Raw genomic sequence first — 126,189 nt, 5'->3', positions numbered from 1 at the left:
ATTCTTGATTGTTCTGACCATTCTTATATCTCTTTTCCTGTGTCAAGGAAGATGAAAGAAAACAGAAATGCAAAGAGGCTCCTTTTCCACTCAATGAAAAGCTGAAGAATTTAAGGGGAGGATGGTAGAAAATAGAGTCAACTGAGTGTCACTCAGTGTTTCTAGAGGTTTTATTTCAAAACAGATGGACGAATCTTAGAAGCATATCCGGCCTATAGGGAAATAGAATGGAAATGAGTCATAGGAAGGAAAATAAATGAAGGTTAGAAATCATGACCCTGTTTTGATGTTACTGTGAACAAATAAGAAAACTTGAAATAGTATTTAGCTAACCTAGAGCCATATGGGAATGTTTGTTTCCATATTTCTGGGTGTTATTCATATGGGTTGAGTCTTCTTCTTTCTCCCCAAGACAAAAATCCTAGAAAACATCTCCTTTACTATTATTTTTCTACCTCCCATGTAGGTTTACATTCCATCTAAATGAGGACAGCAAGAATCTAAAGTCATTATCCCATGATAATGTACATCTAAAACAGGACTGAAATTCGTTTCCTTCCTTTCATCTTAAAATATTATAATGCAAAGTAACTTCTCATTACACTTCCTCTACTCTCCCAAAGGCAACAACCTTGTCAGACAATTTTCAGTTAATACCAATGTCTATGTGGATATGTGACTCTGGAATACATGACTACACCGACACAGATCCACATACCATGCATATTCTTTATAGATATGGCATTATAAATAGAATTCTTTATAGAATTCTTCTTTTTTGTTTTTGTTGTATTTTTTTTGGGGGGGGGGAATGTCTGGTCATGGGGCCTGAACTCTGGGCCTGGGTGCTATGCCTCAGCTCTTCAGCTCAAGTTCAGCGTTCTACCACTTGAGCTGCAGCACTGCTTCCGGCTTTTTTCTTTTTGCTTATGTGGTGCTAAGGAATCAAACCTAGGGCCTCATGCATGCAAGGCAAGTGCTCTACCACTGAGCCACCTTCCCAGTCCCTCTTTATAGAATTCTTTATAGGTCCAGGTGCATGAACTTTGTACAATGTGTTGTTTGGCCACTGAAACTCTATGCCAGGAAAACCTTCAAGATATAAAAATATGAGACATGATTTTTGATATTTAGGTTAATATCAATTGATATGTTGAAAAGCGAAAATTATGGTATATTTTGGGTTTTTTGAAGCATATATACATTATTGAGTTTACATCAGAATAACCATATTTGTATCCTTACATATTTCTAATTTCTTTGTGATCAATCATTCTCAGTCAATTTTTTTTCTTTGGAAATAGACACTATTATCATAACCAAGTTCCTCTACTGTATATTAGACATTATGGGATTTTATCTGTGCTGTTTTGGTACTGGTCCAGGAGCTTGAACTCAGGGCCTGGGTGCTGTTCAGGAGTTTCCTCACAGTTAGTGCTCTATCACTTGAACCAGAGCTCCACTTCTGGGGTTTTGGTAGTTAATTGCAGTTAATAGTCTGATAGACTTTCCTGCCTGTGCTAGAAACCATGATCCTCAGATCTCAACCTCCTGAGTAGCTAGGATTACAGGTATGAACCACTGGCTCTCAGCTAACATCATATACTTTTTTTTTTTTAATTGTAGAGATACTATACAGAGGGTTACAGTTACATGAGTGAGGTAATGAGTACACTTCCACTTCCTCTTGAACATTGTTACCCCCTCCATTGTTTTCCCCCTACCATCCCCTCCCTCCCTCCCTTCCCCAAGGTTCTGTTTTTTTTTTTTTTTTTTTGATCGTGATTAAGTGATTACTTAATTTCCGGAAATTCACAGTATTGTGGAATAATGATGCTCATTTAAAGTCACAAGTTCATTCTAACTTTCCTGGAGCAAATTGTCTATCACAGTCTGTAATATATAACGGTGCTCATATGTTATATACCATATATGTGATCAGCAGCATGGGGATATTTAGTAGTGGTTCAAACAGATGAGTGGGAGTTCTTTGTTTCTTAAGTCCTGTTAGTTTTGTCATATCACCTAACATTTTGGATTCGTCATCCACTTATGAGGGAGACCATGTACTGTTTGTCTCTTCGTTCTTGGCTTACCTCGCTCAACATGATTCCTTCTAGCTCCATCCATTTCCCTGCAAATGCCATTATTTTGTCATTTCTAATGGCTGCATAATATTCCATTGTGTATAGATACCACAATTTTTGGATCCATTCATCTGTGGTGGGGCATCTAGGTTGTTTCCATATCCTAGCTATTGCGAACAGTGCTGCAATAAACATGGAGGTGCACGTGTCCTTGTATATTGGTTCCTGTTGTTCAGGGTAGATGCCTAGAAGTGGTATGACTGGGTCGTAAGGGAGGTCAATCTTTAGCTTTCTAAGGACCCTCCAGACTGCTTTCCAAAGTGGTTGTATGAGTGTACATTCCCACCAGCAGTGTAATAGCGTTCCTCGTTCTCCACATCCCCTCCAGCATTTGTCGTTGGCTGATTTGTGGATGTGGGACATTCTGACTGGGGTAAGGTGGTATCTCAGGGTTGTCTTTATTTCCATTTCCTTCACCACCAGGGATGATGAACATTTCCTCATGTGTTTCTTTGCCATTTTTATTTCTTCATTTGAGAAGTCCCTCTTTAGTTCCCTTGCCCATTTAGTAATTGGTTTGTTGGGTTTGGGAGGGATTAGTTTCTTGAGTTCCCTGTATATACAGGATGTTAACCCCTTGTCTGATATATTGCTGGTAAATATTTTTTCCCAATTAGTTGGTTGTCTTTCTAGCTTGGTTGCGATAGCTTTATCTGTGCAGAAGCTTTTTATTTTAAGGTAGTCCCATTTGTCGAGTCTCTCTCCAATTTGTTGTGACCCTGGGACTCTGTTCAGGAAGTTCCTTCCTGTGCCTATTAGTTCAAGTGTCTCTCCTACTCTGTCCTGCAGTAGTTTCAGAGATTCAGGTTTAATGTTAAGGTCTTTAATCCATTTTGAGTTGATGTTGGTGCATGGTGATAGGCTGGGGTCCACTTTTAGTTTTCTGCATGTGGCTGCCCAGTTTTCCCAGCACCAGCGGTTGAAGAGGCTGTGTTTCTTCCATTGTATGTCTTTGGCTCCTTTGTCGAATATCAGCTGGCCTGTGGATTTATTTCTGGATCTTCTATTCTGTTCCATTGGTCTTCGGGTCTGTTTTTGTGCCAGTACCATGCTGTCTTTGTTATTATAGCTCTGTAGTAGAGTTTGAAGTTCGGCATGGATAGCCCTCCCATATTGTCTTTATCCCCTAGAATTGTTTTGGCTATTCTAGGTCTTTTGTTGTTCCATATGAATTTTTGGACTGTTTTCTGTATTTCAGTGATGTACGTCATTGGGATTTTAATAGGAATTGCGTTGAATTTGTATATTAGTTTTGGAAGTATTACCATCTTTACTATATTAAGTCGGCCTATCCAGGAGCATGGGAGGTCTTTCCATTTCCTAGTGTCTTCTGCAATTTCTTTCTTTAACTTTTTATAGTTCTCATTAAATAGTTCTTTTACATCTTTGGTTAGGTTAATTCCTAAATATTTTTTGGGGGGAGGTTATTGTGAATGGGGTTGCTCCCTTTATTTCCCTCTCTTCCTGTACATTATCAGTGTATAGGAAGGCAACTGATTTTTGTGGGTTTATTTTGTATCCTGCTATTTTGCCGAAGTGATTTATGATTTCTAAGAGTTTGGGGATGGAGTTTTTGGGATCGTGGAGGTATAGTATCATGTCGTCTGCAAAAAGGGATAGTTTAACTTCTTCTTTCCCTATGCGGATCCCTTTAATGTCTTTTTCTTGCCTTATTGCCCTGGCTAAGGGTTCTAGGACTATATTGAAGAGGAGTGGAGACAGTGGGCATCCTTGCCTTGTTCCTGATTTTAGGAGAATTGGTTGCAGCTTTTCCCCATTAAGTATAATATTGGCTGTTGGTCTGTCATAAATGGCTTTTATTGTTTTTAGAAATGTTCCTTCTATTCCTATTTTCTCCAGAGCTTTTAGCATGAATGAATGTTGAATTTTGTCAAAGGCCTTTTCTGCATCTGTAGCGATAATCATGTGATTCTTGACCTTGGCTCTGTTGATATGTTGGATTACATTTATTGACTTACGTATGTTAAACCATCCCTGTGTCTCTGGGATGAAGCCTACCTGGTCATAATGAATTATTTTTTTTATGTGTTTCTGGATTCTGTTAGCTAGAATCTTGTTAAGGATCTTTGCATCTGTGTTCATCAAGGAGATTGGCCTGTAATTCTCCTTTTTGGTTGGGTCTTTGCCTGGTTTGGGGATGAGTGTGATATTGGCTTCGTAGAATGAGTTTGGGATAGCTCCTTCCTTCTCTGTTTCTCTGAAGAGCTTGAGGAGTATGGGTATTAGTTCTTGTTTAAAGGTCTTATAGAATTCTGCTGTGAATCCATCTGGTCCTGGGCTTTTTTTTGTTGGAAGACTTTTGATAGCTTCCTGTATCTCATTATAGGATATTGGCTTATTTAATTGGTTAACTTCTTCTTTGCTCAGTTTGGGCAACTTGTATTTCTCTAAAAATGCATCCATTTCTGCCCGATTTTCTTCCTTTAGAGAGTATAGCTTTTGAAAGTAGTCTGTTAGAATTGTTTGGATATCTTGGGTACGTGTGGTGATGTTTCCCGTGGCATCCCTAATCCTATTAATATGGGTTTCCTCTCTTCTTTTTTTCATTAATCTAGCCAATGGGCCATCAATTTTGTTTATTTTTTCAAAGAACCAGCTTTTTGTTTGGTTTATTTTGGTTATGGTTTTCTGATTTTCTAATTGGTTAATCTCTGCTTTTAATTTGGTTATCTGGCTTCTTCTAGTAGCTTTAGGTCCCATTTTTTCCTGTTTTTCTAGCTGTTTTAATTGCAACATGAGATTATTTACTTGGTCTGTCTCCATTCTCTTGATGTGGGCACTGAGGGCAATAAATTTGCCCCTCAGGACTGCTTTTGCTGTGTCCCACAAGTTTCTTTGTGAGGTGTTTTCATTTTCATTGAATTGTAGGAAATGCTTTATTTCTTCTCTGATCTCTTCTGTTATCCAGGCATTGTTAAGGAGTGTGCTGTTCAATTTCCATGTATTGGAGAAATTTCTGCGGTATGCTTTGTTATTGAGAGCTAGCTTGATTCCACTGTGGTCAGATAGGATACAGGGGATTATGTCGATCCCTTTGTATTTGCTTAAGTTCCTTGCATGAACTATGATATGGTCTATTTTGGAGAAAGTTCCGTGAGCTGCTGAGAAGAATGTGTACTGTGTTGTTTTAGGGTGAAATACTCGGTAGATGTCAGTTAATTTCGCTTGCAGTATGGCCTCTCTTAATTCGGTAGCTTCTTTGCCAATCCTCTGGTTGGTAGACCTGTCCTTTGGTGAGAGTGGTGTGTTAAAGTCTCCTAGTATTATCGTATTGGGATCTATTTTATTCTGTAAGTTTGAGAGCATTTGTTTGACATATCTGGGTGCACCAATATTTGGGGCGTATAAGTTGATGATGGTTATATCCTCCTCTTGGATTGTTCCCTTTATTAATATGTAGTGTCCGTCCTTGTCTTTCTGTACTGATTTTAATGAAAAGTTTATTTTGTCAGATATCAGGATAGCTACACCTGCTTTCTTACTGGGGGCGTTTGATTGGTAGATCCTTTTCCACCCCTTCACTCTGAGTTTGTTTGTATGTTTGGCTGAGAGGTGGGTCTCCTGAAGGCAACAGATGGATGGGTCTTGTTTTCTTATCCAGTCCTCAGTTCGTTTTCTTTTAATTGGCGAATTCAGCCCATTTATATTAAGAGAAAGTATAGAGAGATGCATTGTTGTCCCTGCCATTCCGTTTTCCTAAGTTTTTCTTCTTTCCTTTCCTCCTGTGCTTGCTCAGTTAGACTTTGAGTAATGCCTGTTTGGGGCAGGCCCCAGTTCCTGGCTGCTTTCTTCAGGTTGTGTCCCCCCTCTTAGAATTCTTTGTAATGCTGGCTTAATGTTTATGTATTCATTTAGTTTTTCTTTGCTATTAAAAGTTTTCAGTTCTCCATCAAATGTGAATGCTAGCTTTGCCGGGTAGATCAGTCTGGGTTGGCAGTTATTGGCTCTCAGGGCTCGTATGGTGCTTTCCCAGGCTTTTCTTGCATTCATTGTTTGTGTGGAGAGATCTGCAGTAATTCTTATTTTTTTTCCATTGTAGTATAGCTCCTTCTTCATTTTTGCTGCATGCAGGATTGTTTCCTTATTATTCAGATCTATCATTTTTACTATAATGTGTCTAGAAGTGTTTCTCCTGGGGTCTTGCTTGTTGGGTGTTCGATAAGCTTTTGTGATGTAGTTAGGATGGTCGTTTTTGAGGTGGGGAAAATTTTCATTGATTATATTGTTAAATAGGTGTTGCATTCCCTTGCTCTGGAATTCCTCACCTTCATCCACTCCAATTATGCGAAGGTTAAATTTTTTAGCATTATCTGCTTGCTCTTGAATATCCCTTTGGTTTAATTTGAGTAATTTTTCCATATCTGTCACTTTTTGGTCCAGTTGGTGTATTCTGTCTTCTGTATCTGACACTCGACCTTCCATTTCATTCACTCTGTTGACAGTGGCTTCTATTGTGGTTTGCATGGAGGAAATGGATCCCTTTATGGATTCAATGTTGGTTCTCAGAGTACTGATCTCACCTCTCAATGAGGTATGCATTACCTCTAATTTGGCATTTATCTCACTTCTTACTGAGGTTTGTGCAGCTTCTATTTTTGCATGCATCTCTTGTTTGATACCCTGTATCTCTTTGGATAGTTCATCCTTGTGCTCTTTCAATTTCTGATCAATTTCTCGCTTTATTTCTTGAGTCATTGCCTCCAGCAACCCTTGGAAGTAGCCTTTGTCTTCCATTCCTGCTTTGCTCCCACTGGGGCTCTCCCCTGTGTGGCTGCTGTGCTGGCTTTTGAGGTGAGCTTGCTGTCCTGGGTGGTAGTAAACCTTGTGATTTTTCTCTGTGATTTTCGCATGGAGGTTCAGGAGACTGCTCTTCAATTTTGTTTTGGTGTGTCTGTCTTTGCTTGGTTGCTGATTCTGTATTGGTAGAGAGAGTCTGTGCCTGATCTGGGTTCTGTTGGGAGCCTATTTCCAGCTGCTATTCTGACTTACTTAGGATTCTCAGCTCTCTGCTGTAGATTGCTGGCAGTTCCCACCTTTGGAAGGGTTGAGCAGCCTAGACTGCTTGTGTTTGCTCCTACGGGTGCTCTTGTGAAGAACAGATGCTCTGGATGCACTCTCCCAAATGCTGGAGTCTGCTATGGGCTCCTGATGTGTTTTTGTTTATTTGTTTTGGGCTGGTTGTGGGCTTGAACTCTAGGTTTGGGTGCTGTCCCTCAGCTTTTCAGCTCAAGGCTGGCACCCTACCGTTTGAGCCACAGCACCACTTCTGACCCTTTTTGCTTTTGTGATGCTGAGGAATCAGATCCAGGGCCTCATACATCCAAGACTAACACTCTATTGCTGAGCCGCCTTAACAGTCTGAGCTCCTGCTTACTATCAGGTGCTGGCAGCCTGTGTTGCCCAATTCCCAGTCTAGGGTATATGGGTGGAGTTTTGGTGGGGTTTGGGCTTCTCTTGTCCTGGGCCTCCAGGTCTTTTGTTGTCACAGGCGTGCTTCCCGGGGGAGTGTTGTTTCCTGGTTTTCTCCCCTCTGTTGAGGCGTATGCTCAGCTTTTTACTTCAATTGGGAGGAGTTGGTTGTGTTGTTCAGGCTCCCCGGGCCTGGTTCCGGCCCCAGCCTGGAGCGCGCTTGTTAGGCCTGTGCTGATGTGTATACCACCTAGGTTATGCAGCCTGGAGCGCACTCGTTAGGCCTGTGCTGATGTGTATACCACCTAAGTTATACAGCCTGGGGGACACAGTTCAAATTTCTTCTACTGTTGGTAGTCTTGACCCAGGGGCGCTGTTCCTGGCTTGGGCATTTAAGCTCCCTTCCAGGGGTGCTCTTGCTCTAGCCTGGCCAGCTGAGTGTGCTCCACAGGCTGGTGGAGCTCTCAAACAGTTCCCAGTTTTAGTGGGTCCTGTGGTCCGGGTGCTGGGGTAGGGAGTCTAGGTCAGGGTCTGGGGATTCCCTCCAGCTCTGGTCTCCCTTGAGGGATACACTTCCCCTGTGGGGTACTCACCCTGGAGCTGGTTGTTTCTGTGTGGTGTAGGTTGTCAGTTGTTGTTGCAGTCCGGGCTGGGTTGGGCGGTGGTGGCTCTGTGTGATTCTTTTCTGTCTCTGCCTCTGTCGAAGCTGTTGGGTCAAGAGTGTCCATGCTCAGGCAGCTTCTTCTCGGTACCTCTGGGGCCCAAGTGACCCCGCCGGGTTGTTGCGATCGTGATCGGGCGGGTGGTCTGCAGACAGGACCCTTTGTCGCACCGAGAGGCTTTGGCGGGATGGAACCTCTCTGCTCGGGTGGAGAGTGCTGGATCTTTGCGATCGCGATCAGGGGGCCGGGTGGTCTGCCGCAGGTCCTTTTGTCACTCTGCTGATGCCGAGCGGCTTTGGCGGGATGGAGCCTCTCTGCTCGGGTGGAGAGTGAGGGGTGGGGGTGGGATCCTCGTGGAGACTCCCGGCTGGTAGGTTTCTCTGTTCCTGGCGATCTGCTGTTCTGCAAACCAGTACCTGATGTTCTGAAAGTGGCCCCCTGTGTCTCTGCTGTTTCTCTGGGGCTCCCCCAGCCCCCGCCGGGGCCGGCTGGCCGGCGGCTTGGCGCACTGCCGCGCGGCCAGTAAAGGTTGGGGGAGGGGTCTTCGCTTTTCTCTGTTTTGAAATTCTTTTCCTCTCTTTCTTTTTTTGTTATTCTCCGCCTCTGGTTTTTCTCTGAGTGTTCGTTTTTTGTTGTTGTCGGTCTCTTGGGGAGATTAAGCGTTGGAACTCGAACTCTCTTTTTGGTTGGAGAGAGCTGTGGCGTTTCCCTACTGCCCCGTCGCCATCTTGGTCCCCCTCCCCATCATATACTTTTATTCCTCTCTAATTGTAACTTAAGATCATTAGTCAAACTTCCCAAATTCTCATTAGACAAAACTCTTCTCAAAGTCTGATAATATCTGTTCTATGCTCAATTTCAAGGAGTTCAATAATCCAATAATTATGTTTATGGTTGGACGACTTCAATAATGTAATGTTTCTATTTCGACATGTTTTACAAAAAATATTATATTTGTGTATGTGTTTAGTATTATAGTGTAAACATGTAACCTATTGGTTACCTTTTTATCTTTTGGTGTTTGTGCAAGATGTCTGTGTCTTAGGTGTAGTAAAATGTGCTACAGTTTTGTCATCAACATACTGTTTTAATTTTCTGTGGAAATTTAGAAGCATTGGGATTGATTGATCCTACTATAGTTCTTTTTCAAAAAAATTGCAGAGCTCACAGACAATATTGCAGAATGTCTATACTACTTCTGATTTACACCAGTATGCACAAGAACTCTAGTTAACCCACAGTACCACCAGCATTTGTTATCTATTTTCTTATTGTGATCAACAATCCTTATGTGGATGAGATATTATCTCTTTGTTGTTTGCGTTAGCCCTTAAATGACCTAGTCTCAAAACTAAATCTAAAGAGGGTTGAGTATATGGATCATTAGCCAGTTTGAGGATATCTATCTATCTATCTATATCTATCTATGTATCTATCTATGTATCTATCTATCTGTATATATCTTAGAAGGTTGAGATCTGAGATATATATCTTAGGAGGCTGAGATCTGAGCATTGTTCAAAACCTAGGAAGGAAAGTCTCTGAGACTCTTATCTCTAACTCCTAATAAAAAATGGAACTAGAGCTTTGTCTTCAATGGTAGGGCACTAACCTTGAGCACAAATAGTCAGTGACAGCATCCAAGTCCTAGTTACAGCCCCAGAGCTAGCACAAGATAAATATAGAAAAAAGAGATAAGATGATGATGGGTGATTGCTAACTATTCTTCCTAGAGACACACTCAATATACGCTCTATATTCTCACACCTAATTCTAGACAAAACTGCTATGAAAGTGAGTGCGATGGAAAAGTAGTTTTGATTTCATCAAGAGTGCTGAGGCCATACTGAGGGTAATGCAGATCCATAGACTGTAGAAGTAGAAGTCCTAAGGAACTCACCGTGGGCACTGAAGCCTGAGAACATTCCATGCATGGACACCTCTAAATCAGTACAGAAACCAGCAAAAGAATCAGCAGAAAATAGACAATGCATACATAAGAGCCCACAATGACTTAATGAAACATACACATACACATACAGTATACATAGACACACATATTTATTATATATGTATTATTAATCCATCAGGAATAATAATATTGCATCATTTACAGAGAAATGGATGGAGCTAGAAAAAATTCATGTTGAGTTAAATCAGCCTGAGAGAGATGGAGTGAATGACTTATCAAATATATGGAAGTTACATTTAAAATATAAACATATATTACAGCACACACAGGAGTATATACACAGTCAAACTGAAAAAGCCTGGTTTTCATGGTTTAACTCCTTGAACACATTTAATAGTTCAACGATGTGAATACTAGGAAGCTGAAACCTGGCTGGTCTGAGCCAGGGTACAATCTAAGGGGAGGAGCAGTCATGTGGAGAGAGGAATGTCCAGTGAATGAAGTCACATCATTCACTGAGAGTGGAACCAGGAAGATGGAGAAGAATCATGGGAATTGGACAGATAAGAGAGATAGAATGAAGGATGGGGTAGCTGATCAAATGCATCACATACAAAGAGGGTCAGGTTTCATGAAAACTCCTTTTTACAACTATTTGAACATAATGAAAACGATTGTAACTATTGTCAATGAAATCCAAGGGGCCAGGAATACTTGAATGAGATCAAACAGAATAAAATAGGCAGCTACATAATATTAAGAAGACAATTTATGACACAAAGAATGACTCAAGAGATGCAATCTGGAAAAATTTAACTGGGAGTTTGAAAAGTTAAGAGAACAACAGATCAAATAAAAGAAAATACTTGGTTGAAAACCCTACGGGTAGGGAAGATCAAGTGAGAGAGAGAAAATCAAGACTAGAAGACAAGAGGGATGAGTTCACATTTTCACTGACAAAAGAGAAGCACAGAGAGACAGTCTCAATAGAAACAATTGGAAAACAGTTCTGGACACTGTTAATAATCCAACAGGAGGGTTAGAGGAATCCCAAGACACAATCACACTAAATACACCTCTTCCACAAACCTTAAAGCCAGGGTGGGGATTTAAGGAAATAATGACTACTTTGAGGTATAATGCTGGCCTCTGTAAAGAAAAATTTGTCATTGCTCCTCTTGTCTCACAGGGCTTATAACAAGGGCAATCTGCTGAGAATGAGTTTGTTGCAAGCTTGAAAACAGTCATAGCTCAGGGAATCTTGGGATAGCTTTTAACAGTGTTTGGGTGAAATATAAACAGAAGAGTTGGTGGTGGACAGGGAGAAAGCCTGACATGGACCTACAGTGAAGTTTCAGTGGCTCAAGTAGTGAAGAGGGCAGTGGTCAGAAGCCCTAAGTCATGGTCTAGCCAAGCACTGAGCCTGTGGCTGGCAGAGTGTGTGTACTGCGGGAGAGGAAAGTCAGAGGGCTGAGTAGAGTGGACTTATCTTCAAGTCTTATGACACATGTACAGAACTCAAGTATTTGTCATAATGGTAGAATAGAAAAGTGATAATGAATACAGGCCAAGAGAAGATTTTCACAAATAGGTGAAAGTGATCTGTGGCAAAGCCACCCAGTCATTTGGTTCTAATCTTACTTTGTCACCATGTGCTCATTCCTTAGGGGGAAAAAAAACCGTGTTTTTATAATATTCAGACTACTTGGTCTCAAAGATTGTTCATATCATTGTAAGAGGAAAAGGTCATGTGGGATCCTCATTTCACCAGAAGGAAGACGAAAAAAAGAAGGGGCATCTATTTCTCAGTGTACAAAAAGATGCATCAAAACTACTGAGCTTCTTTTATGCAGAAGAAGGTGGTGTGATACTTTTTTCATTTAGAGCTATGTAGGTCACTCAAACTCTAAAGGTTATAAATGCATACTTTTCTGAACTCTATTAATTATTAACTGAAGGCATATTTATTGGAATGTTACTGATTAAGAACAAAATCAATTTTTTGTATACTTTTCATTTCTTTTTTCATTGTGAAAATACTGTACAGAGGGGTTACAATTACATGGGCAAGATAATGAGTACATTTCTTATCAAGCATTGTTGCCTCCTCCTTTGTTTCCCCTTCCCCTTCCTTCCCATCTTCCCCCACCCCCTCCACCCACTCCTCCCCCCCACAAAAAATCTTCTCACAATCCGAGGGCTTTCTATTAATCGTGCTAGCTATGTCTTTTTCATGCAGAAGCTCTGCAACTACATGCAATCCCATTTGTCCAGCCTTTCTTTGACTTGTTGTGTTTCTAGGTCTCTATTAAGAAAATTTCAGCCTGCACCAAGGAGACCTAGGGTTTCTCCTAGTCCATCCTGTAATGTTTTCAGAGTGTCTGCTTTGACTCCGAGGTCTTTGATCCATTTGGAGTTGATTCTGGTGCAGGGTGATATATAAGGATCTAGCTTTAGTTTTCTACAAGTAGTTAACCAATTTTGCCAGCACCATTTACTGAAGAGGCTGTCTTTCTTCTATTAGATGGCTATAGGTCTGTAGGTTCATTTCTGGGTTTTCAATTTTATTCCATTGGTCCTGAGGTCTGCCAGTACCAAGCTGTTTTGATTACTATGGCTTTATAGTAGAGTTTGAAATTTAGTATTGATATTCCTCCAGCACTGCTCTTTCTTTTGAGGATCGTTTTTCCTATTCGGGGTATTTTATTGTTCCATATGAATTTTTGGATTGTCTCTTCTATTTCCTTAAAGAATGAGGTTGGAATTTTGATAGGTATCGCATTGAATTTGTAGATAGCCTTGGGAAGTATTGCCATTTTCACGATGTTGATCTTTCCAATCCAGGAGCATGGGAGTTTTTGCCACTTTCTAAGTTCTGTTCTGATTTCCCTTTTCAAGTTTTTAAAGTTTTCATCATAGAGGTTCTTCACTTCTTTGGTTAAGTTAATTCTTAGGTATTTTTTGGGGGGGCTATTACGAATGGAATTGCTTTTGTAATTTCAGCCACACTTTTCTCATTGTTGGCATACAGAAAAGCCATTTATTTTTGAGAGTTAATTTTATACCCTGCTACTTTGCCAAAGTTTTGAATCAGCTTGAGTAATTTGGGAGTGGAGTCTATGGGATTCTTTAAATACAAGATCATGTTATCTGCAAAGAGGGAGAGTTTTACTTCTAATTTGCCTATTTGGGTCCCCATTATGTTTGTATCTTGTCAAAAGCAATTATTTTTCGTAAACACAATTGAATTGAATGTCTTCCTCTGGAGGAAAGGTATGTAGATGTCATAGCTAATGTAAGACAGAAATAGAATCTAAGGAAATGTGTGTTTTAGGCTCAGTTCAACTAACTGGTATTTATGACTTTCACCAATGTCCTCAATATCTAATATTCCGTTTCTAAGCACTAAAAGGGAACAATTTAATGGCAAGCAAGGAAAAATGAGAAAAAAATGGTTATATAAGATATCAAAATCCCTATATACCAGGCTGAAACAATGATAGGCAACTGGATTTTAACAAGTCTTAATTTTTCATACAAAGGAAGAAAAGAGGCCAAGTATAGTGGCTCAGGCCTGTAATCCTATTAGGGGCACCTGCCATTTAGGAAGCAAAGATTCAGAGGACTGTAATGAGCCAACTTGAGCAAATAGCAAAACCCTACCTCAGGCATGGGGGTGTGTGCTTGTAGTTTCAGCTTGGGGGAGGGCTAAGTAGGAAGATTATGATAGCTTTAGTGAGCATAAATATAAAATTCTATTTTTTGAATAAATAACTAAAGCAAAGATGGAGGTGTGTCTTAAGTGTTATAGTACCTTGCACTTGTAAGTGTAAGGCCTGAGTTTCAATCTCAGTACCACCAAAAATTAAAATTAAAACTATCTGCTCTAGTCGATTTAGAACAAATATGATATCCTTATAAACATGCCTTTAGTTATGCATTACTTTCCAAACATTATATGTTAATTTAGTTGTATTTGAGTCTTTCAGTTTTGCATACTGTGGTTGTATTTTACTTGAGTTTTGATATCCTTATGATCCATGATGACTCAATTATGTCCACATAATTCAGTGACTATTACTCTTTATACTGTCCCTTCTTTACTGTGTATTATTTATTGGCATCAATGAGTTATATAAGAGGCTTTCATGTTGACATGTTGATTTATGCAAACATTGTATCTTGTTTAATTTTCCTTTCCTTAAAAAGAGACCAAAATCAGCATAATAGCTTTTCTGGTTGTGAATGAAAAGCAGAAATGCTGTCATTTCTCCTACTGCACCACTAAATCACATGACGAAGGCTTTTACCTCAGTTATACTGAGCAAGTTTCAATGCTGCAGTGGTGGCAAGAGAATTCCAGGACTGTTCTTCAGGAAGCCATGGTGTATGGCAATGGCCATGAGACATCTCCTTGAAACCCTAGCTCTTCCACCTATGAGCCACGTGGCATCCACAGTTCTGACTCCTGATCCTCCCTTACCTCACTAGAAGAAGAAAAATAATAATGAGCTTTCCATTTTTCTGTTGTATAATGGTTAAGGACCTGCAACTTTTGGTCAGTACTCAATATATATTTGGCTTTTCAAAATGCACGACTGATGCTAAGAAATAAAAATGGACAAGTCTACCAACTTCTTGAAGAGTCACAGTAGTGACAACACATCTGGAAGTGTTGAATAGAGCAAAAAACAAGTTTAAATACACATTTCCTGGAAAATACATGAACTTCCCAAACTTCCCAACTTGTCACTAATCTGAGAATCAAGAAAAATACTCTTTATTTGACTTATGTAATTGTAACCCCTCTGTACATCTACCTTAGAATAGCAACAAAATTTTTTTTTAAATGAATACCATGTTTGAATAATGTTCAAGTTGTTGACTTTAATACTTCTCAACCATAGCTGAACATTGAAAGAAGGCAGGTTTGAATTTTAACTAGCCATATTTGATCACTAACAAGTACAACCAAATCACAATTGCCTCTGTGCCCTCTGGAAAGAGGGACATGTGTACAGGTCATTCTACTTTTACCTCTACCATCAGGACAAATTCAAATCAGAAGAGAGATTAAAGTAAACTTCTATCTAATTCATGACTAAAGCATTAAAGAGGCACAACTACAGTCTCAGGGAGCATTATAAAAGGTCTGCCCTGCAAGCTCACAGTACTCTCAGAAGAAGAGAAGGCCTCAATGGTTCCAGTAGTTGCACTGGTGCTGGGTCTCTCCTGTCTGCTTCTCTTTTCAATATGGAGACAGAACTCTGGGAGAAGGAAGCTCCCTCCAGGCCCCACTCCTTTCCCAATTATAGGAAATATACTGCAGGTTGATATGAAAGACATCACTAAATCTCTGACCAAGGCAAGTACTCTTCATGTTTGCCCAATGGTCTCAGACAGCTATTAATGAAACCATATTTTAAATATACTGCTGAAGGTAGATTAGCATGATTTATTATCATAAAACAAAATCCTTGTAAAAAGTGTAAGATGCTTGTGACTTTTCCAGTTTGTATTTTAATCACGGAATGAAGTAATATATTATGTGAGGAGTTAATGTCTATTTTAGTCTCCGTCACAAAATTGTAAATGTTATGGATGGTTCTCCCCATCTTAGTTAGACAGTCAAATTTATGATGATTTTTTTTCCTGAAACTCCATGGTAAGGAAATTCTGTGATTAATTGTTTGATTCAAAAAGTCATATAGCATATTAGACATTGATTTTTTTAAATCATGAAAGCTAACTTCTCTGAGAAGCTGTGATTGATTGAAAGGAACTATCTGTGAGGATGAGAGAACATAAATACATGAGACCATTTAGGGGATACTGAAGGTATCAGAGTCCACCTGGATTTTTGCATAAAACTTTGTCTGGAGCAAAAAATGCTGCTGGGTGAGAAATTGTTTGGGAGGATGTTTCATGTACTAGGGCAGCCTCTGCGGGGCCCACCCTCTGCTTCTAATTCCGATAGATCCCAAACTGCACTTGCCTATAGAAACACCTGTGCTGAATTAAAACTGCAGTTTCTCTTGTTTGCCAAAGGAAGTAATATTCTCACCAGTAAGAGCTTCAGAGGTTATCTGAAAGCAGTAATCTGACACTGGTTAGGAGTACAAATGAGAATTAAACATATCTTAAGCATGGAATGTCCAATAAGCATTATCAATGGGGCTTTAGAAATGAATTTAGAATCCACAGACCTTTGTTTTGTTCTTTGTGAATCATGACAAGCCTTCTGTGTGTGTTGATGTGAAGATGAATGCTAATGTTGTATCAACTGCCCCGTCCATTGCATGGCACATTATAGGCCATCTCCAAGTGACAGCTATAGTAAACCTCCTTTATAACATATGATCTTTGCAAATATTTTAAGTTCTGTTTGCCAAAATAAAGAAGCATAAAAAATACAATGATGATATCAGTTTTGCTCAGGCTCACTCTGGGAACAAATAATGACCTCTTTCTCTAGTATTTTTTTTCTTTTCATTTTCCAGTTCTCAGAAGTCTATGGCCCTGTGTTCACTCTGTATTTGGGCATGAAGCCCACTGTGGTGTTGCATGGATATGAAGCAGTGAAGGAAGCTCTGATTGCCCATGGGGAGGAGTTCTCTGGAAGAGGCAGGCTCCCATGGGCTGAAAAAGCTAACAGAGGCCTTGGTAAGTGTACCTATGCATGTGTGTGTATATTTGTGTGTGGGCAGAGAATGTGTGGATAAGGAGGATGGGAAAAGAGCCAAAGTTTGGCCATCCCTGTACCTGCCATCTGTCGGCTTCCTTTTCCTTGCTTGACTTCTCCATCCATGTTTTTTATTCCCCTCATTTAGGAATTGCTTTCAGCAATGGACACACATGGAGAGAGATGAGGCACTTTTCACTCATGACCTTGCGGAATTTTGGGATGGGGAAGAGGAGCATTGAAGAGCGTGTTCAAGAGGAAGCATGCTGCCTCGTGGAGGAGTTGAGGAAAAGCAAGGGTGGGAGCTGCTTTATATCACTATTTTAGAGAGCGATATTAACGGCTCCATTAAGTCCTTTCTGTTTCAGAATTGGGTTGTTTTCCAATCAGAAATCAGAACTGTAGATTTTTTTTGTTTTATGTTATAATTGGGGTACTGGCCAACTCACACTCCAGGTAAAAGATAAGCAGGTTTAATTCAAATGGGATATTTGACTCTTAGAGGAATTGACAAGTAAAACAGTAATAAAATGGTAAAGATGACAAAGGCTGAGTACAGTATTTCATATGCATATTTCATTTGTTTCTGACTCTTCAGGCTCACCCTGTGACCCCACCTTCATCCTGGGCTGTGCTCCCTGCAATGTCATCTGCTCCATTGTTTTCCAGAATCGTTTTGATTATAAAGACCAGAACTTCCTGAACATGATGGAGAAAAGCAGGGAGAATGTCAAGATTCTGAGCTCACCATGGATGCAGGTGAAGCCAAGATCTTTTCTTCCTAAGAAAACACTTGTCTTTTTTTTTTTTTTCAACAGATCCAAATTAACTAAAGAACCACTAGTAAGGTGAACACCTGGACCCAACAGTCCGACCTAATGAATGGTAGAGTGCCATTCAGGAAGTTACTGCCTATGACCACACATTCTAGCATTTTCTCTGTTCTATTTTTGTAGTAGCTTCAAAGTTTCTGGTTTTATATTAAGGTCCTTGATCAACTTGCAATTGATATTACTTCAGGAAAATAGATATGGGTCTAGTTCATTTTCTGCAGTTCCAAAATGAAGCCTGTTGAAATTGGTTTTGGAAGCAGGGAAGGAAATGATGAGGGAGAGTAGCAGAGGAGCCTAGATATATGGTGTCATCTAGATGTATTGTATAGCTGGGCCTGGTTGGCTCATAGATAAACGTTAGTTACTCAGGAGAGTGAGACCTGGAAGATCAAGGATTTGAGCAAGCCAGGGTAGAGAAGTTTGACAGAATCCATCTCCCAAATAGTCAGCAAAAATAGTCAGTCATGACCAAGAAAGCCAAGCAAGAGTCTGGGGTTCTGAATTCAAATCCTGGTCCTGGCACCAAAAGAAAAAATGCATTTTATTATATATGGACATGTCAAAATGAGAACTTTTGACAGCTAACCTATAATAATAGAAATGGAAGAAAAACAATATAAAGTGATCAGCTGAGAAACATGTCTAAATCTTTAGGATTTACTCAAGCTAATGAACTCAAGCAATTAATTTGATATTTTCCATTAAATCCCAAAGGGATTTTCCTATAAATTGCTTTGTTCAGGTCCTGAGAGATGCCTGGTGGATCAGTGGATATCCAGGTGCTTACTGAAAGCTTACATGTCCCACAGGTTTGTTTTCAGATATCTCATATTCATGCTATTACTGAGCAGAAGTATTTTTCCTCAGAAAGGAAGCATATTTGCAACAATAGGAACTACTAGGAATCACTGAGTAGAGTCAGAGTGTTTGCTGATTCCACTGTGATCCTAGATGATGAAGTAGCCTGGGGAGAAATGAGAAAATTGAACTATAAAAATCTTCACAATGTTTTATGGAGTTTGGCATGGCTTAAACTCTGTAAAAGTTAATAACTATGTGATCACAGAGAGGTTAGATACTATATCATGAGACTGAATTTTAGGGCATCCTTGAACCCCACTCATTTTATATGTTCCAGCAAAATTTCCCTTCAAGGTGGAAGCCATGTGTCATTTTTATTTGCAGCCAAGTTTTCTATAATATGTATATAGTATGTATATGCATTTATATTTCATAACTTATTACTTTTGCATTTAGATCTACAACCTTTTCCCTGATCTCATTGATTATCTACCAGGAAGTCATAAAACATTCCTAAAAAATTGTGGTGATTCAAATAGCTACCTTTTGAAGAAAATAAATGATCATGAAGAATCACTGGATGTTAACAATCCAAGAGACTTGATTGATTGTTTTCTGATTAAAAAGAAACAGGTAAAATGACAAAAATTACATTTATTTGAATCCTTGAGCATTCTGTGGCATATTAATTAGTATGTGTTACTGGAGATGTTTAAACCATCAGACCAGCAGTGCTTGAAAAAGCAAGTTATCAGTTATGTAAAGGAAGCTACACTAAGCATCCTGGGAAACAAAATTAATTTCTCAAGTAATTAGGATACATTTACTCTTTTTATATAAAATAATATAATAAGGAGAAGCAGAATGCCCATGGCAGGTGAATAGAAACAATTTCCCTGCAAAATATGTGTCATTATAAAGATGGGTGTCATTATTATATACTGTATACAATAGAATATGTGAATATTATGCATGTTCTCTAAGTCAGAATTGGTTTTGAAGAAATAATTCTGGAATAATCCTTAATTGGTCATGGTTAATCTTCCTTATAAGGGATTTTCAATTGTGGTATTTAAAAATATATATCACAATATCATTTTATTATGCTTTTCACATTATTATTATCAAATTTATTGTGCAAAGGCTTCTATTATGATATGTTACAAAAGCGTATAATGTAATTTAGTCAAATTCACCTCCTTTGTTTGTTTACTAATTCATCTTCTTTATATAGATTTTAGAGGTTTCCCTTATGTTTTTTCACATAAACATATAATGAGTATATTATATATGTAACATATATGTAAAATACATATAGATAATGCATATTTTATACATATATATTATATACATATGTATAATACATGATATATACATATATAATATATTTCAATCAACTACGCAAAGTTTGAATCCTTATAATGTACCATGGGATTACTATAACACACTTATGTCAGTCTAGTGTGAAATTAGAGTGAATTAGTGTCTGAGTATACTTTTAATCCTCCCCCCTCTTTTTTTGTCACACATTACATATTTAATACATTGGGTATCCATAGAATTCATCTATGATTATTGCCTCCTATATTTCCCTTAAAAAAAAAGTGTAGCCTGGCGCTGGTGGCTCACGCCTGTAATCCTAACTACTCAGGAGTCTGAAATCTGAGGACCCAGGTTCAAAGCCATCCCAGGTAGGAAAGTTGGTGAGACTCTTAACTCCAATAAACCAGCTAGAAAACTGGAAGTGGTGCTGTGGCTCAAGCGGTAGATTGCTCGCCTTGAGCTGAAGAGCAGGACAGAGCCCAAGCCCAGAGTTCGAGCCCCACAACAGACCAAAAAAACGCATATAATATAAAAAGAGGTTGAATAAAAAATACCATATAATTAACATTCATTATAATTAACACTCATATTTTCTGTTTGCTTGTATTTAACCAGGATATGTATTTCTTGACTTGGTGTGAACTTATTGTTGAATATGCTTTAGTTTCTACTTGAAAGCTGATTCCCTTTAGCACTTCTTACATGGTAGATCTGTTCATGACAGACTCTCTTGTCTTTTATTTATATTAGTAGTAGTAACTTCTCCTGCATGATGATAGCATATGAGATAAAAATAGTGCTTTAATCCATGACATGGAATCATTAAATTTTCATTCATTTAGAATTCCATTAATTTTTCAACACTTATGCAGCCTAGAGTATAATAGCCTATGTGACCCGCAACTATTAACTCTCCAAATTTATTGTGACAGATGGACGCTTTAATATTGGTGTTTGAACATATTATTCTAGAGTAAGTTGACCTCAAGATTTAAGATTACCTGTAGTTTGATGATCATAGAAAAGTACATAAAGTAGATATTACCAAAGTTTGTTTAACTTGACCAGCTTTCAAAGCATGTGATGTTGATATAGTCAAAGGAGATGACCATTTCCAAGAAAGTACAAATGTTGAGAGGATCCGTTCATTTTCATTGCTTTAATTACATATTATTAGAAATACTGCAACTCATCTGGAGATTACAAAAGCATGATGGATTTAATGTTGGCCCAGGGACCAGTTAGAAAACGATGTATTTTGACCATTTAATGATTTCCTCATTCAACATCTAAAACTGCAGCCTTGTTGACAACTTGGTTTTGGGCCATCTTCTCAGTCCTTGGCACTGCTTCATCCATCCTCTCTCCTTTGTTCCAATGACAAGTTAATGTGAACACGTTTTGTCTTCATGATTAGTGTCACTTCAGCTCATGCATTCCTAGTCATTCCTACTCAGGTTCCCTAGACCACCTGACTTGGTGCTTCCCATCTGCTGACTCATCGGGTTTTCATGAACCCATTCTCGTTCCTTGTGACTCCTAAGTTTTGCTGCCTTTTAGCATTTTCACAAGCAATATTGAGCATATGCAAATGTGTCATACAAGAAGTTAAATTGCTAGAGCTCTAGCCTTGAGCTGAGGAACTGAGGGACAGCGCCTAGGCCCAGAGTTCAGGCCCACCACCGGACCAAAAAAAAAAAAAAAAGAACTTAAATTGCAAGAGGAGCCATGCTTGTAATACTACTATCAAGGGGCTGAGATCTATCTAAGGATCAAAGTTTGAAGGCAGCCTGGACATAAGTCTTTGAGACTCTTATCTCCAAATTAAACAGAAAATAGTGGGAAGTGGAGCTGTGGTTCAAGTGGTATAGCACTAGCCTTGAGAAAAGAAGCTCAAGGACAATGCCCACACTCTGTTCAATCACATCAACAGCAAAAAAATTTTAATTGCAGATTTTTGTTTCAGGCTTACAACACCTATGTCCCTAACTTTCCTACTTGCAGTATTCAATTTTCTGATCCTTTAATATTTAGAGAAAATTCAGTTATTAGTAGCTTTAATGAATGATGAGTTTCATGACCTCAAATACAGTCACAGCACCAGATTAGAGTAAGGACAGCCAGGAGGCCTGAAGCCTTACTAAGTCTCAATTAGTCACCATCCCACTGTCAATTGTGCATTGCTCTTATTCCTTTACTCTCCAACTTCATACCACTGTGAGATACTGAATTTGCTGTCATCACATGTGCTGGTAAATAATATAATTGCATCAAATCTTAGGAGCAAGAAAATCACAAGGAGCCATCGGAATTTACTAATGAAGGTTTGACAATATTTGCATCTGATTTATTTGGTGCTGGGACAGAAACGACGAGCACAACACTGAGATACTCCCTGCTGCTCCTGCTGAAGCACCCTCAAGTCACAGGTAGGAGCACAGGGGGAGACCTAGGTAAATCTTCGGAAAATATAGGAAAGATGCTGGTAGTGATTTGCCTTGTCAGGTATGTGTCACTGCTCAACATCCAGCGGAAATCAGAGAGAAGTGATGAGAATAATGTAGTAGGAAAAGCAGCAAGACTTTGTCTTGTGTCTGGATTTTCTGGCACGTAATCATTGGAAAACGACTCAAGCATAAATTGACATACAATAACATATTGATTTTACACCCAAAACTCCAGCTTTCACAATGGGTTCTTCTATACATTTTTCCTCATTGTGGCTATTCTATTCCTGCCATAGGCCCAAGAGATCTCTTGTCACCAATGCATAAGTACAAGTCCTAGAATTAATGAGGACGTATGAGATAAATTCTATTCCTGAACATTTTCTCATTAGAAATGTACAGATACCATACCAGAGGAATTTTACAATTTCAGAAATCTAAGTCCATAAAACTTATGTTTGGTAAAGTTAGAATTTTACAAGGGCATCTGTAATTTTTATCTTTTACAATGTTGTTTTGTATTTATAGAGTTTTAGGTGTGGAAACACTATGTAAAGTTTTAGGAAATAATTATAAAGTAATTTAAGTGAGAATTAGACCTCTCACAACGAAAAGGAGAAGAGAATACTAACTGGATAAGATGTCTACCAAAATTCTGATACTCAGAGTAGATGTAATTGTGATAAAATAACTGAGCCAGACACATGTTGCTTTCACCTAAATGTGGTAACAGGAAAAGTTCTGAGGGAAGGAAAACTAAGCTATGTCTCCAAAATTCCCATAAAGTTACCCCTCCCCTTTTTATTTTGCCAGTCCTGGGGCCTGAACTCAGGGGCTGGGTAATGTCCCTGAGCTTCTTTTGCTCAAGGCTGGCACTCTACACTTGAGCCACAACCCTACATCTGCCTTCTTCTGTGTATGTGGTACTGAGGAATGAAACCCAGGGCTTCATGCATGGTAGGCAAGCACTCTACCACTAAGCCACCTCCCCAACCTCATAAAGTTTCCTATTTAGAAGTAACAAGTATCAAAGAAAATAGAAAAGTATTTAGCAAACAGACTCTCCATGTTTAAATTTTTACCACACCTCCACTCCTTAGGTGAAAAGAAAAACTCTCTCTACACCAAGAAAACTCTCTCTCTCTTTGTGTCTCTCTCTGTGTCTCTCTCTGTCTCTCTGTCTGTCTGTTTGTCTGTCTGTCTGTCTCTCTCCCTCTTTCTCTCTCTATCTCTCTGTACTAAGAACTCTCTACTCAGAAATTTTGGGTAGACAGTGAAGTATAAAGTTGAGAGGCCTGGCAAAGCCCTCTTGTTTTTGATGCATAACTTTTTTTCTATATATCTTTTATTGTAAAGACACTGTACAGAGGGGTTACAGTTACATGAAAAAGGTAATGAGTAAATTTCCTATGGAGCATTGTTACCTCTTCCTTTGTATTTCCCCTACCATTCCTTCCCTCCCAACCTCAACCTCTTCCCTCCCCCACCCACAAAGTTGTAAAGTTGGTTTTCAACATAGTGTCTTGTACATCTCATTGTTACAATGGGTCAACCTGGATCCTATTTCAGCATTTTGTTATTTCCTTTCTCATCCCCAAATTAGAAAAATGTATATACAAGATGCAGGGCACTGGAATCAAATACAGTGAAGACAGGGGTTATACCATGGGGGAAGAACATAGAAAAGAAACAAGAATATCACATAGTACATTATAAATACGTTGAAAACAACAGCAAAAAAGATAAAACTTCTTTTGTCCCTATCTTTGGGGTCATTTCACTTAGCATCATCTTGTATGGTCATATGTACATAGGTTTTGACCTTATGTGCTTCTCATAGACATATACCAGTTATATATATATATATATATATATATATATATATATATATATATATATATATATATATAAAACTGGTATATATATATATATATATATATATATATATATATATATATATATACCAAATTTGCTTGATTCATTCATCTACTGAGGGTCATCTGGGTTGGTTCCATGTCTTTGCTATGGTGAATAATGCTGCAATAAACATAGTTGTGCTGATAGATTTAGTATAGCCTTGTTTGCGATTGTTTGGGTAAATGTCCAAAAGTGGGATTGCTGGGTCATAGGGTTGCTCTATGTGTAGTCTTTTTAGGATCCTCCATACTGCTTTCCAAAGTGGTTGAACAAGTTTACACTCACACCAACAATGCAGTAGGGTTCCCTTTTGGCCACATCCCCTCCAGGTGATGCACAACTTTCTGTCTTTTTTCCTGAAATTCTTCCAGAATGAAGAACTCTACAAACCTCCATATTTTACCAATTTGATAGAAAATTCTTTCGAAGTGTCCAGCAGAATAAAGAGATAAAAGCCTTCACTCAGCATAAAGTTGTAGCATTCCAGAATACCAGGGTTAGAAAGAAGATCATCACAAGTTTCAGAAAGACACAACTAGGTCAGATATCAAGAGATGATGGGATTGCATCATAATTCTTAAGAGTGGGCTGGGAAGGTGGCTCCGTGGTAGAGCTCTTGCCTTGCATGCATGAGGCCCTGAGTTCAATTCCTCAGCACCACATAAGCAGGAAAAAAAAGCCCAAAGGTGCACTGTGGCTCAAGTGGTAGAACGCTAGCCTTGCGCTGAAGAGCTGAGGGACAGTGCCCAGGACCAGAGTTCAGGCCCCAGAACTGGACCCCCTAATCCCCAGAAAAAATTCTTAAGAGGAAAGAGAAAAGATGGGAGAGTAGACCTCTAAATCAGCCATAAACTTCATACCCCATTTTCTCTTTTATCACACAATATCGTGTAATGTGGTGTAATGCTTTTTTGTTGTTATCAAGGAAATTATGGACTCCAGAAACTGGGACAGTAAGGTTATGGGTAATCGGAAACTCACTGAGGCTGCTAAAAACTCAGAAAACACCCACATCAGAACAAACCAGAAACCAATAATGCAAAGAGGGAAGGAAGGAGACATGGACAAGAGTCTCAGAATTCTGACTTACTGACCATGAATTGCTAGATGTTTTACACAAGTATTTGTGCACTTGCAAATAATTCTAGGTCAGGAAATAGAAAATCATGAACTGACTGATAAGAAAGAAATGGGAAGTACAATAAATGGAATGCAATTCTAATTTCCACCAGGGAACAATATTGCTGAGCCAGAATGATTGAAACTGTGAATATTGGTTCAAAAACTGATATGTAATATCTAGTATATTGTTGTGAATGAAGTAAGGGGAAACATACATGTTTATCTCTATGTGCCTATTTGTAGATGTGGCTAAATATGTAAGACAGAGATGTGAATGCATATTTCACTCTCACATGCTAGGGTATCAATAAATATTCTCTAAAAGTGATTCTTATGTACTCAGGAGTCTGAGATCTGAGGATTTAAATTTGAAGCCAGGCCAGGTATTAAAGTTAATGAGACTCTTATCTCCAATGAACTACTCAGAAAAAGCCAGAAGTGGTGTTGTGGCTCAAGTGGTAGAGCACAAAGTACATATTATTCAACACAAAGAAGTTCAAGGACAGCACCCAGGCCCTGAATTCAAGCTCCAGGTCCAGTAAAAGAAAAAAAAAAAAGCATCCTTGTTTAGAAAATGAAAATTATTTTCCAAAGCAGATTCTAAGATGTCTAATATGGATATCATCAGAAAGTGGTTTGATAATGGGAGTAGTACTGTACACTGTACACATGCATACACAAAAATATACACTATTTTTTTTTGTTTTTTATGTTTTTGGGTCTGGTCATGGGCCTGAATTCTGGGCCTGGACCCTGTCCCTCAGCTCTTCAGCTCAAGGCTAGCACTCTACCATTTGAGCCAAAACACCACTTCCGGTTTTTTCCTGCTTATGTGGTGCTGCGGAATCAAACCCAGGGCCTCAGGCATGCAAGGCAAGTACTCTACCACTAACCCACCTTCCCAGCCCATGCACTACTTATATAATGCTTAAATAATAATTATTTAAAAATAAAAAAATAGTGTTTATTTTTGTTTTTCTTTGAGGACTATCATTTCTTCTGCATTTTTATTAGTTTACATGTATTGTACAAAAGTACTTAATGCTGATACTTCTATAGATGCATACAAAGATTTTCATTTTTATTATTAAATAGCTGTACAATTAAATAGCTGTTTCAATTCAGCAAGCCTTTCATGCATTACAATGTGTCTGGACCAAAGTCAGTACCTATAATATACATTCATTCATTGTTTCACTTAATTATGTCCTATTTAATTTGTGAAATATATTCTTCTCTTTATATCAACTACAGAAAAAACTAAACTCCATTTTTTAAAAGACACATTATTTACTTATTATCCATAAACTAATAGAATTTGAAAGTCATTTTGTTGTAAAATTATTTCTTATCAACAAAAAAATTTCTGAATTAGAACAAAATGGGACTATTTTATTAACATCTTAAAAGTCATACTTAGAATGATTTATGTTGGCTAGCCCATGAATTATCATTCATATTTGTGGAGATTTGGGAAATCTAGAGATATAAGTGAAGATAATAGTGTCCTCAAAAATGTACTTTTATTGTCAATATTTTATTCCCTTTATTTTAAAATATTTTATTATTACAGTTTTATAAGCATATTGTTCCTATGATAATATACTTCTTACATGTTAAATAAAAGGTTAAACTAAATAAAGGTATTTTACTTCAATATATAAACTATATTAAATGACATTAATAGTCTTTTTTGTGTGTTTTTCTTAACAAGAAACTAACCTCTATGCCTTGATTAACTCATTATAAGGCTACTAAGCAGGAGGATGATGTGTGTACATGCTGAAGTCTTAATACTCCATGGGATATGAATTTTTTTTTACTTCAAATCTTGTTAAGATTCACTATCACAATTTATTTAGCACTGACTTACTGTGATCAATGCGTCACTTTCCTCCTGTTACACCATTTCTTATTATGTCTCACCAGCTAAAGTGAAGGAAGAGATTGACCATGTGATTGGCAGGCACCACAGCCCCTGCATGCAGGACAGGAGCCAAATGCCTTACACAGATGCTGTGCTGCATGAGATCCAGAGATACATTGATCTCCTACCAATGAACCTGCCCCATGCAGTGACCCGTGACATTAAGTTCAGCGACTACATCATTCCCAAGGTGAGCTTGTTTCTTTTCTGCTGAGCCTCCCTAGGGTGCCTGAGTTCTTGAGGTCACTGCAGGATTCCTCTCCTCCGTACCACCTGAGAGAGCTGCAAAAGTCTCACAGTTGGCTGCTCAGGAGAGGTTGTGGTATAGCAAGTTTGGGGTTGTATATCCAGGCAAAATTATCCCTGGTGTCCCACACTGTGAATCCCAATTTTGTTCTGCCCCTTAAATTCTTTTTGTTTTAGGGTCTTCTCCTTGGTCTTGTTGTCTTTTTTTTTTTCTTCTAGTTCCTCCTTCTCCTGTTGCTGTTCCTCCTGCTGTTCCTCCTCCTCTTCTTCCTACTCCTTCTATTCCTCTTTCTTCTCCTTGTCCTCCTCCTTGATCTTTTGGCTATGCTTAGTTTTTGTATTACCAAATGAGTACGAAAACTTATTATTTATCAATTTCCCAATATGTTCTGCTGGGATGTATATTATGCCTCCAGTAAAGTTATAGATAACTTTGGGAGAAAATGTTACCTTGATTTCTTCAATTCATGAATGAGTCATGCTTCCAGTTTACCTATGCCTTACTTTATTTTCCAAGTAATATTTTGTTTTCAATAGAGTCGATTACAAATATATTCATAGACTTTGTTTAAATGCATAGCACTTTGCCTATTACAATTTTAGTTTTTCATTGGCTTGGTGCTTGTTGGCCTGTGCACTGTCCGTGAGCTCATTTGCTCAAAGCTAGTGCTCTACCAGTTTGCACCACAGTTCCACTTCCAGTTATCTGGTGGTTAACTGGAGATAAGAGACTCATGGTCTTTGTTGCCTGGGCTGGCTTTGAACCATGATCCTTAGATCTCCTGAGTAGCTAGGATTACAGACATGAGCCACCAGTGCCTGGCTTGATTGTTATTATTTTTATGGTGCCATTGCTATCATTTGTACCTGATATATAGAAACATAATTGCTTTAATCATTCTGATGACCTCATGAAATGTGGACTCATGAAATTTACTAGTCATTGCTAATGAATTTCTGTAGATTTGTTTGGAACTTTAGGGTGTATTACCATAATATCTTGTTTAATAGGTTCTACTTGCTTTTCCGATTCTTGTGCCTGTAATTGTGCTTTGTTGAATTTTTCTACTGGTAGCCAGGATAGTGTAAACAAAATAGATTTTAGTGGTCATCTTTGTTTCATTATGATTGGCAGAAAAGATTTCTAGCTTGGTATTTCACAGTCAATTCTGGTATCTTAAATAGATTTGTTTTTTTTAAATAACATTAGGGAAGTTTACCCTGTGTTCTTATGTATATATGAATTTTGAACATAAACATGGTAATATTTTGAATCAGATCTATTCTCTGTAATGATTCTTCTTCTTTGAAAAGTTTTAATTATACAGGTGATGTGCAGAGGGGTTACAGTTACATAATTCAGGTAGAGTAGGTTTCTTCTTGGACACTGCCACCCCTTCCTTGGCTCTCTCCCAGTTTTTCCTTCTCATCCCCATTCACAAGTTGTACAGTTCATTTTGAACAGTGTCTGGTGAGTGCCACTGATGCATTTGTTCACCCTTTGTCCCTCCATTTCTGTGTCTCCCCTTATACTCCAAAGAAAGACAAATGAACAAACAGAACAAAGAGGAAAGAAAACAAAAAAGAGCAAAAGAAAGAAAAAACCCTCATTTTTATTTCCTGGAGTTCATTCCAATAAATATTTCTTTGTATGATCAGATGCACATAGGCATTGAACCTTTGTGTTCTCCCCAAAGTATCCTCCTGTGGTCTCACAGTGTGAATGCCTCTGTTTCTTCTTTTTATGTGTTTAAAATTTTACTGTGGTGCTGTCTTAGGCGGCACATATAGTAAAAAACAATACAGAGAAGATTAGCATGGCCCCTGCATAAGGGTGACTCTCAAATTTGTGAATCATTCCGTATTTTTATCAAAATGGATACCAGGCAATGGAAACACTGGAGGAGGGACATTAGGGGCACAGGAATGGAGGAAAGACTGATAAGCAAAAGCAGCCATTGTATTCTAGATGGGTAGTTGTTGACCTTCTATTGCTTTATGCCCTTCTTGCTTTTAATGTTTCTGTTGTTGAGAAATCTGGTATTATGCTGATGGGCTTGCCACCATAGATGACTCATTGCTTTTCTTTGGCAGCTGTCAGTACTGTTTACTGTTTCTGAATATTTAATGTTTAACTATAATGTGTCTTCCAGTGATTCTTTTCTGATATGATCTGTTTGCTGTTCTAATACCTCGTGCAACTGGATTGTAAACATTTAGGAAATATTCTCACATCATTTTTCTGACTATGTTTTCTATTGTTTTAGCATGGGCCTTTTCTTCAGCCTCTATGTCTATGTTCCATAGGATTGACCTTTCAAGTTTCCCAGGTGGGCTTTTATAAACTTTTCATACTTTACTTTTCACCTAGTTCTTCATCTGATTATTCTAATGTACCTACTTTTTCCTTGATCCCTGATAGTCTGTATCAATTTGATTCACTCTTTTCTATTGAGTTCTTTTTATTCATATAGCTTTTCATTTCCAAAAGTTTAGTTTAACTATTTTTAATATTTCTGTATCTTTATTGAACTCCTCATTTATATATTGCATTGTTTGTCTTACTTCATGTAGCTGTTTATTTGTATCCATTTCAAATTCACTCATTTTTATACTTGTTCTTTTTATTGTATTGAAATCATTTTGTTGAAATAATTTTTCTTTTAATTTTTATTTTTATTGTGAAAATACTGTACAGAGGGATTACAATTACATGGGCAAGATAATGAGTACATTTCTTACCACGCATTGTAGCCTCCTCATTTCTTTCCCCTTCCCATTCCATCCGATCCTCCCCCCGTGCCCCATCTAATTCTCCTCCCCACCGCAAAATTTTAAAGTTCATTTTTCCATATAACGACTTCTACAGCTCATTGTTGCAATGGATCCACCTGTATCCCTATTTAAACGATTTGTTTTTTTCCCTTCCCATCCACAAAATACACCAACCTCAAATACAGTGAAAGCAGGGGTTGTACCATAGGGGGGGATAACATACAAAGCAACAAAGAAATAATCTTATAAATGTGTTAGAAACAATTTCATGAAATAAAAAAAACATTTGAATACGTATCTTAGGGTTCATTTCCCTAACATCAACTTATCTGACCTTTTCTGCTTGACTCAGACATATACTAGTTATTGCAAATAAGGGAAACCATGGGACCTATGTTTCTTTGGGCCTGGCTTACTTCACTTAATATAATTTTTTCCAAGTCTTTCCATTTCCTATCAAATGGACTAATGTCATTCTTTCTGATGGAGGCATAGAATTCCATTGTGTATATATACCACATTTTCTTGATCCATTCATCTACTGAGGGGCACCTGGGTTGGTTCCATATCTTAGCTTTGGTAAATAAGGCTGCAGTAAACATAGTGATGCTGGTAGCTTTAGTGTGGCCTTGTTTGTGATCATTTAGGTAAATGCCCCAAAGTGGGATTGCTGGGTCATAGGGGAGCTCTATGTGTAGTCTTTTGAGGAACCTCCATACTGCTTTCCAAAGTCGTTGAACAAGTTTACACTCCCACCAACAATGCACTAAGGTTCCCTTATGTTCACATCCCCTCCAGCATCTGTTGTTATTAGAGTTCTTGATTATAGCCATTCTAACTGGAGTGAGGTGGTATCTCAATGTTGTTTTGATTTGCATTTCTTTTATGGCTAGGGATGTTGAACATTTCTTCATGTGTCTATTGGCCATCCTTCTTTCCTCTTCAGAGAAGTTTATCTTTAACTCTTTAGCCCACTTATTTATTGGGCAGTTGTTTCTTTGAGGATTTGTTGTTGGGGGATTTAATTTTTTGAGTTCCATGTATATTTTAGATATGAGACCCTTGTCTGTTGTATGGTTAATGAAGATCTGCTCCCAATTTGTGGGCTTTCTATTAATCTTCCTAGCTATGTCCTTTGCCATACAAAAGCTCTGCAATTTCATGCAATCCCATTTGTCCAACCTTTCTTTGATTTGTTGTGTTTTTGGGTCTCTATTAAGAAAATTTTGGCCTGTGCCAAAGAGTCCTAGGGTGTCTCCTATTCCATCCTGTAAAGTTTTCAGGGTGTCTGCTTTGACTCCGAGGTCTTTGATCCATTTGGAGTTGATTCTGGTGCAGGGTGATTTATAAGGATCTAGCTTTAGTTTTCTACATGTAGATAACCAATTTTGCCAGCACCATTTACTGAAGAGGATGTCTTTCTTCCATTCTATTTTTTTAGCTCCCTTATTGAAAATTAGATGGCTATAGGTCTGCAGGTTCATTTCTAGGTTTTCAATTCTATTCCATTGGTCTTGAGGTCTGTTCTTGTGCCAGTTCCAAGCTGTTTTTATTATTATGGCTTTGTATTAGAGTTTGAAATTTGGTATTGATATTCCTCCAGCAGTGTTCTTTCTGTTGAGGATCGTTTTTCCTATTCGGGGTATTTTATTGTTCCATATGAATTTTTGGATTGCCTCTTCTATTTCCTTGAAGAATGAGGATGGAATATTGATAGTGCGTTGAATTTGTAGATAGCCTTGGGAAGTATTGCCATTTTCACGATGTTGATCTTTCCAATCCAGGAGCATGGGAGTTTTTGCCACTTGAAATAATTTTTCTTGCAATCATAATTTTGACTTCTTTGTGCTTTAATCTTCTTCAATATCCTTTATGCTATTGCTATAGAATTGTTAAACTTTGGAAATATTTGCCTTTTTCCATACATATTTTTTGGTTCTGAAGCCAGTTCATTGGTTGGAAATTTTCATTACCTATAGACCAGAAGAATGAACTGAGTGATTCTCATTGTATCTTTTGCCATTTTAACTATTTGTTTTCTGTTTTTTTTTTTTTGGAGGGGTCATGGAGAGGGGATATGGGGCTTGAACTCTGAGCCTGAGCACTGTCCCTGACCTTTTATGTTCAAGTGGTTTACCACTCTGAGCCACAGTGGCAAATTAGAAATAACAACATCATGGGCTTTCCTGCCTGAACTGTCTTTGAACTGTAGTCCTCAGATCTCAGCCTCCTCAGTATCTAGGATTACAGGTGTGAGTCTCTATTTACATATATTTGCATGTATGTATAGTTTATATATATGCACAGGTTTATACAGATCTAGGTATATATATGTATCGATCTATGTAGATCTATAGCTCTATCTATCTGTCTGTCTATCTATCTATCTATCCATCTATCTATCTATCTATCTATCTATCTATCTATCTATCTATCTATCTATCTATCTATCTAATTAGCTTATGTTATCTGTGTGTATTGTTCCCAGGGCACATCCATACTGACATCACTGACATCTGTGCTGCATGACCCCAAGGAATTCCCCAATCCAGACAAGTTTGACCCTGGCCACTTTCTGGATGAAAGTGGTAACTTTAAGAAAAGTAACTACTTTATGCCTTTCTCAGCAGGTAATACAATTTCATTTCCATACCTCAGGATAACTTTGGGGGGGATGTCAGTGGGAACTTACATAAAGCCTCCTTGGGGCTGGCGTATTTCCCAGAAGCTCCAGATTAGGAGCAGCACTCTCAATGCCAATGCACTTTCCTGTTCATGATGCATCTCCACTGTTTGATCAGATTAGTGAGACCTCAGTTTCTCTGTGCATTTCTTCCAAGTTCAACAAGGTAAAGCAAGCAATTCTGGCATTCTTTCTTTACATATATCATAATGATCTCTGCCTAAACAGTAAAACTCATTTAGACTTCCCTCACTCACAATGAAAAAGATGATCTCATCAGAGGTCCCTCCCACATCTTTCTGTGGCATTTGTCACCCCCAGGCTTCTCTATAGAATGAATCTCTCCCAAAAGGCACAGAAGAACACCAAAGGGCAGTGAGGGAAGATCATCACAGATGACAAGACATGAAGATTTGTGGAGGAAGTATTTGTCACTTTCTTGAACTTGATTATTAAACAGAAAATGGCATAAGCAACATTTTAAGACATTTAAGGTACTTCAACAGGGACAGATAGTAGATCGAAGACAGAGCAGAACATTAGAAAGAAAGTCAAGAACCACAAGAACAGAACACTTTTTTCAAAACTGTCAGAAACTGTCAAATATTGGTAGATTTCCCACAATGATCACAGAGCACTCAGCTCTTCTAAGACTCAGTCTAAGACATGTATCTGGATATTGTATCCCCACACCTGCAGTATGTGTGCTGTGTGTCTGACAAGGGAGCAGCCTTCCTTCACTGACACTGTGACTTTTTGTCTTTTTTGTTTGTTTCTTTATTTGTCTGGTTTTGGGGTTATTTTTATTGTCAGTTGTGGGGCTTGAAATCAGGGTTTGGGCCCTGTTCCTGACCTTTGTTGCTCAATGCTAGCATTCTACCACTTTGAGCCACAGCTGTACTTCTGCTTTTTAGTGGTAAGGGTCTCAGGGACTTTCTCACCCCAGGCTCACTTCTAATCACGATTTTCTGATCTCAGCCTCCCAAGTAGTTAGATTGTAGACATGAGCCACTGGCACCCAACTATTGACCTGACCTTTGATATCTGCTTTACATCTGTCATATTGATACCATGGGAAAGGCAGTGATCTCTCTTCAAAAATTCACTTTTTTTTACACAAAGGGAAACATTTTAAATAATGAGAAAATTATGCTTTCAAATGATTTGAGTGTCAGTGAAAATCTGAATATGATATTTGGGAAGCTGAATGAGGGCAAGATTTTATGGCTTGAAGGGACACAAAGAGCACAAGAAAAGACATGAAATGTGGTCTGTGTCTTGATGTCTGTAGGGGAAATGTATCATAGCCAAAAGGAATATCATGATATAGTACTTAAACTTTGTAATTTTATGTAGGCTGATAAAATGGACAGTTGGTTTTTCAATATTAAAATACAAAAAGTGTTCATTATTTTTCTGGGGACAGTTCACATGAGCGATATGAATGGGTTTTCTTAGAAAAGCATAGATGTCTCTAGAATATACAAAGTATATCATTGAAATCTAAGACTCAAATTTTTTGTAAATAAATAATGAAACTTTGATTAAAATTGTTATAAATCCTAATCTATTCTTATTTTAATTTCTCATCAACATTTTATGAAGGAATTATTAGCATCCCCATTTAATTTTTGAAGAAAATAAGGCTCAGATATTTTACTAACTTACCCCACATGGGTAGTTAATGACGGTGTCAAGATTTGACTTCTGAGTTGACTTGGAAAGCAGTATTTCCTACCACTAATTTTACATGTGATGAATTCCACTTGGAGTCACGGGTAGGTCTATGTCCTCCACTCCTACATTTTTACTATTCTATAGATACAAAGGTTTAGAGGTAATCCTAAAACACATGGTCACAATTCCTTTCTGATTAGTAAGGATAATACTGAAAAAGAAGGAATGGGAGTAGGTCTTAAGGTTGAGGACAGACTGTATTAAATCCTCATCTCAACCAGAGGAAAAATGTATGCTTCGAAGATAAAAGTTCTTCCAAAATTATGATTCTTTCCTTTAGCAGGGAACATATTAGAGTAATGACATAATAATTTGGCAACCCACAACCTGGCATAGAGAAGGAGATAAGAGGGAAGAGAGGACAAAAGTGGTTATCAACTCAAGATTCTTCTGCATTAGTCACCTGTGTTAGACTAACAAGTTTTTGTGTGCCTATTCTACCATTCTCAGATTTAAAAAGCAAACAAATGTATTAGTGAAGATTACATATTCTCAGGTATCTGTACAGCTTTCCTCCTTTCTGTGCATTCGGTAATTCACTGAAGACACATTGACACTTTCTTTTACCAGTTACAAATGCAGTGCTTCACACTCTCACACTTACATACATGGAGTTATTTCTTACTTTGACCTTTTTTTTTTTTTTATTTCAGGCAAACGGATATGTGCTGGAGAAGGCCTGGCCCGCATGGAGCTGTTTTTATTCCTAACCACCATTTTACAGAACTTCAACCTGAAACCTCTCGTGGATCCACATGACCTCGATATCACTCCAGTTCTGAATGGGTTTGCCTCTTTGCCACCATCATACCAACTGAGCTTCATTCCAGTGTAAAGAAGAGCTCTGTGTCTGGCTCCAGCTGTGCAGCAATCTGCAGTTCCCTCCTCTGAGCCATCACTCACCAACTTCCCCTGTCAGGGATGCTTTCCTGTCCTCCTTTCTCACATCTCCCCTCTCCTCCAGATCCAGGAAGATCCATTCTCCATTTTGGACCATTTCCTGTGTAACTGCACTGTCACAGCTATAGTCCCCTGTGCTTTATAATAGTCTTATTCAACACCCCACACGCTAATACTTCTCTAATGCTGATTTATTAATTTGCTAGTATGACAAAACCAAAAAATGATTACCTTGTGACAACACAAACTCCTTTCTCTCTATATTACCGATAATAAATATTATTTTTCATGCCTGGGTAGTTCTTGGACTGCCCTACTTTGTTCAAAATCCAGTGAAGCAATGAAACAAAATAGAGTGCCATGTTGTTCATATTATGGCAAGCACTGGGAATGGGAAGGGGAAGAGGGTAGGAAAACTCCTTGTTTATGTCCCCTGTCAGATTGGGAGATGTGGATTCAATAAACAAAAGCAATGTCCAGAATCAGCTCCTCCTGGAGGAAAATACTCTGTGACACAGACATAGACAGGAATAAACATTAAAAACTAGGGTTCGTGTCGTTTCTTTGACATTAGTGTGAATACTAAATAAAAACTGTAATATTGTTGTCAATATGTTTCCAACTGAAAGCCAGATATGAATTTATGTTTTTATATTACTAATCACCTGTTCTAGTACATTTAATGGCGTACATCAATTGTACAATTTGAGGTGCTTCATACGTGTGTACAATATACTATGACCATGTCATTTTTTCCTTCATTTTCACAATACTAAAGTTTAAATTCAGGGCCTGCTCATCTGGCTCTCATACTGTAGGGAGTTTGGGGAACTGCTGAGGTGGTAGATCCTGACTAACAGCAGGCTTCGGTTTTTCTGTTTCTGTCTTGATCTTGTCTCGTTCTGTTTTCTTAAGAATTAGTACACAGTGTAGTGGGGATCCTTCTTTAGTGTGTCATGTTTCCAACTTTATTATTTGGGCTTTCTTATGGGAAGTGAAGGGGGGAAGTGAAGGTGGCCCTGGGCCTGGTTTGGACCCTTAGTTAACCTTGGTAGTTTGGAAGCTTATCTTCCACCAAAAAAGCCACAAGTGAAGTTGTGGCTCAAGTGGTAGAGTGCTAGCCTTGAACAAAAAAGCCCAGTGTCACTACCCATCAGCACACTCACACACACACAAACACACACACACACACACACACACACACACACAAATAATACATATAGACACTTGACTGCTACCTTCAGTCTACCTTTGGCTAAAGAAAAATAATTTCCGTGTTATAACCCAGGCCTCAGGTTCATTTTTTTGGATAAAGATATAGCACTGAAAGGGCTAGAGATGAGGTCATAACCCATAAACCCCAAGTCTCATAAGATGCTATGTAGTTAAAAACTTCAGTTAAAACAATTTAAAAATTCTCTCAGTGTGTACTGTTTTTCAATATTCATGTTAATCACTGACTTTCAAAACAAATAAGAGTTTCATAATGGTAGTATCCATTGATTAAAATAAGGGTTAGGACCACGTTGTGTTTTTCATCTTGACAACTTGCAAATTCTTTATGATGAATGAACTCTTTTTCCAGGACAAAACTAAGCAGCAACTTTTTTTTTGGTCCGGTCATGGGGCCTGAACTCTGGGCCTGGGCGCTGTCCCTCAGCTCTTCAACTCAAGGCTAGTGCAATACCACTTGAGCCACAGCGCCACTTCCGGTTTTTTCTTTTTTGCTTATGTGGTGCTGAGGAATCGAACTCAGGGCCTCATGCATACAAGGCAAGCGCTCTACCACTGAGCCACCTTCCCAGCCCCTAAGCAGTAACTTTTTGAGTTCATTCATCAAATAGTGTTTGCAACTCACAGAGCTCTGAACTCTAAGCCATTGCAATCTAGTTCAGGACTAATAGAACAAAATCTTTTATTTTGGATGAACTATATTTGATTCCCTATGAGTATTCCCACTCTTCTCTTCATGTCATGATGCAAAGAAGGGTTTTGAAGAGTTTTACAATAGATGAATTATATATGACATATTGCATGTTCCACAAAATATATCTAGTTACCTGATTTAAATACTGTATCCTGCATACAATTATTAAAAACCTAACATGCAGCTTGGGTCCAGTGGCACTTGCTGGTATTATTAACTACGCAGAGGGTTGAGATCTGGAGGACTGCATTTTGAAGCCAGCCCCAGCAGAAATGTACATGACACTTCATCTCCAAAATTGCAAGTAAATCAGGCTACGGGGATATTTCAAGTGGTAGAACACCAAAGACAGTATGCCAACCAAGGATGGAATCCTGAGTGCAAACTCCAGCTCCACCAAAAATAAAATCATGGGGCTCCATAAATATAATTTTTTATTTTGTGTATTATTTTAAATATCAAACAATCATATCTAATTTTGCCATATCTTGAACATTTGACTGGCATATTTTTCAACAGGAAAACAGCAACTTGTACAAAATGCTTTTTTAGGGGCTGAGTAGCAGGTCTTGGGGATCAATGTGGGGCCTGCGCACTGTCCCTGAGCTTTTTGCTCAAGGATACTGCTTTATCAGTTGAGCCACAACACCACTTCTGGCAGTTTTGTGATGAATGGTAGATAACAATCTCCTGGACTTTCCTGTCTGGGCTAGCTTGGAACCCTAATCCTCTGATCTCAGCCTCCTGAGTAGCTAGGATTATAGCCATGAGCTTCCAGTGCATGTTCAATATACTCTTATAGTGAAACAATTTTATGGAAAACTATATATAATGTATGCTTTTGTCCTGTATAAATACATCTTGTATATATAAACAGGCATAACGATTCACTGATACATGTACAGATTGTGTATGCATCTAGGCCCAAATATATGAGATTAAAAATTGCTGTGTACATATGACCACATAAGATGAGGCTAAGCAAAATGAACCCCAAGATATGGACACAAGATATTTTTCTTTGTTGTTGTTGTTTTTAATGTACTATGTGATTCTTTTGTTTGTTTCTTTGGTATGTTCTTCCCCTTATGATATGTCCCCTGTTGTCAATGTATTTGATTTTGGTACCCTGCATCTTGTATATACTTTTATATAATTTGGGGATGGGGAATGGCAAAATGCTGAAATGAGGACACAGGGTACCCCTGTCACAAGACACTGTTGGAAATGAACTTTACAACTTCTGTGGAAGGGAGGATTGGGGGAGGTGGGAGAGAAAAGAGATAGTAGGAGTAAATCAAAGAATGGGGTAACAATGTTCGACATGAAATATACTCATTACCTTACCCATGAAACAGTAACCCCTCTGTACAGCATCTTTACAAAAATAAATTAATCCTGGGCCAAGGGGCTTCCTCTTGTGAATGAGTCCAGCATTGGTGAAGAATGACAGTAGTTCTCATGTGATGCATAGCAAGGTAGAAGGAAGGGAAAATTGTGTGTAAAATGCATAATTGTGAAGGTTTGAAAAATGAAATGGGAGGAGTGATTTCAGTGCCCTTTTTATAATTGTCATCACATTTATGTCGAGTGTAAAACAATGTGCACAATGTAGAAAGACAGATACAGGATATAGTCTAATCAATAGAGTTCTTGTCTAGGAAGAACAAAGCCCCAAATTTAAAACTTAGTACTTCTAAAAATGAAGCAAAAACTGGTATGGTCAAAGTAAATTGTATGCAGGTATGAAACATCTCAAAATGTACAATTGATGTGCATAAATAAAAATAATGGAACATATGATTATCAATATGAAAACATAAACTCATATCTGGCTTTCAGTTGCAAAGATCAATTGACAAGAAAATTTCACTTTTATTTATTTATTTATTTTTTTTGTTGGTTATGGGGCTTGAACTCTGGGCTTAGGCGCTGTCCCTGCACTTTACAGTTCAGGGCGAGCGCTCTACCACTTGAGCCACAGAGGCAGTTCTGGTTTATCTAGTGCTTTATCGGAGATAAGAGTCTCACGGACTTCCCTGTCTGGGCTGGCTTTGAACCTCGATCCTCAGATCTCAGCCTCCTGAGTAGCTAGGATTACAGGCGTGAGCCACCGGCCCCCGACTTTTCCCCCCTTTTTTTTTTTTACACTAACACCAAAGTAAAGACGTGAACATTAGCCTTTAATGTTATTCTCTGTATGTCTGTGTCTTACAATATTTTCCTCCAGGAAGAGACACTTGTGGACATTGCTTTTGTTCATTAAATCTGCATCCCTAGATATGACAGGTGACATCATCAAAGAGTTTTCCTACAACCTCCCCCTTCCCATTCCCAGTGCTTGTTAGAATGGGTTCAACATGGGACTCTAGTTTGTTTCAATACTTCACTGAATTTTAAACAAAGTAGGACAGTCCAAGAATGACAAAAGGCATGATGTTTATTGTGGATTATATACAGAAAAAGCAATTTGACCTATCACATGGTAATCATTTTTTATTTTTGTCATATTAGCATATTAGTAAATCAGCATTAGAGAAATATTAGAACATGGAGTGGTGAACAAAACTATTATAAAGCATAAGAGACTATAGATGTGATAGTGCAGTGACACAGGAATCCCTCCAAAATGGAGAATGGATCTTCCTGGATCTGGGAGGGAGAGAGGAAATATGAGAAGGGAGGACAGGAAGCATCCCTGGCAGGGGAAGGAGGTGAGTGGTGGCTCAGAGGAGGGAACTGCAGATTGCTGCACAGCTGGAGTCAGACAGCAGAGCTCTTCTTTACACTGGAATGAAGCGCAGCTGGTATGATGGTGGCAAAGAGATAAACCCATTTAGAACAGGAGTGGTATCAAGATCCTGTGGATCCACAAGTGATTTCAGGTTGAAGTTCTGTAAAATGGTGGTTAGGAATAAAAACAGCTCCATGCGGGCCAGGCCTTCTCCAGCACATATCCGTTTGCCTGAAATAAAAAAAAAAAAAAAAAAAAGGTCAAAGTAAGAAATAACTCCATGTATGTAAGTGTGAGAGTGTGAAGCACTGCATTTGTAACTGGTAAAAGAAAGTGTCAATGTGCCTTCAGTGAATTCCCTGCACAGAGAGGAGGAAAGCTCTACAGGTACCCGGGAATATGTAATCTTCACTAATACGGTATCTGAGAATGGCAGCACAGGCACACACAAACTTGTAAGTCTAGCACAGGAGACTAATAAAGAGAATGCTGAGTTGGTAACTACTTTGGGCTACATTTTTAAGATCTTCTCTAAAACAAATCCAAAGAAAATCATACCAAACTAAATTATATTTTGAGAAAACAGATTACCATCTTCATATAAGCAATTTATTAAGTATTTTTACATGATAAATGCTCTTCAAAAACATTTTTCCTCTTCTCCTCCCTCTTTACTCTTTCTCTATGCTTGGTTGGAGATTGCCAAATTATTATATCAGTTATTCTAATATGTTCCCTGCTAAAGGAAAAGATCATAATTATGGAAGATCTTTTACCTCCCAATCTTACTTTTTCCTTTTTTCAACCTGAATGCTTACTCCCATTCCTTTTCTCTTAGTATTATCCCTACTAATCAGGAAGGCCTATGATCATATTTTGGGATTTCCTCTAAACCTTTGTACCTATAGAATAATAAATATGTAAGAGTGGAGGACATAGACCTACCTATGACTCCAAGTGGAATTCATTACATGTAAAATTAGTGGTAGGAAATACTCCTTTCCAAGTCAACTCAGAAGTCAAATATTGACACCGTCATTAACAACCCACGTGGAGTAAGTTAGTAAAATATCTGAGCCTTATTATCTTCAAATATTAAAGGGAGATGCTAATAATTCCTTTATAAAGTGTTGGTGAGAAATTAAAATAATAAAAGATTTTGATTTATTACAATTTTAATCAAGGATTCATTATTGATTTATAAAAATTTTGAGTCTCAGGTTTCAATGATACACTTTGTATGTTCTAGAGACATCTGTGTTTGTCTAAGGAAACCTATTCATATTGCTCATGTGAACTGTCCCCAGAAAAGTAGCGAACACATTTTGCATTTTAATATTGCCAGCCCAACTGTCCATTTTATCAGCCTACATTAAATTACAAAGTTTAAGTACTACATAATGAAATTCCTTTTGGCTATGATACATTTCCTATAGACATCAAGACCCAGCCCACATTTCATGTCCTTTCTTGTGCTCTTTGTGTCCATCAAGCCATAAAATCTTCCCCTCATTCAGCTTCCCAAATATCATATTCAGATTTTCACTGACACTCAAATCATTTGAAGCCATAATTTTCTCATTACTTAAAATGTTTCCCTTTGTGTAAAAAAAAAGTGAATTTTTGAAGAGAGATCACTGTCTTTCTCATGGTATCTATTGATAGATGTAAAGCAGATATCAAATGTCAGGTCATTAATTGGGTGCCAATGGCTCATGCCTACAATCCAACTACTCGGGAGGCTCATATCAGAGGATCATGATTAGATGTGAGCCTGGGGTAAGAAAGTCCCTGAGACTCTTACCTGCAATTATCCACCAAAAAGCAGAAGTACAGCTGTGGCTCAAAGTGGGAGAATGCTAGATTTGAGCAACAAAGGTCAGGAACAGGACCCAAACCCTGACTTCAAGCCCTACAACTGACACTTAAAAAAAAAAACCAAAAACCAAATAAATAAAGGAACAAACAAAAAAGATAAAAAGTCACAGTATCAGTGAAGGAAGGCTGCTCCCTGATCAGACACACAGCACACATACTGCAGGTGTGGGGATAAAATATCCAAGACACATGTCTTAGACTGAAAGAAGAGCTGAGTGCTCTGTGATCATTGTGGGACATCTATCATACATTGCTGATATGTCCATAGGATTATTTCACAGTTTCTGACACTGCTAAGAGTAAATGTTTTGTTCTTGTGGTTCATGACTTTCTTAAAAACGTTTTACTCTGTCTTCCATCTACTCTCTGTCCATGTTGAAGTACCTTAAGTGTCTTAAAATGTTGCTTATGCCATTTTCTGTTTAATAATCAAGTTCAAGAAAGTGACAAATGAGCCGGGCGCTGGTGGCTCACGCCTGTAATCCTAGCTACTCAGGAGGCTGAGATCTGAGGATCGCGGTTCAAAGCCAGCCCGGGCAGGAGAGACCGTGAGAAGAGACCGTGAGACTCCTATCTCCAATAAACCACCAGAAAACCGGAAGTGGCGCTGTAGCTCAAGTGGTAGAGCGCTCGCCTTGAGCTGAAGAGCTGAGGGACAGCGCCCAGGCCCAGAGTTCAAGCCCCACGACCGACAAAAAAAAAAAAAAAAAAAAGTGACAAATGGGTTAATACTCCACCCACAAATCCTCCTGTCTTGTCATCTGTGATGATCTTCCCTCACTGCCTTTTGGTGTTCTTCTGTGCCTTTTGGGAGAGATTCATTCTATAGAGAAGCCTGGGGGTGACAAATGCCACAGAAAGATGTGGGAGGGACCTCTGATGAGATCATCTTTTTCATTGTGAGTGAAGGCAGTCTAAATGAGTTTTACTCTTTAGGAAGAGATCATTATGATATATGTAAAGAAAGAATGCCAGAATTGCTTGCTTTACCTTGTTGAACTTGGAAGAAATACACAGAGTAACTGAAGCCTCACTAATCTGATCAAACAGTGGAGATGCATCATGAACAGAAAAGTGCAAGGGCATTGAGAGTGCTGCTCCTAATCCGGAGCTTCTGGGAAATACGCCAGCCCCAAGGAGGCTCTATGTAAGTTCCTACTGACATCCCCCCCAAAGTTATCCTGAGGTATGGAAATGAAATTGTATTACCTGCTGAGAAAGGCATAAAGTAGTTACTTTTCTTAAAGTTACCACTTTCATCCAGAAAGTGGCCAGGGTCAAACTTGTCTGGATTGGAGAATTCCTTGGGGTCATGCAGCACAGATGTCAGTGATGTCAGTATGGTTGTGCCCTGGGAACAATACACAGATAAGCTAAGTTAATTATATAGATATAGATGTAGATATATATATAGAGACACCTGTATCTATATCTATATATACATAGATCTATACATGTATATACCAAGATCTGTATGAATTTATATATATATATAGTTAGATCTATATAAATCTATACACACATATGTAGATATATAGATATATGAATGTATGTATGTATATAAAGCCAGGTGCCAGAGGCTCACACTTGTAAACCTAGATGCTCAGTAGGCTGAGATCTGAGGACTACAGTTCACAGACAGTTCAGGCAGGAAAGCCCGGTGTTGTTTTCTCCAATCAATTACCAGAAAATCAGAAGTGGCACTGTGGTTAAGTGGTAAACCAGTAGCCTTGAGAAAAAGGTAAGAGACAGTGCTCAGGCTCTGAGTTCAAGCCCCATGAACGATAAAAAATAGTTAAAGCAGTGACAGATACAATGAAAAACACTTAGTTCAATCCTCTGGTCTATAGGTAATGAAGACTTCCATCCAATGAACTGGTTTCAGAACCAATAAATATCAACACAGAATGAATGGAAAAAAGGCAAGTATCTCCAACGTTTAACAATTCTATAGCAATAGACATAAAGGATATTGAAGAAGGGGCTGGGAAGGTGACTCAGTTGGTAGAGCGCTTGCCTTGCATGCCTGAGGCCCTGGGTTCGATTCCTCAGCACCACATAAACAAAGTGAAAAAAAAAGCTGGAAGTGGTGCTGTGGCTCAAGTGGTAGAGCGCTAGCCTTGAGCTGAAGAGCTGAGGGACAGTGCCCAGGCCAAGAGTTCAGGCCCCACGACTGGACAAAAAAAAAAAAAAAGGATATTGAAGAAGATTAAAGCCCAAGGAACTCAAAAGAACAAGTATAAAAAATGAGTGAATTTGAAGTGGATTCAAATAAGCAGCTGAATGAAGTAAGACAAACAATGCAATATATATAAATGAGGAGTTCAATAAAGATACAGAAATATTAAAAGAGTAATTAAACTAAAATTTTGGAAATGAAAAGCTATATGAATCATAAAAACAATAGAAAAGAGTGTATCAAATTGAAACAGAATATCAGGGATCAAGGTTAAAGTAGATATACTAGAATAGTCAGATGAAGAACTAGCTGAAAAGTAAAGTATGAAAAGATTATACGAGCCCACCTGGGAAACTTGAAAAGTCAAACCTATGGAACATAGACATAGAGGTTGAAGAAAAGGCCCATGCTAAAGGAATAGAAAACATAGTCAATAAAATTATGTGAGACTATTTCCTAAATCTTTAACAATCCAGGTACAAGAGTTTTTAGGACAGCAAACAGATCATATCAGAAATGAATCACTCCAAGACACATTATAGTTACATTAAATGTTCAGAAACAGTAAACAGTACTGACAGATGCCAAAGAAAAGCAATGAGTCATCTATGGTGTCAGGCCCATCAGCATAACACCAGAGTTCTCAACAGCAGAAACCTTAAAAGCAAGAAGGGCATAAAGCAATAGAAGGTCAACAACTACCCATCTAGAATACAATGGCTGCATTTGCTTACCTGTCCTTCCTCCATTCCTGTGCCCCTACATGTCCCTACTCCAGTGTTTCCATTGCCTGGTATCCATTTTGATAAAAATATGGAAGGATTCACAAATTTGAGAGTCACCCTTATGCAGGGGCCATGCTAATCTTCTCTGTATGTGCTGCCTAAGACAGCACCACAGTAAAATTTTAAATACATAAAAAGAAGAAACCTAGGCATTCACACTGTGAGACCACAGGAGGATACTTTGGGGAGAACACAAAGGTTCAATGCTATGTGCATCTGATCATACAAAGTAATATTTATTGAAATGAACTCCAGGAAATGAAAATGTGGTTTTTTTCCTTCTTTTGATGTTTTTTGTTTTCTTCCTCTTTGTTCTGTTTGTTCATTTATCTTGCTTTGGGAGTATAAGGGGAGGCACAGAAATGCAGGAACAAAGGGTGAACAAATGCATCAGTGGCACTCACCAGACGCTGTTCAAAATGAACTATACAACTTGTGGATGGGGACGGAAGGAAAAACTGGGAGAGAGCCAAGGAAGGGGTGGCAGTGTCCAAGAAGAAACCTACTCTACCTGAATTATGTAACTGTAACCCCTCTGCACATCACCTCTATAATTAAAACTTTTCAAAGAAAAAGAATTATTACAGAGAATAGATCTGATTCAAAATATTATCATGTTTATGGTCAAAATTCATACATAAGTAAGAACATAGGGTAAACTTCCCTACTGTTATTTTTTTAAATCTACTTAAGATATCAAAATTGACTGTGAAATACCAAGCTAGAAATCTTTTCTGCCAATCATAATGAAACAAATATGACCACTAAAATCTATTTTATTTACACCATCCTGGCTGCCAGTGCAAAAATTCAACAAAGCAAAATTATAGGCACAGGAATTAGAAAAGCAAGTATAAATTATGGTAATGCATCCTAAAGTTCCAAACAAATCTACAGATAATTCATTAGCAATGACTAGTAAATTTCATGAGTTTATATTTTGTGAGGTCATCAGAATGATTAAGGCAATTACGTTTCTATATATCAGTTACAAATTATAGCAAAAGCACCATAAAAATAATAACAATCAAGCCAGGCACTGGTGGCTCATGTCTGTAATCCTAGCTACTCAGGAGATCTAAGGATCATGGTTCAAAGCCAGCCCAGGCAACAAAGTCCATGAGTCTCTTATCTCCAGTTAACCACCAGAAAACTGGAAGTGGAACTGTGGTGCAAACTGGTAGAGCACTAGCTTTGAGCAAATGAGCTCATGGACAGTGCACAGGCCAACAAGCACCAAGCCAATGAAAAAATAAAACAGTAATAGTGAAAATGCTATGTATTTAGAGAAAGTCTATGAATATATTTGTAATCGATCTTGAAAACAAAATATTACTTGGAAACTAAAGTAAAGCATAGGTAAATTAGAACAGGACTCATTTGTGAATTGAAGAAATCAAGGTAACATTTTACCCCAAATTTATCTATAGCAGAATATATTGGGAAATTGATAAATGATAAGCTTTTGCATTCATTTGGAAATACAAAAACTAAGCATAGCCAAAAGATCAAGAAGAAGGAGAAGGAAAAACAGTAGGAGGAGGAAGAGGAAATAAAGACAACAAGGAGAACAAGGAGAAGAAGTCTTCAAAACAAAAAAGAATTTAAGGGGCAGAACAAAATTGGGATTCACAGTGTGGGAGACCAAGGATAATTCTGCATGGATATACAACCCCAAACTTGCTATACCACAACCTCTCCTGAGCAGCCAGCTGTGAGACTTTTGCAGCTCTCTCATGTGGTATGGAGGAGAGGAATCCTGCAGTGACCTCAAGAACTCAGGCTCTCTATGGAGACTCAGCAGAAAAGAAGCTCACTTTGGGAATGATGTAGTCTCTGAACTTAATGTCACGGGTCACTGCATGGGGCAGATTCATGGGTACAAGATCAATGTATCTCTGGATCTCATGCAGCACAGCATCTGTGTAGGGCATTTGGCTCCGGTCCTGCATGCAGGGGCTGCGGTGCCTGCCAATCACACGGTCAATCTCTTCCTTCACTTTAGCTGGTGAGACATAATAAGAAATGGTGAAACAGGAGGAAAATGATGCATTGATCACAGTAAGTCAGTGCTCCATAAATTGTGATGGTGAATCTTGACAAGATTTGAAGTAAGGGCTGGGAAGGTGGCTCAGTGGTAGAGTGCTTGGCTTGCATGCATGAGGTTCTGGTTTCGATTCCTCAGCACCACATAAGCAAAAAGAAAAATGCCGGAAGTGGCGCTGTGCCTCAAGTGGTAGAGTGCTAGCCTTGAGCTGAAGAGCTGAAGAACAGCACCCAGGCCCAGAGTTCAGGCCCCACAAATGGATCAAAAAAAAAAAAAAGAATTGAAATAAAAAAAATACATGCCCCATGGAGTATTAATACTTCAGCATGCACACACATCATCCTACATGGTAGCCTTATAATGAGTTAATTTAGTTTCTTGTTAAGAAAAACACAAAAAAACAAAAAGACTATTAATGTACATGTAATATACTTTACATTGAAGTGAAATACCTTTAATATATAAAAAGTATATTATCATAGGAACTACATACTTATAAAACTGTAACAATGAAACATTTTAAAATAAAGGGAATAAAATATTGACAATAAAAGTACAAATTTGAGGACACTATTATCTTCACTTGTATCTTAGGGGATTTCACAAATTTCCACAAATATGAATGCTAATTCATGGGCTAGCCAACATAAATCATTCAAAGTATGACTTTGAAGATGTTAATAAAATATTCCCATTTTGTTTGAATTCAGAAATATTTTTTGCTGATAAAAGAGATAATTTTACAGTAAAGACTTTTAAATTCTATTAGTTTATAGATAAAAAGTAAATAATGTGTCTTTTTAAAAAGGAGTTTACTTTTTCTGTAGTTGATATCAATAGAAGAATATATTTCAAACACTAAACAGGACATAATTAAGTAAAAGTATGAATGAATGTATGTTATAGGGACTGACTTTGGTCCAGACACATTGTAATGCATGAAAGGCTGCGCTGACTAGAAACCCTTTGTACATATATCAAATAATAAAAATGAAAATCTTTCTATGCATCTATGGAAGTATCAACATTGAATACATTTGAACAATAAATGTACCCTAATAAAAATGCAGAAGAAGAAATGGTAGTTCTCAAAGAAAAACAATAAACATTATTTTTTATTTTAAAATAATTATTATTTAAGAACTATACAAATAGTGTATCTTTGTGTATGCATGTGTACAGTGTAAAGTACTACTCCCATTATCGAACCACTTTCTGATGATATTCATATTGGACATCCTAGAATCTGCTTTGGAAAATTATATTAATTTTCTAAATAATGATGTTTTTTTTTTTTTTACTGGACCTGGAGCTTGAATTCAGGGCCTGGCTGCTGTCCTTGAACTTCTTTGTGATCAATAATATGTACTTTGTGCTCTATCAGTTGATCCACAACACTACTTCTGCCTTTTTTCTGAGTGGTTTATTGGAGATAAGAGTTTCATTGACTTTAATACCTGGCTTGGCTTCAAATTTCAATCCTCATATCTCAGCCTACTGAGTACATAATAATCCAGGCATGAGCCACCTGTTCCCAATATCCAGTTGATTTTTTAAATCACTGTTAGAGAATATTTATTGATATCCTAGTATGAGAGAGTGAAATGTGCATTCACACCTCTGTCGTATATATTTAGCCACATCTACAAATAGGCACATAGAGATAAACATGTATGTTTCCCCTTACTTCATTCATAACAATATACTAGATATTACATATCAGTTTTTGAACCAATATTCACAGTTTCAATCATTCTGGCTAGGCAATATTATTCCCTGGGTGGAAATTAGAATTGCATTCCATTTATTGTACTTCCCATTTCTTTTTTATCAGTCAGTTCATGATTTTCTATTTCCTGAGTTAGAATTTTTGAAAATGCACAAATACTTGGGTAAAACATCTCGCAATACATGGTCAGTAAGTAAGAATTCTGAGACTCTTGTCCATGTCTCCTTCATTCTCAGTGTCTCCTCTCCCTCCTTGCATCATTGATTTCTGGTTTGTTCTGATGTTTTCTGAGTTTGTAGCAGACTCAGTGAGTTTCAGAGTACCCCATAACCTTCCTGTCCCAATTTCTGGAGTCCATGATTTTCTTTGACTTGGTTTGAGATAACTGAACAAAATGCGTTTCACCATATTATACTATATTGTGTGAAAAAAGAGAAAATGGGGTATGAAGTTTATGGCTGATTTGGAAGTCTACTCTCCCATCTTTCCTCTTTCCTCTTAAGAATTTTGATGCAATCCCATCATCTCTTGATATCTGACCTAGTTGTGTCTTTCTGAAACTTGTGATGATCTTCTTTCTAACCCTGGTATTCTGGAATGCTACAACTTTATGCTGAGTGAAGGCTTTTATCCCTTTATTCTGCTGGACACTTAGAGAGAATTTTCTATCAAATTGGTAAAATATGGAGGTTTGTAGAGTTCTTCATTATGGAAAAATTTCAGGAAAAAAGACAGAAAGTTGTGCATCACCTGCAGGGGATGTGGTCACAGAGGAACCCTACTGCATTGTTGGTGTGAGTATAAACTTGTTCAACCACTTTGGAAAGCAGTATGGAGGTTCCTCAAAAGACTCCACATAGAGCTCCCCTATGACCTAGCAATCCCACTTTTGGACATTTACCCAAACAATCACAAACAAGTCTATACTAAATCTACCAGCACAACTATGTTTATCGCAGCATTATTCACCATAGCAAAGCTATGGCACCAACCCAGATGACCCTCAGTAGCTGAATGGATCAGAAAAATGTGGTATTATATATATATATATATATATGTATATATATATATATATATAATACTAGTATATGTCTATGAGAAGCACAAAAGGTCAAAAGCTATGTACGTATGACCATACAAGCTGATGCTAAATGAAATGACCCCAAAGATAAGGACACAAGAAGTTTTATCTTTTTTGCTGTTGTTTTTAATGTATGTATAATGTAGTATGTGATATTTTTGTTTCTTTTCTATGTTCTTCCCCCATGGTATAACCCCTGTCTTCACTGTATTTGATTTCAGTGCCCTGCATCTTGTATATACATTTTTTTAATTTGGGGAGGGGAAGGGAAATAACAAAATGCTGAAATAAAAACACAGATTGACCCATTGTAACAATGAGATGTACAAGACACTATGTTGATAACCAACTTTACAACTTTGTGGGTGGGGGAGGGAAGAGGTTGAGGTGGGGAGGGAAGGAATGGTAGGGGAAAAACAAAGGAAGAGGTAACAATGCTCCATAGGAAATTTACTTATTACCTTTTCCATGTAACTGTAACCCCTCTGTACAGTGTCTTTACAATAAAAGATTTATACAAAAAAGTTATGCATCACAAACAAGAGGGTTTGTTTAGGCCTCTCAACTTTATACTTCACTGGGTTTGCCCAAAATTTCTGAGCACAGAATTCTTAGTACAGAGAGAGAGAGTTTTCTTGGTGTGGAGAGAGAGTTTTTCTTTTCATCTGAGGAGTGGAGGTGTGATAAGAATTTGAACATGGAGAGTCCATTTGCTAAATTCTTTTCTATCTTCTTCGATACTTGTTATTTCTAAATAGGAAACTTTATGAGGTTGGGGATGTGGCTTAGTGGTAGAGTGCTTGCCTATCATGCACAAAACCCTCGGTTTCATTCCTCAGTACCACATACGCAGAAAAAGGCAGAAGTAGGGTTGTGGCTCAAATGTAGAGTGCCAACCTTGAGCAAAAGAAGCACAGGGACAGTGCCCAGGCTCTGAGTTCCAGCCCCAGGACTGGCAAAATTAAAGGGGGAAACTTTATGGAAGTTTGGAGACATACCTTGGTTTTCCTTCCCTCAGAACTTTTCCTGTTACCAAATTTAGGTGAAAGCAACATGTGTCTGGCTCAGTTACTTTATCACAATTACATCTACTCTGAGTATCAGAATTTTGGTAGACATCTTATCTGGTTAGATAAGATGGTTAGAGAATAAAGCATTCTCTTTTCTTTTTTGTTGTGAGAGGACTAATTCTCATTGAAATTATTTTATACTTATTTCCTAAATCTTTACATAGTGTTTCCACACCTAAAAGCAATAAATATTAAACAACATTATAAAAGATTAAAAATCACAGATGCCCTTGTAAAATTCTAACTTTACCAAACATAAGTTTTATGGACTTAGATTTCTGAAATTTTAAAATTCCTTCAGGTATGGCATCTGTCTCAATAATACCTTTCTAATGAGTTTCTTTTTAGAAAATGTTCTGGAATGGAATTTATCTCATACATCCTCATTAATTTTTAGGACTTGTACTTATGCATTGGTGACAAGAGATCTCTTGGGTCTATGGCAGGATTAGAATAGCCACAATGAGGAAAAATGTATAGAAGAACCCATTGTGAAAGCTGGAGTTTTGGTTGTAAAATCAATATGTTATTGTATGTCAATTTATGATAGAGCAGTTTTCCAACGATTACCTACCAGAAAATCCAGACACAAGACAGTCTTGCTGCTTTTCCTACCTGCCGTGTTCTCATCACTTGTCTCTGATTTCAGGTGGAGGCACAGGATGTTGAGCTGTGAGACATACCTGACAAGGCAAATCACTACCAGCATCTTTCCTATATTTTCTGAAGTTTCACCTAGGTCTCCCCCTGTGCTCCTACCTGTGACGTGAGGGTACTTCATCAGGAGCAGCAGGGAGTATCTCAGTGTTGTGCTCGTCGTTTCTGTCCCAGCACCAAATAAATCAGATGCAAGTATTGTCAAACCTTCATTAGTAAATTCCAATGGCTCCTTGTGATTTTCCTGCTCCTAAGATTTGATGCAATTATATTATTTACCAGCACATGTGATGACAGTGAATTCACAGTATCCCACAGTGGTATGAAGTTGGAGAGTAAAAGAGTAAGAGGAATGTACAATTGACAGTGGGATGGTGACTAGTTTAGACTAAGTAAGGCTTCAGGCCTCCTGGGCTGTCCTGACTCTGATCTGGTACTGTGACTGTATTTGAGGTCATGAAACTCATCATTCATTAAAGCTACTAATAACTGAATTTTCTCTAAATATTGAAGGATCAGAAAATTGAATACTGCAAGTAGGAAAGTTAGGGACATAGGTGTTGTAAGCCTGAAACAAAAATCTGCAATTAAAAATTTTTTGCAGTTGATGTGATTGAACAGTGTGTAGGCATTGTCCTTGAGCTTCTTTTCTCAAGGCTACTGCTATACCACTTGAACCACAGCTCCACTTCACTATTTTCTGTTTAATTTGGAGATAAGAGTCTCAAAGACTTTTATGTCAAGGCTGCCTTCACTCTTTGATCCTTAGATCTCAGCCCCTTGATAGTGGTTTTACAAGCATGGCTCCTAATTGCAATTTAACTTCTTGTATCACACATTTGCATATGCTCAATATTGCTTGTGAAAATGCTAAAAGGCAGCAAAACTTAGGAGTCACAAGGAATGAGAATGGGTTCATCAAAACCTGATGACTCAGCAGATGGGAAGCACCAAGTCAGGTGGTCTAGGGAACCTGAGTAGGAATGACTAGGAATGCATGAGCTGAAGTGACAGTAATCATGAAGACAAAAAGTGTTCACATTAACTTATCATTGGAACAAGGAGAGAGGATGGATGAAGCAGTGCCAAGGACTGAGAAGATGGCTCAAAACCAAGTTGTCAACCAGGTTGTAGCTTTAGATGTTGAATGAGGAAATCATTAAATGGTCAAAATACATCATTTTCTAACTGGTGTCTGGTCCAGCATTAAATCTATCATGCTTTTGTAATCTCCAGATGACTTGCAGTATGCCTAATAATGTGTTATTAAAACAATTTAATTAAACGGATGCTCTCAATATTTGTACACTCTTGGAAAAGAGTCATCTTCATTGACTATATCAGCATCACATGCTTTGAAAGCTGGTCAAGTTAAACAATCTTTGGTAATATCTACTTTTCTATGATCATCAAACTACAGTTACTCTTAAATCTTGAGGTCAACTTACTCTAGAATAGTATGTACAAACACCAATATTAAAGCTCCATCTGTCATAATAAATTTGGAGAGTTAATAGTTGCGGGTCACATAGACTATTATACTCTAGCCTGTATAAATGTTGAAAAATTAGCGGAAATTCTAAATGAAGAAAAATCCAATGATTCCATGTCATGGGCTAAAGCACTAATTTTATCTCATATGTTATCATCATGCAGGAGATGTTAATACTACTAAGATAAACAAGAGAAGAGAGTCTGTCATGAATAGATCTGCCATACAAGAAGTGCTAAGGGGAATCAGCTTTCAAGTAGAAACTAAAGCATATTCAACAATAAATTCACACCAAGTCAAGAAATACATATCCTTGTTAAATATACCCATACAGAAAATATGAATGTTAATTATATTACATGTTTTTCAACCTCTTTTTAGGTTTTTAATATATATTTTTAAGGGAAATATAGGAGGCAATAATCATAGATGAATTCTATGGATACCCAATGTATTAAAGATGTAATGTGTGACAAAACAACCGAGGAAGGATGCAATTTGAGGGGAGAGGATTAAAAGTGTAGTCAGACACTAATTCGCTCTAATTTCACACTAGATTGTCATAAGGGTGTTATAGTAATCCCAGGGTAAATAACAAGGATTCAATTCTACTTAGTTGATTGCAGTATACTATATAGATATATAATACATATTATGTATGAATTATCTATATGTATTTTACATATATGTTACCTATATAATATACTCATTATATGTTTATGTGAAAAAACATAAGGGAAACCTAAAACCTACATAATGAAGATGAATTAGTTAACCTAACAGAAGGGGTGAATTTGACTAAATTACTTTATACACATCTATAACATATCACAATAGAAGCCTTTGCATAATAAATTTGTTAATAAAAATGTGAAAGGCATAATAAAATATTATTGTGTATATATTTTTAAATACCACAATTAACAATCTGTTATAAGGAAGATTAACCAAGACCAATTAAGAATCATTCCAAAATTATTTCTTCAAAACCTATTCTGACTTAGAGAACATGCAGGAAGTCCACCATGATTACATAATCTATTCTATGCAGTATATAATAATGACACTCATCTTTATATAATGACACATATTTTGCAGGAAAATTGTTTCTATTTACCTGCTATGTGCATCCTGCTTCTCCTTATTATATTATTTTATATAAAAAGAGTAAATGTATTCTAATTATTTGAGAAATTAATTTTAAGTTTCCAAGGATGCTTAATGTAGATTCCTTTATATAACTGATAACTTGCTTTTTCAAGCACTGCTGGTCTGATGGTTTAAACATCTCTAGTAAAACAGACTAATTAGTATGTCACAGAATGCTCAAGGACTCAAATAAATGTGATTTTTGACATTTTACCTGTTTCTTTTTAATCAGGAAACAATCAATCAAATCCCTTGGATTGTTAACATCCAGTGATTCTTCATGGTCATTTATTTTCTTTAAAATGTAACTATGTATATCATCAAAATTTTTTAATGATGTTTTATGACTTCCTGGTAGATAATCAATGAGATCAGGAAAAAGGTTGTAGATCTAAAAGCAAAAGTAATAACTTAATAAACATATTTGCATATACATACCATATATATTATAGAAAACTTGGCTGTAAATAAAAATGACACATGGCTTCCATCTTGAAGGGAAATTTCAATGGAACATATAAAATGAGAGGGGTTCAAGGATACCCTAAATTACAGTCTCATGATAGAATACCTAACCTCTCTGTTATCACATATTTATTAACTTTTACAGAGTTTAAACTACGCCAAACTCTGTAAAACATTGTGAAGATTTTTTTGGGGGGGGTCTGGTCATGGGGACTGAACTCTGGGTCTGGGCGCTGTCCCTCAGCTCTTCAGCTCAAGGCTAGCACTCTACCACTTGAGCCACAGTGCCACTTTCAGCTTTTTTCTTTTTGCTTATGTGGTGCTGAGGAATTGAACCCAGGGCCTCATGCATGTAAGGCAAGCGCTCTCTCACTGAGCCACCTTCCCAGTCCCAATTGTGAAGATGTTTATAGTTCAATTTTGTCATTTCTCCCCAGGCTAACTTATCATTTAGGATCACAGTGGAATCAGCAAACACTCTGACTCTACTCAGTGATTCCTTGTAGTTTCTATTGTTGCAAATATGCTTCCTCTCGGAGGAAAAATACTTCTGTCCAGTAATAGCATGAATATTATAAGATGTCAGATTGGAAAACAAATCTGTGGGAAATGTAAGCTTTCAGTAAGCACCTGGATATCCACTGATCCACTAGGCATCTATCAGGACCTGAACAAAGCAATTTATAGGAAAATCCCTTTGGTATTTATTGAGAAATATCAAATTAATTGCTTAAGCACATTAACTTGAGTCAATCCTCTAGGCTTAGACATCTTTCTCAGTTGATTACTTTATATTGTTTTTCTTCCATTTCAACATCAGTTAGCTGTCAAAGGTTCTCATTTTGACATGTCCATATATAAATAAAGTTAATTTTCCTTTTGGTGCCAGTACCAAGGTTTGAACTCAGAGCCCCAGACTGTTGGTTGGCTTTCTTGGTCATGACTGTTTTTTGCTGACTATTTGGGAGATGGATTCTGTCACACTTCTCTGCCCTGGCTGGCTCAAATCCCTGATCTTCCAGGCCTCATTCTCTTGAGTTTATCTATGAGCCAACAAGGCCCAGCTACACAATACATCTAGATGAGACAATATATCTAGACTCATGCATTACTCTCCCTCACTCTCCCTCATCATTTCCTTCCCTGTTTCCTAAACGAGTTTCAACATGCTTCATTTTGGAACTGCAGAAAATGAACCAGACCCTTATCTATTTCCCTGAAGTTACATCAATTGAAAGTTGATCAAGGATTTTAATATAAACCTGGAAACTAATAGGGAAAATGCTAGAATGTGTGGTCATAGGCAGTAACTACCTGAATGGCACTCTACCATTCTTTAGGTAGCACTGTTGGGTCCAAGTATTCACCTTACTATTTATTTAATTTGGGTCTGTTGAACAACAACAAAAAAAGACAAGTGTTTTCTTAGGAAGAAAAGATCTTGGCTTCACCTGTATCCATGGTGAGCTCAGCATCTCAACATTCTCATTCAATTTCTCCATCAAGTTCAGAAAGTTCTGGTCTTTATAATCAAAACGATTCTGGAAAACAATGGAGCAGATGACATTGCAGGGAGCACAGCCCAGGATGAAGGTGGGGTCACAGGGTGAGCCTGAAGAGTCAGAAACAAATGAAATATACATATGAAATACTGTACTCAGCCTTTGTCATCTTTACCAGCTTTTATTACTGTTTTACTTGTAAATTCCTCTAACAGCCAAATATCCCATTTGAATTAAACCTGCATATCTTTAACATGGAACCTGAGTTGGCCAGTACAAACCAACTAGCAAAATAATGTCAGTTCATACTAATTACCTTTACCTATAGTCTTTCAATCAGATATATGCTATGTTGGAAAAAGAAGACTTTTACATACCTAATAGTCAACCATTCAGAGTAGCAATAAATCTGTTTCCAAAACCTATAGACTACACAAAACTGAGAAAGTCTGTGATGGAATATCAGGTGTCTATAGCTTTTTAAAATCACCAATGGAGAGAAACTAAAGAGAGATTTTACCAGAGTTCAAGTACTAGAATGAACCAAGGTAAAAAACAGAATGCTTTCATGTTGCATGAGGAAAAAGAGTAATAACTAAATTTAAGCCTGTTATTAAATGTAAATGTCAGGGAAGGCAAACAAAAACATAGCATTAATAAATGGGAGATTTTTTTTCATTTCAAAATTAATAAGTAAATTTCCTCTCCCTAAGGAATAAGTAGACACTAAGTCTAATCAAACACAAAATTTAATTTATGGACAGGGCTGAAATTTTGAAATTCTTCAATAAACAATATATACATACATATTTAAATTTGTCTGCCTCTCAGGTTCTATTATTTGACAGATTAATTTTATTTTTGGCACTCTGTACAATGAAATGGCTATGAGCAAATCATCAACATGTAAAATGCTACTGAGTTTAAACTGAAAGTAAATAGTCATGAATTAAACACATTGTGAATTGACGTGGGTTCTTTGGATTAAACAAGTGTCATTGAGCTAGTTGCATATATTCAGGCTAGTTAATGATTGAAATGAGTCTAAGCTCTCAGAAAAACTTTTATTATAACTATGAAGGGGGCATTTATTTGGGAAGTTGTTGAGATTTGCTATGACTGCAGGTGTGACATTCACAGGTTAAATCTGATTTTAAGTCTTTCAATTTATTTGGAACAATGAATTTAAACAGCGAGGTTATGTGGAATCCAAGTGGACAATTCTATCCATTGTAACCATAGGTTAGTTGATTTAGGTAAACGTGTAATTAACAGAAGATTTTTAACATAAAATTCAATACATATGGAGAAAAAGAGACGGACAAAATTGAAAAATGAGCTAGAATACACTAAAATAAGACTGGATAAAGAACTGATCATAATAGTTGAAATATAGCTAATTGTGTGTATTTTACAGATAGAGCACATATTTATTCAAAATACATAAATAAAATTCTAAAGTACTGGGTAAGAAGAAATAAGTAATGTTGACCTATAGAAATTGTACTATATTTTCAGAGAAATAATTTTTTAATGAATTTTATTGAGACAATAAAGCAAATAAAAGCTTACACCATACCACGACTATCCAAAATTGTAGGCATGGATACTGAGAAATCACTGAAATGTCAATGATAATAAGCGTATCATATAGTTGCATCTTTGTGGGTAGACAGGGTCGTTACCACACTGTTCAATTAGCGCGCACGATCATGCAATGGCTACATTACATACCCTCAATTATGCTAAGAGGGAAGCATTGTTCCTTAACTCTTCAGAAAAGAAACAGAAAGTATCTATTTAGCCAAACACTGGTGTGTTAGGTCCCCACGGAAAGTCAGAGGCTAGAGGCTTATTCCTTTGGTTCTTTCCTCTTGAATCCTAGAAGTCCCTGGCCAGCACTTGAAACCCAAGCAACTGGCATGCCTGGGTGCAGCTCAAGGTCCCTCTGAGATGATCTCTGCTTCCACTGTGGACACACCCCCTCCCCGCCCTTCCCTATATAATTTTTCTCCTCCCCTCATAATCTCTCTTGCTCCGCCCAATCCCGTTTTGTGAGGCTCAAGGTTTGCTCTCTCCCTCTCTCAATAAACACTCTTCCCTTCAACCAATCCAGAGTTCCCTTTTGGCAACCTTTACATGATGATGTGATGTTCTTAACAAGAACCCAGATACTCAGGAGGCTGAAATCTGGGGATTGTCGTTGGGAACAAGCCCAGGCAAACAAATCGCTGCAAATCTCTCACCAGCTAGAAGCTTGAACAGGAGGTACAGCTGAAATGGTAGAGCACCAGCCATGATCTGGGCAAGAGTGTAAAGCCCAGAGTTCGAACCCCAATTATGGCATAAAACAAAAAAAATACATTCATGATTTCTGATTGGAAGACAAAATAACCCATTTCTGAAACAGAAGGGACATAATGCAGCCTTTTATATTCCTCTCTAAAATAGTGATATAAAGCAGCTCCCACCCTTGGTTTTCCTCAACTCCTCCACGAGGCAGCGGGCTTCCTCTTGAACACGCTCTTCAATGCTCCTCTTCCCCATCCCAAAATTACGCAAGGTCATGAGTGAGAAGCGCCTCATCTCTCTCCATCTGTGTCCATTGCTGAAAACAATTCCTAAATGAAGGGAAGCAGAAACATGGATGAAGTCAAGCAAGGAAAAGGAAGCTGGCAGATGGCAGGTACAGGGATGGCCAAGCTTTGGCTCTTTTCCCATCCTCCTTATCCACACATCCTCTGCCCACACACAAATATACACACACATGGATATGTACACTTACCAAGGCCTCTGTTAGCTTTTTCAGCCAGTGGGAACCTGCCTCTTCCAGAGAACTCCTCCCCATGGTCAATCAGAGCTTCCTTCACTGCTTCATATCCATGCAACACCACAGTGGGCTTCATGCCCAAATACAGAGTGAATACAGGGCCATAGACTTTTGAAAACTGGAAAATGAAAAGAAAAAAAAATACTAGTGAAAGAAGCCATTATTTGTTCCTCAGAGTGAGCCTGAGCAAAAGTGATATCATCATTATATTTTTTATGCTTCTTTATTTTGGCAAACACAACTTAAAATATTTGCAAAGATCATATGTTATAAAGGAGGTTTACTATAGCTGTCACTTGGAGATGGCCTATAATGTGCCATGCAATGGACCGGGCAGTTGATACAACATTAGCATTCATCCTCACATCAACACACACAGAAGCCTTGTCATGATTCACAAAGAACAAAACAAAGGTCTGTGGATTCTAAATTCATTTTTAGAGCATCATTGATAAGGCTTATTGGACATTCCATGCTTGGTATATGTTTAATTTTCATTTGTACTCCTAACCAGTGTCAGATTACTGCTTTCAGATAACCTCTGAAGCTCTTACTGGTAAGAATAGTACTTCCTTTAACAAACAAGAGATACTGCAGTTTTAAGTCAGCACAGGTGTTTCTATAGGCAAGTGCAGTTTGGGATCTACCGGTATTAGAAGCAGAGGGTGGGCCCCGCAGAGGCTGCCCTAGTACATGAAACATCCTCCCAAACAATTTCTCACCCAGCAGCATTTTTTGCTCCAGACAAAGTTTTAAGCAAAAATCCAGGTGGACTCTAATACCTTCAGTATCCGCTAAATGGTCTCATGTGTTTATGTTCTCTCATCCTCACAGATAGTTCCTTTCAATCACTCACAGCTTCTCAGAGTCGTTAGCTTTCATGATTTTGTTTTTAAAAAAATCAATGTCTAATATGCTATATGACTTTTTGAATTAAACATTTAATCACAGAATTTCCTTATCATGGAGGTTCAGGGAAAAAAAAAAACCTCACAAATTTGAGTGTCTAAGTAAGATGGGGAGAACCATTTGCAACTTTGTGGCTGAGACTAAAATAGACATTAACCCCTCACATAATACATTACTTCATTCCATGACTAAAATAAAAACTGGAATGGTCACAAGCATGTTACACTTTTTACAAGGATTTTGTTTTATGATAATAAATCAGGCTATTCTACCTTCAGCAATACATTGGAAATATAGCTTCATTAATATCTGTCTGAGACCATTGGGCAAACATGAAGGGTACTTACCTTGGTCAGAGATTTAGTGATGTCTTTAATATCAACCTGCAGTATATTTCCTATAATTGGGAAAGGAATAGGGCCCGGAGGGAGCTTCCTTTTCCCAGAGTTCTGTCTCCATATTGAAAAGAGAAGAAGACAGGAGAGACCCAGCACCAGGACAACTACTGGACCCATTGAGGTCTCGTCTTCTGAGAGTACTGTGAGCTTGCAGGGCAGACCTTTTATAATGCTCCCTGAGACTGTAGGTGTGCCTCTTTAATGCTTTAGTCATGATTAAGTACAAGTTTACTTTAATCTCTTCTGATTAGACTTTGTCATGATAGAGATAAAAGTAGAATGACCTGTACACATGTCCCTCTTTCCAGAGGGCACAGAGGCAATTGTGATTTAGTTGCACTTGTTAGTGATCAAATACTGCTAGTTAAAATACAAACCTCCCTGCTTTCAATGTTCAGCTATGCTTGAGAAGTATTAAAGTCAACAACTTGAACATTATTCAAACATGGTATTCATTTTAAAAAAATTTTGTTGCTATTCTAAGGTAGATGTACAGAGGGGTTACAATTACATAAGTCAAATAAAGAGTATTTTTCTTGATTCTCAGATTAGTGACACGTTGGGAAGTTTTGGAATTTAGGATATTCTGTATTTTCCAGGAAATGTGTATTTAAACTTGTTTTTTCCTCTATATAAAACTTCCAGATGTGTTGTCACTATTGAGACACTTCAACAAGTTGGTAGACTTGTCCATTGTTATTTCTAACTCAATGTAAAATACTTAGCATCAGTCATGCATTTTGAAAAGCTAAATATATATTGAATACTGATCCAAAGTTGCAGGTCCTTGATCATTATAGAAGAGAAAAATGGAAAGCTAAGATGTTTATTATTTTTCTTTTTCTAGTGAGGTAAGGGAGGAGCAGGAGTACAGAACTGTGGATGCCACGTGGCTCATACGTGGAAGAGCAAGGGTTTCAGGGAGATGTCTCATGGCCATTGCCATGCACCATGGCTTCCTGAAGAACAGTCCTGGAATTCTCTTCCCACCACTGCAGCATTGAAATTTTGTCCGTATTACTGAAGGGAAAGCCTTCATCATGTGATTTAGTGACAGCTTTTCTATTTTTCATTCAAACCAGAAAAGCTGTTATGCCGGTTTTGGTCTCTTTATAAGGAAAGGAAAATAAAACAAGATTCAATATTTGCATAAATGAACATGTCAATATCACAGCCTCTTGTATAACCCATTGATGACATTAAATAATTCATAAATAATACACAGTAAAGAAGGGACAGTATAAAGAGTAATAGTCACTGAATTATGTGGACATAATTGAGTCATCATGGATCATAAGGACATCTAAACAAGTAAAATATAACCACAGGATGCAACAACACTGAAAGACTCAAATACTACTAAATTAACATATAATGTTTGGAAAGTAATGCGTAACTAAAGGTATGTTTATAAGGATATCATATTTGTTCTAAATTGACTACAGCCGATAGTTTTAATTTTAATTTTTGGTGGTACTGGGATTGAAACTCAGGCCTTGCACTTACAAGTGCAAAGTGCTATAATACTTAAGACACACCTCCATCTTTGTTTTAGTTATTTATTTAAAAAATAGAATTTTATATTTATGCTCACTAAAGCTATCATAATCTTCCTACCTAGCCCTCCACCAAAGCTAAAACTACAAGCACACACCCCCATGCATGAGGCAGAATTTTGCTATTTGCGCAAGTTGGCTCATTGCAGTCCTCTGAATCTTTGCTTCCTAAATGGCAGTTGCTCCTAATGGGATTACAGGCCTGAGCCACTATACTTGGCCTCTTTTCTTCCTTTGTATGGAAAATTAAGACTTGTTAAAATCCAGTTGCCTATCATTGTTTCAGCCTGGTATATAGGGATTTTGATATCTTACATAGTTATCATAACCATTTTTATTCTCTCATTTTTCCTTGCCCGCCATTGAATTGTTCCCTTTTACTGCTTAGAAACGGAATATTAGATATTGAGGACATTGGTGAAAGTCATAAATACCAGTTAGTTGAACTGAGCCTAAAACACACATTTCCTTAGATTCTGTACCTATGTCTTAAATTAGCGATGATGTCTACATTCCCTTCCTCTAGAGGAAGACATTCAATTCAATTGTGTTTACAAAAAAATACTTGAACTAGTATATGTCTGAGACAAACAGAGAAGGTCAGATATGTTGATGTTAGGTGAAATGAACCACATGATAAGTATTCAAATTATTTTTTACTTTCATGCGATTGTTTCTAACACATTTATAAGATGATTTCTTTGTTGCTTTGTATGTCCCTCCCCCACGATATAACCCCTGCTTTCACTGTATTTGATGTTGGTATAATTTGTGGAGGGGAAGGGAACAAACAAATCATTTAAATAGGGATACAGGTGGATCCATTGTAACAATAGATGTACAAGTTGTTATGTCAAAAAACAAACTTTACAACTTTGGCCGGAGGAGATATGGGGGGGGGGTAGGGAGGGACATGGGAAGAGATATGAAGGGGAAACAAAGGAGGAGGCAACAATGTTTGGTAAGAAATGTACTCATTATCTTGCCCACGTAATTGTAACTCTGTATGGTATTTTCATAATAAAAAATTAAAAATACATGATTTTGTTCTTGATCAGTAACATTCCAATAAGTATGCATTTAGTTAATAATTGATAGAGTTCAGAAAAGTATGCATTTATAACCTTTAGAGTTTGAGTGACCCCAGATGCTGGAAAACACATTATGTAGAAAGAGGACGTAGTAACTGCTTGACCTACATAGCTCTAGATGAAAAAAGTTTCACACCACCTTCTTCTGCATAAAAGAAGCTCAGTAGTTTTGATGAATCTTTTTATACCCTGAGAAATAGATCCCCCTTCTTTCTGGTGAAATGAGGATCCCACATGACCTTTTCCTCTTACAATAATATGAACAATCTTTGAGACCAAGTAGTCTGAATTTTATAAAAAAAAAAAACTTTTTTTTCCCTAAGGATTGAGTACATGGTGACAAGGTAAGATTAGAACCAAATGACTGGGTGGCTTTGCCACAGATCACTTTCACCTATTTGTGAAAATCTCCTCTTGGCCTGTATTCATTATCACTTTTCTATTATTCTACCATTATGACAAATACTTGAGTTCTGTACATTTGTCATAAGACTTGAAGATAAGTCCACTCTACTCAGCCCTCTGACTTTCCTCTCCCTCAGTACACACTCTGCCAGCCACAGGCTCAGTGCTTGGGCTAGACCATGACTTAGGGCATCTGACCACTGCACCCTTCACTATTTGAGCCACTGAAACTTCACTGTGGGTCCGTGTCAGGCCTTCTTCCTGTCCACCACAATTCTTGTGTTCATATTTCACCCAAACACTGTTACAAGCTATCCCAAGATTACCTGGGCTATGACTGTTTTCAAGCTTGCAACAAACTCATTCTCAGCAGATTACCCTTTTTAGAAGCGCCTGAGACAAGAGGATCAATGACACATTTTTCTTTAGAGAGGCCAGCCTCATACCTCAAGGTAGTCATTATTTCCTTAAATCCCAACCCTGGATTTAAGTTTTGTGGAAGAGGTGTATTTAGTATGCTGGTAGAATTGTCAGTCTTGCCAGTGCCATCTTATTTACCTTGTGTTGTGTCTTGGGATTCCTCTAACCCTCTTGTTGGATTATTAACAGTGTCCAGAACTGTTTTCTAATTGTTTCTATTGAGACTGCCTCTCTGTGCTTCTCTTTTGTCAGTGAAAATGTGAACTCATCCCTCTTGTCTTCTAGTCTTGATTTTCTCTCTTTCACTTGATCTTCCCCATTGGTAGGGCTTTCAACCAAGTATTTTCTTTTATTTGATCTGTTGTTCTCTTAGCTTTTCAAACTCCCAATTAATTTTTTACCAGATTGCATCTCTTGAGTCATTCTTTGTGTTATAAAGTGGCTTCTTAATATTATGTAGCTGCCTGTTTTATTCTGTTTGATCTCATTCAAGTATTCCTGGCCTGACAGGAATGAGGCGGAGCTGGTAAATGTGTGGAAAGGCAGCAGATCCATTGGCTGCTGGGATGGTATGGCTGAGATGGTATGGCTGTCCTATGGGTCAACTAGAGATTTTATTTCAAAGTTCTGTAAAATGGTAGTCAGCAATAAAAACAGCTCCATATGGGCCAGACCCTCTCCTACACAAGTCCATTTTCCTAGAGAAACAAAAAAATCCACTAGTGTAGTTATTCCTGGCACGTAATTGTTACAATATTAAGCCCTGTGATTGCATCTGCCCTAGAGAATATGGTTGTTGGATGGAATTTGGAGTGGGTGATACACAGGCAAATGGACTAATAGTAGACTGATACCTGTTGAGAAATGCATGAAGTAGTCACTTTTCTTAAAGTTGCCACTCTTATCTAGAAAGTGGCCAAGGTCAAACATGAGTTAGGGTCTACCTTGTTATCATATAGCACAGACATCAAAATGGTTGTGCCCTGGAAACCACATACACAGAACACCAGGCTAATAAAAAAATCAAGAAGTCAAGAATTACATTTGGAATAAATTAGTTCTAGTTTTCAAAAACAGAGCAATGACATTTCTATTGAGACAGATGTTGCAATCAAAGGGACTGTTTCTGAGAATGGGGACCAAGGTAAGAAGCATTTGAAGTTCCAATCACTCTGGTATTACAAAAACTTCTGAGCCGCTCATGTTTTCTTCAAGAGTAAGCTCTTGTGCCTGTGCCACCTTTCACTCCAATTTGTCGCTGAACATTCCATACAACTCATGTGGATTATGGATTCAAATGCTAGAGTTAAGGGTGAATTCTCAGAGAATGAGTTTAAAGGATTTTAAAAATAAACATCAAAAAGGTGAACAAAGAAAGCAATGGTACTCTCTAGACTCTATGGTGAAAATGAACCATCTTATGAATGAATCATGAATGAAATCATGAATCATGAATGAAAAAGAATCATCTTATGTGTGAAGATGGGAGGGAACAAATTTGGACAGAAAAAGGGAAGGGGAGACTTTGTCCAAAAAGAAATATACTCTACCTGACGTATGCAACTGTAACCTCTGTGTACATTACCTTTATAATAACAATAAAAATATTTTAATAAAAACATCAGGTGTGTTCTTCTAAAATATAAACAAGTCCAAAAATCAGAGCTAACACCTGTTATAATTCAGTTTGTTTCAATACAAAACCATCTTTAAGAAACAGTAAACCTTTGAGAAAACAAAAGTGAGGATAGAATTAGAAATTTCATCCTGTTTAGCCTTTCAGGTCAGGATCATTGAGTCAAGCAAGGATCATTATTGGAACAAAAGCAAATAAGTTAACTTAGTTATTTCCACCCAGTATTAAGTACTTTGCCATGTTTGCATAATAACATGGAAAATGCAAACATCCAAAAGAGAGGGATTTGACAGATGCCATCTTATTAAATGAAGGAGTTAGAACACATGGTAGTGGAGTAGGTGATATTTTTGTCCCCCTCACTGACGTGATTGTCGTACTATGCCATCTTCATTATGAATTATCTCTGGAATCTAAACCATCAAAAACAATGACACAAAATCACCCTTTGGAACTTTGGAAATGCTGCTAGTTTGCTTTTTTGGGAAGGTCGAGATCCTGTAAGAAACACTCACAAAGATTCCTGATTTAGGAACAAAAAGTAGAAACATCAATGGGGGGCTGATGGCTCCTGCCTGTAATCCTAGCTACTCAGGGAGCTGAGATCTGAGGATGCCAGTTCAAATCCAGATCTTGGAGGAAACTCTATAGACTCTTTTTTCCAATAAGCTACCAAAAAAAGTCATAATTAGAGCCATGGCCCAAGTGGTAAAGCACAAACTTTACTAAAAGAAGCTCAGAGATAGAGCCCAGGCCCTGAGCTCCAACCCCATGGCTGGCACACACACAAACAAACAAGTAAAGATATCTATAGTCAGTCAAGTATGGAAGCCTATCAAGTGTCTGAGGCAAGAGGACAGCTACTGGGGATCTGCTGGAATGAAGACTTTTGTGTCACTCTTCTGTCAACTCCTTCCCCAGATAGTTGCATTACAGGCATGAGCCACCAGAACCTACATAAAATCTCCAATTTTAATGACAAAATAACCCACAAATTTATCTCACATATTCCAGGCATCAGTGGCTCATGACTGTAATCCTAGCTACTCAGGAGGCTGAGATGTGAGGATCAAGGTTCAAAGCCAGCCCAAGTAGGAAAGTCCATCAGACTCTTCAACTAACCACCAGAAACCCAGAAGTGGCACTGTGGCTCCATGGGTAGAGTGCTAGCCTTGAGCTGAAGAGGTCAGGGATAGTGCCCAGACCCAGAGTTCAAGCCCCACAACTGAGAAAAAACAAATTATCTGATTTTCATTTTCTGACTTTAACCATTTTTCATAATTATTTGTGTCATATAGTAAATGCCTTCTTACTTAGCCCTTGATTCAAGGTTCACCAAGAAATGAGATCATTCACATTCTAACACATAAACTTTTTTGACCTGTATTTTCTGACTTCAACTGTTTCTATAATTATATGAGTGATGCTGCAACTTACTGCTTACTTTGCCCTATAATCAAGGCTCAAAAATACTTGGGATTACTCAAGCTCTAATCTTATCAAGTCAAACTTTCCTGACCTCCATTTTACTCAATGCTTCTATAAATATTAACGATGCTCATGTTTTTGCTAAGTCACTGGTGAAGATGAATCACAAAATGTTCAACAACAATATTAAACTTTGTTATTTGCCGCAAAGAATAGTGAATATGGAAGAAATTATTCTTTCAGGAGATGCTTCATTTCCTGAGGCTGCCTGGGGAGGAGGGACACTCCCCATGTTTGTTATATCATTATACTCCAAAATTATCCTGGCAGTAAAAGTCACCTGTTGTAGCAAGCCATTACTGTTGTTAGGGCTTCAGAGCTAGATTTTCCACACCTAGAGTGTGACAGTTCATCCTGAAGCAGTTGATATCGACATTGACTTCAACAGGAGCCTAAAGGAATGATAAACTGATCAAGCATCAAATGTTGAATAAACACAGGTTCAAATCTGAATCTTCTATTCATTGGTCCAGAGACATTGGAAATGTGTTTAGAATGTTGAGACCTCAGCTGCATTCCTTATGAAACATGATGAATACACTCATTAGATACCATGAAGCATGATGAATACACTCAATAGCTTTAGTCATTTACAGATTAATCTGTGAACCAACTGCCTCAGCAGGTGCATAGCATATTGCCTGCTGTTCAGAAAGTGACAGCTATAAAACTCACCACTGTGTCCATGTATGAACTTGGGAACTATTTCACACTCTGTGTACTAGACTAACAGCATAAACATTTCAATGATAATATCTGGTTGAAATAGACCAAAGAATGACTTCTCTTGCTAAAATTTAGGTTTTCCCTCTGATTTTCAGTTCTCAAAAGTCTATGGCCATGTGTTCACTGTCTATTTTGGTATGAAGCCCACTGTGGTGCTTCATGGATGTGAAGCTGTGAAGGAAGCCCTGGTTGATCATGGCGAGGAGTTTTCTGGAAGAGACACATTTCCAGCAGTACACCAATTTAGTCAACGCCATGGTAAGTGTGTCTGAGAGTGTGCATATTTGCATAGTGGGCAGTGGGTGTGGTTTTGGAGGAAAAGAACACAGAGATGTGTAGCTTTCACCTTCATCTGTCTTGCCTTGTATCTCCCTCTCAGTTTCTGATGCTCCTGCTTCTAGGAATCATTTTCAGTGATGGAAAGAGATGAGACATTTCTCACTCAGTACTCTGCGGAATTTGGGGATGGGGAAGAGGAGCATTGAGGACAGAGTTCAAGAGGAAGCTGGCTGCCTGGTGGAGGAGTTGAGGAAAACCAGTGGTGGGTGCTGCTTTCTCACTGACCCATACAGATTGCTCTCCTTGCTCTTGATTCCTTTGGGAACATTTCAGGAGCAGCCAGATCTTTCACTTTGGGTCTGAGCTATGAGTTCAAGTAGAAGAGGAAGACTTCAGTCGAATGGCAGGCGGTAGTTGTGCATCCAGGTTGTGAGTATCAAGCATGGCTGTACATGCAGAGTGGTCATCAAACGTGTGTTCATCCTATTCTATCCCGAACTTTGTTAGGTGTGCAAAGAATAACCTTATGAATGTAGATATTGTGGCTATTTTCTGGGCTAATGAACAATGTTTTCTCCTTCACATAAATGTGAGTTTTTTTTTTTTTTTTTTTTTTTTGCCATAGCCAGGCTAGGACCATGGTCCTCTTACCTCAGCCTTCTGAGCACTGGCATTGCAGACATTCTATATATTGGGCCACTTGATTTTGAGATAGGATTGCATTAACATTTTGCCTGTGCTCACTGATTAACTGCAACTTTCTTATATCTGCCTCCTGGACTTACTGATAAGTCATTTTACTTGGCCTTGTTTGAATTGTATATTTTAAATTTATGGAGATTATTTCCATACCATGGTCAATTCTAATCAGCTACTAAGTAAATCATTTTCAAAGGTGAATATGATTACTCATATGCATCTAAATGACTGTTTTGAAATTCTCTCTTCTTAATTAAGTGAAAAGATTGAAAATAAGAGTTTAACTGTAAATGACACACTTTTAAACCTACGGTCTCAATGCTTTCCAAATTGTCCTCAGCACCCTGGGCTAAAACAATAGATTTTCTGACATATTAGAACACTATAATGTCTATAAAGCATGGCATACAGGAAGATAAGAAGTTACTTGTGCTCAGAGGCCCTACTATTTAGTCAGAACAATTTAAGTCATGTCACCCTTAGTTAGAGTCTATATGTGAATATGTGAGCTCGTTACCCTTAAAGCATATTGATGAATTGATCACAGCCATTTTGCTGCAGAGGTCACAGCCAAAAAGAAATCTTGAGTAGAATTTAATTTCTTTATTATGATCTAGCAATATAAACTAGGCCTAAGTGATGAATAAATTCTAAATAGTATTAAGCATATTGTTCAATTGGTAACTGTGTAGAACAGTATCAAAGAATCCACAAAAGTCAACTATGTCTAAGTTAATGTTTGGATTTTATTGGACTTGACGTGCATTTACTCCCTCAGTATGGATATGTATCATTTTAAACATTGAAAAAAAAGTCTTCCTTCTCTTTCCCTCTTCCCTTCCTTTCCCTTTCCTTCATTTCTGTTCTTGCTTTATTCTTTCTTCCCTTCCTCCCTCCCTCCTTCACTCTTTCTTTCTTCCTCTTTTGCTTTCTCTTTCTTCCTTTCTCTCATTTTCCTTCTTTATCTTCCCTTCTTTCCTTCTTTCTTTCCTTCCTTCTCTTTTTCTTTTCTTTCTACTTTCTCTTTCTTCTTTCCTTTCTTTTCTTTTTTCTTCCTTTCTACTATCCAATGTCATTAATTATTGTTCACTTAGGGCTTTTTTTGCCCCAGTCTAGCCTTGGACTGTTTTTACCCTACTTTTGTCTCTTAAATACACATTAGGTATACAAAACATCACACTCAGGCACCATTTTATAATTCTTTTGTTTTCTTTACCTGAGTAAAAAACTTTTGTTTACACTAAAAATTCCATATTATGTTTTCTACTGTTCACATTACTCTTTCAACTCGCATAGTTTGTGTGCTCTGCTTTTCATCTTTATTTCCTCCAACTCATAAAATAACCTATTTTTTCTCACTTTAGCTTTCTTTTTTGTATATATTTTTTATTGTAGGGATACTGTACAGAGAGTTTACAGTTACATGAGTAAGGTAATGAGTACATTTCCTATGGAGCATTGTTACCCCCTCCTTTGTTGTCCCCTACCCTGCTTTCCTTCACCACCTCCCCAGCTCCTCCCTCCTTTCCTCGTAAGTTGTACAGTTTGATTTCAACATTGGGTCTTGTACATCTCATTGTTACAATGGGTCAACCTGTATCCTTATTTCAGTATTTTGTTATTTCCCTTCCCCTCCCCAATCAGAAAAATGTATATACAAGATGCAGGGCAGCAGAACCAAATACCGTGATGACAGGGGTTATACCATGGGGAAGAACATACAAAAGAATCAAAGCAAAAAAAAATCACATAGAACACTTTAGCTTTCTCATTTAAAGCAAGGTTCTTTGAATGGTTAATTGAACATAAAAAGTTTCAGGTACCCACTAATTGATTACCATCCCTCTTAGTGCTGCTTTGTCTGTGTGCTTGACAGAGAGATGGGACTTGCTCTGAATGCATGAATGACCATCTCACCTAAAGCTAGCATTGCTGCCCAGAGGCCCGGCCCGGAGCCAGGTCTGGCACTTGCAATGCATCACAACCAGCTGGTGTGGAGGACACGGCGTCCCACTGCAGGCCTGCGATGCTGAATCCACACCCGCTTCTGAGCCTTACCGCTCCAGGGCATGGAAATCCAGTTACCTGGTTCCACACTTGTGTGGTCCGGAAGAAGAAGAAGGAGGATTAGCACACAAGCGCTGCATGTGTCACCCTACCCTCTCCGATGAACACGGTGCAGACTCAGCAAAGGGGGTGAGACAACCATGGTGCCAGCACCTTTCCCATGGTGCCAGCACCTTTCCCGGGAGCCGGGAGCCATGAGCAGAGAGCCGGGGGGCACAGAGCAGAGAGCAGACAGCAGACAGCAGAGAGCAGAGAGCAGAGAGCAGAGAGCCGCTCTGAAGGGCTCAGGACAGGCCTGGGTCCATGGGCACCTTCCGCGCCAGCTCCTTCAGAGCATGTGCCGAAACACCTCGGCCCGGATTCCAGGAGGGCACCCGCTCGGCCTGCGCTCCCTCGGCCTGCGCCCTTTTGCAGGGAAGCTATTTGGTTCCACTCGAGACTGGCGAATTTGCCGACAGGTCACAGTTCTAACGTGTGCAGGTCAAAGGACTCATTCCAAGTCAAAGCAATAACAGGCCTTCCTGTGGAACACAGAAAAAGCACCATGCAAAGAAACGCTTCTCTCCCAGCCTTGTCCCACTGGCAGACCCAAGTCTGGTGGAAGTTAATTTGGAGTTGCCGCAGACAACTCAAAATGTAAACGATACACCAGAGCCTAGCACAGATGACCCGAACACAGCAGTTACTTTGAGAGCAGCAGCATGTTCCAGAAGCCTACTGTAGCCACAGCCTACAGCTAGGCCTCAGAACGGGGCACGGGGCAGGTTATTAAGGTCGCTGAAGCCTCCATCTCTACAGCTGGCTGACTTTCTGGAGGATTTCGGAGAGAAATCCAGGAGAGCTGGTTTCGGGGTTCCCACGGACACTCTAACGGCTACAGACAGACATATTTGATACTTATTTGTAGAAATAAATCTGCTCATGGCATACTAGTTTGTTATATATATTATATCTATATAATTTGTGTATGTATGTGTGTATATTAATTCATATCTATTGTACACGTTCATATATTGCATACAACACACATAATATATACATATGTATGAACTGAACTGTATACTTCATTAAATAATTTTCTTCTTATAGATCTATAACAGATTTCTTGCTCTCATTGATTATCTATAGAAAGTCATAAAAACAATTCTTGAAAATGCGAACTATGCTAAAAAAAATTATGTTGTGAAAGAACACAAAACGAAGCTGGATATAAACAGCCCTTAGGACTTTCATGATAAATATGGAGCACGTAAAGTGATTATGTCAGCTTGGTCCTTTCCTTGCTTAAGAGTTCTGTGGATCACTGGATTTTCTGTAATTACTAGAGACACTCACATGCTCAGACCACAAAGGACTGAAAGCACTTCAAGTTTTATTATGCATGTGATTCTACATCAAGTATCCTTAAAAACATGAACTGAATTTGCTCAATAATTAGATCATATTTTCTTTCTTTACATAAAAATCCTCTCACTGAGGACAAACTGATTGTACAGAGTAGACAAAATAAAAACTATTTTCAAATGAGCTAAAAAATACAACATATGATGTTGACATTACAGGTGTGAGCCACTAGCATCTGACTATTGAATTTACATTTTTAAAATTTCTTATCTTTAAATAGTTGTACAAAACAAGTTCGATTTAACAAAGTAGTTTATAAACAGGATGCAAGTTCATCAGTGATAGCCCCTTCCACATTCCCACCCCACTTCAACCTACTCTTTCCCTTACTTTTCTTAGACTTGTGATATATACAATGAAATCTGAATGGCAGTCATAAGGCTCTTGATTTTTTTTCTCAGTGTATTTGAAAGAGTTCACTGTTAGCATCCTAGACATAGAACAATTGGAAATGATTCTTCTAACTATACATTTTAACTTTCATTTCATCCAATTCCCTCTTTGCATTTGTTTGTTATGATTTCCACTTCATGCATTGTGTACATACAGTGTCTTTCCAATGATTATCTTATGTATTCTTTTAAAGGCATAGAGAAATTAAGATTGTTAAACATAACAGAACATTAGTGTTAATATTTATACATATATAGTTTATCTTAATGAGGATTTTTGTTTCTTAATATTGCACTGATTTGTTGTCCAGTGTTGTTTCTTTGTTTGGCCTAAAAGCTGACACCTCACCTTTTAGCATTCTCAGATCTGCATAAGGGATTATTTTACTGTTTGTATTAGCTTAGAATATCTTAATTACTGCTATATTACAAGCATGGTAATAGATTCTTATAATCCCAGCTACTTGAGAGGTTGAGGCAGGATAATGATAAGTTTAAGGTCAGGCACAGTAAAGCTCCAGACACGTTGTCTCAAAAATGAGATTCAAACAAAAGGGCTGGGGTTATGGCTCAAGTAGTAGAATACTTGCTTAGTATACAAGAGATGCTGGGTGCCTTCCCACATTATTTCATAGAAATGTTATTGCTAGGTATAAAATTCTTCCTTGAAGCTTTCCTGTCTGTATTTTAAATATATTATGGTAACACATGCTGACTTCCACAGTTTCTAAAGGAAAGTAAGCCAGTTGTTCATATTGAGACTACTGTATGTGAGGAATTGCTTCTCTCTTGCTGCTTTTCAGTGTTTTCTTTCTCTTTAATTTTAGGCAGATTGATTAAAATATGCTGTGTTATGAATTTCTTTGTCTTTGTCTTTACTTTCATTGAATTTCCTACATAAATATCATTCATGACTTTCCTTGAATTGGAAATTTTTCAGCCATTATTTGTTGTTTTTCAAGAATGGGAAGAGTGTTTTAATATTTCCAGTAATTCAAGTCTCTACTCCTGAATACAAAGTAAATAGCACAAGTTCAAGATTAACAGATACTAATTGAAATGCTAAATGATAAATATACAGGGTAATTATCCATTTTGAAGTTCAACATTTTGAAGGTAGTTCTATATGATAAAAATTGTTCAGAGACTAAACACATGTCATACTATAGAAAGAAGAGCACTGAGCATGAGCTGGTGGCTCACGCCTGTAATCCTAGCTACTCAGGAGGCTGAGAGCTGAAGATCATGGTTCAAAGCCAGCCCAGACAGGAAAGTCCTTGAGAATCTTATCTCCAATAAACTACTAGAAAACCGGAAGTGGCGGTGTGGCTCAAGCGGTAGTGTGCTTGCCTTGAGCTGAAGAGCTGATGGATAGCACCCAAGCCCAGAGTTCAAGCCCCAGGACTGACCAAAAAAAAAAAAAAAAAAAAAAAAAAAAAAAAAAGAAAAAGAAAAAGAAAGAAAGAAAGAAATGAGCACTGATTTTTCTAGATACTTTTAACATTTGACAACATATGGTATTTTATATTGACTTTGTAAGCAAGCACCATATTTTTTAACAGATGTCATTTCTCTTCTGATTATTCTATCCCATTATGAATTACCTCTGTTGGGAAAAGGAGCAGAAAAAATGTTTTCATCAAAACATAAATCTGTGTGCCTGAAATACATGGTGTTCTGAATATAATAAAAAATACACACAAACAATAATCCATCTTTACCAATTTGAAAACTCATCAAATCATTACAGCGGAAATACTGAGGTCTTGGGAGACACAAAAAAATCAATAGTGCAGTATATTCATACATCCAAAAGTTATATTCTACGCCCAATAAAACCTTTCCTTTATGCAAGGATACTGGCAGGAAGGTAAATTGAATTATCTATAAAAAATATTATGTTTCTCTTTTACTGTTGCTAAAAAATATTTTAGGCTATAATGCTGTTAGCAAATGCTATCCTGTTGTACGTCATCAACATAATGTTTTACTTTTCTGTGGAAATTTAGAAACATTGGGATTGTTTGATCCTACAATAGTTCTTTTTAAAAAATTGCTGAGCTCACAGATAATATTGCAGAATATTGACACTACTTCATATTCACACCAGTATGTTCAAGAGTTATAGTTAATCCAAAAAACCACAAGCACTTGCTATCTATTTTCTTATTAAGAATAACAATTCTTATGGGAATGAGAAATTATCTCGTTTGTGTTAGCTATTACATGACTTAATCTCAAAGCTAAGTTTAAAGAGGGTTGATGGATCACTAGCGTTTCTAGATAGTGAGAAGCTCTGAGTACATATATATATAACTTCAGAGGCTGAGCTCTGAAAATGGCTGCTGAAAACCAGGAAAAGAAAGTCCATTAGATTCTTATCTTTAATTCACTCCTAACAAAAAATGGAACTAGAGCTTTGTCTTCAATGGTAGGGCACTAGCTTTGAGCACAAATACTCAGGGATAGCATCCAAGTCCTAAGTTCAAGACCCCAGAGCTGGCACACACAAAATAAAAGAGATAAGATGATGATGGGTGACATAGCTCACTATTCTTCCTATAGATACACTCCATATACACTGTATATTCTCATACCTAATTCTTAACAAAGCTGCTATAAATGTGAGTGCTATGGAAAAGAAATTTTGATTTATCAAGAGTGCTGAGGCCATACTGAGGGAAAAGTAGTTACATAGACTGTAGAGATAGAAGTCCCAAGGCACACACAGTGGGCACTGAAGCCATACATTCCATGCATGGATGCCTCTAAATCACAGGAAAAGCCAGCAAGAAAATCAGCAGAGACAAGAGATGATACATACATAAGAACCCATGATGAGTTAATGTAACATACACACACTCACACACGCATAAACTATACATAGACACACACACACACATATATATATATATATGTATTATTAATCTATCAGGAATAATGATATTGCATCAATTACAGAGAAATGGATGGACCTAGAAAAAAATTCATACTGAGTGAGTTAAATCAGCCTGAGAGAGATAGAATGCTTGATTTATCTACTATATGGAAATTACATTTAAAATATAAACACATATTAAAGCATGCATAGGAGTATGTACACAGTCAAACTGAAAAAGCCTGGTTTGCATGGTATAACTCCTTCAACATTTAACAAGCAGTTCAGTGAAGTGAATACTAGGAAGCTGAAAGCTGGCTGGTCTGAGTCAGGGTACAATCTAAGGGGAGGCGCGGTCATGTGGAGAGAAGAATGTCGAGGGTAAGAAGTCTACTAGCCACGCAGCATCCACGTTCTCCTATACTCCTGCTCCTCCCTTACCTCATTAGAAAAAGAAAAATAATGATGAGCTTAGCTTTCCATTTTTCTGTTCTATAATGGTCAAGGACCTGCAACTTTTGGTCAGTACTTATCAAAATGCATGACTGATGCTAAGAATTTTACATTTGGTTAGAAATAACAATGGACAAGTCTACCAACTTGTTGAAGAGTCTCAGTAGTGACAACACATCTGGAAGTGTTGTATAGAGCAAAAAACAAGTTTAAATACACATTTCCTGGAAAATACAGAATATCATAAATTCCAAAACTTCCCAACGTGTCACTAATCTGAGAATCAAGAAATATATTCTTTATTTGACTTATGTAATTGTAACCCCTCTGTACATCTACCTTAGAATAGCAACAAAAATGTTTAAAAATGAATACCATGTTTGAATAATGTTCAAGTTGTTGACTTTAATACTTCTCAAGCATAGCTGAACATTGAAAGAAGGCAGGTTTGTATTTTAAGTACCAGTATTTGATCACTAACAAGTGCAACTAAATCACAATTGCCTCTGTGCCCTCTGGAAAGAGGGACATGTGTACAGGTCATTCTACTTTTACCTCTACCATCAGGACAAAGTCTAATCAGAAGAAAGATTAAAGTAAACTTCTACCTAATTCATGACTAAAGCATTAAAGAGGCACACCTACAGTCTCAGGGAGCATTATAAAAGGTCTGCCCTGCAAGCTCACAGTACTCTCAGAAGAGAAGGCCTCAATGGGTCCAGTAGTTGTCCTGGTGCTAGGTCTCTCCTGTCTGCTTCTCTTTTCAATATGGAGACAGAACTCTGGGAGAAGGAAGCTCCCTCCAGGTCCCACTCCTTTCCCAATTATTGGAAATATTCTGCAGATTGACATTAAAGACATCACCAAATCTTTAACCAAGGTAAGTACTCTTCATGTTTGCCCAATGGTCTCTGACAGATATAAATGAATATTTATTTATTTTAAATGTATTGCTGAAGGTAGAATAGCATGATTTGTTATCATAAAACAAAATCCTTGTATAAAGTGTTACATGCTTGTGACTTTTCAAGTTTGTATTTTAGTCATGGAATGAACTAATGTATTATGTGAGTGGGTTACTGTCTATTTTAGTCTCCGTCACAAAATTGCAAATGTTATGGATGGTTCTCCCCAGCTTAATTAGACAGTCAAGTTTATGATTTTTTCCTGCAGATTCTTTGAAAGGAAAATTCTGTGATTAAATGGTCAATTCAAAAAGTCATATAGCATATTAGACACTGATTTTTTTTCAGAATCATTGTGAAAGTTAACTTCTCTGAGAAGCTATGAGTGATTGATAGGTAATATCTGTGAGGATGAGAGAACACCTGGATTTTTGCATAAAACTTTTGTCTGGGGCAAATAATGTTGCTAGTTGAGAAATTGTTTTTGAAGATGATTCATGTACTGGGGCACACCCTCTGTTTCTAATACCAATAGATCCCAAACTATACTTGCCTGTACAAGCACCTGTGCTGACTTAAAACTGCCGGTTTTCCTTGTTTGTCAAAGGAAATAAGATTCTCAAGAATAAGTGCTTCAGAAGTTATCTGAAAGCAGTAATCTGCCACTGGTTTGGTGTACAAATGAGAATTAAACATATCTCAAGCATGGAATGTTGAATAAGCAGAGTTCAACTACAAATTGTCTATTCATTATCAGTGGGCCTCTAGAAATGAATTTAGATCCCACAGCCGTCTGCCTTGTTCTTTGTGAATCATGATAAGCTTGTGTGTGTTTTGATGTGAAGATGAGTTATAATGGAGTATCAACTCCCTGCTCCATTGCATGGCACAGTGCAGGCCATCTCTAAATGACAGCTGTAACAAGCCTCCTCTATAACATATGATCTTTGCAAATATTTTAAGTTGTGTTTGCCAAAATAAAGAAACACAAAATAAACTAATGCTATCAGTTTTGCTCAGGCTCACTCTGAGGAGCAAATAGTGACTTCTTTCGCTACTATTTTTTTTCTCATTTTCCAGTTCTCGAAAGTCTATGGCCCTGTGTTCACTCTGTATTTGGGCCTGCAGCCCACTGTGGTGTTGCATGGATATGAAGCAGTGAAGGAAGCTCTGATTGACCATGGGGAGGAGTTCTCTGGAAGAGGCAGGCTCCCATTGGCTGAAAAAACTAACAGAGGCCTTGGTAAGTGTACATATCCAAGTGTGTGTATATTTGTGTGTGGGCAGAGGATGTGTGGATAAGGAGGATGGGAAAAGAGCCAAAGCTTGGCCATCCCTGTACCTGCCATCTGTCAGCTTCCTTTTCCTTGCTTGACTTCATCCATGTTTCTGCTTCCCTTCATTTAGGAATTGTTTTCAGCAATGGACACAGATGGAGAGAGATGAGGCGCTTCTCACTCATGACCTTGCGGAATTTGGGGATGGGGAAGAGGAGCATTGAAGAGCGTGTTCAAGAGGAAGCATGCTGCCTCGTGGAGGAGTTGAGGAAAACCAAGGGTGGGATCTGCTTTATTTTATTTATTTATTTATTTATTTATTTATTTATTTTGGGTCCGTTCGTGGGACCTGAACTCTGGGCCTGGGCGCTGTTTAGCTCAAGGCTATAGTACTCTTTCACTTGAGCCACAGTACCACTTCTGGCTTTTTTCTTTTTGCTTATGTGGTGCTGAGGAATATGAACCCAGAGCTTCAGGCATGCAAGGCAAGCGCTCTTCCACTGAGCTACCTTCCCAGCCCAAGGGAGCTGCTTTATATCACTATTTTAGAGAGGAATATAAAAGGCTCCATTAAGTCCCTTCTATTTAAGAAATGGGTTATTTTGTCTTCCAATCAGAAATCGTGAATGTAAATTTCCTTTTTTGTTTTATGGCGTAATTGGGGTTTGAACTCTGGACTTTAAACTCTTGCCCAGATCATGGCTGGTGCTCTACCATTTGAGCTATCCCTCCAGTTCAAGCTTCTAGCTGGTGAGATACGATAGGTGTCATAGATTTGCAGTGATTTGTTTGCCTGGGCTTGTTCCCAACCACAATACCCAGATTTCAGCCCCCAGAGTACCTAGGGCTCTCTTCATGAACAACACCATACAAGGGTTGCCAAAAGGAAATTCTCAAGTGGTTGAAGGGAAGAGTGTTGTTTATTGAGAGAGGGAGAAAGCAACCTTGAGCCTCACAAAATAGAGTTGGGCAGAGCAATAGAGATAATGGCAGGAGGAGAAAAATTATATAGGGGAGGGCGGGGGAAGGAATGTGTCCATGGTGTAAGCAGAGATGATCTCAGCGTCTGGAGAACCTCACACTGCACCCAGGCATGCCAGTTGCTTGGGTTACAGATGCTGGGCAGGGACTTCTAGAATTCAAGAGGAGAGAACCAACTGACTGGGTCTCTAGTCTCTGGCCTCCTTGGCAGACCAAACACACCAGTGTCTGGCTAAATAGATGTTTTGAGTTTCTTTTCTAAAAAAGTTAAGGAGCAATGCTTCTCACTTAGCATAATTGAGGGTACGTAGCCATTAAATGATCTTGCTTGCTAAATGAACAGGGTGATAATGACCCTGTCTACCTTCAGAGACCCCCTCACAAAGATGCAACTATATGGTATGCTCATTATCATTGACTTCTCAATACCCATGCCAGAATTTTGGATAGTCATGGAGTGGTGTAAGATAAGATTTTATTGGTTTTATTGTCTCAAAAAAATTCATCTAAAAAATTATTTCTCTGAAAACGCAATTGCTATACCCCAACATTATTTCTTCTTACCCAAAACTTTAGAATTTTATTTATATGTTTTGACTAATTATGTACTCTATCATGAATCTGGAAATACACACTTTGATTTAATTATGACTCAATTAGCTTTATTTCAACTATTATGATCAGTTCTTTATCCAGTCTTCTTTTAGTGTATTCTAGCTCAATTTTCAATTTTGTCTATCACTTTTTCTCCCTGTATATTGGATGTTATATTAAAAATCTTCTGTTAATTACACACTTACCCAAATGCAATGGATAGCATTGTCCACTTGGATTCCACATAACCTGGCTTTTAAAATTCATTATTCCAAATAAAAAGAAAGACTTAAAATCAGACTTAACCTGTGAATGTCACACCTGCAGTCATAGCAAATCTCAACAACTTCTCAGATAACTGCCCCATTCATAGTTATAATAAAAGTTTTTCTGAGAGCTTAGACTCATTTCAATCATTAACTAGCCTACATACATGCAACCAGCTCAATGACACTTGTTTAATCCAAACAACCACATCAATTCACAATGTCTTTAATTCATGACTACTTACTTTCAGTTTAAACTCAGTAGAATTTTACATGTTGATGATTTGCTCATAGCCATTTCATTGTACAGAGTGCCAAAAATAATGTTTTCTTTAATTAACCTGTCAAATAATAGAACCTGAGAGGAAGACAAATTTAAATATATATGTACATATTATTTATTGTAGAATTCTAAAAATTCAGCCCTATCCATAAATTAAATTTTGTGTTTGATTAGACTTAGTGTCTACATATTCCTTAGGGAGGGGAAATTTACTTAATAATTTTAAAATGAAAAAGAATCTCCCATTTATTAATGCTATGTTTTTGTTTGCCTTCTCTGATTTTACATTTAATAACAGGCTTAAATTTAATTATTACTAAATTAGTAATATTAGTGAGAGAAGAGATGGGTTAAGAGCGATGGGTCATAATGTTGTTAGACATTCATATACTGTTTTCTAGAATGGGAACTTCTTTGTACAACTACTTAAAAATAATAATAAAAAATTAAAAAAAATTAGTCATTCCCCTTTTCTTCATAAAACATGAAACCATTCTGCTTTTGACCTTGGTTCCTTATAGTACTTGAACTCTGGTAAAATCTCTCTTTAGTTTCTCTCCATTGGTAATTCAAAAAAGTTATAGACACCTGATATTCCATCACCATCCTTCTCAGTTTTGGATACTCTATAGGTTTTGGAAACAGATATATTGCTACTCTGAATGGTTGACTATTAGGTATGTAAAAGTCTTCTTTTTCCAAAATAGCATATATCTGATTGAAAGACTATAGGTAAAGGCAATTAGTATGAACTGACATTATTTTGCTAGTTGGTTTGTACTGGCCAACTCAGGCTCCAGGTTAAAAATATGCAGGTTTAATTCAAATAGGATATTTGGCTGTTAGAGGAATTTATAAGTAAAACAGTAATAAAATGGTAAAGATGACAAAGGCTGAGTACAGTATTTCATATGTATATTTCATTTGTTTCTGACTCTTCAGGCTCACCCTGTGACCCCACCTTCATCCTGGGCTGTGCTCCCTGCAATGTCATCTGCTCCATTGTTTTCCAGAATCGTTTTGATTATAAAGACCAGAACTTCCTGAACTTGATGGAGAAATTGAATGACAATGTCAAGATTGGGAGCTCACCATGGATGCAGGTGAAGCCAAGATCTTTTCTTCCTAAGAAAACACTTATCTTTTTATTTTTTTCAACAGACCCAAATTAAATAAAGAGCCACTAGTAAGGTGAATACTTGGACCCAACAGTGCTACCTAAAGAATGGTAGAGTGCCATTCAGGAAGTTACTGCCTATGGCCACACATTCTAGCATTTTCCCTATTCTATTTTTGTAGTAGCTTCAAAATTTCTGGTTTTATATTAAGATCCTTGATCAACTTTCAATTGATATTACTTCAGGTTAATAGATAAGGTCTAGTTCATTTTCTGCAGTTCCAAAATGAAGTCTGTTGAAATTGGTTTGGGAAGCAGGGAAGGAAATGATGAGGGAGAGTAGCAGAGGAGTCTAGATTTATTGTTTCATCTAGATATATTGTAAAACTGGGCCTTGTTGGCTCATACCTAAAATGTTAGTTACTCAGGAGACTGAGACCTGGAAGATCAGGGATTTGAGCCAGCCAGGGCAGAGAAGTCTGACAGAATCCATCTCCCAAATAAAAAGTCAGAAAAAACAAGTCATGACCAAGAAATTGAAGCAAGAATCTGGGGCTCTGACTTCAAACCCTGGTACTGACACCAAAAGGAAAAATGCATTTTATTTATATATGGACATGTCAAAATGAGAACCTTTGACAGCTAACTGATAATAATAGAAATGGAAGAAAAACAATATAATCAGCTGAGAAAGATGTCTAAACCTTTAGGATTTACTCAAGGTAATGCACTCAAGCAATTAATTTGATATTTCCCAATAAATCCAAAATGGATTTTCCTATTAATTGCTTTGTTCAGGTCCTGATAGATGCCTAGTGGATCAGTGGATATCCAGGTGCTTACTGAAAGCTTACATTTCCCACAGGTTTGTTTTCAGACATCTCATATTCATGCTATTACAGAGCAGAAGTATTTTTCCTCAGAAAGGAAGCATATTTGCAACAATAGAAACTACTAGGAATCACTGAGTAGAGTCAGAGTGTTTGCTGATTCCACTGTGAACTTAGATGAAGAGGTAGCCTGGGGAGAAATGACAAAATTAAACCATAAAAATCTTCACAATGGAAGTGGCGCTGTGGCTCAAGCGGTAGAGAGCTTGCATTGAGCTGAAGAGTGCAAGGACAGCACCCAAGGCCAGAGTTCAAGCCCCAAGATGGACCAAAAAAAAATCTTCACAATGTTTTATAGACTTTGGCATGTCTTAAACTCTGTAAAAGTTAATAACTATGTGATCACAGGGAGGTTAGATACTCTGTTATGAGACTAAATTTTAGAGCATCTTTGAACCTCTCTCATTTTATATGTTCCATCGAAAATTCCCTTCAAGATGGAATCCATGTGTCATATTTATTTACAGCCAAGTTTTCTATAATATGTATATAGTATGTATATATAAATATATTTAATAACTTATTACTTTTGCTTTCAGATCTACAACCTTTTCCCTGATCTCATTGATTGTCTACCAGGAAGTCATAAAACATTACTAAAAAATTTTGATGATATAAATAGTTACATTTTGAAGAAAATAAATGATCATGAAGAATCACTGGATGTTAACAATCCAAGAGACTTGATTGATTGTTTCCTGATTAAAAAGAAACAGGTATATGTCAAAAATTATATTTATTTGAATCCTTGAGCATTCTGTGACATATTAAATAATCTGTGTTACTTGAAATGTTTAAACCATCAGACCAGCAGTGCTTGAAAAAGTAAGTTATCAGTTGTATAAAGGAAGCTACACTAAGCATTCTGGAAAACTTAAAATTAATTTCTCAAATAATTAGAATACATTTACTCTTTTTATATAAAATAATATAATAAGGAGAAGCAGAATGCCCATGGCAGGTGAATAGAAACAATTTTCCTGCAAAATATGTGTCATTATGTAAAGATGGGTGTCATTATTATATTGAATAGAATATCTAAATATTATGCATGTTCTATAAGTCAGAATTGGTTTTGAAGAGATAATTCTGGGATAATCCTTAATTGGTCATTGTAAATGTTCCTTATAAAGGATTATAATTGTTTTATTTAAAAATATATATATCACAATTTTTATTAACAAATTTATTGTGCAAAGGCTTCTATTGTGATATGTTACTGATGCATATAATGTAATGTAATCAATTTCACCTCTTCTGTTATGTTTGCTAATTCATCTTCTTTATATAGATTTTACAGGTTTTCCTTATGTTTTATCATATGAACATACAATGAGTATGTTATATATGTAACATATATGTAAAATACATATAGATAATGCATAGATAATATAGATATTATATACATTATCTATATGTAAAATACATATAGATAATGCATAGATAATATAGATATTATATACATATATAATATACTGCAATAAGCTAAGCAAATTTTTTAAATTTTATTTTTTATTGTGAAGATACTATACAGAGGGTTACAGTTACATGAGTGAGGTAATGAGTACACTTCCTATTGTGCATTGTTACCCCCTCCATTGTTTTACCCCTACTATCCCTTCCCTCCCTACCTTCCCTGAGGTTCTTTTTTTTTTTTTTTGATTGTGATTAAATGATTACATAATTTCCTGAATTTCACAGTATTGTGGAATAATGATGCTCATTTAAAGTCACAAGTTCATTCTAACTTTCCTGGAGCAAATTGTCTATCACAGTCTATAACATATAGTGGTGTACACATGTTATACACCTTACATGTGATCAGCAGCATGGGGATATTTAGTTAAGCTAAGCAAATTTGAATCCTTAATATTTACCATGGGATTAGTATAACACACTTATGACAGTCTACTGTGAAATTAGAGTGAATTAGTGTCTGAGAACATTTTTAATCTTCCCCCTAAAACTGCAGCCTTCTTTAGTTGTTTTTGTCACACTTTATATCTTTAATACATTGGGTATTCATAGAATTCATCTATGATTATTGCCTCCTATACTTCCCTTAAATATATATATACATATATATACATACACACATATATATATATATATATATAAAATCTAAAAAGAGGTTGAATAAAAAATGTAGTATAATTAACATTCAGATTTTCTGTATGGTTATATTTAACAAGGATATGTATTTCTTGACTTGGTGTGAATTTATTGTTGAATATGCTTTAGTTTGTACTTGAAAGCTGATTCCCCTTCACACTTCTTGTATGGCAGATCTATTCATGGCCGACTCTCTTCTCTTTTATTTATCTTAGAATTATTAACTTCTCCTGCATAATGATAGCATATGAGATAAAATTAGTGTTTTAGTCCATGACATGGAATCATTAGATTTTCATTCTTTTAGATTTCCATTAATTTTTCAACACTTATACAGCCTAGAGTACAATAGTCTATGTTACCTGCAACTATTAAATCTCCAAATTTATTATGTCATATGGAACCTTGAATATTGGTGTTTGAATATACTATTCTAGAGTAAGTTGACCTCAAGATTTAAGAGTAGCTGTAATTTGATGATCATAGAAAAGTACATAAAGTAGATATTACCAAAGTTTGTTTAACTTGACCAGCTTTCAAAGCATGTGATGTTGATATAGTCAAAGGAGATGACCCTTTTCCAGGAAAGTACAAATGTTGAGAGGACCCGTTCATTTTCATTGTTTTAATTACATATTATTAGACATACTGCAAGTCATCTGGAGATTACAAAAGCATGATGGACTTAATGTTGGCCCAGACACCAGTTAGAAAATGATGTATTTTGACCATTTAATGATTTCCTCATTCAACATCTAAAACTGCAGCCTTGTTGACAACTTGGTTTTGGGCCATCTTCTCAGTCCTTGGCACTGCTTCATCCATCCTCTCTCCTTTGTTCCAATGAAAAGTTAACGTGAACACGTTTTGTCTTCATGATTAGTGTCACTTTAGCTCATGCATTCCTAGTCATTCCTACTCAGGTTCCCTAGACCACCTGACTTGGTGCTTCCCATCTGCTGACTCATCGTGTTTTGATGAACCCATTCTCATTCCTTGTGATTCCTAAGTTTTGCTGCCTTTTAGCATTTTCACAAGCAATATTGAGCATATGCAAATGTGTGATACAAGAAGTTAAGTTGCAATGAGGAGCCATGCTTGTAATACTACTATCAAGGGGCTGAGATCTAAGGATCAAAGTTTGAAGGCAGCCTGGACATAAAAGTCTTTTTGAGACTCTTATCTCCCAATTAAACAGAAAATAGTGGGAAGTGGAGCTGTGGTTCAAGTGGTATAGCACTAGCCTTGAGAAAAGAAGCTCAAGGACAATGCCCACACTCTGTTCAATAACATCAACTGCAAAAAATTTTAATTGCAGATATTTGCTTCAGGCTTACAACACCTATGTCCCTAACTTTCCTACTTGCAGTATTCAATTTTCTGACCCTTTAATATTTAGAAAAAATTCAGTTATTAGTAGCTTAAATGAATGATGAGTTTCATGACCACAGATTCAGTTATAGCCCAGATCAGTTAGAGTCAGGACAGCCCAGGAGACCTGAAGCCTTACTAAGTCTAAACTAGTCACCATCCCACTGTCAATTGTGCATTGCTCTTATTCCTTTACTCTCCAACTTCATACCACTGTGAGATACTGAATTCACTGTCATAACGTGTGCTGGTAAATAATATAATTGCATCAAATCTTAGGAGCAGGAAAATCACAAGGAATCATCGGAATTTACTAATGAAAATTTGACAATGGTTGCATCTGATTTATTTGGTGCTGGGACAGAAACGACGAGCACAACACTGAGATACTCCCTGCTGCTCCTGCTGAAGCACCCTCATGTCATAGGTAGGAGCACAGGGGAGACCTAGCTGAAACTTCGGAAAATATAGGAAAGATGCTGGTAGTGATTTGCCTTGTCAGGTATGTTTCACAGCTCAACATCCTGTGCCACCAGCTGAAATCAGAGACAAGTGATGAGAACAATGTAGTAGGAAAAGCAGCAAGACTCTGTCTTGACATCCAATAACATACTGATTTTACACCCAAAACTCCAGCTTTTACAATGGGTTCTTCTATATATTTTTCCTCATTCTGACTATTCTAATGCTGCCATAGGCCAAAGAGATCTCTTGTCACCAATGCATAAGTACAAGTCCTAAAAATTAATGAGGAAGTATGAGATAAATTCCATTCCTGAATATTTTCTCATTAGAAATGCACACATGCCATACCAGAAGGTATTTAACAATTTCAGAAATCTAAGTCCATAAAACTTATGTTTGGTAAAGTTACAATTTTACACGGGCATCTGTAAATTTTATCTTTTACAATGTTGTTTTGTATTTATAGAGTTTTAGGTGTGGAAACACTATGTAAAGTTTTAGGAGATAATTATGAAATAATTCAATTGAGAATTAGACCTCTCACAACAAAAAGGAAAAGAGAATACTAACTGGATAACATGTCTACCAAAATTCTGATACTCAGAGTAGATTTAACTGTGATAAAATAACTGAGCCAGACACATGTTGCTTTCACCTAAATGTGGTAACAGGAATAGTTCTGAGGGAAGAAAAACCAAGCTATGTCTCCAAAATTCCCATAAAGTTTCTCCCTTTTTATTTTGCCAGTCCTGAGGCTTGAACTCAGGGGCTGGGTACTGTCTCTGATCTTCTTTTGCTCAAGGCTGTCACTCTACACTTGAGCCACAACCCTACTTCTGCCTTCTTCTGTGTATGTGGTACTGAGGAATAAAACCCAGGGCTTCATGCATTGTAGGCAAGCACTCTACCACTAGGCCACATCCCCAACCTCATAAAGTTTCCTATTTAGAAGTAACAAGTATTAAAGAAAATAGTAAAGAATTTAGCAAACAGACTCTCCATGTTCAAATTTTTACCACACCTCCACTCCTCAGGTGAAAAGGAAAACTCTCTCCACACCAAGAAGACTCTCTCTCTCTCTCTCTCTCTCTCTCTCTCTCTCTCTCTCTCTCTCTCTCTCTCTCTCTCTCTCTCTCTCTCTCTCACACACACACACACACACACACACACACACACACACACACACTCTGTACAAAGAACTCTGTACTTAGAAATTTTGGGTAAAGAGAGTGAAGTATAAAGTTGAGAGGCCTGGCCAAGCCCTCTTGTTTTTGATGTATAACATTTTGTGTATATATCTTTTATTGTAAAGACACTGTACAGATGAGTTACAGTTACATGAAAAAGGTAATGAGTAAATTTCCTATGGAACATTGTTACCTCCTCCTTTGTTTTCCCCCTACCATTCCTTCCTTCCCCACCTCAACATCCTCCCTCCCCCACCCACAAAGTTGTAAAGTTCGTTTTTAATATAGTGTCTTGTACATATTGTTACAATGGGTCAACCTGTATCCTATTTCAGCATTTTGTTATTTCCCTTCCCTTCCTCAAATTAGAAAAATGTAGGGCACTGGAATCAAATACAGTGAAGACAGTGGTTATGTCATAGGGGAAGAACATACAAAAGAAACAAAAATATCACATAGTACATTATAAATACATTGAAAACAGCAGCAAAAAAGATAAAACTTTGTGTCTCTGTCTCGGACAGGCTCTGTTGGGACGACGACGGAGGACACCTAGTGGAGGAACTGGAATAGGTGGGGAGATGGCAAACAGACAACTCACACACAAGAGGAGTGAATGCTGAGTGCGATTTATTGCAGAGGATGACAAGCTTTTATAGCAAAAGTCTCCATGAGAAAGGGCAAAAGATTATACAATCTTGTTGCAAGGCTTCATTCTTGGGTGGTCACCAGCTGGTCACCTGATCTTGTTTTTTGGATGACGAGCTATGACGATAGGCACTTGTTCCAGGCTTTACCTCTATTTTTAAGAAATACAATTGGTTTTGACGTTTATCACCTATTAACCACTAACCAGAGCATATGGGCAAGGTGCTGGATGGAAAGGCATGAACTCTAGTACATTATTGTTACTTTTGTTTAGTTTTATACTTTATATGTTTCACATCTTTTTTAAGCAATTGTGCTCTTTGCCATTCTTTAGAGGGTTCCCAATTTGTGGCCAAAAATCTTGATATTCAGTATACTTAGTTAAATCTGGCCATATATCAAATTTAAGCTCATAGTGTCTTTTCTGTAACCCTTTCACATAATCGTTTACTCTTCTCTATAGAGGCCTTAACTGTCTCAGAAGATCATTCTTGTTCCTTCTTTGATAGTAAGCATCAAGGAGACCTAGATCTAGCAAGTCTCTCAGTAAATGAAAGAGAGTAATAGGAAGTTCTTTCTCCTAAGTAGTTTTCCCAACGATTGCCATCCTTATCATACACACCTGTAAAAAGCTATGGATCTGGGGGAAGTCTCTGGGGTCCTCTAGATAATGGAGGATCCCACCATTTTCCTCTGATAAGAAATTGCCACCTTCCATCTACCAACCTTTTAGGAATCTTATTTAGCTTTGGTCTAAATATCCCTCTACATCTTTCTTATCTACAGGATATCCATATGAGTCTATTGTATATGCTTTAGAATTAAAGGAAAGTCTCCAGTAGCCATACACTCTTTCTGCTCCAGCCGTGCTTACAGCTTCTTGTAAATCTCTTACAAACAATTCCTTTTGCTGAAGTGATGTCATGAAACCCCCAATACTTTTATATTTACTTATGACTTGTCTACTAGCCTCCATAAGAGGGGCTTTCAGGGTAGCACTTAACTCTGGTGAGTTAGTCATATTCTCAAGACACTCATCAGATGTTGGAGTCAACAACACTTTTAAGAAAGAGCTTTAAATAAGGGAATGTTGAGCATGAGTAAGTACAATAAGCAGCAGGAACAGTAAAAGATGAATAGGCACTCCTATACAGTGAAGAAAAGAAAAACAGGAACAGAAACACATCTTTCCCAGGGGCTTGTCAGCCTTTCCAGGAGGTAGGCCTCTTTGAAGCCCCATTTTCTGAGGTAGACTTCGGTGAAGTCCCATTCTCAGAGATAGGTGAAGCCCCATTCTCAGGTCTGAAAGCAGGTGTTCCATGCTAAGCAGACTCCACTGAAGTAGGCATGGCATGTCTCTATCTTTGGGGTGATTTCACTTAGCATCACCTTGTATGTTCATATGTACACAGCTTTTGACCTTTAGTGCTAGTCATAGACATATACTAGTTTATATATATATATATATATATATATATTATATACCAAATTTTCTTGATCCATTCATCTATGGAGGGTCATCTGGGTTGGTTCTATGTCTTTGCTATGGTGAATAATGCTGCGATAAACATAGTTGTCCTGGTAGATTCAGTATAGCCTTGTTTGTGATTGTTTGGGTAAATGTCCAAAAGTGGGATTGCTGGGTCATAGTGGAGCTCTATGTGTAATCTTTTGAGGAACCTCCATACTGCTTTCCATAGAGGTTGAACAAGTTTACACTCACACCAACAATGCAGTAGGGCTCCTTTGAGACCACATCCCTTGCAGGTGATGCACAACTTTCTGTCTGTCTTTTTTCCTGAAATTTTTCCATAATGAAGAACTCTAAGAACCTCCATATTTTACCAATTTGATAGAAAATTCTAAGTGTCCAGTAGAATAAAGGGATAAAAGCCTTCACTCAGCATAAAGTTGTAGCATTCCAGAATACCAGGGTTAGAAAGATCATCACAAGTTTCAGAAAGACACAACTAGGTCAGATATCAAGAGATGATGGGATTGCATCATAATTCTTAAGAGTGGGCTGGGAAGGTGGTTCCATGGTAGAGCACTTGCCTTGCATGCATGAGGCCCTGAGTTTGATTCCTCAGCACCACATAAGCAGGAAAAAAGCCTGAAGTGGCACGTGGCTGAAGTGGTAGAGCACTAGCCTTGAGCTGAAGAGCTGAGGGGCGACGGTAGCCTGGCCCAGAGTTCAGGCACCACTACAAGACCCCCTCCAAAAATAATTATTAAGAGTAAAAAGAAAAGATGGGAGAGTAGACTTCCATATCAGGCATAAACTTGATACCCCATTATCTCTTTTTTCACACAATATGGTATAATATGGTGTAATGCATTTTGTTCAGTTATCTCAAACCAAGTTAAGGAAATCATGGACTCCAGAAACCAGGACAGGAATGTTATGGTGTATTCTGAAACTCACTGAGGCTGCTACAAACTCAGATAACACCCACATCAGAACAAACCAGAAACCAATGATGCAAGGAGGGAAGGGAGGCACTGTGAATGAAGGAGACATGGACAAGAGTCTCAGAATTCTTACTTACTGATCATGTATTGCTAGGTGTTTTACACAACTATTTCTGCATTTTCAAATAATTCTAGGTCAGGAAATAGAAAGAAATGGGAAGTACAATAAATGGAATGCAATTCTAATTTCCACCCAGGGCACAATATTGCTGAGCCAGAATGATTGAAATTGTGAATACTGGTTCAAAAACTGATGTTTTAAGACCACACTAAAGCTACCAGCACGACTATGTTTATTGCAGCACTATTTACTTTAGCTAAGATATGGAACCAACCCAGATGTCCCTCAGTAGATGAATGGATCAAGAAAATGTGGTATATATACACAATGGAATTCTATGCCTCCATCAAAAAGAATGACATTGCCCCATTTCTTAGGAAATGGAAAGGCTTGGAAAAAATTCTATTAAGTGAAGTAAGCCAGGCCCAAAGAAACATAGGTCCCATGGTTTCTCTTATTTGCAATATTAGTATATGTCTGAATCAAGCAGAAAAGGTCAGATAAGGTGATATTAGGGAAATGAACCCTAAGATATGTATTCAAATGTTTTTTTCTTTCATGTGATTGTTTCTAACACATTTATAAGATTATTTGTTTGTTGCTTTGTATGTCCCTCCGCACAGTATAACCTCAGTTTTCACTGTATTTGATGTCGGTATAATTTGTGGAGGGGAAGGGGAAAACAAATCGTTTAAATAGGAATACAGGTGGACCCAGTGCAACAATGAGATATACAAGTCGTTATGTCGAAAACGAACTTCACAACTTTGGTGGGGGCGGGGAGTGGGGCGGATTGGGGGAGGGACCGTTGAGGATGGGAAGGGATGGGAAGGGGAAACAAAGGAGGAGGCTACAATGCTTGATAAGAAATGTACTCATTATCTCGCCCATGTAATTGTAACCCCTCTGTACAGTGTTTTCACAATAAAAATTTACTGATGTTTTATCTAGTATATTGTGAATGAAGTAAGGGGAAACATACATGTTTATCTCTATGTGCCTATTTGTAGATGTGGGTAAATATATAAGACAGAGATGTGAATGCATATTTTACTTTCCCAAGCTAGCATATCAATAAATATTCTCTAAAATAATTAAAAAATCAACGGGGCATCTGGCACCAGTGGCTCATGCCTGGATTCTTATGTACTCAGAAGGCTGATAACTGAGGATTGAAATTTGAAGCCAGGCCAGGTATTAAAGTTAATGAGACTCTTATTTCCAATGAACTACTCAGAAAAAGCCAGAAGTGGTGTTGTGGCTCAAGTGGTAGAGCACAAAGTACATATTATTGAGCACAAAGAAACTCAAGGACAGCAGCCAGGCCCTGAATTCAAGCTGCAGGTCCAGTGGAAGAAAAAAGAAAGCATCATTGTTTAGAAAATGAACATTATTTTCCAAAGCAGATTCTACAATGTCCAATATGGATATCATCAGAAAGTGGTTCAATAATGGGAGTAGTACTGTACACTGTACACATGCATACAAAAAGATATACACTATTTGTGTTTTTGTGTTTTTGAGTTCGGTTGTGGGCCTGAACTCTGGGCCTAGGCCTCGTCCCTCAGCTCTTCAGCTCAAGGCTAGCGCTCTACCATTTGAGCCACAGCACCACTCCCAGCTTTTTTGTTCTGCTTATGGGGTGCTGAGGAATAGAAAACCCAGGGCCTCATGCATGCAAGGCAAGTGCTCCACTTTGAGCCACCTTCCCAGCCCATACACTGTTTATTTAATGCTTAAATATTAATTATTTGAAAATAAAAATAATGTTTATTTTTGTTTTTCTTTGAGGACTATCATTTCTTCTTCTGCATTTTATTAGTTTACATGTATTGTACAAAAGTATTTAATGCTGATACTTCCATAGATGCATACAAAGGTTTTCATTTTTATTATTAAATAGCTGTACAATTAAATAGCTGTTTCAATTCAGCAAGCCTTTCATGCATTGGATTGTGTCTGGACCAAAGTCAATCCCTATAATATACATTCATTCATAGTTTCACTTAATTATGTCCTAGTTTGTGAAATATATTCTTCTCTTCATATCAACTACAGAAAAAACTAAACTCCTTTTTAAAAAGACACATTATTTACTTAGGATCCATAAACTAATAGAATTTGAGAGGCACCTTAATTTAAAATTATCTCTTTTATCAACAAAAATATTTCTGAATTTGAACAAAATGGGACTATTTTATTAACATCGTAAAAGTGATACTTAGAACAATTTATGTTGGCTAGCCCATGAATTACCATTCATATTTGTGGAGATTTGTGAAATCTGGAGATATAAGTGAAGATAATAGTGTCCTCAAAATGTACTTTTATTGTCAATATTTTATTCCCTTTATTTTAAAATGTTTTATTATTGCAGATTTATAAGAATATCATTCCTATGATAATATACTTCTTACATATTAAATAAAGTTGTACTAAATAAAGGTATTTTACTTCAATATATAAACTATATTAAATGTACATTAATAGTCTTTTTTGTGTGTTTTTCTTAACAAGAAACTAACCTCTATGCCTTGATTAACTCATTATAAGGCTACTAAGCAGGAGGATGATGTGTGTACATGCTGAAGTCTTAATACTCCATGGGATATGAATTTTTTTACTTCAAATCTTGTTAAGATTCACTATCACAATTTATTTAGCACTGACTTACTATAATCAATGTGTCTCTTTCTTCCTGTTTCGCCATCTCTTTTTTGTGTGTGTGTGAAAATACTGTCCAGAGGGGTTACAATTACATGGACAAGATAGTGAGTACATTTCTTATCAAGCATTGTAGCCTCCTCCTTTGTTTACCCTTCCCATCCCTTCCCAGACTTCCCCCGCCCTCCCAACCCAATCCTCCCCACCCCACCACCAAAGTTGTAAAGTTCATTTTCAACATGACAACTTGTACTTCTCATTGTTGCAATGGGTCCACCTGTATCCTTATTTAAATGACTTGTTTTTCCCATTCCCCTCTACAAATAATACCGACATCAAATACAGTGAAAGCAGGAGTTATACTGTGGGGAAAAGACATACAAAGCAACAAAGAAATAATCTTATAAATGCTTTAGAAACAAATGCATGAAAGAAAAAAAACATTTAAATACATATCTTAGGGTTCATTTTCCTAACATCACTTTATCTGACCTTTTCTGCTTGACTCATATACATACTAGATATTGCAAATAAGGGAAACCATGGGACCTATGGTTCTTTGGGCTTGGCTTACTTCACTTAATATAATTTTTTCCAAACCTTTCCATTTCCTCACAAATGGGGCAATGTCATTCTTTCTGATGGAGGCATAGAATTCCATTGTGTATATATACCACATTTTCTTGATTCATTCATCTACTGAGGGGCATCTGGTTTGGTTCCATATCTTAGCTATGGTAAATAATGCTGCAATAAACATAATTGTGCTGGTAGCTTTAGTGCGGTCTTGTTTATAAGCATTTGGGTAAATGCCCAAAAGTGGGATTGCTGGGTCATAGGGGAGCTCTATGTGGAGTCTTCTGAGGAACCTCCATACTGCTTTCCAAAGTGGTTGAACAAGTTTACACTCCCACCAACAATGAAGTAACCTTACTACATTGAACCTTACTTACCATTTCTTATTATGTCTCACCAGCTAAAGTGAAGGAAGAGATTGACCATGTGATTGGCAGGCACCGCAGCCCCTGCATGCAGGACAGGAGCCAAATGCCCTACACAGATGCTGTGCTGCATGAGATCCAGAGATACATTGATCTTGTGCCCATGAACGTGCCCCATGCAGTGACCCATGACATTAAGTTCAGAGACTACATCATTCCCAAGGTGAGCTTGTTTCTTTTCTGCTGAGCCTCCGTAGAAAGCCTGAGCTCTTGAGGTCACTGCAGGATTCCTCTCCTCCACATGAGAGAGCTGCAAAAGTCTCACAATTGGCTGCTCAGGAGAGGTTGTGGTATAGCAAGTTTGGGGTTGTATATACATGCAAAATTATCCCTGGTTTCCCACACTGTGAATCCGAACTTTGTTCTGCCCCTTAAATTCTTTTTGTTCTGGGGACTTCTCCTTGTTCTTGTTGTCTTTTTTTTTCTTCTAGTTCCTCCTCCTCCTCTTCCTGTTCCTCTGGCTGTTCCTCCTTCTCCTCCTCTTCCTCCTGCTGTTCCTCCTGCTGTTCCTCCTCCTCCTCTTCCTACTCCTTCTATTCCTCTTTCTTCTCCTTGTCCTCCTCCTTGATCTTTTGGCTATGCTTAGTTTTTGTATTACCAAATGAGTACAAAAACTTATTATTTATCAATTTCCCAAGACGTTGTGCTGGGATATATTTTATTCCTCCAGTAAAGTTATAGATAAATTTGGGAGAAAATGTTACCTTGATTTCCTCAATTCATGAATGAGTCATGCTTCCAATTTACCTATGCCTTACTTTATTTTCCAAGTAATATTTTGTTTTCAATAGAGTCGATTACAAATATATTCATAGACTTTGTTTAAATGCATAACGCTTTGCCTATTACTACTTTAATTTTTCATTGGCTTGGTGCTTGTTGGCCTGTGCACTGTCAGTGAGCTCATTTTCTCAAAGCTCCTGCTCTACCAGTTTGCACCACAGTTCCACTTCCAGTTTTCTGGTGGTTAACTGGAGATAAGAGACTCATGGACTTTGTTGCCTGGGCTGGTTTGAACCATGATGCTTAGATCTCAACCTCCTGAGCAGCTAAGATTACAGACATAGCCACCAGTGCCTGGCTTGATTGTTATTATTTTTATGATGCCTTTGCTATCATTTGTACCTGATATATAAAACCATAATTGCTTTAATCATTCTGATGACCTCATGAAATGTAGACTCATGAAATTTACTAGTCATTGCTAATGAATTCTCTGTAGATTTGTTCGGAAGTGTAGGGTGTATTACCATAATATCTGGTTTAATAGATACTACTTGCTTTTCCCATTCTTGTGCCTATAATTGTGCTTTGTTGAATTTTTGTACTCGCAGCCAGGATGGTGTAAACAAAATAGATTTTAGTGGTCATCTTTGTTTCGTTATGATTGGCAGAAAAGATTTCTAGCTTGGTATTTCACAGTCAATTCTGGTATCTTAAGTAGATTTGTTTTTTTAAAAAAATAACATTAGGGAAGTTTACCCTGTGTTCTTACATATGTATGAATTTTGAATATAAACATGGTAATATTTTGAATCAGATCTATTCTCTGTAATGATTCTTCTTCTTTGAAAAGTTTTAATTATACAGGTGATGTGCAGAGGGGTTACAGTTACATAATTCAGGTAGAGTAGGTTTCTTCTTGGACACTTCCACCCTTTCCTTGGCTCTCTCTCAGTTTTTCCTTCCCACCCCATCCACAAGTTGTACAGTTCATTTTGAACATAGTGTCTGGTGAGTGCCACTGCTGCATTTGTTCACCCTTTGTCCCTCCATTTCTGTGCCTCCCCTTACACTCCCAAAGACAGATAAATGAACAAACAAAACAAAGAGGAAGAAAACAAAAAACAGCAAAAGAAGGAAAAAACCCTCATTTTCATTCCTGGAGTTCATTCCAATAAATATTTCTTTGTATGATCAGATGCACCTAGGCATTGAACCTTTGTGTTCTCCCCAAAGTATCCTCCTATGGTCTCACAGTGTGAATGCCTAGGTTTCTTCTTTTTATGTGTTTAAAATTTTAGTGTGGTGCTGTCTTAGGCAGCACATATAATAATAAGAAACAATACAGAGAAGATTAGCACGCCCCTGTGTAAGGGTGACTCTCAAATTTGTGAATCATTCCATGTTTTTATCAAAATGGAAACCAGGCAATGGAAACACTGGAGGAGGGACATTAGAGGCACAGGAATGGAGGAAGGAAGGGTAAGCAAATGCAGTCATTGTATTCTAGATGGGTAGTTGTTGACCTTCTATTGCTTTATGCCCTTCTTGCTTTTAAGGTTTCTGCTGTTGAGAAATCTGGTGTTATGCTGATGGGCCTGACACCATAATGATTCATTGCTTTTCTTTGGCAGCTGTCAGTACTGTTTACTGTTTCTGAATATTTAATGTTTAACTATCATGTGTCTTGGAGTGAGTGTTTTTGGATATGATCTCTATTTGCTGTTCTAAAAACCTCGTGTACCTGGATTGTTAAAGATTTAGGAAATAGTCTCACAACATTTTATTGACTATGTTTTGTATTATTTTAGCATGGGCCTTTTCTTCAGCCTCTATGTCTATGTACCATAGGTTTGACCTTTCAAGTTTCCCAGGTGGGCTTGTATAATCTTTTCATACTTTTCACCTAGTTCTTCATCTGACTATTCTATCTACTTTTTCTTTGATCCCTGATATTCTGTTTCAATTTGATTCACTCTTTTCTATTGAGTTCTTTTTATTCAATTATTCTATTGAGTTCCTTTCATTTTCAAAATTTTAGTTTAACTATTTTTTAATATTTCTATATCTTTATTGAACTCCTCATTTATATATTGCATTGTTTGTGTTACTTCATTTAGTTTATTTGTATCCATTTCAAATTCACTCATTTTTTATACTTGTTCTTTTTATTTTATTGAAATCATTTTGTTGAAATAAATTTTTTCTTTTAATTTTAATTTTTATTGTAAAAATATTGTAGAGAGGGGTTACAATTACATGGGCAAGATAATGAGTACATTTCTTATCAAGCATTGTAGCCTCCTCCTTTGTTTCCCCTTCCCATCCCGTCCCATCCTCCCTCCGCCCCCCATCTAATTCTCCCCCCCCACTAAAGTTGTAAATTTCGTTTTTCTATATAAAGACTAGTACATCTCCTTGTTGAAAGGGATCCACCTGTATCCCTATTTAAACGATTTGTTTTTTCCCTTCCCTTCCACAAATTATGCCTACATCAAATACAGTGAAAGAAAGGGTTATACAACGGGGGGGGGGGTTGTGGGTAACATCAAAACAACAAAGAAATAATCTTATAAATATGTTAAAAACAATTGCCTGAAACAAAAAAACATTTGAATACATATCTTTGAGTTCATTTCCCTAACATCAACTTATTGGACCTTTTCTGCTTGACTCAGTTATATACTAGTTATGGCAAATAAGGGAAACCATGGGACCTAAGTTTTTTTGGGTCTGGCTTACTTCACTTAATATAATTTTTTCCAAGTATTTCCATTTCCTAACAAATGTGGCAATGTCATTCTTTCTGATGGAGACATTTTCTTGATCCATTCATCTACTGAGGGGCATCTGTGTTGGTTCCATATCTTAGCTATGGTAAATAATGCTGCAATAAACATAGTGATACTGGTAGCTTTAGTGTGGTCTTGTTTGTGATCATTTAGGTAAATGCCCAAAAGTGGGATTGCTGGGTCATAGGAGAGTTCTATGTGGAGTCTTTTGAGGAACCTCCATACTACTTTCCAAAGTGGTTGAACAAGTTTACACTCCCACCAACAGTGCAGTAAGGTTCCCTTCTGTCCACATCCCCTCCAGCATCTGTTGTTATTAGAGTTCATGGGTGAGGTGGTATCATAATGTTGTTTGGATTTACATTTCTTTTATGGCTAGAGAGGTTGAGCATTTATTCATGTGTCTATTGGCCATCTTTCTTTCCTCTTCACAGAAGTTTCCTTTAAGTCTTTAGCCCACTTATTTATTGGTCAGTTGTTTCTTGGAAGAGTTGTTGTTGGGGGATTTAAGTTTTTGAGTTCCAGGTATATTTTACATATGAGACCCTTGTCCATTGTAAGGCTAGTGAACATCTTCTCCCAATCCTGTGCTTTCTATTAATCTTGCTAGCTATGTCCTTTCGCATACAGAAACTCTGCAATTTCATGCAACCCCATTTGTCCAAACTTTCTTTTATTGTTGTGTTTCTGGGACTTTATTAAGAAAATTTTGGCCTGTGCCAAGGAGTCCTAGGGTGTCTCCTCTTCCATCCGGTAATGTTTTCAGGATGTCTGCTTTGACTCCGAGGTCTTTGATCCATTTGGAGTTGATTCTGGTGCAGGGTGATATATAAGGATCTAGCTTTAGTTTTCTACATGTAGTTAACCAATTTTGCCAGCACCATTTACTGAAGGGGCTGTCTTTCTTCCATTCTACTTTTTTAGCTCCCTTATTGAAAATTAGATGGCTATAGGTCTGTAGGTTCAATTCTGGGTTTTCAATTCTATTCCATTGGTTTTGAGTTCTGTTCTTGTGCCAGTACCAAGCTGTTTTGATTACTATGGCTTTGTAGTAGAGTTTGAAATTTGGTATTGATATTCCTCCAGCACTGTTCTTTCTGTTGAGGATTGTTTTAGTTATTCGGGGTCTTTTATTTTTCCATATGAATTTTTGGATTGCCTCTTCTATTTCCTTGAGGAATGAGGATGGAATATTGATAGGTATCGCATTGAATTTGTAGATAGCCTTGGGAAGTATTGCCATTTTCACTATGTTGATCTTTCCAATCCAGGAGCATAGGAGTTTTTGCCACTTGATATAATTTTTCTTGCAATCATACATTTGAGTTCTTTGTGCTTTAATCTTCTTCAATATCCTTTGTGTCTATTGCTATAGAATTGTTAAACGTTGGAGATACTTGCCTTTTTCCATACATTCTGTGTTGATATATTTTGGTTCTGAGGCTAGTTCATTGGTTGGAAGTCTTCATTACCTATAGACCAGAAGATTGAACTAAGTGATCCTCATTGTATCTGTCACCGTTTTAACTATTTGTGTTCTGTGTTTTTTTGGTGAGGGTCATGGGAGGGGGAGTCATAAGGCTTGAACTCTGAGCCTGAGCACTGTCCCTGACCTTTTTTGTTCAAGTGGTTTACCACTCTGAGCCACAGTGGCAAATTGGAGATAACAGCATCATGGGCTTTCCTCCCTGAACTGTCTTTGAACTGTGGTCCTCAGATCTCAGCCTCCTGAGTATCTAGGATTATAGGTGTGAGCCTCTATTTACATATATATGCATATATGTATAGTTTATATATATGCATAGGTTTATACAGAAATAGGTATATATATGTATCAATCTATGTAGATCTATACTTCTATCTATCTAGCTATCTAACTATCTCTATCTATCTATCTATCTATCTATCTATCTATCTATCTATCTATCTATCTATCTATCTATGTATCTATCTATGTAATTAGCTTATGTTATCTGTGTGTATTGTTCCCAGGGCACAACCATATTGACATCACTGACATCTGTGCTGCATGACCCCAAGGAATTCCCCAATCCAGACAAGTTTGACCCTGGCCACTTTCTGGATGAAAGTGGTAACTTTAAGAAAAGTAACTACTTTATGCCTTTCTCAGCAGGTAATACAATTTCATTTCCATACCTCAGGATAACTTTGGGGGGGATGTCAGTGGGAACTTACATAAAGCCTCCTTGGGGCTGGCGTATTTCCCAGAAGCTCCGGATTAGGAGCAGTACTCTCAATGCCCTTGCACTTTTCTGTTCATGATGCATCTCCACTGTTTGATCAGATTAGTGAGACCTCAGTTTCTCTGTGCATTTCTTCCAAGTTCAACAAGGTAAATCAAGGAATTCTGGCTTTCTTTCTTTACATATATCATAATGATCTCTTCCTAAACAGTAAAACTCATTTAGACTGCCCTCACTCACAATGAAAAAGATGATCTCATCAGAGGTCCGACCCACATCTTCTTGTGGCATTTGTCACTCCCCAGGCTTCTCTATAGAATGAATCTCTCCCAAAAGGCACAGAAGAACACCAAAGGGCAGTGAGGGAAGATCATCACAGATGACAAGGCATGAGGATTTGTGGGTGGAGTATTAACTCAGTTGTCATGTTCTTGAACTTGACTATTAAACAGAAAATGGCATAAGCAACATTTAAGGACATTTAAGGTACTTCAACAGGGACAGATAGTAGATCGAAGACAGAGCAGAACATTAGAAAGAAAGTCAAGAACCACAAGAACAGAACACTTTTTTCAAAACTGTCAGAAACTGTCAAATATTGGTAGATTTCCCACAATGATCACAGAATACCCAGCTCTTCTTTCAGTCTAAGACATGTGACTGGATATTGTATCCCCACACCTGCAGTATGTGTGCTATGTGTCTGACCAGGGAGCAGCCCTCCTTCACTGACACTGTGACTTTTTGCCTTTTTTGTTTGTTTCTTTATTTGTCTGGTTTTGGGGTTATTTTATTGTCAGTTGTGGGGCTTGAAATCAGGGTTTGGGCCCTGTTCCTGACCTTTGTTGCTCAATGCTAGCATTCTCCCACTTTGAGCCACAGCAGTACTTCTGCTTTTTGGTGGATAATTGCATGTAAGAGTCTCAGGGACTTTCTTTCCCCAGGCTCACTTCTAATCATGATCCTGTGATCTCAGCTTCCCGAGTAGTTGAATTGTAGACATGAGCCACTGGCACCCAACTAATGACCTGTCCTTTGATATCTGCTTTACATCTGTTATATATATACCATGGGGAAAGGCAGTGATCTCTCTTCAAAAATTCACTTCTTTTTTACACAAAGGGAAACATTTTAATAATGAGAAAATTATGTTATGAAATGATTTGAGTGTCAGTGAACATCTGAATATGATATCTGGGAAGCTGAATGAGGGGAGGATTTTATGGCTTGAAGGGACACAAAGAGCACAAGAAAGGACATGAAATGCAATCTGTGTCTTGATGTCTATAGGAAATGTATCATAGCCAAAAGGAATTTCATGATGTAGTACTTCAAGTCTGTAATTTTTTGTAGGCTGATAAAATGGACAGTTGGGCTGTCAATATTAAAATGCAAAAAGTGTTCGTCATGTTTCTGGGATCAGTGCACATGAGCAATATGAATGGGTTTTCTTAGAAAAACATAGATGTCTCAAGAACATACAAAGTGTATCATGGAAACCTGAGACTCAAACTTTTTATAAATAAATAATGAAATTTTGATTAAAATTGTAATAAATCCTAATCTATTCTTATTTTAATTTCTCACCAACATTTCATGAAGGAATTATTAGCATCCCCATTTAATATTAGGAGAAAATAAGGCTCAGATATTTTACTAACTTACCCCACATGGGTGGTTAATGACGGTGTCAAGATTTTACTTCTGTGTTGACTTGGAAAGCAGTATTTCCTACCACTAATTTTACATGTGATGAATTCCACTTGGAGTCATGGGTAGGTCTATGTCCTGCACTCCTACATATTTACTATTCTATAGGTACAAAGGTTAAGAGGAAATCCCAAAACACATGAACACATTCCTTTCTGATTAGTAGGGATAATACTAGAAGAGAAGGATGGGAGTAGGTCTTAAGGTTGAGGACAGAATGTATTAAATCCTTATCTCAACCACAGGAAAAAGTACAATTGGAAGCCAAAAGATCTTCTAGAATTATGATCCTTTCTTTTAGCAGGAAACATATTAGAGTAATGACATAATAATTTGGCAACCCACAACCTGGCATAGAGAAAGAGAAAAGAGGGAAGAGAAGACAAAAGTGGTTATCAACTCAAGATTCTTCTGCATTAATCTCCTATGATAGACTTACAAGTTTGTGTGTGCCTGTGCTACCATTCTCAGATTTTAAGATTTTGTTTTTTTTTTTTAATTTTATTTTATTTTATTTGAGAACATACTGTACAGAGGGGCTACAATTACATGGGCAGGATAATGCATACATTTCTTACGAAGCATTGCAGCCTCCTCCTTTGTTTACCCTTTACCTCCCTTCCCAGCCTCCCCCCTCCCCCCACCCAATTATACCCCCCTCCCTCCCCCACACCGACATTGTAAAGCTAGTTTTGACATGACATTTTGTACTTCTCATTGTTGCAACAGGTCCACCTGAATCCTTAAACGACTTGTTTGTCCCCATCTCCTTCCCATGTTATACTGACATCAAATATAGTGAAAGCGGGGGTTACACTGTGGGAGAGGGACATACAAAGGAACAAAGAAATAATCTTATAAATGCATTAGAAACACATGCATGAAAAAAACGAAAACATTAAAATACATCTTTAAGGGTTCATTTTCCTAACATCACATTATCTGACCTTTTCCGCTTGACTCATACCTATACTAGATATTGCAAATAAGGGAAACCATGGGACCTATGCTTCTTTGGGCCTGGCTTACATCACTTAATATAATTTTTTCAAACCTTTCCATTTCCTAACAAATGGGGAAATGTCATTCTTTCTGATGGAGGCATAGAATTCCATTGTGTATACATACCACATTTTCTTGATCCGTTCATCTACTAAGGGGCATCTGGGTTGGTTCCATATCTTAGCTATGGTAAATAATGCTGCAATAAACATAGTTGTGCTGGTAGCTTTAGTGTGGTCTTGTTTGTAAACATTTGGGTAAATGCCCAAAAGTGGGATTGCTGGATCATAGGGGAGATCTATGTGAAGTCTTTTGAGGAACCTCCATACTGTTTTCCAAAGTGGTTGAATAAGTTTACACTCCCACCAACAATGAAGTAAGGTTCCTTTCTGTCCACATCCCCTCCAGCATCTGTTGTTGTTAGAGTTCTTGATTTTTGCTGTTCTAACTGGAGTGAGGTGATGTCTCAATGTTGTTTTGATTTGCATTTCTTTTATGGCTAGGGATGTTGAACATTTCTTCATGTGTCTATTGGCCATCCTCCTTTCTTCTTCAGAGAAGCTTCTCTTTAAGTCTTTCACCAACTTATTTATTGGGCAGTTGTTTCTTTGAGGATTTGTTGTTGGGTGGTTTAATTTTTTGAGTTCCAAGTATATTTTAGATATGAGACCCTTGTCCGTTGTATGGCTAGTAAAGATCTTCTCCCAATCGGTGGGCTTTCTATTGATCTTGCTAGCTATGTCATTTGCCCTGCAGAAGCTCTGAAACTACATGCAATCCCATTTGTCCAACCTTTCTTTGATTTGTTGTGTTTCCGGGTCTCTATTCAGAAAATTTCGGCCTGAGCCAAGGAGACCTAGGTTTCTCCTATTCCATGCTGTAACTTTTTCAGAGTGTCTGCTTTCACTTCGAGGTCTTTGATCCATTTGGAGTTGATTCTGGTGCAGGGTGATATATAAGGATCTAGCTTTAGTTTTCTACATGTAGTTAACCAATTTTGCCAGCACCATTTACTGAAGAGGCTGTCTTTCTTCCATTCTATTGTTTTAGCTTCCTTATTGAAGATTAGATGGCTATAGGTCTGTAGGTTCAATTCTGGGTTTTCAATTCTATTCCATTGGTCCTGAGGTCTGTTCTTATACCAATACCAAGCTGTTTTGATTACTATGCCTTTATAGTAGAGTTTGAAATTTGGTATTGATATTCCTCCAGCAGTGTTCTTTCCGTTGAGGAGCGTTTTTGCTATTCGGGGTCTTTTGTTGTTCCATATGAATTTTTGGATTGCCTCTTCTATTTCCTTGAAGAATGAGGGTGGAATTTTGATAGGTATCGCGTTGAATTTGTAGATAGCCTTGGGAAGTATTGCCATTTTCACAATGTTAATCTTGCCAATCCAGGAGCCTGGGAGGTTTTGCCATTTTTTAAGTTCTGTGTTGATTTCCTTTTTCAAGATTTTAAAGTTTTCATCATAGAGGTCCTTCACTTCTTTGGTTAAGTTAATTCCTAGGTATTTTATTTTTTGTGGGGCTATTACAAATGGAGTTGCTTTCCTAATTTCAGCCACACTTTTCTCATTGTTGGGATACAGAAAAGCCATTGATTTTGGGGGATAATTTTATAACCTGCTACTTTGCCAAAGTTTTGAATCAGCTTGAGTAATTTGGGAGTGGAGTCTATGGGATTCTTTAAATACAAGATCATGTCATCTGCAAAGAGGGAGAGTTTTATTTCATCTTTCTCTATTTGGATCCCCTTTATGTCTGCATCTTGTCTTATTGCTGTAGCTAGGCATTCTAATACTAGATTGAAGAGAAGTGGAGAGAGTGGACATCCTTGTCTTGTTCCTGAGTTAAGAGGAAATGGCTTTAATTTTTCACCATTGAGTATAATGCTGGCTGTAGGTTTGTCATATACAGCCTTTATTGTATTGAGGAATGTTCCATGGATTCCTAATTTTTCCAAAACCTTCATCATAAAGGGGTGTTGGATCTTGTCAAGTGCTTTTTCTGCATCTATTGAGATAACCATGTGTTTCTTATTCTTGCTCCTGTTGATGTGATGAATAATATTAATTGATTTGCGTATATTGAACCAGCTTTGCATCCCTGAAATTAATCCTGTTTGATCATGGTGTATGATTTTTTGGATGAATTGTTGAAGTCGATTGGCCAAAATTTTGTTGAGAAGTTTTGCATCAATGTTCATCAAAGAAATGGGTCTATAGTTCTCTTTCTTTGATGAGTCCCTGCCTGGTTTTGGGATGAGGGTTATGATGGCTTCATAGAATGTGTTCAATTTCATTGAAGAGTTGGAGGAGTATTGGTGTGAGCTCTGCTTTGAAGGCCGTGTAAAATTCCGCTGTAAAACCATCTGGTCCTGGACTTTTCTTAGCTGGGAGGTCTCTTATTGCTGTTTCTATTTCAATGCTTGATATGGGCCTGTTAAGATGGTTTAACTCATCTTGGTTTAGTTTTGGCATGTCAATATTTGCTAAACAAACACATTTTCAATGTTAAAGTCTGGAACAAAATCTACCAAGCAAACGGCCCTCATAAACAGGTGGGAGTTGCAATCCTAATATCAGATAAAATAGACTTCAAATTAAACTTCGTGAGAAGAGATAAAGAAGGTTGCTACATACTAATTAAAGGATCTCTCCTTCAGGAGGATATTACAATTCTAAATATCTATTCGCCAAACAATGGAGCACCCAAATTTATCGAAGAAACACTACTTTCCCTCAAATCCCATATAGATCCAAAGACATTAATTGTTGGGGATTTTAACACACCACTCTCCCCACTAGATAGATCAACTCGGCAAAAACTCAACAGAGAAACCGCAGATCTAAACAGCTGCATAGATCAACTAGACTTAACAGACATTTACCGAACATTTCACCCAGCAGCATCAGAATACACGTTCTTCTCAGCAGCACATGGAACGTTTTCTAAAATAGAACACATTTTAGGCCACAAAGCAAACTTGTCTAAATTCAGAAACATTGAAGTTATACCTTGCATTCTCTCTGACCACAAGGGAATAAAATTAGAACTCAACACCAAAAGCCACCAAAGAAAGCCCGGTATCACATGGAGGCTGAACAACACACTGCTGAATCATGAGTGGGTCATGGAAGAGATTAGAAAGGAAATTCAAATGTTCATGCTATTCAACAAAAATGAACACACAAATTACCAGCTCCTCTGGGACACAGCAAAGGCAGTATTCAGAGGCAAGTTTATAGCTCTGAGCTCCTACATCAACAAATTGGAGAGATCTGAAACTAACAATTTAATGACACATCTAAACCTCCTTGAAAAAGAATAGCAAGATAAACCCCAATCCAGTAGACGGAAAGAAATAATCAAAATTAAATCAGAATTAAATGAATTAGAATCCAAAAAAACTATAGAAAGAATCAACAAAACAAAGAGTTGGTTCTTCGAAAAACTTAAAAAAATTGACAGACCCTTAGCAAACCTTATCAGAAAAGGGAGAGAACACACTCAAATTAATAAACTCAGAGATGAGAATGGAAACATCACCATGGAAACAACCAAGATTCAGAACATTATAAGGGAATACTTCTCAAAACTTTATGCTAATAAGTTTGAGAACTTGACAGAAATGGACCTTTTCCTAGCAAATATTGACATGCCAAAACTAAACCAAGATGAGTTAAACCATTCTCAGATTTTAAAAACAAACAAACAAATGTATTAGTGAAGATTACATATTCCCAGGTATCTGTACAGATCTCCTGCTCTCTGTGCATTCGGTAATTCACTGAAGGCACATTGACACATTGTTTTTTTTTGGCTGGTATCTTTCGTATGGCCTTGTCAATTTTATTTTCCAAGAACAGTTTTTAGATTTACAGAGAAATCGAGAAAGAAGTCTCTAGAGTTCTTACATGCTTACAACTCTTTTCCCCTAACTGTGCCATACATTAGTATGGTACATTCACTATAATAAGGAAATCAATAATGGCACATTACTATTAACTAAAGTTCAAAGTTTCCCTTCATCCCTCCCTTCCTTCCTTCCTGCCTTCCTTCCTGCCTTCCTTCCTTCCTTTCTTCCTTTCCTTCTTTCCCTTCCTTCCTTCCTTCCCTTCTGTCTTTTTCTTACTTCCCTTCCTTTTCTTTCTTTCTTTCTTTCTTTCTTTCTTTCTTTCTTTCTTTCTTTCTTTCTTTCTTTCTTTCTTTCTTTCTTTCTTTCTCTCTTTCTTTCTTTTCTTTCTTTCTTTTCTTTCTTTCTCTCTTTCTTTCTTTTCTTTCTTTCATCTTTCTCTTTCTGTCTATCACCCTCCTTCCCTCCCTCCCTCCTTCCCTCCCTTCATTCCTTCCTTCCTTCCTTCCTTCCTTCCCTCCTTCCTTCCTTCCTTCTTTCCTTCCTTCCTTCCTTGCTTCCTTCCTTCCTTTCTACCTTTCTTGGTTGTCGGGCTTGAATTCAGGGCCTGGGCACTGTGCTTGAGCCTCTTTGTATTCAAAGCGAGCACTCTACCACTTGAGTCACAGTACTCCTTCCAGTTTGGAGTCAGTAATTAGAGATAAGAGTCTCATGGGCACTTTCCTGACTGGGCTAGCTTCGAAACATGATCCTCAGATCTCAGCCTCCTGAGTGGCTAGGATTAAAGGCGTGAGCGACTAGTGCTCAGTCAAAATTTCTTTTTTTTAAAAAGATTGGCATTACTGGAGTTTGAACTCAAGGCTTTCAATACATTGACACATTCTTTTACCAGTTACAAACACACTCTCACACTTCTATACATTAAGTCATTTCTTGCTTTGACTTATTTTTTGTTTTTGGGGTTTTTTTTTTACAAAATTTTCAGGGAAACGGATTTGTGTTGGAGAAGGCCTGGCCCGCATGGAGCTGTTTTTATTCCTAACCACCATTTTACAGAACTTCAACCTGAAACCTCTCATGGATCCAAGGGACCTCGATACCACTCCTGTTCTGAATGGGTTTGCCTCTTTGCCACCAGCATACAAGCTCTGCTTTATTCCAGTGTAAAGAAGAGCTCTGCTGTCTGGCTCCAGCTGTGCAGCAATCTGCAGTTCCCTCCTCTGAGCCACCACTCACCTCCTTCTCCTGCCACATCTCCCCTCTCCCTCCAGATCCAGGAAGATCCCTTCTTTATTTTGGAGGGATTGCTGTGTAATTGCACTATGGCATCTAAAATCTCTTATGCTTTGTAATAGTATTATTCACCACTCCACGTGCCAATACTTCTCTAATGCTCTTGACTAATATGCTAGTATGACTAAAGCAAATAATGATTACCGTGTGACAGGTCAGACTGCTTTCTCTGTATATCATCCATAATAAATATTATTTTTCATGCCTTTGGTCATTCTTGGACTGTCCTCTTTTGTTCAAAATTCAGTGAAGCAATGAAACAAACTAGAGTCCCATGTTGACCCCATTACAGCAAGCACTGGGAATGGGAAGGGGGAGACTGTAGGAAAACCCTTTAGCTACGTCACTTGTCATATCTGGAGATGTGGATTTAACATACAAAAGCAATGTGCAGAATATCTCCTCCTGGAGGAAAATAGTTGAGACACACATGGACAGAGGAAACATTAAAGGCTAGTGTTCACATCTTTATTTTGGTGTTAGTGTGAACAAAAAATAAAATCAAAGTATTCTTGTCAATTGATCTTTGTACCTGAAAGCCAGATATTATAATCATTTGCTCTATTATTTTTATTTATGCACATCAATGTACATTTTAAGATGTTTCATAGCTGCATACAATTTAGTTTGAGCATACCAGGTTTTCCTCCACTTTTGGCAGTACTAAGTTTTAAATTCAGGGCTTTGTTTTTCCTACACAAGAACTCTACTAATTGGACATATCCAGCATCTGTTTTTTCTACTTTGTACACATTGTTTTACACTCAACATCAATGTGATGTCAATTATAATAAGGGCACTGAAATCACTTCTCCCATTTCATTCTTCAAAGTTTCACAATTGTGCATTAACACACAATTTTCCCTTCCTTCTACCTTGCCATGTACCACATGAGAAGTGCCGTCATTCCTTATCTGTGGTGGACTCTTTCCTAAAAGGAAGCCCCTTGATCCAGGATTTTATTTTAAATTTTATTTTATTGTAAAGTTTCTTACAGAGAGGTTACTGTTACATGAGAAAGGTAATGAGACAAGAACAATGTTCTTGTCCACCATTGTTAACCCATTCTTTGATATTTTCCTACTATTCCTTCTCTCTCCCACCTCCCCCAATCCTCCCTTCCACAGAAGTTGTAAAGTTCATTTCCAACAGTGTCTTGTGAGTGTCATTGTTGCTGTGGGTTACCTTGTGTCCACGTTTCAGCATCTTGTCATTTCCCATTCCCTCCCAAAATTATATAAAAGTATATACAAGATGCTGAGAACCAAAATCAAATACACTGACAACAGGGGATATATCATAGTGGGAAGAACATACCAAAGATACAAAAAAATTACAGGTGAACCCATTACAACAAAGAGATATATACGTAATTATGTCGAAAAACGAACTTTACAACTTTGGTGGGGGGAGGAGGATCGGGTGTGGGAAGGTGGGGGCAGTATGGGAAGGAAGGGGAAGGGGAAACAAAGAAGAGGCAACAATGCTTGAGAAGAAATGTACACCTTATCTTGCCCATGTAATTGTAACTCTTCTGTACGGTACTTTCACAATTAAAAAAACATATATAAATTTAAAAAACACAAAAAGAGAAATGTACTCATTACCTTGCTAATGTAATTGTTAAAAAAAACAAAAAACAAAATCACCACGATCAAAGAAGAACGGCTTGTGCCCATGTCTTGGGGTCATTTTGCTTAGCATCATCTTATATGGTCATATGTACATAGCAATTATTAATCTCACATATTTGGGCCTAGATGCATACACAATCTGTACATGTATCAGTGGATTGTTATGCCTATTTATATATACAAGATGTATTTATACAGGACATAAGCATACATTATATATGGTTTTCCATAAAATTGGCTCACTATAAGATTATATTGAACAGATACTGGTAGTTCACGCCTATAATCCTAGCTACTCCGGAGGCTGAGATCAGAAGATTGGGGTTCCAAGCCAGCCCAGGCAGGAAAGTCCATGAGAATGTTATCTCCAATTCATCACGAAAATGCCAGAAGTGGTGTTGTGGCTCAACTGATAAAGCACTATCCTTGAACAAAAAGCTCAAGGACAGTGCCCAGGTCCCACATTGATCCCCAAGACCTGCTACTCAGCCCCTAAAAAAGCATTTTGTACAACTTGCTGTTTTCCTGTTGAAAAATATGCCATTCAAACTTTCAAGATATGGAAAAATTGGATATGAGTGTTTGCTATTTGAAATAAATAATATATACAATATAAACTTATATTTATGGAGCCCCATGTTTTTATTTTTGGTGGAGTTGGAGTTTGCACTCAGGATTCCATCCTTTGTTGGCATACTGTCTTTGGTATTGTTCTACCACTTGAAACATCCCTGTAGCCTGATTTACTAGTAATTTTGGAGATGGAGTGTCATGTACATTTCTGCGGAGGCTGGCTTCAAACTGCATTCCTCCAGATCTCAGCCTTCTGAGTTGTTAATAATACTGGCAGATGCTACTGGACACAAGCTCCTTGTTAGGTTTTTAATAATTGTATACACTATACAGTATTTAAATCAGGTAACTATATACATTTCTTGGAACATGCAGTATGTCATATATCATTTATCTATTGTAAAACCCTTCAAAACCCTTCTTTGCCTCATGACATGAAGAGATGAGTGGGAATACTCATAGGGAATAAGGTAGATAATCTACAAAATAGCCACCAAATGTAGTTTATCCAAAATAGAAGATTTTCTTCTGTCAATCTTAAACTAAATTGTAATGGTTTAGAGTTCAGAGCTCTGTGAATTACAAACTCTATTTGATGAATGAACTAAAAAAGTTACATTTTAGTTTTGTCCTGGAAAAAGAGTTTATTCATCATAAAGTATTTGCAAGTTCTCAAGATAAAAAACACAAAGGGGTCCTAACCCTCATTTTAATCAATGGATACTACCATTATGAAACTCTTATTTGTTTTGAAATCAGTGATTAACATGAATATTGAAAAACAGTACAAACAGAGTACTTTTAATTTGTTTTAACTGAAGGTTTTAACTATGGAGCGGCTTATGAGACTTGGTGTTTATGGGTTATATCTTTAACCTTGCAGTGGCATATCCTTGTCCAAAAAATGAACCTGACACCTGAGTTATAATGAGGAAATGATTTTTCTTTAGCCAAAGGTAGATTGAAAGTAGCATTGAAGTTTCTGTAAGTATCATTTGTGTGTGTGTGTGTTTATGTGTGTGTATGTGTGTGTCTGTGTGTGTGAGTGTGTGTGCTGATGGGCAGGGCCCGGGTAGTAACACTGAGCTTTTTTGTTCAAGACTAGCGCTCTACCACTTGAGCCATAGCTTCACTTGTGGATTTTTTGGTGGAAGATAAGCTTCCAAACTACCAAGGTTAACTAAGGGTCCAAACCAGGCCCAGGGCCACCTGCACTTCCCCCCTTCTCTTCCCATAAGAAAGCCCAAAGTATAAAGTTGGAACCATGACACACTAAAGAAGGATCCCCCTACAAATGAGTACCAATTCTTATCAAAACAGAATGAGACAAGATCAAGACAGAAACAGAAAAACTGAAGCCTGCTCCTTAGGCATGATGCAGAGAAGAGATGTGCCACCCCAGCAGTATGCCAGACTTCATAGAGTATGAGATCCAGATGAGCAGGCCCTGAATTTTAAACTTTAGTACTGTGAAAAATGAAGGGAAAAAAATGATATGGTCAAAGTATATTGTACACATGTAGGAAGCACCTCAAATTGTACAATTGATGTATGCCAATAAATATACTAGAACAGGTGATTAGTAATATAAAAACATAAACTCATATCTGGCTTTCAATTGGAAACATCTATTGACAACAATATTTACAGTTTTTAGTTTGCATCACACTAATGCTGAAGAAAAGACATGAACCCTAGCTTTTAATGTTTATTCCTGTCTATGTCTGTGTCACAGAGTATTTTCCTCCAGGAGGAGCTGCTTCTGGTCATTGCTTTTGTTTATTGAATGCACATCTCCAGATATGACAGGTAACATAACCAAGGAATTTTCCTACCATCTTCCCCTTCCCATTCCCAGTGCTTGCCATAATGTGGACAACATGGCACTCTATTTTGTTTCATTGATTCACTGAATTTTAAACAAAGTAAGAGAGCCCAAGAACATTTCATGCATGAAAAATAATATTTATTATGGATAATATATAGAGAAAGGAGTCTGAGTTGTCACATGGTAATCATTTTTTTGTTTTGTCATACTAGCATATTAGCAAATCAGCATTAGAGAATTGTTAGCATGTGGGGTGTTGAATAAGGCTATTATAAAGCTCAAGGGACTATAGATGTGACAGTGCAGTGACACAGGAAACCATCCAAGATGGAGAATGGATCTTCCTTGATCTGGAGGAGAGGGGAGATGTGAGAAGAGAGGACAGGAAGCATCCCTGACAGGGGAAGTTGGTGAGTGATGGCTCAGAGGAGGGAACTGCAGATTACTGCACAGCTGGAGCCAGACAGCAGAGCTCTTCTTTACACTGGAATGAAGCACAGCTGGTATGATGGTGGCGAGGAGATAAACACATTTAGAACAGGAGTGGTATTGAGGTCCTCTGGCTCCTCGAGAGATTTCACCTTGACATTCTGTAGAATGGTGGTCAGGAATAAAAACAGCTCCATGCTCAACAGGCCTTCTCCAACACAAATACTTTTGCGTGAAATTTTTGTAAAAAAAAAATTCAAAGGAAGAAATGACTCTTTGTATTTAAGTGTGAGAGTATGAAGCATTGTATTTGTAACTGACAAAAGATGTGTCAATATTCTGTTGAAAGATTACTGAATTCATGGCAGATGGATATGCGGAGGTACACAGGTAAGACAATTTTTCTACTAACATGTAATCTTAACTTGTACATCATTGAACTAATTTTTAATCTGAAAATAGCAGTACACACCTGTAATTCCACCACAGATAACTAAGACAGAAAAATCTTGAGTTGATAAAACATTTGAGCTACATTTTTAACATGCTGTCTTTAAAACAATCAAAGGCAAACTACACCAAACTAAATTATATTTAAAAGAAATACAGATCACCAGCTTCATGTTAACCTCTTATTAAGTATTTCTACATGATACATTCTCTTTTTAAAAATTTCTCTTCTCCCTTTCCTCTTTCTTTGTGTATATAAAAACATAGGAAGTTCCGGGAAGGTGGCCGAGGAGAAGCTGGAATCTGAACAAGCTCTCGCATAGAAAGCAGTTTTAGAGTTGCAGTGAACAGCCCTAAGCCAGAGAACCACACCAAGTGTGACATCACAGGACAGAGGGTTAGGCAAGAGAGGGGAAATCAAGGCAAAGAGCGGTCATGGAGGCGACTGCAGGGCACCATAACTGAGCCACTGAGTCCGGGATGAATGAGCCAGATGCGGCAGGCAAACGGATTATACTCAACACCAGCAAGAACCGACAAGGAGTGGACATCTTCATCCTGTAGTTTGCAGACCAGAGACAACCCAGGAACCAAGAGTCGGCGTGAGTAGAAGCCCGACTTCCTCACTCCTTCTCAGGGAGCAGAGGAGGGAAGGCCACCCCTCCCCCCCCCAGCACCCGTGATCTCCATCTTGGATACCGACAAAGCTCGGAGGAGCTGCCAGCTCCAGCTCAGTCTTTGGAATAAATCGAGTCATTTAGCAGGTCACAAGAACTTAACGGCGAAGTGACATGCCAGAGTCAGCTCCATCCAGGGAAAAGTCACCCAGCTCGGCGCCAGCCATAGGAGTGGCTTCCCGCACTGGGTAACCAGAGCCAGAGGCTGCCCCTCCCTCTAGCAGCCTACACAAACAATTGAAAAACAGAAACCCTGAGAATGGCTCCAGGCTGGGCTCTGTGAGGTTTTCACAAAATAGCCCCAGGGAAAAGCTACTGTTTGTTGAAATGCCTCAACTCTACCCAGAACCTAGCCTCATCACTGCATTCCCCTCTTTTGTGAATCTCAAACCAGATCACCCTCCCATTAAACTAACCTGGGAAGGGGATCTCAAAATCTTGGGTAAAGCAGAGCATTTTTCTGCCTGTTCGAACAATCTGACATAAGAATCCAATCAAGCCACAGGACCTCAAGCAGACCAGAGACTCCAAGAGGCTGGCTACAGACACAAGGGAGATACAGGATTTTTCCCACACCTCCCAAAAAAATCAAAGAACTTTTTTTTTCTTTCCTCTTCTTCTTTTTCTTTTTTTTTTGGTTCCTTATATATAAGAAAAAAAATTTTCTTTTCTAAAACTTTTATTAATCTTTAATTTTTGCCTTTTTTGAAAAAAAATAGTTTTCCAGTAACTTTTTTTTATCCTCTTATAATTTTTATTTTAGGGGTACGTGAAGGTGCATTTTTCTTTCTTTTCTTGTCTTCTTTCTCTCTTTTATTTTCTTCTTTTTTAATTATCTTTTTGTTTTTGGTTTAGCTCTACTGAACTTCTGATCTTTTTATTCTCCCTTTCTTATCCTTCTCACCTTTTCCTCCCCTTTGTTCTTCTTTATACGACTTAACTCTTGTCCTGCACATCCTCAGACAAACCCGTAGTTAACTAGTAGATCCTATCCCCCATTGTGTACACACTTAATCCACAAATTTATTACTCAATTCAAAACCTCTGAGACTTAAATTCCTTAATAGCAGTACTATCTCTTTATACTTATATAACATTTTAAGCATTTTTTTAAGTCTTTCACATCTCCTCTATGTCCCCCCCATCTCTCAATATACTCACGTTCCTCTCTAAATAGATTGTTCTTGAATCTCCATAATATCATTAATTTTTATTTGTCTATTTTTTCTGGTCTCTTTTCATTTCCCTTTCCCTTTCTTCTTTTTCCTCTCTCTCTCTACTTGCATCCTACCCAACCTATTTCCTGCTTTGAGATTAGGACATAGTTAACTCTCCCTGTGCCTCCCCACACCAATCCATTCCTGTTTTTTAATCACATCTCTCCCTAACCCTAATAATTTCTGGTTTTCCAAATTCTTCTCTGTGGTTTGAAGCCCATTAACATATAGTTGTTTGATGTTGAATAGATGTATCTGTTGAACTAGATTGTATCTGTAGAATATTGACTGTACAAATTCATACTTTGGTTGATGGTAGCCTTAAGATAGTGTGCTAGCACACAACTGGTGCTATTTCATCTCAAATGGGCAGAGTAAGCTGGAAAAACACAAGGAAAATGGCAAATCCAGGTATCTCAATTCCCAATCTTGATAATCAGGGGACAGAACAGATAATGAATAATCCAGAGGAGAGTTCCCAAATAACTCTACAAACACTGCTGGCAAACATGATAAATGAAAAGTTTGAAAACCTACAAAGGACTCTGTATGAGCGTGATAGGGAGAGAGAGGAGGCAACCCGAAAGTATATACAGGAATATTATAGCGTGAGGAAGCTACTCAAAAACTGATACAGGATTTGCATGAGCAGGCTGAGAAAACTTAAAGAGAACTGCAGGAATTCCACGAACCGGAGGAAGCTAATCAAAGCATAATACAGGAATTGAGAGAGCAGGATGAGAATACACAAAGATCACTAAAGGCATTCATGGAATCCATTAACAAAGAGCTGAAGGAAGTCAGGGAGACCACAAAGGGAATACTGAATGGAACCCAACAGAAGGAATGGGAGTCCAAAGAAACCATAACCAATCAACTAAGTGATTTAAGAATAAACACTGAACATCAAATTAAGGAAATAAAGAAATTCATACAAGACCTAAAACAGAATTTCAACAAAGAATTTGAAGCCATCAAAGCTGACCAACTAGAAGGAAATGAGATAAAAAATAAAGTAGAGAGTCTTGACAGCAGGTTAGACCATGCAGAAGATCGAATCTCAGGGGTTGAAAACAGCCTAGATATTATAGAGAAAGAACATACAACCATCCAAGACAAATCCAAGAAATATGATAGATCTATCCAACACTTGGAAGACACCATCAGAAAGCCTAATCTAAGGATAATGGGTGTAGAGGAGCACCTAGAAACAGAAGTTAATGGTCTAGGAAATTTGTTTAACAGGATCCTAGCAGAGAACTTCCCAAACATACAAAAAGATAGGCCTATTCAGATACAAGAAGCCTTTAGAACCCCAAATAGACCAGACCAGAATAGGACATCCCACTGTCACATTATAATCCACACAGGATCAACTCAGACCAAAGAAAAGATCGTTAAAGCTGTCCGGGAGAAAAGGTTAATCACCTACAAAGGGAAACCAATTAGAATCACCTCAGATTTCTCAGCAGAGACAATCAAAGCAAGAAGAGCCTGGAATGATGTATGCCATGCCCTAAAAACAAACAACTATTAACCAAGAATACTGTACCCAGCTAAACTCTCCTTCATAACTGAAGGGCAAATAAAAACCTTCCATAGCAAAGAAAAATTGAAACAATACATCTCCACCAAACCAGCCCTACAAAAGTTTCTTAAAGAAGTCCAACACATAGAAAACTAACAAGACCACAATAAAGGCAAGAAACCACACCCAAACTGAGAATCCAAGAACCATAAGAAGAACCCAGTTTTTGCAGCCCCCAAGAAGGTGGATAACATGGCAAGAACTCCCAAATACCTTTCAGTCCTATCTATCAACATTAATGGACTGAACTCTCCAATTAAGAGACATAGACTGTCTAGTTGGATTAAAGAACAAGACCCTTCTAGCTGCTGCCTTCAGGAGTCACATCTTGCCCGTAAAAACAAACACATTTTCAATGTTAAAGGCTGGAACAAAATCTACCAAGCAAACGGCTCTCATAAACAGGCAGGAGTTGCAATCCTAATATCAGAAAAAATAGACTTCAAATTAAACTTCGTGAGAAGAGATAAAGAAGGTTGCTACATACTAATTAAAGGATCTCTCCTTCAGGAGGATATTACAATTCTAAATATCTATTCACCAAACAATGGAGCACCCAAATTTATCAAAGAAACACTACTTTCCCTCAAATCCCATATAGATCCAAAGACATTAATTGTTGGGGATTTTAACACATCACTCACCCCACTAGATAGATCAACTCGCCAAAAACTCAACAGAGAGACCGCAGATCAAAACAGCTGCATAGATGAACGATACTTAACAGACATCTACCGAACATTTCACCCAGCAGTATCAGAATACACGTTCTTCTCAGCAGCACATGGAACGTTTTCTAAAATAGAACACATTTTAGGCCACAAAGCAAACTTGTCTAAATTCAGAAACATTGAAGTTATACCTTGCATTCTCTCTGACCACAAGGGAATAAAATTAGAACTCAACACCAAAAGCCACCAAAGAAAGCCCGGTATCACATGGAGGCTGAACAACACACTGCTGAATCATGAGTGGGTCATGGAAGAGATTAGAAAGGAAATTCAAATGTTCATGCTATTCAACAAAAATGAACACACAAATTACCAGCTCCTCTGAGACACAGCAAAGGCAGTACTCAGAGGCAAGTTTATAGCTCTGAGCTCCTACATCAACAAATTGGAGAGATCTGAAACTGACAATTTAATGACACATCTAAACCTTCTTGAAAAAGAGCAGCAAGATAAACCCCAATCCAGTAGACAGAAAGAAATAATTAAAATTAAATCAGAATTAAATGAATTAGAATCCAAAAAAACTATAGAAAGAATCAACAAAACAAAGAGTTGGTTCTTCGAAAAACTTAACAAAATTGATAGAACCTTAGTAAATCTTATCAGAAAAAGAAGAGAACACACCCAAATTAATAAACTCAGAGATGAGAATGGAAACATCACCACAGAAACAACCAAGATTCAGAACATTATAAAGGAATACTTCTCAAAACTTTATGCTAATAAGTTTGAGAACTTGACAGAAATGGACCTTTTCCTAACAAATATTGACATGTCAAAACTAAACCAAGATGAGTTAAACCATCTTAACAGGCCCATATCAAGCATTGAAATAGAAACAGCAATAAGAGACCTCCCAGCTAAGAAAAGTCCAGGACCAGATGGTTTTACAGCGGAATTTTACAAGGCCTTCAAAGCAAAGCTTACACCAATACTCCTCCAACTCTTCAATGAAATTGAAACAGAATGCTCACTACCGATCACATTCTATGAAGCCATCATAACCCTCATCCCAAAACCAGGCAGGGACTCATCAAAGAAAGAGAACTATAGACCCATTTCTTTGATGAACATTGATGCAAAACTTCTCAACAAAATTTTGGCCAATCGACTTCAACAATTCATCCAAAAAATCATACACCATGATCAAACAGGATTAATTTCAGGGATGCAAAGCTGGTTCAATATACGCAAATCAATTAATATTATTCATCACATCAACAGGAGCAAGAATAAGAACCACATGGTTATCTCAAAAGATGCAGAAAAAGCACTTGACAAGATCCAACACCCCTTTATGATGAAGGTTTTGGAAAAATTAGGAATCCATGGAACATTCCTCAATACAATAAAGGCTGTATATGACAAACCTACAGCCAGCATTATACTTAATGGTGAAAAACTAAAGCCATTTCCTCTTAACTCAGGAACAAGACAAGGATGTCCACTCTCTCCACTTCTCTACAATCTAGTATTAGAATGTCTAGCTATAGCAATAAGACAAGATGCAGATATAAAGGGTATACAAATAAGGAAAGAAGAAATAAAACTCTCCCTCTTTGCAGATGACATGATCTTATATCTAAAAAATCCCATAGAAGTCGGGCGCTGGTGGCTCATGCCTGTAATCCTAGCTACTCAGGAGGCTGAGATCTGAGGATCACGGTTCAAAGCCAGCCCGGGCAGGAGAGACCGTGAGACTCCTATCTCCAGTAAACCACCAGAAAACCAGAAGTGGCGCTGTAGCTCAAGTGGTAGAGCGCTCGCCTTGAGCTGAAGAGCTGAGGGACAGCGCCCAGGCCCAGAGTTCAAGTCCCACGACCGACCAAAAAAAAAAAATCCCATAGACTCCACTCCCAAATTACTCAAGCTGATTCAAAACTTTGGCAAAGTAGCAGGTTATAAAATTAACCCCCCCAAAATCAATGGCTTTTCTGTATCCCAACAATGAGAAAAGTGTGGCTGAAATTAGGAAAGCAACTCCATTTGTAATAGCCCCACAGAAAATAAAATACCTAGGAATTAATTAACCAAAGAATTGAAGGACCTCTATGATGAAAACTTTAAAATCTTGAAAAAGGAAATCAACACAGAACTTAAAAAATGGCAAAACCTCCCAGGCTCCTGGATTGGAAAGATTAACATCCTGAAAATGGCAATACTTCTCAAGGCTATCTACAAACTCAACGCAATACCTATCAAAATTCCAACCTCATTCTTCAAGGAAATAGAAGAGGCAATCCAAAAATTCATATGGAACAACAAAAGACCCCAAATAGCAAAAACGCTCCTCAACGGAAAGAACACTGCTGGAGGAATATCAATACCAAATTTCAAACTCTACTATAAAGCCATAGTAATCAAAACAGCTTGTTATTGGTATAAGAACAGACCTCAGGACCAATGGAATAGAATTTAAAACCCAGAAATGAACCCAAGAACTATCTCCATCTAATCTTCGATAAGGGAGCTAAAACAATAGAATGGAAGAAATACAGCCTCTTCAGTAAATGGTGCTGGCAAAATTGGTTAACTACTTGTAGAAAACTAAAGCTAGATCCTTATATATCACCCTGCACCAGAATCAACTCCAAATGGATCAAAGACCTCGAAGTGAAAGCAGACACTCTGAAAAAGTTACAGCATGGAATAGGAGAAACCTAGGTCTCCTTGGCTCAGGCCGAAATTTTCTGAATAGAGACCCGGAAACACAACAAATCAAAGAAAGGTTGGACAAATGGGATTGCATGTAGTTTCAGAGCTTCTGCAGGGCAAATGACATAGCTAGCAAGACCAATAGAAAGCCCACACATTGAGAGAAGATCTTTACTAGCCATACAACGGACAAGGGTCTCATATCTAAAATATACTTGGAACTCAAAAAATTAAATCCCCAAACAACAAATCCTCAAATAAATAAGTGGACTAAAGACTTAAAGAGAAACTTCTCTGAAGAAGAAAGAAGGATGGCCAATAGACACATGAAGAAATGCTCAACATCCCTAGCCATAAAAGAAATACAAATCAAAACAACATTGAGATACCACCTCACTCCAGTTAGAATGGCTATAATCAAGAACTCTAACAACAACAGATGCTAGAGGGGATGTGGACAGTAGGGAACCTTACTTCATTGTTGGTGGGAGTGTAAACTTGTTCAACCACTTTGGAAAGCAGTATGGAGGTTCCTCAAAAGACTTCACATAGAGCTCCCCTATGACCCAGCAATCCCACTTTTGGGCATTTACCCAAATGTTTACAAACAAGACCACACTAAAGCTACCAGCACAACTATATTTATTGCAGCATTATTTACCATAGCTAAGATATGGAACCAACCCATATGCCCCTCAGTAGATGAATGGATCAACAAAATGTGGTATATATACACAATGGAATTCTATGCCTCCATCAGAAAGAATGACATTGCCCCATTTGTTAGGAAATGGAAAGACTTGGAAAAAATTATATTAAGTGAAGTAAGCCAAGCCCAAAGAAACATAGGTCCCATGGTTTCCCTTATTTGCAATATCTAGTATATGTATGAATCAAGCAGAAAAGTTCAGATAAGGTGATGTTAGGAAAATGAAACTTTAGACATGTATTTTAATGTTTTTCTTTCATGCATTTTTTTCTAAAGCATTTAAAAGATTATTTCTTTGTTGCTTTGTATGTCCCTCCCCCACAGTATAACCCCTGCTTTCACTGTATTTGATGTCGGTATAATTTGTGGAGGAGATGTGGAAAAACAATTCGTTTAAAGATACAGGTGGACCTGTTGCAACAATAAGAAGTAGAAGTTGTCATGTCGAAAACGAACTTTACAACTTGGGTGCGGGGAGGGGAGGGGGGGGAGGATTTGGTAGGGGGGCATGGGGAAGGCTGGGAAGGGATGTGAAGAGTAAACAAAGGAGGAGGCTGCAATGCTTGATAAGAAATGTACTCATTATTTTGCCCATGTAATTGGAACCCCTCTGTACAATGTGTTCACAAAAAATAAAAATTATAATTAAAAAAAATAAAAAATAAAACTCTGCTTGATAAGAAATGGCCTCACTATCTTGCCCATGTAATTATAACCCCTCTGCATGGTATTTTCACAATAAAAAATCCTCTGTATTTCTTTTAATTGAAACATACTGAATTATAACATGTTTTAGGCCTGCTTTTTGAGCTTGGTTTTATTTTAGAAGAGAACAGCTGACTTTTTGTTTATTCTTATATTTTTAATGTAATTGTAAAGGAGATCTGAAGAGGGGTTATATAAGGTGTTATTAAATACCGTGGCACCCTGTCTAGGTTAGGTACCCTTTACTCCTTTAATTTTGATGGGAACCTGGAGAAAAGTTTCAAGTAAGATGATAAAAATATAGACAGATTCCTGCTTGTTTTTTTAAACTATACAAAAATATATCTGGTTGCTACCTTCAGGAGTTATGAGTGAGGGAAAAAGAGATGATTTGTCAAAATTGAAGGTAAGTCTTTCACAAATATTCCTATTTAGTCCAATGTACAAGTTTCTCTGCTAGCCAAAATCTAGTGTGCAGGACGTTTCAGGCTCACGTCCTCTCCTAAGTGACCCTCTCCTTGTGGAGGAAAACCAGTTCCCTGATGAATGGAGACATGGCAGAAGGCTAGGAAGGGAATCCTCCATTGTCAGCCTTGTACCCTATCGTCTCTGACATCTGTTATTTCCAAAGAAAAATTTGTTAGAGGTTGAAGGAACACACATCGCCTATCTCTGTCTCCCTCTCTTTCTCTTCATTAGAATTATCTGACAACAAGATATCAATCCACAATAGACTTATTATTCAAATGAATTTTACTTTTTGTGGTACTGTGTTTGGAACTCAGAGCCTTGCTATAGCTTGGCAGCTGCTCTTCCACTCAAGCCTTGGCTCCCATTCTTATTTACTTTTTATTTTACAGGTAGCATCTTGCAATTTTGGCAGTTGGGCAAACACTGCCATCTTCCTCATCATAGCCATCTGGTTAGCTATAATTATAGGTTTGTAACATGACATCTGATGGCCTGTCCATCAGATGGCATCTTGCAAATTTTCTGCCTGGGCTGGTCTTGAACTATAAACCTCCTGATCTCCAAGTCTTTAGTAACTAGAATTATAGGTGTGAGCCATTATATGCAACCTCAACTTGGCTTTTGGTATTAAGACCAATATGTGATCCCATGCCAGTTTGTCACAACTCCTGCCAAAAATCGCCTTCCAAGATAAACAGTTACAGCAACAGAGTGTATTGCCCTGCCTTTCTTACCACACTGCTATCCTTCCTTCTCTCAGCTGTCTTCCCAGTTATCTTTAGTTGGTGGAACAGATGGTTAAACAGTAAGCTGTTGTTAACAAATAAAATGAAGCATACTAGCAGTGTCTTGGCAACATTTGTTTTCTGGAAATCATTTAATTCTGTGGTTGTACCTACAACCTGCAGGTGTTTCTTCAGGATAGCAGACCGTACCTGAGGGCCATGCTTGTGGTCTCTGTGCCAGCTGCAAACAGATCAGTAGCACAGATTACCAAGTTTTCATAAGTAAATTGTGACTGTTTATTGTCTTTTTCCTAGGAGTACAAGGATGAAATTATTCCATATATGGCTTGCCAACAAAAAATAGAATAAATAAAAGGAGAAAAATTAGCAGCAGACACTCGCAACAAATATATGACAGAACAGAATGACAACAATATCTTGTCACTAGAGTGTCAGACAGAGAGAAGGCAAAGGGCAGAATATACTTGAAGAAATAATAGCTGACATTAGAAAGGACAAAATAATGGCATTTGCAGGGAAATGGATGGAACTAAAGGAAATTATTTTGAGTGAGTTAAGACAACAACAAAGAGACAAATGGCTCATAGTCTCCCTGATATGTGGATGTTAGCACCAAAATGCAAGAAGATAGGACAAAGTAAACAGGACTTGAGAAACAAAGGACAGCCACTCATTTTGTCGTATCATTACTAAATGACCCCATGTTTTTGAAAATATATATGGTAGATATATGCACCCAATGGAGGGAAGCCGGGAGGAGGTCACAGAATAAGTGGGAAAGGGAACAACATACTCAAAGGGGCCCATCAGCTGCACCGGACATAAAAGAAAAAGGACTAAGCAACCAAAAGACAGCCATGGGAAGGAAGGAAGAAGAGGGAAAGAGGGAACAGCTTACACTAAGCAAAAGGAAAGAAAGGTAAACATCACCTGATGTAGAAAAAATAATTTGTATTGTGAAAGCTCATAGAATTCACAAACTGTATAGACCATGATAATAACAATATGTTTGTGATTTTTTTTTGGGGGGGGCGGGATCAGGTCGCGGCACCTGAATTCCAGCAGGGTGCTGTCCCTCAGCTCTTCAGCTCAAGGCTAGCGCTCTACCACTGGAGCCAGAGAGCCACTTCCGGCTTTTGTTCCCCCTGCTTATCTTGCCCAGGTATTTGTTACCCATTTGTATGTTATTTTCACATTAAAAAAAGAATTTTACAAGGACACTCATAATTTTTATCCCTTACAATGTTATTTTATATTTAAAGAGTTGTACTTTTGAAAACACTGTGTTCAGATTTTATAAATAATGATAAAATAATTTTAAATGAGAATTAGTCCTCTGAGGGAAAAAAGGAGAGAATAGTAAACAGATAAGAATTGTTGACCAAAAATCTGACCCTCAGAGTAGATATACTTGTGATAAAAAAAAAATAACGGAGCCAGACAGAGGATGTTTTCACCTAAATGTGGCAACAGAAAAAATTCTGAAGGAAGAAAAAACAAGCTATGTCTCCCAAGCTCCCATAGAGTTTACTATTTAGAAAAAGCAAGTGTGAAAGAAGATAGAAAAAGAACTTAGCAAACAGATTCTCTATGCACAAATTCTCCCCACACCTCCACTCATCAGGTGAAAAGAAAGGCTCTCTCTACAGAGAAATTTGAACCTGGAAAACTCTGTACTCAGAAAATTTGGGTAAAGTCAGTGAAGTACAAAAATGAGAGGTCAGGCAAAACCCTCTTGTTGTTTGTGATGCACAACTTTCTATCTCTCTTGTTTCCTGAAATTCTTCCAGATTTAACAACTTTAAGAACCTTCATGTTTTACCAGTTTGATAGAAAATTTTCTCCAAGTACCCAGAAGAACAGATGGAATAAGAACATTCACTTATTATAATGTTGTACCACTCCAGAATACCAGGATAAGAAAGATCATCACAACTTCCCGAAAGACACAACTAAGTCATATGTAAAGAGAAGATGGAGACTGCATCAGAATTCTTAAGAGTAACCACTACCTATGTATTGGTGAGAAAAGGTGGAAGAATTAGACTTCCACATCAGACACAATAGTCATACCCCATTTTCTCTTCTTTCACAAAATACTATATAACATATTTCATTCAGTTAGCTAAAGCCAAGACAAAGAAAATTATGGACTCCAGAAACAGGGACAGAAAAGTCATGGGGTTCTCTGAGACTGTCACTGACGCTGCCAGAAACTCAACTAAGAAAACACCCACATCATAACAAAGCAGAAACCAGTGATGCAAGGAGGGAGAGGAAACACTGAGAATGAAGGAGACATGGCCAAGAGTCTCAGATTTCCCACTGCTGACCATTTTCATATACTTTTTCAAAATACTGATTGTTTTGATTGTATTCTTTTTGGGGGTGTAGGGGGAAGAGGGTCTTGGGCTTCAGCTTTGGGCTGGGGCAATGTCCCTGACTTCTTTTTGCTCAAGGCTGATGCTCTACTACTTTGAGCCAAAGCACCACATCCAGCTTTCTGGTAGTTAAGTGCAGATAAGGGACTCATTGACTTTTCTAACTGGCTGGCTTGTAACCACGATCCTCAGATCTCAGTCTCCTAAGCAGCTAGAATTACAGATGTGAGAAACCACTACCCCTTTTGATTCTTCATATTTTTATGGTGCCTTTGCAATACTTTCTACATGATATATAGAAACATAATTCCTTTAACCAACTGGTGAACTTATAATATGTAAGCTCAGGAAATTTATTACTCATTGCTAATGATTTATTTATAGATATATTTGGAGCTTTCAGATGCATTTCCATAATATCTGAGTTAATATTTTTTGCGGGCTTTTCCAATTCTTGTGTCCATAATTTTGCTTTGCTGAATTTTTGCACTGGCAGCCAGGATGGTGTAAAACAAAACTGGTGTTGGTGGTTTTATTTGTGATTGGCAAAAAATGTTCAAGCTTGGTATTACACTGTCAAGTTTCATATCCTAAGTAGATTTTAGAAGATTTTTAAAAATATAACATTAGGGAACTTTACCCTATATTTTTATTTACGTATGAGTTTTGACATAATTACATTTATGTTTTGAATAGGGTAATTTCTCTGTAATGATTCCTCTTTTTAAAATATTTTTTAAAAGGGCGATGTTCAGAGAGGTTACAGTTGCATAAGTCAGGTAGAGTACATTTCTTGAACACTGTCACTCCTTCCCTGGCTTTTTTTCCCTTCCCAGCTTTTCCCTTCCATCCCCACCCAAAAGTTATACAGTTCATTTTCAACATAGTGTCTCTTGAATTCCACTGTTGCATTTGCTCAGCCTTTGTCCCTCATTTCTCTGTATATTATCTATAAGAAGTACTATTTTTCATGCCTGGGTAATTCTTGGACTGTCCTCCATTGTTGACAATTCAGTGAAGCAATGAAACAAAATAGAGTCTCATGTTGTCCACATTACAGGAAGCACTGGGAATGGAAATGGGAAGATGGTAGGAAAACTCCTTGACTATATCACCTGTCATATCTGGAGATGTGGATTTAGTGAACAAAAGCAATGTCCAGAGGCAGCTCCTCCTGGAGGAAAATACGCTGTGACATAGACATAGACAGCAATAAACATTAAAGGCTAGGGTTTGTGTGTTTACTTTGGCGTTAGTGTGAACACAAAATAAAAATTGGGAATATTCTTGTCAATTGATGTTTCCAACTGAAAGCCAGATATGAGTTTATGTTTTTATATACGCAAAGAATAAGGAAAGGGAGAAAGGGAGAAGAGAAATTTTTAAAAAGAGAATGTATCATGTAGAAATACTTAATAAGAGGTTAACATGAAGCTGGTGATCTGTATTTCTTTTAAATATAATTTAGTTTGGAGTAGTTTGCCTTTGATTGTTTTAAAGACAGCATGTTAAAAATGTGGCTCAAATGTTTTATCAACTCAAGATTGTTCTGTCTTAGTTTCCTGTGGTGGAATTACAGGTGTGTACTGCTATTTTCAGATTAAAAATTAGTTCAATGATGTACAAGTTAAGATTACATGTTAGTAGAAAAA

The 126,189-nt window shown here is 37.7% G+C and overlaps 3 protein-coding genes, 2 non-coding genes and 1 pseudogene across 11 annotated transcripts; 4 read left to right on the top strand and 2 right to left on the bottom strand.

The window, feature by feature from the left end:
* The first annotated feature begins 15,348 nt into the window (after nt 1-15,348).
* Nucleotides 15,349-35,479, top strand: LOC138836085 (cytochrome P450 2C5-like). Of its 6 annotated transcripts, none has more exons than XM_070034572.1 (9): nt 15,349-15,516; nt 16,652-16,814; nt 16,982-17,129; nt 17,460-17,592; nt 18,924-19,100; nt 22,072-22,219; nt 27,206-27,393; nt 32,713-32,854; nt 35,298-35,479. In XM_070034572.1, exons 1-9 carry the CDS (start codon nt 15,349-15,351, stop codon nt 35,477-35,479), a joined length of 1,449 nt encoding a protein of 482 aa, XP_069890673.1. The 6 variants fall into 6 exon arrangements, with proteins under 6 accessions (XP_069890673.1, XP_069890672.1, XP_069890671.1 ...); XM_070034571.1 differs by having other exon boundaries at nt 16,982-17,131; nt 17,432-17,592; nt 22,075-22,219; XM_070034570.1 differs by having other exon boundaries at nt 16,982-17,131; nt 17,432-17,592.
* Nucleotides 29,216-29,318, top strand: LOC138836125 (U6 spliceosomal RNA). Its single transcript, XR_011374908.1, has one exon. It is a non-coding gene; the product is annotated as a U6 spliceosomal RNA (small nuclear RNA).
* Nucleotides 35,480-39,949: 4,470 nt separating the features above from the next.
* On the bottom strand, nt 39,950-60,498 carry LOC138836084 (cytochrome P450 2C5-like). Its single transcript, XM_070034569.1, has 9 exons — nt 60,326-60,498; nt 59,025-59,187; nt 58,711-58,860; nt 56,189-56,349; nt 54,487-54,663; nt 51,734-51,881; nt 46,865-47,052; nt 43,293-43,434; nt 39,950-40,436 (listed from the first exon to the last, which is right to left on the bottom strand). Exons 1-9 carry the CDS (start codon nt 60,491-60,493, stop codon nt 40,255-40,257), a joined length of 1,479 nt encoding a protein of 492 aa, XP_069890670.1. The 5' UTR covers nt 60,494-60,498; the 3' UTR covers nt 39,950-40,254.
* Nucleotides 45,070-45,155, bottom strand: LOC138836130 (U6 spliceosomal RNA; annotated as a pseudogene).
* A 16,018-nt stretch (nt 60,499-76,516) lies between the features above and the next one.
* On the top strand, nt 76,517-108,208 carry LOC138836108 (cytochrome P450 2C19-like). Of its 2 annotated transcripts, XM_070034598.1 has the most exons (9): nt 76,517-76,750; nt 77,856-78,018; nt 78,183-78,332; nt 81,119-81,279; nt 82,723-82,899; nt 85,946-86,093; nt 94,140-94,327; nt 99,672-99,813; nt 107,436-108,208. In XM_070034598.1, the coding sequence occupies exons 1-9, from the start codon at nt 76,583-76,585 to the stop codon at nt 107,615-107,617; spliced, it is 1,479 nt and encodes a 492-aa protein (XP_069890699.1). In that variant the 5' UTR covers nt 76,517-76,582; the 3' UTR covers nt 107,618-108,208. The 2 variants fall into 2 exon arrangements, with proteins under 2 accessions (XP_069890699.1, XP_069890700.1); XM_070034599.1 differs by lacking the exon at nt 99,672-99,813 and having other exon boundaries at nt 107,436-107,575.
* LOC138836128 (U6 spliceosomal RNA) lies at nt 96,195-96,297 on the top strand. The gene has a single exon (XR_011374911.1). It is a non-coding gene; the product is annotated as a U6 spliceosomal RNA (small nuclear RNA).
* Nucleotides 108,209-126,189: the final 17,981 nt, after the last annotated feature.

The sequence above is a fragment of the Dipodomys merriami genome, unplaced genomic scaffold, assembly GCF_024711535.1.
Source record: "Dipodomys merriami isolate MVZ:Mamm:240054 unplaced genomic scaffold, mDipMer1.0.p SCAF_249, whole genome shotgun sequence".
Taxonomy (NCBI): domain Eukaryota; kingdom Metazoa; phylum Chordata; class Mammalia; order Rodentia; family Heteromyidae; genus Dipodomys; species Dipodomys merriami.
The sequence above is the reverse complement of the archived record's forward strand: the minus strand, read 5'-3'. Positions and strand labels throughout refer to the sequence as shown.

What these genes read in the sequence shown, in the direction of transcription:
- LOC138836085 (XM_070034570.1), top strand. Translation starts at nt 15,349, where the DNA reads ATGGTTCCAGTAGTTGCACTGGTGCTGGGTCTCTCCTGTCTGCTTCTC. An exon ending in TGAGCTCACCATGGATGCAG is followed by an intron (nt 17,593 to 18,923) that starts GTGAAGCCAAGA and finishes TTTTGCATTTAG; the next exon opens with ATCTACAACCTTTTCCCTGA. An exon ending in GAAGCACCCTCAAGTCACAG is followed by an intron (nt 22,220 to 27,205) that starts GTAGGAGCACAG and finishes ATGTCTCACCAG; the next exon opens with CTAAAGTGAAGGAAGAGATT.
- LOC138836084 (XM_070034569.1), bottom strand. Translation starts at nt 60,493, where the DNA reads ATGGGTCCAGTAGTTGTCCTGGTGCTGGGTCTCTCCTGTCTTCTTCTC. An exon ending in AAAAGCTAACAGAGGCCTTG is followed by an intron (nt 58,861 to 59,024) that starts GTAAGTGTACAT and finishes CCCTTCATTTAG; the next exon opens with GAATTGTTTTCAGCAATGGA. An exon ending in GAAGTACCCTCACGTCACAG is followed by an intron (nt 47,053 to 51,733) that starts GTAGGAGCACAG and finishes ATGTCTCACCAG; the next exon opens with CTAAAGTGAAGGAAGAGATT.
- LOC138836108 (XM_070034598.1), top strand. Translation starts at nt 76,583, where the DNA reads ATGGGTCCAGTAGTTGTCCTGGTGCTAGGTCTCTCCTGTCTGCTTCTC. An exon ending in GGAGTTGAGGAAAACCAAGG is followed by an intron (nt 78,333 to 81,118) that starts GTGGGATCTGCT and finishes CTGACTCTTCAG; the next exon opens with GCTCACCCTGTGACCCCACC. An exon ending in GAAGCACCCTCATGTCATAG is followed by an intron (nt 86,094 to 94,139) that starts GTAGGAGCACAG and finishes ATGTCTCACCAG; the next exon opens with CTAAAGTGAAGGAAGAGATT.